The 111288-nt window shown below is 32.8% G+C and overlaps 2 protein-coding genes across 11 annotated transcripts; both read right to left on the bottom strand.

Annotated features, from left to right (window-relative positions):
- Window positions 1–9539: 9539 nt before the first annotated feature.
- On the bottom strand, window positions 9540–41373 carry LOC123529832 (hemoglobin-3-like). 4 transcript variants are annotated; one of them, XM_053521579.1, is made up of 4 exons: window positions 41150–41373; window positions 14513–14648; window positions 13119–13344; window positions 9540–10379 (listed from the first exon to the last, which is right to left on the bottom strand). In XM_053521579.1, the coding sequence occupies exons 2-4, from the start codon at window positions 14632–14634 to the stop codon at window positions 10230–10232; spliced, it is 498 nt and encodes a 165-aa protein (XP_053377554.1). In that variant the 5' UTR covers window positions 14635–14648; window positions 41150–41373; the 3' UTR covers window positions 9540–10229. The 4 variants fall into 4 exon arrangements, with proteins under 4 accessions (XP_053377554.1, XP_053377555.1, XP_053377552.1 ...); XM_053521580.1 differs by having other exon boundaries at window positions 14513–14641; window positions 41167–41373; XM_053521577.1 differs by having other exon boundaries at window positions 41167–41370.
- An 8113-nt stretch (window positions 41374–49486) lies between these two features.
- On the bottom strand, window positions 49487–77253 carry LOC123529038 (hemoglobin-3-like). Of its 7 annotated transcripts, none has more exons than XM_045309217.2 (4): window positions 77116–77253; window positions 51516–51658; window positions 50747–50972; window positions 49487–50122 (listed from the first exon to the last, which is right to left on the bottom strand). In XM_045309217.2, exons 2-4 carry the CDS (start codon window positions 51641–51643, stop codon window positions 49952–49954), a joined length of 525 nt encoding a protein of 174 aa, XP_045165152.1. In that variant the 5' UTR covers window positions 51644–51658; window positions 77116–77253; the 3' UTR covers window positions 49487–49951. The 7 variants fall into 7 exon arrangements, with proteins under 7 accessions (XP_045165152.1, XP_045165153.1, XP_045165155.1 ...); XM_045309218.2 differs by lacking the exon at window positions 77116–77253 and adding an exon at window positions 73661–73810; XM_045309220.2 differs by lacking the exon at window positions 77116–77253 and adding an exon at window positions 72176–72282.
- Between the last annotated feature and the right edge of the window lie 34035 nt (window positions 77254–111288).

The raw sequence follows: 111288 nt of genomic DNA, 5'->3' as shown, positions 1-111288 counted from the left end.
TCGATCTTACACTGGAACGAACAAATTTTCTATTTATTTTATGTACTTTTAATGGTTTTAACCAAATTATATCCAGTTTGTCAGTGCAACGTCACGTACATCGCATCATGACGCCATAATGTCGTGACGTCAGGATATCTTTGTAGAAAAACTGTAAATAGTTCTATAACGTTTCCTGATTTGTTTTACACTTTATTATGATAGAATGTATATGTTTATGATCCTGCTAATATTTCTATAGATCTATATCTTTACAGAGGTATATTTTACATGGAATTTTCTATTATTTATAATTCATTTTCTTTCGCGTTCAAGTGTAGTTCCGTACCAGTGAAAAATAAAAATGATGGTTTCACTCCCGCAACGTCAAACATGTGATTAAAGGTCGTTTATATACATCATTTTTCCTTCTTTTTGTGTACACTTCCTATGGTAGGATACTGTTACTCTCGCCAAATTAATACGTACTCCGATTTTCTTCCTTTTAAGTGAAGCTGTATGTCCATGTAATGCTGCTCTATCGGGTTAATTGATTCAACTAATTAAGAAGATACTTGTCTGGTCAAATACATGCATATCAAAAATGTTTTAAGCCTGATAAGAAAATACAGGTCAACTTTTAAGCAGTATGAAATATTATGTACAACATTATAAATGAACATAAAAATACTCTGAGAAAATTGTCTTTTCAATTAAATGCCGTGTGTCAACCAGTGTGTTGACTGTGAATGGTGTAATTTATATTACAACTGGTTAATTAGAATTGGTGTGGATTATGTGACTTTAATCCATTCGTGTTATTTCTACCTTCTTTCTTCCTAAAAACTTTTTCTAGGCCTGTTAAAAAAAATACACCCCTACAGGTTATAAAATGATTTTCTTATGAAATTGGTGGATTAGCATGCTCAAAATTAAATTTAATATGTAAGGTGACTTACTGGTCTTTTGTTTGTATACAACTTTATTCATAGTCGCCTTCGTTAACCCATATGGGCAACTTCTCCAGAAGACCGTTAGTAAAGTTAGTGGGAGGATAGTGCAAGATTCAGAAGACGTTCCAGTTCCAGACTTAAGTGTAAAGCACCCATAAACGGGACTCTTATCCCAATGATAGTAATTTCTAGTTGGAGAAGCGGAAGCTCGAACTCACGAAAGCTTGTTTCGTAGTAACAGGGTTACCCTTGACCACTGCGACCGCTCTGACTAACAGGTCAGTTGGGCCGGATGCTTTTTAATACATGTTTATTGCAATAAGTAATTATGAATACACATGACTCTTTAATATTCAATTTATTATATTACTATATTTTATTTTATCTTATCTTATCTTACGGTGCACAATGTTGAGGCCTTACATCATTATTTTAACAAAAAGGTTTCTTGACCGGATTTAGAGTTCTTCGCGAACTTTGGTTTTTGTTATGGAATGGGATTTATACGCGCCCCGGTAACGAGTAAATGTAATCAAAGGACATGGCTTTATGACTGTGATCTTCCCTTACCTTTTATCTTTTATGCCGAGGAATCATTGGAATAAACGAACGCAGTCAAGTCTATAGTCATAGTTACATGGTCAACCAGCTAAATAGACTCTTTTGTGTCGTGGATGGCAGAGTAAATTTATTCGGGGTGTGTGTAAAAACGGGGTATTTACCCATTAGACCTGGAATAACCTTAAAAAAGAAGAAAGTTGTTATAACTTGGAACAAATTTTTCACGTTCCGGGGTTTTTTCGCCGCGGTATTTAATAGGGATTATATACAAACTACATTACGGGTGTGTATAGTTCATAAATGTTTATTCTACAACACTATCAATTAAAGGAGACAGAAACGCGTGTGTTATTATGCAACAAGTCACTGTTTTTACGTCATAGAGTCAAACGTCATTTGGGCGCGCTGAAAAAGAAACCCATATCAAACAGGCAGAGATTTCGTGGGTGTCGTCAAGAATCTGCATTATCATCCTCGATTACGTCTTAGAATCGAAATGAATACATGAAAAATGTTATTTGCCTTTGAATGAAATCATTGTTTGTCGTTCTGATGCGTATTATTATATCACACGGGCATATAATTCCTTCGCATCAGAACTCCAAACAATGATTTTATTCAACGACAATTCCTGTTTAAAATATATTATTTCTTAAGTAAGTAACATTTAATGAGATCATGTACGGTTTTGGGAAGATCTTTTATGTTTGCCGTTAGCTAACAAAGTCAATTCACTAATAATCTGGTGTACTCCGAACATGTCATTGACATTTTGAAATGAAATTATATGTTATGGATATGTACAGTTAAAATGAACATCATGAAAAATAGATCTTGAACAATTATGGTAAACAGATTAAAAGTTTCACCGGTGATATTACTCACATTGAAAATGTAATGTCCGGTACTGGCTGTACGTAACAATACAATACACTGTCACAGTGACTGTGAATATAGATCTACGAATGTGAGTTATGCAATCATTTCTCACAACATGAAACATCAACGTCTCTGCTGTAGTCTGTATTAAAACTGTATTTAACCGTTACCCTGCTAAATTTCTATAATAAACTTGTCCATTTTTTCAATTAGGACTTTCAAGTAAATGCGGGTCAAATTTCTATTGGGTCAAACAACTGTATATCTCAAATGGTTCAAATCTTTTATTTACAAGGGAAATGGAAAAAGTCAAATAGAACAGGACAAAAAGGCAACTTCAGGCTTGCGCTTAATTATATACTTCATATAATTTTAAATCACTGTCAACTTATTTCAAATCTTTAATGATATGCAATATATTGTTTTATCACATGTTTGACGTCGCGGGAGTGTAATAAAGCCATTAAATAAAAATGATAATACACTAGTGTAATAAAGCTTTGACGTCGACGTCATTTATAGTGCAGGTGACGTCGGTCAAATTGACTTGTTTATATAGTAAAAAAAGTCGAATGTTTTATGCTTCGACAAGAAAGGCTAACATGCGATAAAAAGAATATTACATTTGTGACTTTCCACATTGAATTTATTAAACTCGTTGAATTTAATTGATAAAATGCTCGGCAGAGCCTCGCATTTTATTATTTTATTAAACTCGTTTAATAAATTCAATATGAAAAGACACTCATGTAATATCCTCTATATATTGGTGAGATATCACAAGGTTAAAACTTAGGTCAATTGAGGCTTGCTTTCTTAACCTAAACAAGTCATTGGAAACAGTAATGGACTAAGGACAAAATAAAAAGGAGCGTTTTTAATGATTAAGCGTGACTTACTTCAAGAATCGTGCTACCTAAACACTTGAATTGATGTTTCAATGATAACAGATTAAATATTGAAACAAACGTGGGATAAAATACATTAAGGGCAAAACAAATATTTAAGTCAATACGATAATGAGGCAGATAGAGATATGAGATGCTTGATCTTAAACGACAAGAATGTTTTGAGAATTTTGTCACAGTTTGTCTACTGTCGTGGGCTTTCAAATCAAATGAATTCCGTATCAGATCTACATAGTCAGCATGCCGAACCACAAGATAGATTTGGTTTTGTGTATAATACTCAGTACTATTGTATTAATTGGAACAGTCGGAAATGTTATTTCTATTTATACCTGGACGCGTGGAGAGAGGTGTAGGAAATCAACATTTGCTGCCTTTTTCGTGATTCTGTCAACGCTGGATACTTTTCTGCTAATTCTTCCAGGAATAGAGTTAGTTCTTGCTCTTTCTCCGGTGCCGTTTAACTTCCCTGTTGTTAGTGACTACACGTGCAAAGCGAGTTTCTATATTTTCCAATTGCTGGCTCAAGTTTCCATGTGGCTTATTGTCTGTTTAACTGTCAGTAGAACGATTTTCATCTACAAACCGTGGTTACAAATGAGCAGAAAAAAGATATACATAATGACGGGTGCATTAACATTGATCTTCGCTGGGTTGAATATCCCCTATTTGCTGTATGACGAGGTTGAACACAAACACGTGGCTGAACGCTTTAAAGGAGACTATATTCCCTTTAATGAGGATGTTAAATTTTACCAAAATGGAACTGTCAGAATGCATAGGAAATGTGTGCCATCATTTCCTGGACACTTCGATGCACTATCATATACAGTCATTCTTCAGGCAGGCATTTTCGTTGCAATTCCATTTATCATCAATTTTGTTTGCAACTGTCTTATGATTCTCCAGCTCTTCAGACGTATGTCCAATGCAAGAGACCTGGGCAATGCACAGCTTTCTCGCGCGCATAGGGATATATGCACATTCACGAAGCGCGTGATAATTATTAGTATTACTCACTGTGTCGCTACAATACCACAGGTTGCATTCGATATCTATATGAAGACACAAGATTTAAGGGACAAACCATTTTCTCATGGGGTTGATCATCTTTTCTTGGACAGACTTGTGTCATTTTTATTTTATTTAAATAGCTTTGTCAACCTCTTTCTGTATTACACAACTGGGTCAGATTTTAAGAAAGATTTGATGGCTTTGTTGAGATGCAAATAGAATTAAACAGAGTTTCAAAATGACAAATATAATGATTTCTTACTAATATTGAATCACTTGCAAAACCCTTAAATTGATTAGCAGTCAAAAGAGAATAACTATATATTATTGGTACGCGTTCGTAATAAAATTGGAAACAGATCAACAAGGGTTATAGTTGTATAACGTTTTAATTATGCAGTTGTGTGACAAAAAGTCGGTAGCACGTGTTAAAATCGTTTTGACAGATCAACAACAGTTCGTGTCTAAAATAAGACATTCCTTTTTGTTTTAAGATATATTGAAATAAAAGAACAGTTTTACAAAAAAAAATAGGTTTCAACATTTATTTCTGCTTTTATTTTTGTCCGTAAGTATTGATCTGACACTCGTGAATATTCCGTGTAATTCCGTAAATTAATTTCCGGTATCCGGACATAAATAGCGATATAACTATGACATATATAATTCTTTATTGTTATAATGTCACATGTGCAGGTAGCTGTGCGGACAGAGCGTTTAATTGCCAGTCTCATGGTTGTGGATTCGAGTCCTACGTCTGACCATATCTACTTTTTTTTCCAAATTTTATATGCAAACTTACCACTTACCTGATCAAATCGTGATTCTTATGGTTCATTTATTAAAAGTTATCTTATTTAACCGTGATCAATATAGTTAGTTTACGACAAAGTAAAGGTATATAAATCTATTTGTCATAGTGAGCATTATCCTTCTATCTGGATAGTGGAGTTATACATCTCAAATAGTCTTGCAAGAATGTTAATAGGGTGTAAGGGCATATTTATGCTGATATGCATGCTTAAATGAGTTCCATAAGGATACTTACAAAGATGAGAAAAACAAAGGCTCATATTGTCATACACACTAGGGATTTGTGTTTTGTATGCAATATGTGGAATTATAACGACAACTCTTTAGTCAAGATTTTCAGTTTCATATCACCATGTGCACATGACCTTTCTGTATTTATAAACGTCCTCCGCCAATGCATGAGATGATAAAACCTATCGAAGAGAGTTATTGTCCGTAAGTATTGACCTGGCAGTCTTTAATCTTCCCCAATATTTTCGGACGTTTTCGTTAATTTACGCAATATTTGTATCCTGAAAATATCTACATGTATATTACTTAAGTAACATATACCGATGTTAACCGATGATACTGTGGCGTAGTGGTATGGTGTCTGACTTCCATGCACGTTACCACGGGTTCGATTTTTTATTTGTATTATTATCGATACCTATTTCATTTTTACATTATTCTATGTATCATATTTCATGAATTTTAATTTCTTTCTCTTGTAGTATTTATTTTCTGGAAACACTGGTGACTAGTAATTTGTCTTTTTATCTAAGATAGTTTTAAAACAATTTTTATTCCACTTTTTCTTCAACGGTTAAATAAGATAACTTTCAATAAATGAACCATAAAAATCCCGATAAGTTTGATAAAATAAGTGGTAAGTTTGCATATAAAATTTGAAAAAAATAGTAGACACGGTCAGCCGTAGGACTCGAACCCACAACCCTGAGATTGGCAGCTAAACGCTTTGTCCGCACAGCTATCTGCAGATGTGACATTATATCAATAAAGAATTTTATATGTCATAGTTATATCGCTATTTATGTCCGGATACCGGGAATTAATTTACGGAAATATACGGAATATTCATGAGTGCCAAGTCAATTTATGTAAAACACAGAGGCATCAAATGGGGTATTGGGAAAACAGATAATAATCGAGAAAGACAAGATTTGCAGGATTCCTGATAAGGTACGTGGGTTGGTGAGGCATATTGGACGAGTTCAAGCAAGTAAGGTATAATATATTACACGAGGCTTATATTATTAAGAATATCGTGCTTCTTCGAAGGCAAGTCAGTGTAAATCAATTCCTAATAACTTCAGTGATGAATTTTTGTCCTTATTTTAAACGGCTATAATGAGGAACACATTTTTTCTGATATTTAATATACTGGCCATTTGTTCTTCGAGTTTGAAAGAATTTTTCAAACGATGCAATATTGTTCATGTATTTTTTTTCATCTCGGGGGAAATTGATTGTTTACACCAATGTTTTGATATGAAAATAATGTTTGTTTTTTCGATACAAAACATATTGTGAATGTATTCTTAAACTGTCAAATTATCTGATAAAGAAACTGATTAATTATTTAAAACTGAGTTAAAAAATTAAGCAATAAATTGACAATGGACAAGGTAACCTAACCACTGTAAATCTGAAAACGTTTGAACTGAATAAAGTAAGGAATAAAGCCCGAACATAAAGTAGTACTTCTGAAGCAGACGAAATTTCGACGGCAATCTAAGATTTTGCAGTTCTTGCACAGCTTAGTTAGTCATTTACCACTTGTTACGAATTAAATCACTTATTCCATTTTTAGCGATTTACCACTTGTTGCGAATTAAATCACTCATTCCATTTTTAGCCATTTACCTCTTGTTGCGAATTAAATCACTCATTCCATTTTTAGCCATTTACCACTTGTTGCGAATTAAATCTCTCATTTTTATCAAGTGTTTAGTAATGTAGTGCCAGGGAGCGAACTGAAGAGCTCCCGCACTCGAAGCGGACACTCTTACCATATGCATGTAACGTGACATCACTGTAAAATTTTCGTAATGTTTTTAGTTTTTTAATAGCTTGTTTATTCCAAATAGTTTCATCCGAAGTAATCTTTAAAGATCTTTTCTTTACTGGCTCATTAAATAAATGACGGAGCTACGGCTTAAATATTTTAATGTAGTTCTTCACTTTTTTCGTTTTACAATGGTCTTTTGACTTGCAGGTACAAAGTCTAAGCCTTAAGTTGAAGGACGGATATATATGTATAAAACGCGCCGTCATGAATTCAAACAGTTCAATATCAAGGTCGCAAACTCGTCTACGATTTTAAATCAGACCGGCAAAACATTATGTCCCTTGACCTGTTTTATATAAACACACTTCGATATACAATGACATACAATGATTTTTCTGTTAATTAATATGCTAGCTATGTAATGGGTCGAAGTCAATGACAAATTTATTAATAATCTGCCGGGTGAAATATTATATGCAGACCTTATCTGAGTCACTAAATCCCAGGCAAAAAATACATAAATGCATGATTTTGATGATCTGACCAAGTAACTTACACTAAACAAACCCATATTCTTTTTAAAAATTGATTATGTTTTACGCAAACTTTTACCTGTTGAATAGATTCAGTCAAATCGGGCCTGCATGTATTTGACTTGGTTACATTCTATGTTTACTTAGATATTGTTACATAACATATATTAATACCCAGATAATGGCAGGAGCCACATGAAAGACATCATATATACTAACTACATCCCCGCTAGGCAAAGACGGAACAATAACCTAGTGAGTGCATATTCAATGGACCATGCTCGTTGGCTGATTAGCATCTGCTCCCGTGCGCAACGCACGGACGAATTTCATGAAGCCACACATTTGAAACACATGCATGAAACTAAGTGGAGTAAAACTAAACTCAAAACTAGTCACCAAATACACAGAGATCAATGTGCCAAGGTAAGTTTCCAATACAGGTTCGAACTTCATATATTTGTATATATTTTTGAATATCTGCAGACACTTTTGAACGTGTAATATACATGAAAAATGTGCTATATCGCATGGTTTTATAATAATACTAGCACACATAAACGAACAACGTGATTGTCAAAATAAAAATATAAGTTAAAGAAATCCCTACCTACTCAAGTGACATGAACCACAATCTTTTCGGTGTATGTGTCAGATATGTCAACTTAAATATCAAGCAGTATTTACATAATACAATGCAAGTACAAGTGCAATGTAATTGTTCGTATTTTTTATTTAAACTTGAATGCGCACAATTTGATATTTTGTAACCATTTGCTTGCGTGTGCATGTAAAGGCAACAGTTAATTTATTCAATTAAGAAATTTCACCGTGTTTCATTACTTTATGTAATCCAGATATGTATCAGATAATTTTGATAAAAACCGAAAATGCGTTATGGGAACTTTTGTATACGCTTAATTTGCAGTTAAGTGTACTGATATTTCGTCCTTTTATCTAATTTTTTCTGTCAATTTCAATTTCCATTTAAGCGAAATGACACAACGAGATATTTTAATTACCCGTAAATAGAAATTTTGATCGATACTCTTGATAACAGTAAATTGACTACTTGGATAGCGTGCATACATTTCACCTATAACCAGTAGTGGACCACACATTGAGATACTTTGAAACAAGATTCCCGCTCTGGCCCAGACAGATTTCTTCATGTTGATTTCAATATGTCATAAAACGTATAGGGGCATGAAAACTTTCAGACTAAATCTTCGATTACAGAAGAAATGTAGTGTAATTCACTTAAAAATATGTCAGAGTTTTGAAACATGCACCGAGATATAATTAGAGGTTATTATAAGACTATGTTGTCTCATCTTGCCTTAATATCCCAGTTAGTACAGCTAAGCCCTCGGACAATTATGGCACTAGACAAAGAAGATACACAACCGTTTATAGACCTTTTTAATTATCATTCATCTTGTTATTTTCATTTTTCATATTTTCCAAAAACTTATACCTATCAGAACGTGCAGATGTTCCGGATTCTCGGGGCCATTATAATTATGGCGTGTAAGGCATTCTGTGCAATTATCGGTCCAACATGACCTTTTTGTTACTATTTATAGCAAATATATAATAATTAGTTTAAACAGATTGAAAATGACAGTTATAAAACCAACCATTAAAACAATTAAAGCGGATGTTTACCATAGACATGTATAACACCCAACCACCTAAACATTTCTATACATAAATATCACTCATTTCAAAATGAAGAAACACCATCACAGTATAGTTTACTGAATTATTTATTACTTCGAAGACTTTGAAAAATCGGTAAATATTCGAGAAGAAGTGTGTAAACAGCCTGCTTTGCATTTCTCATTCATCACATTTCATTATAACTCAAAATGACTTGAACCCAAAATCGCTTTTACAAAAAGTTTAATGTGGATGTCAGCTTTTTGTTACAACACATATATAAAGAAAGATTTCCCTAATAATATCGAGAATTGGTAAAGCATTGTACTTCTATGAATTAGATATATAATGTCTGGCTGTGTAAACCAGGTGATAAGAAACATGCTAAAGCTCGGCTTCTGATTCCTTGCTATCCCTTGGATTGAGAAAGCCCTGGCATGTAAAACCTTTAATTCAATCATCAGTCAAAGAATTGAATACATTATTTACCATGTAAAATGTATTGTATTTATTTCGTCGCAGGATCTAACTGTGTTAGAACAACGTCGGTCTAACTTACAACACATTTAGAACTTCCACCTGAAGATATCCAGAAATGGCACTCAAATATGTCACATTTCATGAGCAACATTTATATCATACATTTACTAATCTTTCATTCACCATAAGAAAAGGAAATATTTGATTTAACAGAAATTCCAAAAATACAGACCTGAGAATAGTATAATATACCCCATTAAGAAATTTTATACATACATATTTGAATATACACTTTATTTAACAACTAAATGATAATCATTTTATTGAAAAGATGGCAGTACATGTGTACTGAAAAAGTCATTTATTGTTTGGTGAATCTTAAGTCGTTAAGCATATTTGTCCAGACTTTGTTGTGATGTCCCTTTTCGAGCATTGTTCATTCGCCATCCATCTTCTGCTCTAGAGTGGTCATGTGTTCAGCTATAACTTTTGCAACAATATTCAGGGTCTTCTTCCAGGAATTTGCTGTAAATTCATTTATGTCGCTCACCTCTCGTGCGAGTTCAACAAACAGCGTAAATGCGTCCTGAAAAAAACAAACAGAAAAAGTCAAAACTGCAATTTCGACAGACACCATTTTGAGATCTACATTTATGCTATGGATAACATTTTACTTTAGAAATATCAAATCAGAAGTTTTCAATAAAGTTAAGTTATATGTTGTGAAAATATAGAATCTGACACACATGTGTAAAAACTATAATTCTAACACGATCCGCAGCAGTTGCTATATAAACATATAGCGAAATCGCCTATACATGAATCTACGATAAAATATAGCTCTTCCATTCCGCCCTACGATTGTAACACGACTGAGATTCTACTCTGCTTCCGTTATATACCGACTAAATACTCGACTTTTTCAGTGTTATGTAGTAGTAATAAAAAGTACATCAAATTTTCTGAAACAAACAATATCTAACTGATGAATTTATTTGTTTATATTTTACCGTAAGAATATGTTTCAGCCCGGTAAGTTTCAACTTCAACACAAGTGCATCTATGTCTGGTCGTGTGTGTAGTTTACAATTTCTGCGTTGTAGGCACCACAAGTGTCAACTAGATTCTACTTTGACAGTAAATAAATTATAATTAATTTTCCAATCTTCCAGACTCAAGTTTTTACGTGTTTATATGCCGCCGCAATGTTCTGGCGTGTATGTTTCAGTGCCATCATGTAGGTGACGTGTACTATTTTTAGAAACTGCATATATAAACCTTGAATTAAGTATTTACCTCTGATTTCTATATCCGACCTTTGATGTTATTGAAAATAACATTTTCACGGCAATAACTACTTAATACTTTAATTAAAATTTACTGAATATCGGAAAATTCCGTTTGATGCAACGCTTTCCATTCGTGGGGAGGTTTTTATAATAGCATATGGCCAGCCGAATGACAATCGCGCTAAAATGTAGTGCTGTAAAATGCGAAGAATTTACGTGGTTAGAATCGAAATAATAAATATGTTCCAATAATTTTATCAGTTAATAAAATATGGGCAGTCGTTCGGATGCGAATATTAAATCACTCGTGCTACGCACTCGTGATTTTATTATTAGGCATCCGAACTCCTGCCCATATTTTATTAACAGATAAAATATAGGCACATATTTATTATTTCTTAAATATATCACGTCTGACGGGGTAAATGCAACACAAAAGAGGCAAACTATAAATATATGCAACTTTTGACCAGATAAATACAACCTATACTATATGAACAGTTAAGGAGGTAGGTTACCTTTATATTTGTATGTGCGCATGTCCAACCGGAAGCTAACGTGACGATTTACGACGACGTTTACGACAAACTAAATGTGTTTATATATTCATTCTTCTGAAAACAAATCATAGACCTGTCTTCGATCTGACGCTTTATGGTTTAATAATGCAGAAATAATGAATAAATTGCCGCAGAAACGCTTCAAAACAATGTTGCCTTAAAATGACGTCACTGACGTCATGACGTTACGTGTCAGTTACCGCGCAAAATTAATAGCTTTTATCTTGAAAGTACGTAATTCTGTGCATTTTCTTTATTCAAACTATTTTAAAATAACCATTATTTGCTGAAATATTTTTATGAGTCTTTTGCTCTGAATAATAATCAATATTTTGCTTCTTTTATGTAGTTACATTGAAATGTTATGCGGAATGTACGAAAATGGATGATGGTAACCAATGTTATTTGGAATATAGTTAGATGAGAGGTTACTTGTTACGGCCATTTTCAAATAAAAAATCTAGCAGTTTGATTTGTAATACCTATTTTTCAGGTTCCGTTGATAATTTGTTACTTATATACTAAAACTAAGATCTAAAATTGTTCAAATTTCAGTAGAAAATTGTGGTTTCTTGAATTGAAATGATGTTACCATGGAAACGAAGCCCGTGACCTATGTATCTAAAGGTAAAATTCAAAAGCGTTGACACTAGTCTATTTAAGAAACACAGCTTCGGCTTTTTATTTTCATTTCATCAATATCCATGAGAATAACAGTAGCATGCTGAACGATTTTTCCATGAACAATGCCAGACGAGGGGTACTGCTGTAAGTATTCTAAGCTTAGAAATGTGTTTGAATAAATGCAGATAACACGAAAATATAACTTACGTTAGAAATAATATGTTTTAAAGCTACATCAGCTAGAAAGATAATCTTATTCAATATTATTTTATAAGAAATTACGACAAAAAGCAAGATATAAGCCATTTTAAACATCTCTGTTGTCATGGTTACTTTAAACTTTAAGAAAAATAGGGTACCATGAATAGTGCTTGGTATTTTGCTAATAATATTACCCAAATATTCCATGTTGTTCATTAACAGAATGGCATTGAAGCCGTCGAAAACCCCTATTTTTATACATAACTGTCTAAAAATGAGAGAAAATGCGTTACCATGGAAACACGAGCCCCGCGACATATACATTTTAAGCTTATATTAGAAAGCTAACGTGCATACTAGTAAAATTATAGATTATGCTGACTTCTACGGATATCAATGAAACTAAAATACACTGAAAAGTGTTAAATATCCGTATTTTCCTTCTTCTTTCCATATGAAATACCTTTGGAGGGTCATGTTCTTCAAACCTGGATAAAAACTGAACTTGAAGGAACAGAGACAAACGAAACTGAGAATTTAGCAATTAAAACTTCATATAACACGAACTACAAAAAGACGTTGCGGTTCAACTAATTTGAATTTACCCTTGTAACAAGGTAACCTACCTCCTTAAACATTCAAGGGTCATACCTGAAATTGTTCTGCCTTGATTTGTCGTCTAAAATGATTGGCAGTCAATTTCTGTAATAACACAATTAGGCAGTCCATATCGTCCAAATTGTCAACAAATGATGTCATGCCCAGTTTGAAATTGGCTGCATGTGCCCGCATCTTGGGTGCTGTTCGAATTTCTTCAATACTCATGCCATTGAATGTTTTGAAAAACGTCTTGGTTACTGGATACTTCTGGAATAATCTAAATTAATGGATACAATATCAGTAACTGAATATTTAAACTGGAGCACTAGAATGTACTCTCCGCTTTGGGTTCGAATCCTCGCTTGGGACATAGAATTACTCAGTTTTAGGAAGCCATCCAACTGGCTTACTGAAGGTCAGTGTTTTTCCCAGGTGCCAGCCCATTGGTGCTCATTCAATAAATAATATAACTGGTTAATTATCTTTTAAAGTGCATATCTAATATACTTAGTTGTATGATGTTTCTAAGAAACGCTTAGGAGCAAGTAAGAACTAATTCCATGCAAAAGTATTTGTTTTGCATACCTACAGTGTAGGTACGTGGTCGCATTATTCCCGCATCTAGAGCGAAATTAGAAATGGCCAAATTTTCATTAGTAAATTTTGATAAGACTTACTGCAAATGATATATTGGTTTCAATATATGTCTGACAGCACTGGTTTATCTTAAAATAAACCGGGCATTGTATAACCCAAACCTACCCGCATTTGCATTTTCTTAGCTTAGCAGCACAGTCATTGTTTCAAGTATAAAAAGTAAATTTCTTCAAACTTCTTCCATTGCTAGGTGACATTTATTTCATAGATGTTGCTATGCAAAAGCAAATATTCATGATAAACTTGTGTAACAGAAATGTATTACAAAAATATGTAAAATAGTTTAATTTATTTTACAGTTGAATAATAGGCAACTAAAAGCGTTATTTTGGTCATAAAAGATGACACATTTTCATAGATGACAGGACAAAAACATTTACAGCACTTATATAATTATCTTATCATTTTTGTCAGTGAACTTTATTTTTTCTGTCTCAATTTGAAAGAAAATTATTGATCAACCGTTGAAAAAACTTATTTTAGAAGTGCTCATAGAAATGAAACGACCGCAGGACAATAAATCGATATGCATTTTATCATAGACTTATCTAAAACTGTAAAGAAACTAGAGCAACGGTTGCATTATATATTAAGTAACCTTTGTACACAAATGATTTTACTATGTAGAATTAGTGACGCCATATTCACTAAGATTGATAAACCCCTATAAGCGTAACGAACAGAAAAATAATTACAATATTCTCAGGTAACCCTAGTCGGCATTCAAAGCCAGATACTACCATTAAAGGGTAATATTATTGAGAACAGAACAAAAATAAATCACGTACCTGATGAAGAACTCTACTCCTGTTTTCTTCCAGGAAGATGCCAGTTTCGTCCAGCTATCTTGTACAGCCTTCATTTCTTCCTCCGTCAGTCCCGTGAGCGTTACTGAATCCTGTGTGTCCATGTTACCTCTGTTATCTGAATACATAAAAATCGGAATTGTAGTGAAAACAATGAAATTCATTAAAAGTGTTTAACATCATAGAAGACAGTATGCATATATTATCATTTTAAATGCGCATGAACACACGTTGTTCGTCAAAATCTGAGTTACATATCAGATTATAATAGCACATTTTTCTGACTGGGGTGCAGAATAAATTTCTTTGAGACAGTAAAAGAAGTTGTGAAAACAGTAATAATTCCATTTTGCACAGGAAATCTTGAATCGCCGATCTTTATTTCGTAACGTTACCCTTGAAAATAATTCAACAATGTATTACCCGAAATACCAATTCATGACGTGCCTACAGCAAAACAGTAATTACTTTGAAATCGTACACTTTTTTAAGTTACTTAATCATAATTAATGTTTCTTTATTAAGAAAATAAAACAAATGTTTGACAATATGAGAATTTGCCGACCATTGACCTTCGTTAGAGCAGTGTCAGGGAGCGCTATTGTGGTATTTCAAGGGTCTGTGTGAAAAAAAATTACCCTGATGGAGCCTTTCGGCGAAACGTCGGTATATTAAATTTGTAATAGTTTTTCGTGTTTGGTGGTATTTTTCTACTATAAGGGTCTGTGTGACACAGTATCATTGAGCATTATCATAGTACGTCATGGGTTGGTGAACTATACTGTCACTTATAAGAGACCATTCCCTCTACGCGCTATACTTACTGTAATTTATATTGATAACTTCGAAATGAAATGCTGCTGTTTTTTTTTAAATAGAATTGTTTCTTAACAGTCAATAAAATATATATTTGTTGTTGTTGTTGTTGTTGTTGTTTTTTTTTTGAAACCTTTATTTCTGTTCAACAAATAACTAGACGTAAAAGTTTGTATATGACATCTTCTGAACTTGAAATACACTGTGAAAAAAAAACAAACATTGTTTTATACAGTTAACCACATATGAGAGGAAGATGTACAACTTTTATTGTTAGTTTCTTACTGTGCTATCTCCGTGTTTCAATCCACTACTTTGCTAATAACAGAGCTATTTATCTATGCCTAAAAGTGCTTTAACAGATATAGTACCCGTTTGTCTTAATTATTGAACTCAAAAACTTAAAAATAAATCAAATGATAAATTTTAAGACAATGGCATATGATTTATTTAGATCAAAGCATATTTCAGACATAAATTTACTTCATGTCTTCAAAACAAACCTTCAGATTTGTAAAGAACACCAGAGTAGAAACAGCAAGAGAACCGGACACTTGACGATATATACAAGGAATTAAGCTGTATTACATGTACTTTTAAGCGTACTCGCAGATTATCAACTGATAAAGTATTGCTTTGTGATTCACAATAACAAACTTCATTTTGTTTTTCACTGGTACGAAATTACAATACGTGTAAATTATGGTTAAAAGACATGCCATATTCAGAAAATTTATTTGTTTTACATATAAGATCAAACTATTTCTCAGTATTGAACACAATACCTTAATGACGAAAGATATTTCTATTTTACGCTAAAGAAAATAAAACAAATATCTATGTAGTGTTATTACTACACAGACTATTTTATTCATTTTTACTTTCTGATATTTTGGTATAATCTGGAAGCATGTCTTTTAATCGACGGTTTCAGCATTATAAATACGTATAGCTGCTTAACAGGTTGATAACTGTTTTCAACTACATCAGGCTACATTACTATATTAAATAAAGAGTAATCATATCGAGAAAAATCACTGTTATCCATTGGTATTAAAAAGCTTATGTTAAGTATTTGTCAAAGACTAACTTTGACGATATTGAATCACTTTGAGAAGTCTATTCAAGTGTTAAGTACGATGTAAGCACTTCAACAGGTGCCCAAATATCTTTGCCAGTTCATTGTCATATCTAACAAGTACCTTCTCAAGCTGTTTTAACGATAAAAATACCCGTAACATTATCAGAAATCCATCAGGTACTTCGAATTAGATGTAGCAATCTGGTGACAAAAGTTGACTTATTCTCCTCAGTAGTCTGTTCGTAAAACTTTGTCAAACCAGTAAACAGTCTGTCTGAACTGGGAACCTTTTTGTAACATCTGTTCATGGCTCCGATTGTATCTCTGACTCAACTGCATGGAAACGATTAAACAATGCCCAATACGCTGTTTCATGTCACAAAACCAACAAACAAACAAAGCTTCAATGAGCTTCCTTTCAGCGATGTATAACCTTTTTGTTTCGATTCGCCGTAATTTTCAGCGTTACTAAATATATATACAGTCATACATGTCTTAATGGCTGCCTGTATTAAGCCACTTGCCTTAAGTAGTCAGTAAGCAAACTTCCAAAATTATTTCTATAGCATCAGCGTGTCTTAACAACATATTTGCAGCAGCCAGATTGTGCTTCTCCCTTGGCTGGCTGTTTAATACAGTGTTGACTGTAATTGTATTACAATTTAAACGTTTTACCGTTAATATGGCACCTGCAGTATCTACTGAAATCAGTCTTAGTGTTATTAGACATACAATTTACAAAATTAACAAAACTGTTGATAACGACTAAATATTAACCAAAATATTAAAATATACTTGGCTTTAACAATACAGCAATTCATATGAATGGCTAGTTTAATCTACCCAATTTTAATTAAACTATCCTTATAAATAACGAATAGGAACTATGTACTGACTGAAAAATCTGTATTCATATTTTGATAACTTAATAGATACATTTCTGTACAAACTGTTTGTTTAAGTATAATTTAACAGATGGGTCACGTTTTTAGAATCAACTTAAAATATAAAATTGATACAGTTACTTTGTCTGCTTTAAGCGGTCACGTTTTGGCGTTCCTAATGCGTAAAAATGCTAGCAACAACACGTAGCAATGTATTATTAAGATAACCCAGTTACTGCAGCTGTATTTAATCTAAGCCATAGGACATAGTCACCCAAATACCTTATTTTAGCTTAAATATGTCACGACTGACAAACTTTATAAATAAAGACCTGCCTTGCATAAGAATATAAAATATTGCACTGTTATAATTATATCAAAATTTGAAATAAAATAATCATATAAGGACTATGATCCGGAAGGAATTTTCACTTTCCAAGAACGTGTCCTCGAAAAATTTGTAAATGGTTGACACAAAGATAAAGTAAATCAAAAAGACAACAAGTACGGGCATTGTCTCAAAACGACCAGCGGCAGAGCACCACTTGGGAATTTAAGTTATTATGCACAACCCCTCCTTGAATTCCTATTACAGAACAGTGTAAATACAATTAATCAGGCAACGTGAATTCCTTACAAACACAATATGTAAACACAAACACTCTTGCGTTAGTATGTATGAATAGAAAAACCTTATGAATCATACTCAGTGCCTTTACAGAAGGTAAAACAATGAGAAAACAATAAGAGATGGTGACAATAGTTGTAGGGCCTAATTTCGTTCATTAATATTGATAAAGAATACTTCATTGCGAAAACACTGATGAGTCTGAACAGTAGGCTTGTAGTCTCTTATCTAAGTACGAAAGTTGAATAAAAATATAAGCAATATTTCTAAACATTTCCGGTTCGTGAATCTGACACTAGATACAGAGGCAGCAAAGGTTAAGACATTCACCGTCATTTCGGTTATTCAAAAGTACTTTAGTATTGATATTATTTTGCTAAGAACTTTTGAAGAGGTAAATGTAGAAGATAGCTTCTGGGTATATGTAAAATACTAAATCTAGTCTCTTTTGTTGCTCATATGTGATAAAAATGTAGACAGGATATTTGCTTGTTTGAGTATAAAACTCAAAATATCATTCACAGTGAGAACATCAGAAGCAATATTTTCAAAAAAAACATTGTTTCAACATAAGAGAACTGAGTGAACGAGTATGATGTCATTCAGAACTAAATGAGATCATGTTCTGGCATACATTCAACAGTGGACACATGACAACGTACATTTAGTACTTAACAGTCATTACAGTAATCTATATAACTCCTGGCGGCATATCTGCTCCAGTTAATTGACACGTAACTTACACCATATCTTCGATTTTAAATTAAGAACACATCACATATTACTGAACAATGGTCAACAATTGAAGCAGAGATAATAAGGTATTTAAAGGTAATTGAAGTAAGTCATCACATATTTGTTTAAGACAGAGAAAGCAAACACACTCGAAATTTTATTAGGAAGATAATGATACCTGAAATCAAGTTTAGATATAGTAAACAAATAGACTTGAAATCTAGCCGACATACACACCAGCTAGAAGACCTAAAATTTTAACAATAATTACTCGTGAACGTCTATAAGAAACTATGTTTTATCATTTGGGAAACCTTTTTCGGCGTAGCTGTCTAAGCCAACTTTTGGCCTAGTTAAAGAGCCAGTAATAATTGTAAATTTATAATACTTCAACCAATAAAAACAGCGGAACTAGACAGAAATGAATACATGCATATTTTAAATTGGCCGAAATTAATATACCTTTTTCACAAAAGTTTCACTACATTTCAATAGAGTATAACATAGATACAGAAAAGATGATTGTAGACAGAAGGTATTTACACATGTAATGTTGGAGTTTTACCTGAATAGTGATTGCTTCTTGTGTATTTTGTGCAGCTGACGGCCGTGGTGACATTTTCGATACATTAAATCGCCACCAACGCCGAGTATCTTTAAAAAAGAAATTTCTTGATCTTTGTTTGTTAATGAGTTCACATTTATTCTTTTCACCAAGCAGGGAATAAAATACAGACAGGCTGTCGTAACAAAATGTATAAATATTTTATTTTAGTTCACTGTTGAAGAGTACATATCTACATAGCTATCGTAAAACATTGACATTCCATTCCAAGACTTTTTCACCGAATTTTACAGACAAATTTACATACATTTTGTACTGTAATAGCAGTTATTCCTATTTTTGTTACATTTAGGTTTTATCCTTAGATCTAATTACAGTTATTTATCTTTGTGAAGGCAATTACAAACAGCAATGTTCATCCTTCTCAGTTTTTGTAGTTCTATTGTACACGTGTCAAATAAACGTTTTCGGTTACATTATTAAATTACTGACATGTTTACTTTAATTCAAATATAAAACTGGCACGAAGTTTAATCTTAAATTTTAATTGCAAACGCCGCTATATCATTTTGTTCAATTTATGTTTACTATACATTGTAGTATTCTATATATATTTTATTGTTACATATTTAGAAACACTGATGAGCCATTCACGGCGAAACTAGTTTGTGACTTTTCTATTAGAATTTAAGAAAATCTAAGCGAGCGTGTGAAGTCATTTTATAATTTTACGATATATAGAATATTGCAATGTGTAGTATACATAAATTGAACAGTATGATATAGCGGCGTTTACAATTAAAATTAAAATCACCATAGGCTCTCCAATTAAAACTATTTGAAAGATACAGGCAATTATCAATATATTTCTTTGGCCGATAAAAAGGTATGTCTTTTACTAAATTGAATGACTTGACCTGAAACAGCTGTAAAATCGCGACTCCTGTGAGACTCCCGTCACTTTTTGATCCGACCAGTCAACTGTTTACTGAAAAACTAATTACAGTTTTAATCTAGTTGTTGTCAACAACTTAACAGATGGACATATTTACTTTGATAAGAAGTGGACTATATAAATAATCAAACTGATGGATAAGATACAAACTTGAATGAAATCGGCAGATATAAATCAGTTGTGATGTGTCTGATGTAGAACTGGCTGACACTATCTTTGAAAAGCACATGATTGAAACATTTAAGATAATGGAAACTTGACCTACTAAAGGTTGACTTGTTTATCAAGGGTCAATCTGATTCCTAAGTTCCTTTAAGAATGATTATAAATATTTACTTTTTTGTATCAGTACATTTGTCCTTCAACATAGAGTGTGGTTTAACAGAGGATACTGATAATGCAAAATCACACTATGACCTTACAATTTTAACAGAATTCAGCAATTTCAGCTGTTTAAGTTTCAGTGGAAGATACTACGAGTGGTGTTCAACTATTTGAATACTCTACAGGCATGCATAAATTTCAATGATATGCCTTTTGTTGCAACAAATATTGTATTTGTATCTATTACATCGTTATGTCAATGGTCTATTGGTCAGTTTATTCCGATGGCCCGCAAAAACCGTAGGTGTTGCAAAAGAAGGTCGATTTCTGTTCGCGAAAATGACACCAACATTGTGATGTTCCCATATATTCCTTTATAGCGGGCTCGAGAATCGAACTTTACGGTAACGCAAGTATACTTTCACACTTGGTGATGGATTTGAAAAGTTTCGTCGGAAGTTTTAAAAAAGCGCACCCTAGCGGACTGGTGCTCACAGGAAGTACTTCTTTCCGGAGTGAATACAGAACTTCATTCAACTGCTAAAAAATATTCATCACTTAACAATAATGAAAAAATGATTTCCAGTTGTTTGGAAAAAAATATTGTTTTCATTTAAAAGATCAAGCATCGGCCAGAAAATGGAAAAAATGTCATAATAAGCAAAAAGAAACGGGAACGCGGTAATGACGTCACCGTGACACCGGCTTCCCATAAATTTTGCAACGTATGGTATTCACTGTTATAGGTATGGTGACACTAAATGTAGACTTTTTCAGTGAATAGGTTCTCCTGAGTTCTTGTGACTAGTGAATAGTTTCTTTGTGACAAATAAATGATGCATAATATTTTTAGATAAATCCGATTTCTTTGAGGTTGCTTTGAGGCTTTGCCTTATTTCATATTAAAGACATGGGTGACTTCCAAATTTTTCAAATATGTCTAAAACAGCAAGCACATGACTCTATACTTTTTATTTGCCTATACATGTATGATGATGTTAATAAAACTCAGTGTTTAATATATTTCTACATTGTAGAGCAAATTTAGTTTCCAACATGTACAATTTCTGTATGATTTACAATTGAATGAATTACCGGTTAGATAACTTCAAATAGAGCTAACTATTTTCTGTGGCGAAATGAACAGCGAAACATACCGACTGATACAAAAACTATAAGCAGATCCTTTGGAAGCATAAAATGCTAGCAAGCAAAATAATGCCAGGCACGGTTTGACTGCATTTTTTTTCAGGAGAGGTAATGAAAAGTGCAGCGCCCCTCACAAACCTAAGCACCAGCATAAGCAGAATTCTGTTACACAGTTACTGATGTCCGCATCTAAACATCTGTAGTTCATTGTTCTGTTAAAGTGTACGTCTGTGTACGTTGCACTAGCAAACATACACACCTGAGCTTTTTTGTTGAGGTTATTGTATCAATATATATATTTTTTATCAAGCTAATGTACTAAAACTATATTCTTATCTTAATGTGTACATTCATGAAAAAAATAATATTACCATGCAGATACAAGATACATAAGACAATTTAATATTACACATATTTCTGTACATTTACAGTTTTTGGAGAAAAGAAGGTTTACGTGGTCTGAAAGCCGACAATAATATAAATGTATATATCTTTTCCATAAAAATAACACCCCGTTCGTTAGTATTAAATGATCGAGTTACTGATATTAAAGACGTGTTCTAAAAGTTAGATTAATCCTAAATTAATCTTTCATTTACATCATTTATACTGTTAAACTACAAATATTTGTTTATCAGTTACATTATCCCTATCAAATATGATTCAGCGACATTTAGATGTAGATAAGAGCATTTGAAAATTACCTCCTGCAATGAAATATACGATAACTACAACCAAATTAAGTATGTTAGAACTAGGCCCAGTGCAGATTTTGTCATTTATTGTTGTAAAATCAAACAGAAATATGTTTTCATCGGAATTACATTTTGAAAAAATTGTACAAGTTCCGTGATATAAGGATTTTCATATGGGTCTAAGAAAAAAATATTATGACATAAATACATATACACGTATACTCTAGGAATCTTAAACTACAAAGAGCAAACGTTCGAATGTCTTATAAAGTGCAAGTATCTGACGACACGTCATATGTAATACAACATATTTCTATACACGAAAACCAATATAAACTAACAGTCAAAATTATATATTTTAACATGGATTATGAAAAAAAATTGTTTCGATGTAAATGCTCGGTCACTATAATTTCTTGATATAATCTTGAAAAATCTATATAAAGGATCGATAACTGATAATGAATCATTCCCTAGTAAGACACGTAACAGGCACAACCAAATAATTTACGTTTTAAGAGGTATTTTGAAGTTAAAATCTACGAAGTCCTTTAGGGGACACGTGTAATTCAATTGGTGTGTAATACTTTTAATTTGCAATGAAGCTACATAACGATTAAGTTTATAATCTGCCTCTGAAATAGCGAAATCCTCGGAACCAAGACAAGGCTTAAACATTTTGAAATCTGTTCACTGTGAAGTACTGATAAGATGTGAAAGTCTAAACTGGCTGCAGTCAGATTTGATTACACTCGGTACAAGACAAACATACACACGGGCAAGGACAAAGCAAATAATTGAGGATAAAACGACCAAATAAAGTAACTATGACAATCAAGTTCTTTGAGTGCTCAGTCAACAGATCGTACGACCAAACACTACTTACAAATGAGTCAGAAGCTTAAATAATTGCCATCTACACATACATCATGTATGTACTGAATCAAAATGAAGTCTATCTAGCTATAGATCTATTATGAGTTTGTAACTGAAAGTCTGTTTATCATTATTTTTATCAGTCTATCATTATATGAGCCGTGCCATGGGAAAACCAACATAGTGGGTATGCGACCAGCATGGATCCAGACCAGCCTGCGCATCCGCGCAGTCTGGTCAGGATCCATGCTGTTCGCTAACAGTTTCTCCAATTCCAATAGGCTTTAAAAGCGAACAGCATGGAGCCTGACCAGACTGCGCGGATGCGCAGGCTGGTCTGGATCCATGCTGGTCGCAAAGCCACTAAGTTGGTTTTCTCATGGCACGGCTCATATTTAACGTTTATGATGCTGTTATCTTTCTGACCAGACATTATAATCTAACTGTTATCCATTTTACTGGAACCCAAGCCGGATCATTTCATTGAACAAATTGCTGATGGTGCCGTTAGAGTAGGCAAGATAACATATAAAAACTATCATATTAAAAGCAATTATGAAAAAGTTAAATGAGAAAGTAGGAAACTGATGGATAATTTGGCTCTGGTTTTGCAGCATTACTTCCGTTTATAAACGAATTTATTTTTATGTTCAGAAGATATTAGGAAGGACTTTATATTGTTAGCTGTATCCGAACAATTGCTTCTTGGGGCAAAACAGCAACCCGTCTATAATATCCTTCCTTTACAGATTCTTTTTGTTGTGGGCCTACTTTGCAAATGCGTGGCTCTGTGGCTGTGTTTTCGGTGCTCTGTGCTTTCGAGAAATCTACCCTTAAAATCGCACACAAGTTGTGTTGAATATATTGGCCTAATTCTGTCTCATTCTATTGTAGTATATGACGTATTTTTAACTAAAGTTCAACTATAGTGAGCGTTGTTCCTCTAAATTCAAACAGCGGAGAAAGGTAAGGAAAAGTTGACGGAGCTGTGGAATTACAGCGTTTGCAGTTTTTTTTATTTCAATTTACTTCTCCTGATTGCTATTGAATTAAAGCTGGAACAGACGGACCTTGGGAGAGGGAATGGTGTCTGGATGGTAACATTGTATGATTAATTGTCAAAAGTACGAAAACAGATGTGTTAGAGACGCCGTTTCTTGCTAGAGTAGAACCACCGACATACTGTAAACCAGTTGGCTGACGTCCTTCCATGAAAGAATTCTACACCCAAACAATGTTCCGAAGCCATTGCGGTTAGAGGCATCAGATTTGAGTATGAAGCCGCTTGACCTTATCTACTAAATGTTTAATCAACAGCAAATTATTATTATTATAACAGATTTGTTGAGCGCCTTTTTTATATGAAATACACGTTCAACGGCGTTCAAGGGCAGCTAAGTTACATGAGGATAGGACATAAGTGACAAAAACAAAGTGATAGAAAACAAAAAGATAAAAACGGTACTGGAAAACTGAAACAAAGAAACTTAGGACCAACTACATCAAAACGCGTTACTTCAACAGTGCTAAAGATCGTTTAACGATATGAAAAAATATTCAATTGATGCTGATATTATAATTAGCCATTCCGTTCACCAGTACATACATTCGTCAAAATAATGTGTGATTTACAACTCCAGATTTAATCCTTACCCGGCTAAATTTCTATAATGAACTTGTCCATCTCTTAATTTGGACAGTACCGTTGACTGTTTAAATGGGTGTTCACCCAAAAATTACTGACTGAATGGCTAACAGTGCAGATCTTGACCAGACTCCACGGATGTGCAGGCTGATCAAGATCTACACTGGTCGCAAAAGCAGAATTAATCGTGTCGTGAAATGATCAACGGGGATAATGCAAGTCATGGTGAAATAGAATGTACATGTATATAGAAACATAAAAATGCTATGGAACTTGATTTTTGTTTCAGTATGCAGAACCCCAAAATTTATGTGGAACCATAACACTTTGTTCAGTTTCTCCTAAAATGAATTCAGTAATTTATACAAAACGTAAATTAATTATTATTATATAAAAAACTTTTATCAACATGAATCTTTCCTTAAGTCTGTTAATACGGAATATATATATTAAATAACGAACCAACAGTCGGGTCCATGTTTGCAGTGTTGCCGCTTTTGTTTAAAAAAATGATACAGTCTTGCAGATCTCATTAATATTTCAGAAAATTCTGCAACTTCATTTCATTCACAGATTTAGGAGACTATATTAATACCAACAATGTTTTTCTTTGAGACGTAAAATTCAGTAATTTCAGTAATTTAGAGAATGTTCAAAATCACGTCAGTGAAACACATTGCCAAACGTTATGACGTATATTAACAAAAACAAATGTAGTCATATGCAATCTGGTTCAACACCCCGAAATACCTTTGCTTTACAATTGTTAATTGAAACGGCTTCTATGTAACAGATGTTTAAACCATATGCACGTAACATTGCAAAATTAATTATAATGTATTGACAGACAAGAACCAGACATTTTCTGTCTACGTCTATGGGTTTGTTATTTGTTCATTCAGAAAAGAGGTTAATTTGTTGAAAGTGCAAATCAGTCTTTGTTATTGAAGTTACGGAAAAGGAAATTGCATTTGTTTATTTGTTAGCAGGCCGTTTATTAATATGCGAGTTGATTAATATAAAACATAAACAACCATTAAATTCCTTTAACACGTGTTCTTGAAAATTAATGGCGTTCTATTTTCGTAAATTTTTAAAACACCCAAGATAGCACAGGTGTGAGGTTGATTTTGGGTAATGGCAAGATTCGAAAACGTTCTTAGAAACAGCATTTAAACGAGCTTTAAACAAAGATTAGTGATTAAGTTCCAATTATCGTGCTTGCTCTGTAAATATAAATTATCTTATTTCTTAATAGCTTTCTTTGTTAAATCACCATGTGTCTTCAGCATTGATATTACCATCAAACTTATCTAAATATTCCAAATATGGTTTTGAATGAGATGATACTTTACATTTTAAAAATAATTAATGAAATCTTAGCTCCAAGTCACAGGAATACCTGATCATCTATCAATAGTGTAATATTTCAGCAACCTTATTTATATACATTGTACCAAATACAAACTAGAGATTTTTTTTCTCGAAAAAGTGTATGTTTCCCACCACTTACTATATAGGCATTGTACAATATCGAAAACTAAGGGCCATAACTCCAGTGAAAGTAACTTAACGATAACATTCCAATGACATGCATAACTAGGCTTGGTACTGATCACTCCTGTAAACTTTTTGTGGACTCAAAAAAATAGTACAGGTGGAGCAGCACAGTCGACATAGAATTAAACAAATCAAAGGTCATAACTTCCCTCAAAGAAAATTAAACTGAAACGCACCGTTGATAGGCACAACTAAGCTTCACATTGATCACTCGTGACGATTTGTGAACTTGCCCAAAGTAAAGGTCAAATAGTGTAACTCTGCAACTTACAATAAATCAAGGTCATAACTCCACTGAAAACCACTGAACCGGAACATTCCAACAATATGCACAATACGCTTGGCATGAGTGAATAAGGGTTGATTTGAAGATTGAATACTGCTTAAGCCGGTGCTAGGGGACGTGGGCAGTGTTGCATTTTCCATTACTGCTCATGAACAGACTCAATCAAACCGAGTCAGCAATTTTCACTGTTTGCCTTGTTTTCGGTGCTTCCGAAGGATCTACTTTTCAGATTTTATTGATGTTACAATATTTAAAAATTGTTGTTGTCTATCTTGTTGCAAGTACATTGGTTACATATGACACTTCCATTTAACCCAAAATAATGCTGCAGTGTGTCCAGTTGGAGCACGTCAATTTCACAACTTGTATATACATTACAATCACTTTCATTTATACACAAGTGCACAAAAAATAGTCAAGTTTCTTTATACGTTAGAAGAAATTTTCCTCATAGATCAACAAAATTTAGAGTTGTAATTTTTAGTTTTGAATGGTATAATCTCAACGTCATTGTGACGTACATTTTTTGTCATGAACATTTAAGTAGATGACAATTATGTCCATTAATACAAATATAATTCAGTTTCTCTGTTCTCTTTTCTCTTCAGTCACGTATCAAAGAAGACTGAACTAGAGTAGGAATGATTAACAGTTTTGTTCGTTAAAACCTGAAATATCTGATATCGTTGTGCCATGCAACTTTCGATATATTTTATTTAACTTATCACGAGACAGACTGTCTTAAGAAACAGATTGCAGGTAAAACTGTAAAATAGCAACATTCACAACCTTAACTTTATAAATATATCACTTATGAATGGTGGTATTAATAATATAATTGTAATCTATTTGTAACTAGTCATAAGTTAAACTATTAATATATTGTCAAAGTGTAATTCTAATATACTTATGTACCTAATATTAAGGATGAACTCAATGAGACCTCACATCTTGAATGGAATGATGTAAACAAGGCCAGGCCTAACTTATCTTACATAATTAAATGGGCAGTTTGGCTACCTTAGCCCTACTTAATCATTGCTAAATCATCTGCAATATTCATAAAAGGTACTATTTTTGTGGCGTATGAAAATCTTTCTGGTGTAATTAGGAATACAATATGGATTCTATGATTTCGAGTACTAAAGTAGCAGGTAAACTCGCCTCTTAAAACGTTACTAGCAAAATTCTGATACTAGTTTCCTCAATAAATGAATTGCAATAAAAGGCTAACACTGCGTCGTTAAGGCTAAAAATCATTTGCCATCTTTAATGTTGATAAATGTATTAGCCATTCTGTCCGTCAAAATGATGTGTGCTTAACAAATTAACCAGTTATGTACTATTCTTATTTGCAAGTGTTATCATTGACTTCTGAGAGTTATCATACAAAATAAATAATTTTGAATCTTACCAACTTCTTTTATATAATGTACCAATAAACAAAACAAACCCGTATTACAATGCTTCTAATTATTTACACACTTTCTTTTAGAAGATCGCAATAACAGTTTAGAAAATTATGTAACTTAATTTCATTTACTTTTAATGGAGATTGAATTAATAAAGCAAATGGTTTTCTTTGAACCATAAAATTAAGAAATCTAAAGCATGTGTAAAAGTGAAACATATTGCCAAGAACTATAATGTATATTAACTATAAACAGAAAAGTAATTATTCCAGTTCCACATCCAAAAATATCTCCACTTAACAAAGGTTTATGGAAACAGTCTATGCAACAGATGCGTGAACTTTTGTATGTAACATTGCAAAGTCAGTTATTATGTATTGATGGAACAGAACCAGACAATTACTGTCAATGTTTATAATTTAACTTATTGTTCATTTAGCGGATATGTGTATTCAGTGTACGAAAGTGTCATACAGTCTTTATTATCAAAGTTACAGAAAAGCTGGCCTTATTTTTTTGTTTGTAAGTACGCCGTTTATTACGTTAGTTAATTATTAATAACAATAATTACTAGATGTGGTATACCGACATAGCACATCTGTAATCAGTCTTTGGATAATTTCAACCCTGATCGAATAGGACTAACCACGTTATCTTAAGCAAATATTTATCTTAACATCATAATCAAACCAGCTAAAAAAGAGAATATCTTTTTGAATATTCACGTGTAAAACCGTGCCTCACAAATGCGATTTTGTTTGAAATTTCCACATAAACGTTTTTATTAGGGTAACTATCCTGTTTCTCGAAACAGCACACTAAAATGTTTTAACACTCGATAAAAATCAGATAGAGCTAACTGTTTACAATGACAAACTACAAAGGGAAGCATTCTAACTAATGTCTGTATTTATGTAAATGTACTTGTTCGATGAAATTATATGTACACAAAGAACACGATCAAGTTTTGTTTTGTAGCAATAGGTCAAAGTGGTTATGTCAGTTCAATATTTATTAGACAACAGTTTCTACTCTGAAATTACATAGTTAGTCATTTGATATCAATATAATGAAACTGCCGACATAATCGAACGTTAGTTGGTACAATATTTGTCGCCAATTCGCCGCATTTAATTCTTTCTTTGCAGATAGTGCTCCTTTCTGATAAAATTAACTGTCATTCATGACTAGACAGGCAAATACTTCAGTGTACTTTGTTTAAAGATATTGTAAATAATCTAGCAAAAGTAGAAACTCCACAGCTCTCCCAACACGAAAATGTCGAGGAGCCTGTTCAAAATCGGTAGTGGAAACGCATGCTGCCGCCCACGACCTCATGCTACTCAACGTTTGCACATGTGACGAGTACTAACATACAATTAAAGACCCATAGCAACCATGTTACCTACCGTATCCAAACATTACCTTAATTAAAGTCGGTCTTATACAGGTCTAATACATCTATACCACAAGATGACAAATGAACAACTTAGTCCCTTCTTGATTTAATGTGTTTTCACAATTTCATCTGCTAACTTATTCAAGTTTCAAAAACACTGGTAAATAACTATCTTACTCTATAGAAACAAAGTCTGGCCTAAACTTAACTAAATGCATCAAATACTGTGCATCCTACTACATTGATTAAATAAAATGTTTAGACTTCAGACATTTAAAAACACATTGTCTTGGTTTAGTATATGTCACTGTCAGTAACTTGAAATTTTTTGTCAGTATCTGAAATGCAGATCATATATAATTATCATAATGAAAACTCAAAAGAGAAAAGAACAGTTATTTGTGGCGGGTCTTTAAGAGATATCCGCAGATATGTTTGTAAGTTCAGCTTCGTGTATTATTATTACAAGTTTGTAATTGTAATTGTTTATACAATAAGTACATTAACCTTAACCTGCATTAGTCCAATGTTCTTCAATAGTTACTCAATATATTACTATGTTGCATTTCCCTTTTCAATTCTCTCAAGAACTTGACAGAAGATAAACAAGTGGGCCCTGAAGGCCCTGCATCGCTCATCTGACCTAGTTCTTAAACCAAATAATCTAGCGTCTTATTTGGCCTAGATTTCAAAGATTTCAGGTAATTCATTAACCAAGATTTCAATGGTTGGTGACATAGTTTTTGACTCAAGTACCCCACTTTTAAGTTGGACTTAGATTTCATACAGACAAACATTCTCTCGCATGGACGTTTTATGGTAAAATTTGAAAATGGTGCCTCTGTTTTTCTATTGTTTGACCTAATGACGTAGAATATTCTTAGTAATAAATTATCCTAGATATTGGACAGACAAATATTCCGATCAAACATCATAAACATGAGTTCATAAATGAAAGCTTTTAAGTGTCAACAATGTCTTTCGTGACCAAGTTTTTGACCTAGATAAACCAGTTTCAATCTTGATCTTGATTTCACAGAGACAACGTTCTGACAAAAGTTGATTGAAAATAAAGTAGAAAATGTGACCTCTAGCGTCTCAGCAATGTGTTCTATGATCTGACCTTGTGACCTAGTTTAAGATCTAATGCAACCCAGTTTTGAACTGGCTTAGATTGTTTTCAATGAGACAACTATTCTTTACAGAAACTTATAAAAATTAATTCTAGACTTAGAAAATGTTTATTTATGACTTGACCTAGTGACATAGTTTTTGACCTCAGTTTACCATCTTTTAAACTTAATCTAGAGGAAAACATTCTTATAAAGACTTATGATGATCAAGTAAGAGTGTGCCATCAAGGCCTTTCCAACATTTGACTAAGTGACCTAATTTCGCACCCCCATGTAATTCAGTCATACTCCAAATGTAATGGCGACTAAAATGCTGATAAATTTTTAAGGAGATCAAACAGAAAATATGACCTTTACAGTGTTAATACATTTTTCCATATTGAACTTGAGACCTAATTTCTGACCGCAAGTATTCCAGTTGCAAATATGACCCAGATTTGATAGCGACAATCATTCTGACACAGTTTTAAAAGAAAATGATGGCTTGTAGAGAGTAAACAAGGTTGACCTATTGACCTAGGTTTTAATTCAAGTAATTTGTAATTTAGTTTTTAACATGATCTAGATTTAATAGCGAAAAGCATTCTGATAAAGTTTCTAGATCAAACACAATATATGGCCTCTAGTGTGTAAACAAAGTTTTCTATGATTTAAGCTAGTGCCCTGGTTTATTTACCTCTGATAACCCAATTTCAAAACAAACATTCTGTCAAAGTTTCAAAGAGGTGAGGTAGAAAATGTAGCTTCTAGAGGGTTGAAAAGCAAGGATAAATATCCAACAATTTGAAAGCCATGTTGAAAACACGCAGCTCCCTAAACCGAAACTAACAGCAGGCGGCCGTGCACACGACCAACAAACACATTCAAAGCAAACACACCAGGACAAAACGAACAAATACAGAAACATAGTGCGGCACTGCCTTGGAACGGTCAGTGGCAAAAACAGCATCTTTAAGAATTGAAGCTAATGTCCTAATTTTTGACCCTAAATACCAGTAACGAAATCGTCCGAGACTTTAAGTGGTTAGTGGTAAAGTTTCACTAAAATTGGGCTAAAATTGTGACCTCTAGATTGTTAACAAACTCTTGAAAACGAACAATGGATGACGCACGACAACGGACGACCGACAATGGTTGATCACAATAGCTCATCTTGAGCACTTTGTGCTCAGGTGAGATAATAAAAATTCCGGTTGGGGGGGGGGGGGGGGGTTGTTGAAATGACAGCATGCCATTCTTTCAGCAGCACCTTCCCTTCTACAGACATACATATTATTTTTTTACTTTTGCAACTCGATCATCATACATATAGCAGGCTACTGTGAGTCAAACGTGTCTACATTTTCAGGCTGGGCATTCATGTTTCCTTTCAAATACTTTTGATCAATGCCCTGACATCTGTGTCTGGAAAAGAAGAGGACACTTTCTATTCTCCATCCACGAGATCATCTCTTTAGATGTCATATCATTCATCACACAATCCAGTGTAGCTGCCAACACTATCAAAATCCATAGAATGTAATAGTGTGGTACAATTGTTGAATAAATGTAGATGCCCCTAATACAAAGGTGAGAACACTGAATGATACCACTTCGCTGAATGATACAACTGACATTATATGATACAAAACTGTCACTAAATGATAAATCAACATTAAATAAACAAAATACAAAATCAAGGCACACTGAAAGTTACAAAACTGACGTTAAATGATACAACATTTCTTTTGCTCGCTAAAAGCTACACACCGTTGACACTAAAAGATACAACTTTTCTACAGGGGGTATAGGGATATTTTCTACATTTGTTGACGATTTCACGAAATTATTATCTTATTTCATACATAACTTGTCACACGGAAATTTAAATATATAGTTTTGTATTTTTTCTTTATGACGTTCATTTCGTATGAACAGCAAAAAGAACGGCGCGAAAGTTACGTCATCGCTGCTTAGTGATAACCGGCCGCTGTTTTGACGACGTCCACGTACAGTAAGGGAGACGTCGCAATTATTACGTCTGGTGCACAGAAAGGCCGGGAAGCTGATTTTAATGTTAAATGCCACACAATATGTGCAATTTATAATATTATCTTGTTTACAAATGGAAAGGAAATATAATGTAAATATAAGAAATGAAACTATTTTTTTCGGTGTTCATGCAAAATGAACGACAGAATAGGATCGGCAAATTAAACATGAATCGCTAGCGAGATTCATGGATTTGCCGATCCTATTCTGTCGTTCATTACGCATGAACACCGAAAAAATCATTTCATTTCTTAAATAAACATGTACATGATCCCAATGAGTGCTCGCCAGCATATATAAATGAAAAACAAAGTGGCATTTATTCGGACTTTATACAAATTGTACATTTTAGTGGTATAAATTAGATGTATGTATATATGGATTGATGTACCTTTTAGTCGTACATCAAGATTATTATGATCTTTTTCTAAAATAACTTACGATTGCCTTGATATTGAAAACTTAATAAAGCCCGATCACCTTTTCAAATTGATGCTTAACATATTTTGACGTAAAAGAGTGTAAACATTTTATCCATTCAAATGCTTTAGAAAATATACATGTAAAGTTATTTTGCACGACAAGGATCAACACAACATATTTTTGTACGATCTTCTAATGATAATCTGAGCTACATTTGGAAAAGCCACATGTGATGTAAAGCGCACTCACTGATACTATTTCTATTTAAATCAAACAGGAATTAGCGACATTTAGATATAAGAGCATTACCTCCTGCAATGAAACAAATGATTACCAGTTAACATTCATATATTGCACTTGAATATGCATAATATGTTCTTAAAATGAAAGAATCTGTAACTTTCCTAAGACTCGGAAGAAGGGAAGAATGTAACATTATATCTTGTATCTGTATACTTCTCTCTCCTAAGCGACGATTTTTTTTCAGATGCAACATCATGTACTGTCTTTAAACTAAAGTAACTACGAAGTTGCAATACAAATGTGAAACTTCTTTAATTAACAAGAGAGAGGCAATATGAAATACTCACACTCAAGACTTTCTTTTCTAATTCCTAAATAAAAATCCTTGTAGATGCAAGAAACACGACTATTCAAAAGTTACATTTGTATTTGACGTTATGCTAAAACATTTCTAAATCCGAATATGCAAATGTAAATGAATGCATTTAGTTAGTAGATGTTCAAACGTATACCAATGTCATTGTTAAATCGCCTTTAAAAAAGCTACTTAAACCTTTTCGCTATGATCATTCATATATTAAAAGCATAATTTCTAACAGTTCTCTAAAAAATATCTCTGCGTAGTAAAAAATATGTGCAACTGTAGCGATATTTTAAAATATAACTAATCAACTTTTGTTTCAGTAAAACAAAAGTACACTTTTTTATCAAAATGCTATCAACAAGTACAAGGGCAGAGCCAAAAGGCGTCTTTTAAAACAACTCTTGTCTGGGAAGCTCAGGAAGTAAAAACTGGTACCAAATATTATTATATATACTGTGCAAATATTTACAGATTGTAAATAAAAAACGCAACGTTTTAGTTCGTGTTCGACAAATAGAATTAGAACTACATCAATCGTCAGTAAACTTTAATGAAGATGTATTTTAGTTTTAAACTCATATTAAAGATGTTTTTCTAAAGTAAAACCTGCCTTGTCCGACATCCTTCGGTGCTGATTGCTGTTTAAACCAGGTTTTTCTTTTATACATGATTTTTACACCATTAACACAATTACGGTTACTTAAAAGCTGGTAAGATACCTAAAATAAATGTATAAACTATATATTCAGACCTATTTTTATTACACTGCGGACAGTTATAAGATAAAGTAGTATTAAATTGGTGGACAACTTTGTTTTTTTTTCGTCAATTCTGCCATTCTCATATGAATTCAATTTAAATTTAGAAACAATCGACAAGTTCTTAATGCCGTCTTTTGCCTGAATATGATGGCTAGTGCTATCTATCTGCAACAAAAGACAATTCCTAGTCTTATACATTCTAAATGGTACACATATCATACGTTATATGCTAAATATTATCATTATGATCAGTGAAAGGCATCAGCATTTACCAAAACGTGTACTATTGAAATTTAACTTGAAATAATTTAAAAGAAAACCGTATTCGAGTTTTATGTGTTAACTGATTTTGCATAATAGTATCCATTTAAAAGCCAGACTTCAAAATGAAATATTTTGGCCCTAACTATCCAAAGTACATGAAAACTAGTGCTGATTTTATGAAGTCTGGCTATGGTCAAAAACCGTGTGGTTAAAATTGTTTACTTTGATATAAACTGGGCTATATACTTGATTAAGATGACGGCTATAATAAAGAACTAAACGGGATCAGTAAAGATAAATCAGTGCTGGTGTGTTTGATGTTGCCCTAGCTGACACGAATCTTTAAAATACAGATGAATGAAACAAGGACGGTACAAGATAACTGTGATACTGGGTATCCCAAGGCGGTCTTAATTTTACCTCCTAATGAGCATAACCGCTAGTAGCTGGCCTGTACACATATAGACAAAAAAATCCAAGAATCTGTCTCGTTCAACGAATGAAGCCTCCAATAAAAGGCTTAATAAACTCATGGATGGATGGATAGGTGTTTATGTGTGCATGTGTATATGTACCAAAATTACGCAAAGTAAAAACACAGCAGAGCAGTAGGACTCGCCGGAATGTTCATTTAAGAATATTCTATAACCATAAATGACGGCATGCAAGCATTCTGCAACATGACTGTAAAATGCTGTCATAATTTGAACATAGTAACCAGTTCTGAACGACATTAGAAACTTACAAAATACGAAATTAACCATACTGAATATTGCGCTAAACTTCTGAAACGCATTACGACAGACTTCACTGAAAGAAGAATAACATTTAACCCCCAGCACCCTCCACCCAACCCCAGAGATATATGTGGTATAAGGATGATAAGTCTTACACAAGTCAGAACTTAATTTCATTCTGTGAATATTATACATATGTTATGTAAAAGTAAGACGTAGAAGTAAGAAAAGTTAAAAAAATAAATGTTTAATGCGCACCAGTGAAAAACGTGGCCAACGGATATGACGTATAAAGATTTTTATGTATTTGTGAATTTAATTGTTGTCTCATTGGCTTAAACGATGATAATGTAGTTGCTTAATTTAACTTAGGGTTGTTCCCATTATATCATTCATTTGACTAAATGTATGAAAAACAATTTAGAAATTGCATAGAAATAATAGAGTCCTACAGAACAAAATTTTAGAACCTTATTACCTCAAAGAGAGTAGAATACATCAGCTGAATTTATCGATGTGTAGTGACTATTCTGGAAATGGAACTTTATCGTATATAAGGAAACGCTTTTCTGACCTGATTACTCTTTGTACAATTTAATGAATTGTCTTTAGTCACAGTTAAAGTTTCTCTCAACATATTATCACTTAAGATTTAACTTTGAAGACTATATTTCAACAAATTTTGGGATTATTTCGACAGTGAAGAATTTATTCAGTGCTTAGATAATTTATACCACCGTGAAGAATTTGTTTCAGGTATTCTGCTTATTGTCGCATTTTCTTACTTTCTTTTTAGAATGATTTTTATGGTTTAAAGTTTGCTTTTCTTTCTAGTTAGTCTGCCTCTGAGCAAGACTTAAACCCCAGTTCACCACACTTATTATATTCATCCGCACTATAGGAACAGATTTTATTATTCCTTCTCTTGAGAAGGAATATTACAGTTTAATAAGTCACACTTGACTGAGCTACTGATACAGAAAGCTGTTGTCATTACAAGCCGACCAATAAAACTCTGTGACCTTAGAAATAACCTCTGACGTTAAACTATTCTTTCTCAATTGGGGGGAATCCATGGGTTACATACTAAACCCGAGGATGATTAATTGATTTCCTCCTGAACATATGTACATTCACCAGATAGACATATATCAGCAAAATTTAAATGTAAACAACCAAATATTATCGTTACCTTCAAATGCATTGTTAATATATGAAAACAAACCCCATTGCGACCCTCTAATTATGTGTATTGTTCTATTTTATTGACCTGTCAAAACATGTTTCTGGCTTTCATGTTTATCTTATATAGGCCTGAATAAAATATAATGAAAGCCAGGAACAAAATTTGACAGGTCAAATAAATTGTGCAATAACAAATTCCAGGTCAATGTCTTACTGCCGTATTTACTATAATGAAAGAGGTAACAGATTTAATTTGTTGTTGGATTTATCAATTTATGTTAAATAACTAGCGCAAATACTTACCTGATATTTTTTGGCAGTATAAAACAGACATTGCAACCAAAATTTTACAAGATGGTCATTTTATATATTTATATAGATGTGCCCTAGAAGGAACTTTTGGTATGCTTTAACTTGTATAACATGTGTTTAAACATACCAAACCATTTGCTTACAATCCGGCAAAGACATTATGGTGTACTGACATGTCAGAACCAGATGGTTCTCTCTAAGTATATTGTTTCTGTTGTTTTATTTAGTAACTTGTTTGCACAGAAGCTAGGTTTACCATTAAACGAAAATTGAATTGAAAATAAAGTTATGTAAAGTAACAAAATAAAGATGTTTTTTAAGCAATCTTTCAATTCAGTTGAATTTGTTGACAAACAGGTTACTTAACTATATCAACAAATTGACAAGTGTATATATGTTTGGCGTAAAATCTATTTGTATACATTTTGGTATAACTTACATTTGGTACTTCTGATATAGCACAGCTGTCGCTGGCCTTTGGGTAATGACCGAATGGCCAACTGTTACAAAAATATTTATTTTAACAACGCCATCAGCGCATTTGCTTACATTATTTTGTAGTCTTATCTACAATTGTTTGCTTATAAATAACTCCTTATCACAAGTTTTCATTATTGTAGTCGGTTTATTAGATTTACGTGAACATTGAACTTTGCTTTTTCATTTTGGAAACATGTACATCACTTGTTTATTCTGTTTAAGAAGAATATGTATTAGATACAATAGCAAAGTGCAGTATTTTTGATTACCAAATTCATACATTTTATCAATATTTACAAAATAATTACACGATATTTATACAAACAAAATCGTAAAACGGCGTCTGTTACAGATAATCTTAAATAGAAAACTCTACGACGCAAAATGATGTTTCTTTACATTAGTTTGCTATTGTTGCAATCGGAATAATGGGGAGTAACATGATGTACATCTACGTGCTATTTATCAGTACTGAATAACAAGATGGAAGCGAAACTTGTTAATTGACATTATTTCTAATCGGTATGTGCTTTTTAGGTAACTTACAAATTTGATTAAATTTGGAAAATTACCTTCCTTGTTATTATAGTGAGTTTTTGAAACTTTTAAATATTCAATGAACAATACGTTATTGACATGCATATTTCTTGCTCTCCTTTCTCTTAATTTAAAATCATATAATATGTAGTTAAACACTGAGCTCTGCTTCATACTCAACCATGAAGAAGACTGTCATCCAAACACGAACATACTTTACGTTTTCGGAAAAAGACAGGAATTGCATTCCTCACTGGGATAATGTTTGAACATCTGAAAAGACAATGGTCAGTTTCACATTTTTGATAATAATCACGTGTTTGCCTACAAACAATATGTTCTTTAATTGCAATAAGTCTATGATTCCGTTTTTAAGCTTTAAACTGTTTAGCTCCGTTTTCTATGATAATATCGTTCAACATGGAATACATGGAATTCCAGTTTATATCATTTTTAATGCTACGCGCCTATAAGCTGAAGTTAAAGGGTTCCGTTTCGGCGTTTTGTTTAATATTGGTTTTATCTCTGACATAATTCAAAAAACTACTTTTGATGAATCGTGACTTTAAGTTTGTCAGATTGTTTTCGTAAATCGGTCTATTGAAGTATCGAGTTTCTTTATTATTCATCAAATTTTCATACGAAAAGTTCATTTATGTAGACATACAATTTGGGCTATATTTTTAGCGTACAAAACGTAATTTCTGGTCTAATGTAAAATACAAGCGAGAGAATTTTACATTCTCATTCACCAAAGGTTGGATATAGTCCCGAAATTAACCACGGTATGCAAGAAAGTTATTCTTTTAAGGGTGGTTTTTAGAACTGAGTAACTCGCGATTGCAGGGGAAGATGATTTCAATTCAGAACTAAAATGCGACAACTTCACTCAAATTATACTATTGATCATGACATTGTTATTTCGAAAATAAAATCTATAAGAAATTCCTTTCGAAGCATAGTAACCAAGTAAACCAAAAGCAGTGTCAGTTTGATTGCGTCTGTTCTCGAGAGATAATGAAATGTGCAACACAACTAACACCCACCTACCCATCCACACCCCGCCTACCCCAAGAGCTCCATCCATTGAAAATCGCTTTGAATATATTTTAAGCATTTGAATTTTTTTACCTCATTTTGATATTTCATTTTCATATACCAATATACAAAGTTTCTGTTGAAAGACACCGCCCAAAATAAAAAAAAACACATGCATACACAGTTAGGAGATTTCAAACCACGAACATAAAAAACAAGCAACATTTTTGTATAAAATCATATACCAATATTAAACAACATGTTCAAAAAGAAAATTGCAACTAGTTTATCTTAAATTTAATAATACATTAAATCATTATATATGACGGATTATCTTTTATTTTACATTGCGTAATTCAATATAGTTAATAACCCTCAATGAATCTGTCGTATGGCTTATTTTTATCGGGAGTGACTTAAAAGAATCAATATTTATTTAAAAAACATTCCTATCAAACTGGATGGGTTTCCAAATGACATCGTCTTCTGTGCGCAAAGATCTAACCCCTGAGACATGAAAGAAGTCAATACCAGGAGACTACACATCAGGTCTGGCGAAGATCCATGCAGAAATGTATTAGAAACAATTGTTATGTAGAAAAATCCTTTTCTTCTTTTAGCTCTGACGGCCCCTGTGAGGAGGTAAGCGAAAATATTTGAATGAACTTGATTCTGGTCCATAACAATGCTACTGACAAACTTTGGTGAAAATCCATTAAATGGTCGATGTGAAGAAGTTGTTTGAAGTTTTTATCTCTGGTTGACTTGCAAAGAGATCATGCGGAATCCTTCAACAAACTTGGGAGAGGTTCATACCAGAATTCTACAGAACGAGTTTGATGACCAAGGAGATGATGTTTAAGTAAAAATGATGATGCAGGACGACGTGCGATTGAAAATTTTAAAATGTGACCTTATATGATCACTTTCCCTTTTGTGCATTGCACTTACATACAGACAGCGTAAAACGGCTTCAAGGTGGCTATGTCAATAATGTTTTTCATTAAATATTTATTTGGACCGCAGTTTCTATTTAACTATCACTCGACTTGCATAATCAAGTCAGTTTTGAATCTGGATTAGCGTAGCATTAATGGCAGTTTAATCGAAACGCTCTCACAGCATTTAAGCAGATATCGTGCCTACAGTCTAGGAACGTGTAAGTGAATATGAATGTAAAAGCCTACATATGCAAATATGATCAAACTGTCATTGAACATACTTCCTACAGAGCATGTATAAGGTATCAGTTATAATTATAGGTATCAGGTTTATAGTGTGTATGTACGTGCGCTGTCGCATATAAGAACTTTTTTGTTAGGAATCCATAAATGTTTTATAGCGATATACATGTTTAAACATTATTATTCTGATCTCTTATTTGAGCTGAAGTTTAAGCTTTTTTCTTTGTTACAGTGTTTACATTGCATCACGATTTCTAATAGAGAGCTATGGTATATTATTTTGCAAATTATTGTTCTATTATGCTGTGCTAGGGGGCATGAATGGTTTTACACATTTCATTACCGCCCATGAACAGACTCAGTAAAAACGAGTCTCGTATTAATTTGCTTGGAATGCGTTCTATGACTCCAAAGGATCTTCTTACTGATTTTATAATCTTTTTTTACCAAGAAACTCTAGTTGGAACAAACAGGGACATGTCTGTGTCATGTTAATAAACTTTTAGTAGTATATTCATTACGATTAAAATCAAATCATTATTATGTCTATCTTGATAAAATCTAATATTCATCAAGTATTATTTCGACCATAATATCTGTGTGAAACATCTATCACTGACATTTATATGTAGATATTTACCCCCTGCTATGAAATATTTTAGTGCAGACAGTTTAATATCAGAAGACGCTAATAATAACGAACCTCATATTGAAATATGTTTTTGAAATTTGGTGAAAGACAATGTTTAAAACTGACCAGGATCACATTTGAAACAAGCAAGTTTTTAAAATATATTTTCCGATTTATGTTTCAAATAAAAAATAAAAACAAAAAGAAAAAATCTGATTTCTCCTATGATTTAAAAATGTCTATATTTATGTTTCTTTATGAAATCACAATTCAAATTTATAACTACCTTTTAAAGATACTCACAGTTAAAAGAGTCCTCTAGATAAGCAATTTCCCTAAAATTCCTGTAAATTGACGAAAAGGTCAGAGACGTTCTCAAGCTGACACACGTTTAACTCAGGATATAGTGAGCACATAATATGCAATGTTCATGCGTATTGCAATGACATTGTCAAATAAGTATTGTGCAATGCAATGACATTGCCACATTATTCTAGGACAAGTCTTTTTTACTTGATTTTTTGTACATATCGCGATAAAAAGTGCATATTTCAAACACTACGGTTTGAGTTAAGCTAAAATCTCTGCATCTTAACTACTTAGATATTTTATCAGTGCACGATATAATTTCAAAGTATATTACTTTTCTCGCAGTCTGCAATGTGTTTTACTGAATGAATTTTAAGGTATGATCACAATGTAAAATGTAACCAATAAACACACGGGTGGAGCCAAAACATCTATATATCAAGTTTTTGTTAGCACTCAACGGCAGAAAAGTTGTAGAAGTTTTATTTTTTCATAAATGAATTATCTTTTCGCGACTAAATTTAAACTTAATAACAGGGGAGGTGTATCGGTGCTTTTTAGAAATATATACAATTAAAGTTATTAAAGCTCATATTATAGTTTAAGCTGTAAAGAATAAAAAAAAAATCATATTGTCAAACACGGAGAAAATACTATTTATGTACACGTTATTGATTAATGTTTTGTCGCTCAAAGGTATTTCAGTCAGAACGCTTTTCTCTTCTGGTGGCTTCTGCTACTGCTGCTTGGAAGTGACAGAAGAGCTTCTTGCTTGAATACAGTAAAACGAAACAATTCGAAGAGATCTCACAGTTCTTCTAAGTAGCAAATAGCACTAGCCACACAACAATTAAGCCGCACCATGAGAAAACAAACATAGTGAGTTTGCGACCAGCATGGATCCAGACCAGCCTGCGCGGATTCATGCTGTTCGCTTTCAAAGCCTATTGCAATTCGAGAAACTGTTAGCGAACAGCATGGATCCTGACCAGTGTGCGGATGCGCAGGCTGGTCTGGATCCATGCTGTTCGCAAACGCACTATGTTGGTTTTCTCATGGTGCGGTTCAATTTTATTTAAAATCAAATACCTCTGGATTCAATGTAGAGGAGTGCTTTTAAACGAACAAAAGCATAGTAAACACAGACAATAGAGTTGTAATTGAAATATAAAGAATATAGAAAAAAGAATAAATTTGATTAGGAATAATGTACTGAATTTTAACATTTTAATTTTAATGGGAGTAGTCAGAAATGTTTGTTTTTGAATACTTTAAAAAACGAATATTTACATTTACGGCCTTGTGTGACGAAAGAAAATGTAAATATGGCAAAAGATGTCTATTTCATATGTTATTTAAGATAAAAGAAGCCAACAGATTTCGAAGTGATTGTCAATCATCACATGGGAACGATAGACCCGTTTACCACCAAATTTTAATGTAAGTTTCAGGTTTTCATTTGTACAAGCAATGTGCATTTAGATAAATTGATTTTGATGGTAAATTATGCTTTTCGGGGGCACGGTTTCTCATTAAAAGGTTAAATGACCGGAATTGGGAATGCATTTGCTAAATTTAAGAAGTACTTTTGTTAGTAAGTAAGAGAAATGCATTCTGTCTTGCTTATGCGTGGATTCATCTTGAAGTTTAAATAAATTATTAGGATGCCATATCATTTCAAAACGTTGACACGGTGTCTGTTGCGCCAACATTATGCCACCAGAATCCATTCTTTTTCAGTTGATCAATGCTGTACAAAATTTGTCAGGAACACAGGTTTGTTTTAAAATCAGTCATGATTTTATGTAAACATACAATAATATATCATAATCAAACAGCACTGACAATTCAAACTATGGGATATTGCAGAAAATTGACAGACATTTTCGTCGTGTACAGTTTCGCTCATCCCAACATGGTTGTGAATTTGAAGATTTAGCTGGGATTTTTTAAATTATTTAAAGAAGTGAAAGAATTTCCAAAATTGGAGTGAAAATGAGAAAGTTATGAGCATTTAAATATTTGGTCAAATCGGCAGCCATTTTGTTTCCATGGCAACAAAAAACAAAATGGCGGATTTATGAAATTTTTAGATACACATTTGAGCTGTATTTACTTATTTCTGTAAAATCTCTATTTTTTTCAGCTATAATGAAAGAATTATCATTTTTTACACCTTACACTCAAGAAACACGAAAATTAATCTATTTAAAAGGTTATCTGATAAATATAGAATTCAGTAGTGTGTAAATGACGTCATAAACACACTAAAATGGCTGCCTCCATGATCAGCCATTTTCTTAAATTTCAAACTGCCATATTTTTTTCAATAGAGGTGCGATTTTAAAAATTCCTTCAGCGTTATGAAAGACTTGAGGATGGCTTTCATATAAAATTAACTTATTGTCATGTTTTCCTTACCCTTTAACCAGCAATATTTTTTTATTTTTTTTAAAAAGTAAACGTTTGGTTTGAACATTACACACTCGGGATGTAAAAATTATAATAATTAGATATCTGACAAAATTCTGAATTAATTTTAATTGTTTCATGTTTTATTTCCTTTACAAAAGATACGATGAAGCGAAGAACACAACCAAGCAGAATAATAGCAGACTCGGTGCGCAGCTCTTCATGACAGGTAATGAAATGTGCAACTCCCTCGCGCCCCCTAGTAACATCTTATAGCAAACTTGAATAGACCCAATGATTTTAAAGAAACACTCCGAGATGTGTTTTCTTGCTGTAACGATATGATATCTTCACCACATTTCTGATTTTCTTTGTAATTGTACTGTTTTGTGAAAGTGCTTTTAAGGACCTTCAGCAAGCAAACATAAAGCTTTTCAACAGTTCACAAATTACCCGTATGATAATATATAACTGTTTCAAATTTCATGCCGATTTCAATAATGGGATGAGTGTTATAACAGTTACAGTATGTTTCCGACTCCACTCTAAATTATTAGACATCAATATAGACTTTCAGATTTGAAATTTATGGATCGCACAAAATAAAGACGAAGTAAATAGAAAATACCTGTCACGGATTTCGTATACTAATAGACTGAGTATTATTCAGTTAACCAAGTTTATTTCGACAAATTGCAGAACTTTCTTTATTACCATCATAAATCCATTTCTCATAATAAGAGCTAATTGGTCATTAGATTTATTATAAACTTGTAATTGGAAGTGTGTTTGCTATCTTCCTCCATCATCTTTTATTATACTAGGAATGTTGTTATTAACTGACATTTCCAGGTTCATCATTAAGACGGCAGACTCAATTCGACATTCCGCTTCGTATCAAGCAAGAATCAAGCTATCAAGGCTGTTATACTGAACAAAACAGCTATCTCGCTATTCGCTATTTTGCCAGTATCTTTAATCTTTACCCTGCTAAATTCTAAAATGGACTGGTCCATCATTCAATCTTGGCAGTACCACTTATTTATCAAAGGTGTGTTCACTGAAAATTTATTGACTGAATAGCGAACAGTGCAGAATGTGCAGGCTGATCATGGTCTGCACTGTTCGCAAAGGCAGAATCACTTGCCGCCAGCAGGTTAAAGGTTAAAGTTACTAAAGTAACATCTTCGAAATTTAGCATACCTTTAAGACAGAGTATTCATATGAAGCCATTTTAATTTCAAAAATATCAAATAAAACAAAGCTGTAATTTTATTCATTTTACTATCTCAACCCATTTTTAAGAACACCATAAACGCATTTAAGCTCCCCAGTGGTGGTATTGCCACTGACCGTTTCACGGCGGTGTCCCAAATTATTCCTTTATTTATTCGTTTTGTCCTCATGTGTTTGCTTTGACTTTGTCTTTGCGAGTGTCTGTCTCTTTGTATGCTAGCCTTATGCACGTCGGTGTCCTGTTGTTTGCGCTTTGGAGAGGCTGCGTTTTTGGAACATGGCTTTACCTCTTGGAGTTTATTCTTGTTCCCCCCCCCCCCCGCACCTTCCTCGCGCCCCCCCCCCCCCTCCCCTCCTCCACCCACATTGTTTAATGATCAAATCAATACCTCATGTTACATCAAACAAATAGTGTTGACTTTTAGATTTATATCATAAAGTAGTGACCGTTTGTTTTATTTATTTCAAGATATATAAATCCATACGATTGCATGAATACTTGAGCATTTTCTAAGTTTTCGTGTATACTCAATCTATTGCACTTTATTTTGTTCAAAACAAAAAAAATTGAAAATTTGCTAATTCTTCTAATTTTGAAATTTCTTTATTCAATTTCTCTTCACGATATTTTCATATTGTGTGAAACGACACATACAGTTAAAGGTAGAGTTGTCAGAAAATGAAAAGCTTATCACGTACAAAAACAAAACTTTCAATATGGGATGACTGTCTTATTTTCCTGATACTTGCTCCGGCAAGTTAAGGTTGTAAGGTTGAGTCATTAAAGCATTTACACGAAATTCTCATGATACAGTGTTCGAGATTACTCAAGTGAACGTGTATCAGCTATTAGCCTAAGAATGAATATGCGGGTTCCTTACATCGGAATTATTCTGTCGATTATTGCTTACTCTGTACTCGACGCTTCAGCAAACCACCTTTCTGTACCATGTCAGTATGATGTATTTAAAGTTCAAAACCAGACAATTTCTGTCTGAGTTTATTACCAGTTTAATTTGTTCCTACAGAGGCCAGGTTCATCCATTGTATGTAATTTAAAGTTAGTTTTCCGTACTTTGAAAAGAACAATAAAACATGTCTGTTGAGAAAAATGTTATATGCGTTTGCCTATTGATAAGGTGTTAATCAATGACAGGTAGCCGTTTAGTACGGTGTACCGTCGGGACCCATTCGTTCTATAGATTCGTAAGGGCAGCGGTGCAGTAACACGGTCAGATAAATCTAAAACAAGTAAAGTCACGATACAAAACCGCAGCCTCCTCCAATCGCATCCTATGCAAGCGGAAGTTTGTAATATATAGACCTACACACTCTGACAAACTGAATTAATTGAGAAATGTAATATATATTCCATAAGACGTTGCCTGGTGTACATACTAAAATCAAAATTATCCATATTGTAATAAGTTTTGGTATGTGTAATATTGTCATTTAGAGAGATTTAGACCCAAAAATGAAGCAGTAGTGTCGTAGAAGACGCAAAGATACGAGGTAATTTCTCAATAATACGATGCGAAAATGTGAAAACACAATGCGAAGAAAATATCGCATGTTCGCGGTAGGAGGAGAACTGCATGGCATCTAGCTCATGAATTACACCCCCACCCTCCCCACCCCTCCCCATTAGGACGGATTGGTTTAACTTTTGTCCACCATATCCTGCTTTGCAATGTTATGAATTACTCGTGCTCAGGCTTCTGCAAAGTTATCGAATACAGACGTATACGGGTCCATGGGTTTTGATTTATATAATTATCTTTACATACGCATACTTGTATTTGACAATGTTTACATGTGGTTGCTATTACGTGTGCAAGGAATTCACTTAGCAGGGAGTAATTATATTTACTCCGTCTTGTAATAAGAGGCCATAATAGGTGTTATAATGTTAGGTTTGGCGCCAGTAAACCAGTTAAAACTCCCCAGTGGTGTTGAGCGTTCCAAGACCAAATCTTGCTGCGTTTCATCTGCATGTATGTTTCTGCCTGTTTGTACTTCTATGTTATTATCATTGCATTCATTATTAATGTGAACCTGCGCTCAGTCGCTGTGTTGGTATTTACATATTACACTTACCAATAGTTCCATGTGAAAGTTGTGTGAGGTATGCATCCTTTGAATGTGGCTTCTGCTCTTGGGCTTTTGTCCATATTGCTTTCCCGCCGTATTATCGCAGTATACACCCCCACACCCCACCTCCCCTCGGCAAAGGGCTATCATTGAATGAAAATAAAATCCGTATTCGAAACTTGAATTGCCTCTGTCTATATCAAAGATGTCTCAAAATGAAATGACGATTACGGATTTGCAAATTTCCGTATTATTTGTCTAGTGGCTAATGTAGTGGCGTACTTAATTAGCGTGTCGGTGAAAGATGGAACTTCTCTTCATGTCCTGAGCTAAATTTTGTCATTATCAGAGCATATATATTTGAGCTTATACTTTTTGATAAAAAGCAAGGATGCACGTTTACCTATACAAACAATTTAAGATACGTTTTGCTACACTAAACAAAATGATAGAATATTGCTTAAGTATTTTTCATATCTTCTTATTCTACGTTTCTCATAACGAAATCAATCAATAGTAAATAACTGAATAATGTAGATATGGTTACTTCCAGAAAACTGAATAATGTCAATAAACTAGATAGTGATCTGATTTATGGAGAAGTTAACCACACATGTTTAACATTCTTATTTGTCTTTATCAGGAACCTTTTCCTCTTGTCAGATTTTCAAATATTTAGTTTTATATCTACTCATCAATTTATGTAATTCATTCCATTTACACGTGACTTATTTTAATATTTTCCGAACATATTTTTCTCAAAGACATAAACTGCAAAATATTGATACGAAATGCAAAATAGTACGGAAAAAATATAAATTATAATGCAGGTATCTAGAAGAAGCCAACAGGAACTTAGGGAGTACCTGTTTTATGCATGATGTGATAATTAAACCTAAGTGGACGAGAAACGAGAATCAACAAACATTATTATACTGCTTTAAGTAATATTGATCAATTTTGATGCATGTTGATGCATGTGCTGATTATATATTCATTTTTTCCATCAGACATGGATAAGAATGTATATGGGCATCGAACTTTCACAAACCAGTTGAAAGGCCTCTTCCATTTGACTTGGGTATTTAATTCAAAGCTTCAACAATGCTTTGATATGTATCGTTCCCAATAAGATTTTTATGTCTGAAATGTTGTTTCTATACGAAGAAGTTTGATTAAAGTTATATACACTTTGAGTCCATGTAGTTTACTTAAAATGCTCAAAAATTACACTTTTTAAGTATAATCTTGTCATATATAACTGATAAAGTTTTGGAAGTATTGATATTACATGATACAATTTTGTACATTTTGGGTATGTTCCATAAACCCCTTTCCTGCCTATAACAGTTGAAGGTTTCATCACACTCGTGTATATTTCGTTCTCTGCCTACAGAATTTTAAAATTGAGCCGTGCCATGAGAAAACCAACATAGTGGCTTTGCGACCAGCATGGATCCAGACCAGCCTGCGCATCCGCGCAGTCTGGTCAGGATCCATACTGTTCGCTAACAGTTTCTCTAATTCCAATGGGCTTTGAAAGCGAACAGCATGGATCCTGACCAGACTGCGCAGATGCGCAGGCTGGTCTGGATCCATGCTGGTCGCAAACCCACTATGTTGGTTTTCCCATGGCACGGCTCAAATGATATCCTTCAGTCCTAATGCTGAGAGTAATCAATGTCTATGTTTGATGTAAAGGTGTCTCTAAAATAATTAAAGGTAAGGGTAGAATTCCCGGAAGCAAAGAGAACCCCAAACACAACCACAGATCCATCTAAAATTTTGTTTTCCGAAAAGTTTAATGTTACTCCTTTAGCATTGGATGGAAATACATATATATTTTATAAACAAGTTATAGTCTTTTTATTTTACTGGTATGTTTACTATAATGATAAAAAACATTTCAATGCTTTAAATTTATTTGCATATCAACAATGTACATTTCTTTTTATCATCTACATTGACATAAAAATCGCACATAATATTATAACAGTCATAGATAAATACACTTTTAGACATATATATCATAAATATTGTATATGCATGTTCTTTGGAACAAATCAACATCAAGGATAACTTGGAAGACTGCAAGTCTTTTAACATATTTTAATGACCTACATATTTGCTATTTTGTCGACAAAGATGATTGAGATACATTTTGTATTTTACACAAATCCGCAATATGTTTGCTAAAATTTTTATATCTGCTTCTAATTAAATATAAATATTTTATGATGCATGTATATTTTCATTTATTGATTAATGCACATTTGTTTTAACATGGCCTTTGTTATAGCTTTATATAATAACAGTACTGCCCGGTTGTAAGTAAACTAAAAACAGTACAATTAATCAGTAAGTAGAAATGAAACAAAACGAAACACATATTGAATACTTTATCAACAAAGGGCAGTATACAGGCGGTTATTACATAAAAATCATTCCTACAAATACATGAGTGCTTACTATGTATATCATATAATATCAATAAACAGAAATGACGAAAAACATTTATCTAACAGTGAAAATCTGACCTGAGAACACAAAACATACCCCGTTCTTTTTGTTTACATATACAAACAAAATTATATGAACATAATGCATACATTAGCTGTTGCAGCTGGCTTTAATAATAAAAGCAAATACTAAACATGATATTTTATGGGATTTTAATTTATTGGTAAAACAAGTTGAATTTTTCGGTTTTCGCGTGCAAACAGCTTCGTGTTCCAACCATTGTTCGTCTTAATTGTTTTATTTTAATGATAAACATCTGCCTGTATTAATGCATCGCTAAACATATGTACGATATTGTACATAGCAAAAATCATTCACTTTATTTTTTCTACGCAGTGTTCCGTGCGTTCATAAATCGTATCTTTTCTATTACTTCAAGCATTAATGTCTCGGCATTTCAGGGTTTATAAAACGATAATCGTAATGTTGGCTTGGTGTTTCCGCAATGGCCTTTTGCTATACAAAAATATTTCCATGAGGACATTTTGTGTGATGTCCCCGTCTGCCATAAGCAATGTTTTCATTTGGTCACATGCTTTTGTTCATTTGTCATCTTCTGTTGTTCCAGCTCTGCCATGTGCTGAGATATCACCGACGCAACCACTTTCAAAGTTTTCTTCCAGGCATTTGCTGTCAATTCATCAACGTCACTTACATCTTGTGCAAAATTGACAAATAAAGTAAAAGCATCCTGAAATGTGGTAATGTAAGGGTTAATTGTTCTCACTATTTGACGAAATCAAATCTGGCTACAATTGAGTTTATCTATAATAAACCTAATACATTTTTATTACAATACTGACATTGTAGGTCTGGTATTTCTAGGGGGTAACAACTAACAACATTAGAAAGCACATGCACCCAGGTGACATAGAAAAGCCCCAGCCAGGGAAGTTCGCTGTTCATACAGCTACCATAAAGGGCAATGGTTCATATATATATCTATGACTGAAAACGTCAAAATGTAATGCTCTAAACATTGAATGAGCCGAAGTTATGTTTATTTTGACTCATTTCATATCGGTTTTAAAAGCTCTTAAGAGCTTTCGTTTACTTGATGTAGTCTTATCAAGTCAAAATAATTCTTATAGTATTTTATATTATCTTGTTACATTTTGTCTTATACAGTGTGGTTGAAAACTTTACTGTGGGGAAGACTTTGTTTTTTGTAGTTAAAGCAAACAGGTATATCTTGAAAAGCCATAACTTAACTTGAAAAGCTACAAGTGTTTATGCTTCATCAGACGTATGCATGTGCATGGTAATAAAAATGCGCGTTGCATTAGGATAATGATAATCAGTTCAAGGTACATACCTGAAATTGTTCGACCTTGATTTCTCTTCTAAAATGATTTGCTGTGAGTTTCTGTATTAACACAACTAAGCAATCCGTGTCATCCAAATTATCAAGAAAGGAGGTAATACCATGTTTGAAATTGATTGCATGTGCCCGTAGTTTAGGTGTCTTGCGGATTTCTTCAATATCCATGCCATCAAATGTTTTGAAAAACGATCGTATAACTGGATACGCCTTGAATAATCTATATAAATCACAAAGTATAATCAAGTCTGTTTCAACGATGTGTACTATACGTCTGTGTTAAAATTCTATTTTACTTCAATTCAATTCTAAATGAAGGTTCAAAGAAAAAAAGCATGATCAGATTTTCTCCCGCTTATTACTGATGTTATCAACTTTAATATATATTTCCTATATGTTTTGTATCATAAATGATAACATTCGTTTTTCCCGCCTGTTAACAAATAAGAAACTCAAGCGTTATAAATTCTTCTATGAGCAAATGTTGACACACATGCTGTTGAGAGAACATTATGACGTCAAACTGAAGCACAACGTCTCGTCCATTACTATTTGCACGAATAAAGCGGTTCATCGTTCAGATCCTTGGATATTTTACCACTCGGGCTAATGTCATTACAGTTCAATCCCTACGCATATGAACTCTAAACCACGGAAGGTAAATCATACAATAACTTGATAATTTTAAAACGTAAATATCCCCTACATATTTGACTAGCTGGTAATAATCGCATTAAATAAGCTATTATCAATAAAAATCTACCTGACAAAGAAGTCTACGCCATTTGTCTTCCAGGATGAAGCTATTTTATTCCAGTTTTCTCTTACAGCATCCTTTTCTCTTCCTGTCAGGCCCGTTACCGGATCTGGGGTGTCCATGTCCTTGTCCATTTTAACTTTTGTAATCTGAATAGATAAAGTTGGCAATAAAATAAACTACAACATGTCTCTAATCATATTCTGAAAAATTGTCTAAGTTTAGAATCAATTCAGTATAACTTTCCTTTCAATTTATTTGCAAACATTATATATATCCAGCGAAAATTATAACTGGTTTGAAATTGAAATAGTCATCAGAAGCATTTGCATTTTTCCCCTTTGTATGATTTCTATTTAAAGCCGATTTTACAGTCATGTAACAGTTGTCAGTTAAACTAACTAGTGTTCCTGTACCATGTGATAGTACTTACATTCTGAACTAACAAATTGCAAACTTGCACTTACTACTCACCAAAGAATGTAGGATGACATTGCAAGTAGTTCATTCAAGATTAAGAGGTTTATATACAGCGGTGACATCAAAGCCGGGCAGAGGACGATTATCAAAGAAGTATGTCCCTCAATGGGGAGGAGGTGGAGGATTTGTTAAGAATTAGTCACCGCCTATCAAATAGGGAAGCGTGGAGACTAACTGTAAAAACATGCAGTGTGTCTCAAAACAATATGGTCATAGCCTCTTGCAATGAAACGTTTCTTGATTTTAATAATTAACAGAACAGTTTCTGTTCTGTTTTGTTAGTTTAACGGCCGAAGGAGATAATGACTGTGGATCTCACGAAGCTTATAAATCTCTGGCTGGGATATACATTGGCGTAGAAGTGTTTTAGATTGCTTTTTAATCTCATAATTATTTCAGAAATACTGTGACAGAAATATTTTTCTACGCAGCATGACTACAGGTTCTAAAAGTTTGTTAAATATAAACCCCATTAAATGTTGCACTTGGTACCTCTCAATTGTTTTGTTTTAACATTTTTTATGAAATTAAAGACATCTGACAAACGTCTTCTAATTCAACTGATAACATATAATGCAGTTATATCTGTGATAGCGCAGCAAATAGCTTATTGCTTTGAGATGATACAGAGTTACAGATATACCAATAAATATTTAAACAAGAAATATCTTTAAAAATGATGGTCGGCGAATTGTAATAAGGAAAGAAGTTTATGAATTTTTCATCTAACATTCATCTTTCATCTAACATTTTGCAAAACTAAACACCGCACTTTAACAATTTAAATGGTTCTCTTTTAATTTTTCGCAAAGGTTTCGTAGGTTTGCAATTTTGTTTCGTTTATCCTTAGACGAATAATTACAGCAGTAGTTTGATGAAGATTCATGAAGCGGTTCATAAGAAGAGGTCATTAAACGTGTTTATATTTTTAGCTAAATTGGTCCCTATCCCCATTTGTAACAAAATAGCAGGAGACCTTACGATATTGTTACACATCGAATTTGATAAAAATCCATTACATTTTAGTGGTTAATGCGAAGAAAGACATATCTACTTTTAGCTATAGTGGTCCCTAATAGGGCCCGAGTTCCTATATAAATAAATTTGGAAGAGGACCTTATAATGATGCTCCCGACCAAGTATGACAAAGATCCACCAAGCTGTTCATGAGACGCTGTATAAAGGCATTTCTAGTTTTAGCTCTAGCAGCCCCTTAAAGGGGTTAAATGTCCCAGCTGAACAAAGTTGGCTGCGGGCCTAATAAAGATGCTACAAATCAAGATGGATTAGAATACATGAGAAAAAATCAATTAAAGGATTTTTTTATTTATTATTTTTATTCATTTCTAAATAGGCCAACTGATTCCGCTTTAACAAATGCATATCCGCTATTCATAAATCTTCGGACAATGACGTCACACCTATAAAAATGTGAAGGTCAAGCAAAACATACAAGTGTAATTATTTCAACATTTCTGTTTCATAAGCAAAGTTTGACCGAAATATCACATAGATAAACTGTATGCAGCGTACCTTCATTTCAGTGTAATGAGATTCAGTCATTATATAGCATATATATAATAAAACAGATTTCAACTGAGTTCAATATTTCCATACCATACTAAAGAAAAATATTCATATATAATAATAAAACAGTTAAATAATTTATAACAAATATATCAAAGCAAACAAGTACTCATTTTAATATGCAATCTGAATAAGTCACAAAAGCAAGAAACCTTTTCATATACAGACGACAATTGTAACAAGGAAAATCTTTGAAAAAACACTTCTCTACATAAAAGACTCTTATCACACTCTTATTCATGTGATACGCAGACCGTATTCAGCTCTTTCTTTAATTTGATATATGTTGGTATTTGAACAGGTTTTTATCATATTTATTAAACTTACTTATCATTTTGAGATATATCAATATTCCTGCTAAATATACTCAGCCAAAGTTAGCTTTAAAACTGTGAACAGCGTCGTTTAGGATAAACGCTTTGTCTACATTTCACTCAGCTTAGCACAAACAACAGAGTAAAAGAAATTGATACTCTCGTCCAATCAGGCAGAGCGTTGCATAAATCTTCCATTTTGATAAATTATCTATAGTGCGTTATCAAGTAGTTTGATTTGCAAATTGAAGTCACGTGGCATAGGTAAACGAAAACGAATTTAGACGGCGTCGCCGAAAAAGAATTTAGAATTCTTACTTCTTTCGATGAAACATGTATTAGAAATTCAGGGACATAGCCTCTTGCAATAAAACGTTTAAAATTTAGCGGGACTGACTATGTCTGCACAGTTACAAATCGTAGTCACCCAAGATTCGCTGAGGTTATTATCAACGTCTACAAGATGGACAATTTATCATTTGCTAAGTACACACTTGAAAGCTGTTGTAACACTTAAAAGACTACATTCATGACATGTGACCTTCTCCAATTGTGTTTCCCATGCCACATAAGTACTTCAACAGGTGTCCTCTTTGACGTTTTAGTGTACCTTTAACAATTGTTGTTAAGTAAATAAATCACCCATTAATAGTGAAAATACAGATGTGCAAAGACTGCTTTATACGTATATAATTACGAAAATACTTAATTACTATATTAACATATCAAAGAAATACTAGTAAATTGTTCGAATCTACAAAGAGTCACTTACCTGTAAGATGTCTCAAATAACAGTATACATTTTATACACATGTTGAGACTTTGAAACTGATACACAGTTTTTATCTTTCGTAATTAATGTATGTCACTGGGACACAAATGTATGAACACTGAATAATTTGCTTACATAGTTTCAGACGCATTAACATTTTATCTAAAAGGTAAAAGAGGCGACATGTGAGACAGTCAAATAATGCGATCAGTAAATGTATAAGAAAATCATGTATATCATCAACGACATATTGTGTACAAAAATAAAAGCATGTTATAAAATTTTGGAAAAACTGTTAGCTGAACTTGAAAATACCTTACTATCTGGTGTATCAAGGCTGTTTTAAAAACATGACGCTTCGGCAATTAAGGAATGGGGAGCAACTGAGAGACAGTAAGTCTGAAGTCTGAAGGTATGTGGCACATGAAATACGATAGTGGCTTGTTATATCAGTAAAATTGTTAAATGAAACTGAAACTGAACCAGATTGATGACAGGCAAAGAATAGTGAATACATTGTTTACTCTATGTGCATGCACATTATTTTTCAGCAATTGTAAAGTAGCCATGTGACCTGAATTGTTTTGGCTTGACCCTAAATCCAACAAAAAAAGAGAAATGCGCGATTGTTACACTGATTAAATTTATTTCACATAAATCTAAAGCACTAACCACTAATAAAATGTTATTGTATTATATATATACTATCTATCTCCAATAGCAAATAACTAAAACCTTTACATAGCAACCACTTTTTTCGTATATTACATGTATATAATTTATGGGTGTACAAAGAGAAATGATATGTCGCTTATAAATAAATTTTAGATAGCATTGTAAGTTACTCCTGAATGATACAATCTAATTTTTCATAACAATTTTGTTAATTACCTATTCCATTAACGTAACTGACCAGTACGGTCATTACCTGCAACACTAATGCAGCTTGTGTACCATTACATGTGAAATTAGTGATGTGCTGATGAATCAGTTTGACGACGAGTCAGTGACGAAAGCAGCCGGCGAGGACTTTCTTTTCGTTGACGGTTTAATATATAAATACGTAACATAAAAACAGAAGATTAATTGGGTATTGGTATTTAGTGCTTTAAATGAAATAGTATAAAGTCACAAGGATGAAGGATAGAACTTTAATCAAAACAATATGAGAGTACTATATCAATATAGGTATTCCGACATGCTCAGATTAAAAACAATTTACAGCTTTCGAGAAAGAACTGATTGTTTTTGTTAGGTCTACAGTCACATCGTCACATACAGTTTAGATTTTATGCGGCTTTTCTAGCTGTTTATGATGGAAGAAGACCCAATGTGTCACTTTGTACATTGTTTAGGCACGGGCGGGTACCTGCCTTCTGTAGCTTCCTCAAATAAAAAATTATACAGTCAAGAGAAAGCATCATTTTAACATTTACATAACACATTTACATTAAAAGATCAATGAAGCAAGAGGCTCTACATTGTTAATATACTCTAATTACTTGTGAATTAGTTACCTTATTACAAAACAAAACTATGTAAGAAGAATAATGTGAAAACTAAACAATGCTGGAAATAAAAAGAGCGAATTTAAAGAAATCGGAATGAATTACCAAATATTTACTTACGACAGAGAAGGTAAACATACTCGAAATGGTATTTAGAAAACAGTTTTGCCCTAAATCAATCAGTGGTATAGCCAACAAATAAGAGTTAAATCCAACTGGTTAAAATACTAAAGGAAACCAAAGATATTTGTAAAATGAGAACCTGTTTACGAAAAGCGACTGTGTAATTAAGCTGGGAACCTCGCCTTTGACCTACTGACCACAGGGATCATACAATGACCACGGACAATGACGTTAGTTTATTCTTTTTTCTTTTTTTTTGTGGGGAGGTGGGGGGGGGTGTTTTGGTTAAGATGCCTCAAGGATATGACACAGCTACTAACAGGGTTTCATCTCTTTTGTTGATGATGTACCTATGATTTTGCATTTCAACTAGAACTGCCAACAAGTGATTTAGACAGCATTTAAGTCCTTGTCTGAAAAGTTTATAATAGTAATAAATAATACTCATAGTATCCTTTAAGATTAACACGCACTACACATTTACATTGAGTAACATGGATTAAAAAGTCATCGTCTTGAATTTAAATGTATATTACACGGAATCGTGTGAAAACCGAACAATGATGCCTATATCATAGATATTACTGGGTCTTTAGAAGTAGTCTGAATATTTACTCAAGACAGAGAAGGCAAACACACTCGAACTTTATAAGGAAAACAATTATGCCCTAAATCAAATACTTGTATGGCAAACAAATAGTACTAAAGTTAACCAGCGTAAAGGCATGAATAAAAGAACGTATACTTTAAAATTCATAAGATCTTATCAATGTTCATTTTAAAATTGTGACGTTGCATATGCACTTTTCTTTTTGCGATTATGTCTTTTAGTGTCTCTTTAGAAACGTTTAAACGCTAAGAGATATCCTAGTTGTAGAGGCACAGATATGCTGTGTGATTCACCAATCTCAGTATTCGCAGGAACCCAGACACACAGACAGGAAAAATATGAACAGTCTTATTATAAAAGCTCTCTGTCAACAATGCTGAATATTAAATCTTCCGTCCTCTTTTTCCTTTCCAAGTTACATTCATAGTACGTGTTAGTAAGAAAACAAGAAGACTTATAAATTTAGTGATCTCTACCTTAGCCTTATGATCTTGACAGACTTGAATGTAAAACAGAATTAATAGAAAACATTTATGTGTTATATGAGTTTTTAATAGTCTCATTCACAGAACGTTTGATTAGTTCTCTTTAGCGTATTTTATTTCCTGTGCAATGTATATCCATTTCCTGGACATTCATTATGGCCGTGTAACCAGTACTAAAATGTATTAACATTTAAAATTTTAATGGGAGAATTCCACTTACTTTGGAATGTTATTTGTATTTCTATAATTCATTTTAGTTTGAACAGTTTTCTGTTTATTTTCTGGAATAATATATACGCTGTTTTCATTGACTTGACTGTTGTGGTGTGGACCAACGTAATTGAAATTCTTTTATTTTGTTTCACCGTTATCTTTAAACATGACGATAGCTTCAATAAAATCATTTACTCGATTAACATTCATTGGAAGCATGACACAAGAAAAAAAACGTGTTTCTAATATAATAAACATGAGAACATCATGCTTTTATGATATTGATTAGCCTGTAAAATCAGGAAAAGATCGTTTAACAGTTTCTTTTTGTTTTGTTTAAGGTAGTGGACACGTAATGACAATCGGCAATTTCCGTTCGTTTACGTATTCGTCGTATGCAATTTTGGCATTTTCCGGTTGCATTGAAAATTTAGTTTCTGTTATTGCCGAAGGATGCCGAAATCGCATACGGAGGATACGAAAATGAACGAAAATTACCGATTGTCAGTACGGGTCTAATACATAACCACTAAACACTGATAAACAACTGGATAAAAATAAGATATATATTCCTGCAACAAAATGCTATGGTATAACCCTTTGCAGTGGTTGTAACAGTGCTGTGTCCATGTGCCCTTTGTCCTACTTTTATCATGTTTCGATATATGATCTTTTATCATGTTTCGATATATAATAACACCGTGATGAAGTATGTTATAGTTCAATGAATGTTACATATTTCTTTGATGCCGATAGCTGTTATGTTCCTAATGGGAAATGAAGTTTTATAAACATTTTAGATCTATATCTTTTATATATATATATATATATGATAACTTCAGAATGAATATAAGTAATAACTTTTTTATCTACTTTTCACGATGATATACCCAGGTGTCTATGTATATGTCACATTTACTATTAGAACTACAGCCATGTATTTAGTAAACTTACATGTTAGAATATTTGTCTAAGGTTCCCATTGTTGTGAATATGACCATCAGGTTTTTATGACTGACTAATTTATGACTGTAAACTTTTAACTGTAAACAAATTCCAAATAAATAATTGTTAAACAGCTCTCACAATCAAATGAGCCGTTTAGCATTTGTTTTAAACTTTTTGCAAATATACACTGTGAAGTAGAGCACTCTAATGTGACTCTATAGTCGATACGAGTTCTGAACTACCCATGTCAACTTACAGTATGTTCATAATCTACGCGAGCTAACATAAATGGTATAACATTTTGACAGTTTTAGAAGTGTTGGTGGAAGTAACCTCATTAGTTGTATCAAAGGTGAAACCCCTTGATGCAAAATATTGTATTCTACTTTCTGAACTAATGTGGTATATATATATGTATCCGCTTTTCAAGTTAACTGCGTGGAAAGAAAGAATTTTTTATTATATGTGCATGTATTGTGTATACGTCGTTTGCATAAGACTTTTAGTCGGGTTAATTTGCTCGGGTGCGCAATATTTACGGAACAATGGGGTAAATTTTGGAATTTACAAAGTAACACTTATATTTGGCAAATATTTGAGAGTATTTGATTAAAGTAATCCCATCGTCTTATCATTGCATTCGTGCCAAATACCAGTTAGAAACATGCTGCATTAATTAAAGAAAAAAATAAGAAATTCAACCCAACACAAACAAGACATAATTTGTTGTAAGCATGACCTTATCATGTCATAAATATATTCCTTTATCTGCAATCTTTGAAGCATAAAAGTTATGAATTTGATAAACTAAAAAGGAAAGTATGCGACTGTGAATAAATTAAATATTTATATAGTAAAGAGGTGTTTTGTCATTGCACCCGTATCCCCATAAATTCTATGATCCGTATTTCTGTATAGTTTATTTTGTAGAACTCGACGTGTAACCTCTATGGAAAACAAGTCTCCTACGCACAAATGAGACCAATAATCACCTATAAATCTATAAAGCATAAACATAAATTTTACCATTATGCAATTATTAGACTCTAGACTGTTGCTATGCTTGGAATTAGGATGAAGTTTAGCATCTATTGCAATACTCTAATCAACTGTATGAGAGAATTATTAATCACTTATGGCATTCATATATGAATAGACATTTCATTTATTACCTATTTATGATAATTCGTAAACTACCCGTTCGGTGAAAAACATATAATTACACAGACAGACTAACGAAGACAACCGATAAGATATCATTTATTTATATGCTATAAAGTGCGCCTCATTATAAATTATTATTACGGCCGATGATTCTGTTTTATTGCTTTTTTACTAAACCTTGTTAATTTTTATTGTACGAAATTCAGGATAAAACCTGATTTAGCAATGAGCTCATTCAGCGTATTTTTATACAAGAGCTAAAGACACATACTGCTGCAATACTGTATATATCAACACCAGTCAATTTACAAAACAATTAATCAAACATATGCATATTAGACGGAATCATGTGAAAACTGAACAATGATGCCTACATCATAGATATAACTGGATCTTTAGAAGTAGTCTAAATATTTACTTAAGACAGAGAAGGCAAACACACTCGAAAACTTTATTAGGAAAACAATTATGCCCTAAATCAAATACTTGTTTGGCAAATAAATAGTATTAAAGCTAAGCAGCGCAAAAACATGAATAAAAGAAAGTATACTTTAAAGTTCATAAATTTTATCAATGTTCATTTTAAGATTGCTGACGCTGTATATGCACTTTTCTTTGTGCGTTTATGTTTTCAGACTTTCTTTAGAAATGTTTTAGCGCTTAACATGCTTACAGATATTTCAGTTGTAGAGACACAGACTTGTGTTATTCGATAATTTCAGTATTCACAGAAACCCAGACACACAGACAGGAAAAAACGAACAATCTTATTGTAAAAAATCTCCGTCAACATTAATGAACAGTAAATCTTTCTTTTTTCCTTTCCAAGTTACATTCAGAGAACAAGTTATTACTAGTACGAAAAGCAGAAACTGGGCGCTACCTGAGTGGACTTTATGTAAAATTAGAGCATGAAAAGTTTTATTGAATTGTTCTATTTTCTGCTCATTAAACTTATTGCCAATTAGAAACATAACAGCTATCGGCATCAAAGAAATATTTAACATTCATTGAACAATAGCATATTTCATCATGTGGTTATTATATATTGAAACATGATAAATATAGGGTCAAGGGCACGTGGAAACAGCACAGTTGCAACCACTGCAAAGGGTTTCTATTATAGCATTTTGTTGCGAAAATATATATCTTCGTCCAGTTGTTTATCAGTGTTAATTATTAAAGAGAACACTGTTATAAGATCTTTCGTGATTTTGTAGGTAATTCAATATTTTAAAACCGTGATAATCTCATATATTCATACTAAAATATGTTCTTTTTTTTCTTGTCATACTTATAGAAACTACAATGAGTGTTAATCAAATAAATGATTTTAGTGAAGCTATCTTTTGGGTTCAGGGTGAATAACTAAACAAACTAAAAAAAGAATTTCCAATACGTTGGCCCACACGAAGGTTATGTGCATGTAAATAGCGTATATCTTATTTATTCAAGAACATAAACAGAAAAATGATCAACCCAGAATGAATTGAGCCGTGCCATGGGAAAACCAACATAGTGGGTTTGCGACCAGCATGGATCCAGACCAGCCTGCGCATCCGCGCAGTCTGGTCAGGCTCCATGCTGTTCGCTTTTAAAGCCTATTGGAATTGGAGAAACTGTTAGCGAACAGCATGGATCCTGACCAGACTGCGCGGATGCGCAGGCTGGTCTGGATCCATGCTGGTCGCAAACCCACTATGTTGGTTTTCCCATGGCACGGCTCAATTATAAAAATAATAACATTCGAATGTAAGTGGAATCCTCCTATGAAAATATTGTTAATGTTAGTACTGGATATATGGCCATATTGAATGTCTAGGAGATGGAGTTACCTTGAAACATTTTATTTCTTTCTTTTACTTTTGATAATTTCATTCTAACTAAAAGATTTTTATCTCTTTTTCCACGATGATGTAGCTAGGTATCTATGTATATGTCACATTTACGTATAGAACTACAATGTATGTATTTATTAAACTTACATGTATCCTTCGTCAGTTTTAGAATATTTGTATAAGCTTCATAGATTGTTTTGTTGATATCACTGTTGGTCATAAGAATGTCATGTCTGCCCCCATGAAAATCTTAGCTTAATGGAATGATAAATATTAAACTCATAATGAGAACCATATGGTTTTTCACATTAAACTCACGATTTAAATCACCTATTTCGTACAGAAGTATTGAGATATTGCATTGATAATAGCACTGTGACCATTACACAGGTTGCAATAATTAATTATTTATCCACATAAGTACAGTGTATACTGTTGACATTGTTGTAAATATCAATGCTAACTATAATTTATGACTGTAAGTCTATCCTGGGCTCAATTAATAAACATCTCGTACGTCACGTCAGTCTCACCAACTGTACCAATTTATAATTAATCACTTATGACAAGCGGGTAGGTATAGCGATTACTTTGTATTAATAAATATTTTCATCATTATCTTACGGTATATGCATTATGCATGATAGGGTGGACGTTAAAACACAAATAAACAGTATGATTAATGCTTTTCGTTTCGTGGATGGCGTTCTTGTCCTAACTAATTACTTTAAGAAGTATTTACAAAAGATGCAGTTTTTTTAAAAAGTGTTTTAAATGACGGTTAGAACCTAAAACCGCGTAATTATACAAGAGACATGTTTGACATGGGAATTAAATAAGTTTTTTTTTTTCAATTACTCATAATGTACTAGATAAACACGGAAATTTGTGTAACAAAGAAACGAATAACTTTTATCTGTTTTAAACGAATTCCAAATAAATAATTGTTAAAAAGCTCCCTTAATAAAATCAGCCGTTCAGCGTTCTGACATATTGACAAAATAAATTCATGTTTTGTTTTCAATAACTCTTAATGTAGTACATATAACACTGAAATTTGTATATTTTGTAAAACATTGAATGATTCTACCTGCTTTAACTAATTCCAAATAAGTAATTGTTAAATAGCTCCCACAATTTTATAAAGTCCAATAAATAATTGTTAAACAGCTCTCACCAGTTAACAAATTCCAAATAAATAATTGCTAAATAGCTATTCCAAATAAATAATTGTTCAATAGCTCTCACAATAAAATCAGCGTTTGCCTTAAACCGTTAACAAATATATACTGTGAACTAGAGCACTCTGTTGTAGATATGAAGTCTGAACTACCCATGTCAACGTACATTATAATCTACACTATGTAACTTCACTCCTCAGCATAGATAGTAAACTTTTTATTACTGATAAATTTGAATATTTCCTGCATAATGAAATGTCTGATGTGACAATAAATAAATTTAATTATTATGTATTAATTAAACAAAAAGCACGTTCGAAGAATCAGTGTATAATACTTAACTAATACAATGACTCTGTCAGATTTAAGCGGCCATGATTTGGCATTTTAATGTTATAAAAGGTTAGCAACATCACGTTGGAATTCGTCCATAAATTAAGTTAAGGTGATAACTGCATTAAGTATGTCAACTACGTCATTAGCGACAGCGGGACACCCTATTTGTGTACCGTAAAGTATGGTATTTAAGCGTCTTATGGTGTCACAGTTTGATAGTTTTAGAAGTGTTGATGGTGATAACCTCAGTTGTTGTACCTTGATGCAAAATATTGCGCTCCACTTTCTGAACTTATGTGGCATACATTTGCAATTCTCAAGTTGACTGTTTGGAAACAATTTTTTATTAAATGTATATGTACTGCGTATACGTCGCTTGCGCAAAGCTTCTAGTCGGGTTAATACTTGGTTACCAATTTGCGACTGTGCGCTTTTAAGGTTGGTACACGCAATACTAACAGAGTCATGTGGTACATTTTTGAATGGAGCAAAAGTCTATTTACAAAGTAGCACTTGCATTCGGCAAATATTCGAGCGAGTATTTTGAAAAGTATTGGATTTAAGTACATTGTACTTGCATCGTGGTTACCCTTCATATTATTATATTCGTGTAAATAGAAGGGGCCTCCGTGGCCGAGTGGTTTAGGTCGCTGACTTCAAATCACTTGCCCCTCACCGATGTGGGTTCGAGCCTCACTCGGGGCGTTGGCTTACGGAAGGTCGGTGGTTTTACCCAGGTTCCCGCCCGTCATGAAATAATGCACAGAGGGGCACCTGGGGCCTTCCTCCACAATCAAAGCTGGAATGTCGCCAAGTAACCTGAGCTGTTTCTGTCTGACGTTAAACCCAGCATAACAAACTACCAAATAGCAGTTTAATATATGTTGCATTAGCTGAAGACAAGAAATATCTTTAAAAATGATGGTCGGCGAATTGAAATAAGGAAAGAAGTTTATGAATTTTTCATCTAACATTCATCTTTCATCTAACATTTTTCAAATTGCAAAACTAAAAAAACACCGCACTTTAACAATTTAAATGGTTCTCTTTTAATTTTTCGCAAAGGTTTCGTAGGGTTGCAATTTTGTTTCGTTTATCCTTAGACAAATAATTACAGCAGTAGTTTGATGAAGATTCATGAAGCGGTTCATGAGAAGAGGTCATTAAACGTGTTTATATTTTTAGCTAAATTGGTCCCTATCCCCATTTGTAACAAAATAGCAGGAGACCTTACGATATTGTTACACATCGAGTTTGATAAAAATCCATTACATTTTAGTGGTTAATGCGAAGAAAGGCATATCTACTTTTAGCTTTAGTGGTCCCTAATAGGGTCCAATTCCTATATAAATAAATTTGGAAGAGGACCTTATAATGATGCTCCAGACCAAGTATGACAAAGATTTACCAAGCTGTTCATGAGACGCTGTATAAAGGCATTTCTAGTTTTAGCTCTAGCAGCCCCTAAAAGGGGTCAAATGTCCCAGCTGAACAAAGTTGGCTGCGGGCCTAATAAAGATGCTACAAATCAAGTTTGATTAGAATACCTGAGAAAAAATAAATTAAAGGATTTTTTTTATTTATTATTTTTATTTATTTCTAAAATAGGCCAACTGATCCCGCTTTAACAAATACATATTCGCTATTCATGAATCTTTGAACAATGACGTCACACCTATAAAAAGGTGAAGGTCAAGCAAAACATACGTCATATCACATAGATAAACTGTATACAGCGTACCTTCATTTCAGTGTAATGAGATTCAGTCATTATATAGCATATACATAATAAAACAGATTTCAACTGAATTCAATATTTGCATACCATACTAAAGAAAAATATTCATATATAATAAATCAGTTAAATAATTTATAACAAATATATCAAAGCAAACAAGTACTCATTTTAATATGCAATCTGAATAAGTCACAAAAGCAAGAAACCTTTTTATACACAGACGACAATTGTAACAAGGAAAATCTTTTAAAAAGCACTTCTCTACATAAAAGACTCTTATCACACCCTTATTCATGTGATACGCAGACCGTATTCAGCTCTTTAATTTGATATATGTTGGTATTTGAACAGGTTTTTATCATATTTATTAAACTTATCATTTTGAGATATATCAATATTCTTGCTAAATATACTGAGCCAAAGTTAGCTTTAAAACTGTGAACAGCGTCGTTTAGGATAAACGCTTTGTCTACATTTCACTCAGCGTAGCACAATCAACAGAGTGAAAGAATTTGACACTCTCGTCCAATCAGGCAAAGTGTTGCATAAATCTTCCATTTTGATTAATTATCTATAACGCGTTATCAAGTAGTTTGATTTGCAAACTGAAGTCACGTGGCATAGGTAACGAATTCGTTCTTAGACGGCGTTCGCCGAAAAAAATACGCAATTCAACCTGACACGAACATGACATAGTTTGTTGTAAACATGGCCTTGTCATTTCATAAATATTATTAGTTACACTGCTTGTTGGTGACAGGATACGGGATATACGCTGTCGAGGAAATCCATATCAGGCGAGAGCGAAGCTCGAGCCTGATACGGATTTTCGAGACAGCGTATATCCCGTATCCTGTCACCAACAAGCTGTGTAACGATTTTAGCTTGCCGACTACCCTTTACTTACTTGCTATAATCTAATATTTTGTAAATTAACAAAGCGGCAGTCATTTGTTTTAATCAAAATTCATATCTGAAATGTACTAGCAGGATATGGAATATGTCCTGTCTCCACGTGACGTCTATTGACCAATAGAAATGCAAGAAACTTGTTGGAGTCAAGATAAATTCCTTTATCTGCAATCTTTGAAGCATAAAAGTGATAAATTTGATAAATTAAAAAGGGAAGTTATGCAATTGTGCATAGATTAAATAGTTATGTATTAAAGAGATGTTTCGTCATTGCACACGTATCCCCCGTAAATTCTGTATACATGTTTTCATTCCTGGTAATGTCTTATATTTCTCTTTAATGTTGTTTCTTCTTAATGTTGTAACATTTTGGAACTGGATAATTTAACTCTTTTATACAAAATGTCAAATATTTTTGTAGAACTCGATTCATTTCAATGCGTGTAAACTCTATGGAAAACAAGTGATCACAATGATACCAAAGTTGCAGTAATAACCCTTCACGGTATAAATCATAAATGTTACCATTATGCTATTTGTCTGACTCTATACTGTTGCTGTGATGGGAATTTGGATGAACTTGAGCACCCGTTGCAATAATTAACTGAATTATTAATCACCTAAGACAGGCGACTACAAATAGGACTTTCTTTGCATGAATAGCAACTTCCTTCGTTATCCGTTCGGTGATTAGATAGTATATAATTAAACAGAAAGATAAACGAAGACGACCGAAATTTTATCATTTACTTCTAAAGCTATAAAATGAGTCTCATTTTAAATTATTTCGCATTACGTCCGTTGATTTAGTCTTGTTGCTTTTTTCACTAAACTTGGTATTATTTTATTGTATAAGATGACTGTAGTTCCATACCGCATTGCTAAAACCTGATTAAACAATAACCTCAAAAAAGCTTTGTGTCAGCCCCTAAATACTGAGACTTTATACTTATGTTTCATGGTTTTCACTCCGCAAATAATCCAAACAAGCTTATGTATATGATAAATCTAATAGGTATAAAAAGTTACTTTAAACATAAAATCAGTCAAATGCTCCAGGTAATAATACATGTGCAATTAGTATGAACAAACTCGACACATTCAAGGGAACAAAATAGTCATATGTGCTCAAAACCCATTTTTTTACGATCAATATAGTCAATAGCTTACCATATCTCTTATTGAAACCTATACATCATGACATAATTCTGACAAACATAATTATTGCAAAAACACATTTGTAACAGTAACTGAAAATATTGCATTACAACCTCATCGTGTTATACAATGAAATATGAATAACTTGTTGCTTCGTATATAATTAAATAGTTTCAAGTTTCAAAGTTAATTGCGCAGTAATGCCTCTGGCCCATACACAAGTACATTGCAATACAAAGTCAGCATTATAATACAATAATTATGTAAAGTAAGGGTTACATATTAAATACAGTGACATGTATTTACACAGTTTATTTCAATGCATAATTATATATAATTCTCGTAACACATATTCTGGTTAGTGATATCCAAAGACCAATGAATAATATTAGATATAGATAATGCTATTTTAAAACACTGACATAAATTCGTCCCTTTTCTGCAGAGAGTAAGTCAAATACATAGCTAAACTGTAAAATATAAAATAAGTAATAAACAAAACTATTTAAACAAGTAAATGAAGTATTGCCATCCAATACAAAGTCCCCTACTGGAAGGCACCTAATTTTCTCTACTGCATTGTACCATACATACAATATGTTATAACAAAACACTTGGATTAAAATTTGCATAATGGATTTTTTTTGGCCGATTATAAAAAAGTTATCATATCAGTTATTTATAGTAACAACAAAGGGAAATTAATCCTAAAAAAAATAAAAAAAATTCTATATAATGTAAGTCCACAAGAAACTCTTTACCAGGTAGAGAAAGATCAAAATACACATAAAAATGGATGTAACATGCATGTTGTACCACAGAAAAGTGGTCTCGATTTTTCCCTACAGCAAGTAATAAAAATGTTACAATATAATCTATTTATAGTAACAACAAAGGGAGGTAATTCCAAACACAATGCTGCCTCACGGTGGTGAACATTTGTGCCAAGTTACATCAAAATGCCTCCATGCATGAAGATGAAATTTCCGGACAAAGTCATTCTTGAATTTTACCTTTGATCTCCAAGTGTGACCTTGACCTTTAAGCTAGGGTTCTGGATGTTGCCCATGACACGTCGTCTCATCACATTTATGCCAAGTAATATTGTAATATCTTGATGCATGACAGAGGCTTGAACCGGACAGGAAAAATAACCTATTGACCTTTGACCTCCAATTGTGAACTTGACCTTTGAGCTAGGTGTCCGGGTTTTGCGCATGTCGTCTTATCATGGGGAACATTTGTGCCAAGTAATATCAAAATCCCTTCACGAATGGCAGAGTTATGGATCGGACAGGAAAAAAGTCCTGTTGACCTTTGACCCCCAATTGTGACCTTGACCTTTGAGCAAGGGGTCCGAGATTTGTGCATGACACGTCGTCTCATCATGGGAAACATTTCTGCTAAGTAATATTAAAGTCCCTTGATGAATGACAGAGTTATGGACCGGACACGAAACAGACCCTGTTCATGCCATGTTAACATTTGACTGCAAAGTGTGACCTTGACCTTTGATGTAGGGGTCTGAAAGTTGTGCATGACACATCGTCTGATTATGAAGTATATTTGTGCCAAGTAATATTAAAATCCCTTCATGGATGGCAGAGTTATGGACCGGACAGGAAAAAAGCCCTGTTGACCTTTGGCCTCCAATTGTGACCTTGATCTTTGAGCTCGGGGTCCGGGTTTTGCGCATGACACGTCGTGTCATCATGGGGAACATTTGTGCCAAGTAATTTTAGTCCGAAACTGGATATAGTGCATCTGCCTCTCACAGACTGTAGATTCCCCATGCCGCTTAAATGATTGATTTTTGCACTACACAACAACGTCTCATGACGTTGTCATGACGTTGTTGTGTGCATCTATGAAGCCCGGTTGCAAAATCAATCCATATGATAAATATGTGGAAACTGGAGTGCAACACCGTTGATATTTCGATTGTTTTGGTATTAAAGAATATAAATATATTTGTATACATGTGCATGTATGGGATATAAGACGAAAAAGCTGGACTGACTAAAGCACGTTATTTTACGTTTCGAAACCATGTATTGTATGCATTGACCATTCATAAGCCAGATAAATATTTATATAAAATAACATTATGAGGATTACAATATCGTTACGGTAATTAGTTTATTATCTTATTAATCTATTGGAATCTGAAATATCTTATTATTACATGTCATAATTGATCTTTGTGATAACCTTTTTCTCGTTAAAGATTATTTTTAGAAAAGAAACATGTTTAAAGAGCCTACAGTGTTTTATAAAACTTCAAAGTTTTAGCGGCAGATTTTTTGTTTTAGTTTGGATTAACTCACACCAACACATATATGTAAAGGAAGGCCCCACGTGCCTTTCTGCACGGGTGGGCACCTTGGTAAAACAAACGGCTTTCCGTTAGCAAGGACATGAAATAATTCTACATCCTTAGCGATGTATTGAACCCAAACTGATAAGTTTCTAGTGATACGAAGTCAGCGCCGTTAACTTATTGGCCACGAAGGCCACTAGTGTTATAAAAGGTTAGCTGTATCAGGAAGGGGTGCATTCATAATTCAGGTTAGTGCAATACCTTAGCAATATATCTCAACTAAGTAATTATTCAAAATTTGTGAAGTGAAGTGTTGCTGGTGTTGGTCTTAAGATGGTCTGTATGCCTACTCGGCAGGTATATTTTTCACAAACGGGAAGAAGCAAATACTAGAAAATTCGATTAAATATTTCCTGTACAATCTTCAAAGAAAGCCTATGTGAAAATCAAAGCAATTTTCACTTTTGGTTGTTTTAAATATGTTTTTCGTCTGATTATTATTTTAAACTTTCTTCATCTTTATTATATCACCTCTGTAGTTCGTTGAATAATATCAATGCATTATGTCGACGTTGAATAATAATTGTGAAAGTATGTAAGATCTAAGGGAAACAAAGGTATTACTGATTTCATTTAACTGCAGCTTCTTGAAATTGTAAAGCATCTGTTGCAATAATTGGATCAACAAATCAAAAGAAATATTGATCACTTACGTCAAGCAGGTTAATTTGTATAAATCGACATTCTGTCATGTAATTTTCTATCTATTTATCAAAGTCTATGGCATATCTTTGGAATTAAGCATATGATAATATGACAGGTAAACCGGACAGTCAGATACACGATAAGCTAGTTTATCTCATATGAATTAAGTGTGAAATGATTTTGCATACTATACATAAATTGCTAGATGAGAATCAAAATACTTTGCAGAAATGATACAATTGTTGCAGTATCGCAAAACATTCTGAAAAATACGCATCATAGTGACTTACTTTTGACTGGCGTTCAATTTTCTTGTCCAACAAATCTAAAAATTTAAGATATACTCCTGATTTCACACAAAGACCTTTTCAAGACTCATGAGTAAGTTAAGTAAAACTGATTGAATTATAGCGCATATTATCAAATAGGGCGGAGAAATGATAGAGTTTTCTACCATGTTACAGCCCAAATTAGAATGTTTTTAATCAATAACTTATGATTTATTGTGTTTTGTCCTTTGTTATAGACTTTTTCAAAGACAATAGCGTATTCTTACCTTTCCTCAAGCAATCCAAAATAAAAGCGTTTGCCTTTAACCTTTAGTTAATATACACACTGAAGAAGAGCACTCTAATGTAGATATGTCAGTCTCAATCAGACCTAGTCAACTGTTATGTTGATATCAACGCTAATGCAATCCTCACCGTAGTTAGTTTACCTAGTGGCTGACTGGCCATTGCTGATATATTGTACATGTTACTCGTTTTGACATGTGTATAATGGCTAGGTAATAGCCAGAGAGCTCTAATTACGCAAACAAATAAGAGGCAGTGCTTTGACAAATTGAAACCCTTGAGGATATTTGTGTGTTGAGAAATGAAAACACTGGTATACAAAACTTTTAAATTTGAACTATGCATTTATTTATACCATTTACCGTTTGCTTATATATTACATGTATTTTATGTTTCTAAGAAAGTTTATATATCTTTCATTTGTTCGGTGTTAACGTAATTCTCATTTTTATTCTGTATTATAGAGGCAGCGAAATCCAGTGCAGACACGTATCTGTTTTAAACTCATTTTTTAGTTTCTAATAACTTGGTCATTAAACCTTCCATGGTATGTTTGTGATTATTTTCAACAATCTTTCGTTTGTATGTTATCATTTTGACATGATATTTAAATTCCTGTTGCTGCGCGGAAGGATGTTAAAAGTGAAGCGTATCTCTTACGCAGTTAAATAAACCACTGTATTAAAAGACAAATGTTTTCTTTTTTACTGGTTTTCAAACTGTAGTCAGAGGAAGGAAAGTGTACAGACTGTTACACAAAGTAAGGTTTTGAAATGTGAAACTTTAAGCAAATTTTCAGATCAATCTAATAGACAGCTATCATAATCTGTTCTTTCAGTTCTAATCATATGATTCTGATTACTTTTAATTGACCTGTTCCGATACTCTGTAACATGGCAGTGATATAGAGTGATGGGTATTGCACAGTCAACCGGTTGGAAAGGCATAGTGTTTTGTTAGTGACTGATGCTTCACTGTGTCTTTTCTTGAAAAAGAGCTTTTTGACCGACAAAACACCATACCCATTATTTTAAAGGGAAGAAGGAGACATCTCTGCTAAGCATAGTATAAGGGATATTAGGAGGTAAATTCAGTCCTTTGTAAATCAAGCAAAACATACCATTTAGCATGAACAAATTTCATATATAGTGAATATTCTAAAAATATTTGACAAAGAAATTAAAATGTTGTTGATGTACGATTGAATGATACAGTTACAGGCAACGCATATAAAGTTAAAAGCACCACATGAAAAGAAAGAAACAGTCCTACCTTTTCATCAAAATCTATGGAATATTCATTTGATAATTTAAATATGACTAATAGACATAAAAATAAAGTTGTACAAATTTGAGGATGAGAAACAATGTTCTTTGCTGGACATTTTGTAACGTTACGGGGCGTTTAACACTAAAACAATAGCAAGGATGTAGATCAAATGGAACAAATAAGAACGAATGCAACTACGGTGCTGTATGAATAATGAATAATTTTCTGATGGCAGATAGACATACTTCAGAGAAAACATTTTAAGAAAAGATATGGTCAAGACTTACAGAGTGGAATAACGCTGAACCGAAAGCTTAAAAAATGCAATGAGGCGTATCTTAACTTAATACTGCTTAAAAAAGACAGGTAATAACATCCTGTAAATATCTTTTGACTAAGTATTTTTAAAACTTTAGAATAATATTTATACCTTTCCTACTATATTCCAAATAGCACACACTATCAAATCTGCTTATAACCTTTGTAAATCTATACAGTGTGAAGTAGAGCACTCTATTGTATATATGTCAGTCTCAACTGATCTGTTCATATCTACGCAAATTTAACCATCAGTTTGTTAGTGTAACTGGGGGCTGACTGGCCATTGCTGATATAACGTACATAGTATGTGTAAAATGGTAAGACAGAAGCCGATGATCTCTTATTATAACAGATCATTGTTAATAGTCCTTGATAAATTGTAAAAGATAAATTTAATTATTTTATTCCTGTGTGAAAAAGGGAAAGTCATGTTTCCGCTGATTTTAATCTTACTTTTCCATTTTTTAGTTTTTATTTGATTGAACAAATTATGTAATTATAACATTAGAACATTCATTCTTTAAACTAGCAATATTTTTTTTCCTATTATTTGACAGCTCACTCTGTCACATCTCTGAATTTCCAAGTTTCGGCCTATTTATCTGTCGAAAAAACTACTAGTTTAACAAGACCGCCATTATGATCCTGTATCGCTCACCAGAGTTTCAAGTTACTTTGAAAACTGACCTACAGATTTAAAGTTATCTTCATAGTGTTCAATAAAGTTATAGACGGAAAACTAGACCCACTACTAGCAGTAATATTTTTGTAATCATTAATGGTGTATAAATAATTTTAATAATAAGTCACTCATGCAACATTTTTGTGAAATCATTTCAAAATCAGAAAGGTGGTTTAAAACAAAACGGTATTTGAAGATTTTTCTATTTTTGTGATTAGGTTTTTGACAAAACAAAATATCTTGAACACCACCCAATGAACGTTTCTGTGAGTCACTTTAAAATTGGAAAAACACGTACTGACAAGAAGATTTTTTTTAAATTTTCATTTATATGCATATGCGGTGTATTTTACGAGTCAGAATAATTTAAACAATCTTGATAGAGGGTCACCTGAATTTCATTCCTAACGAAAAGAAGACTTTGGTGCACTACTTGTGTAAGATATTAGTGCTCTGAAAAAAGGTGATTAAAGGATCATTTTCTGAAAAATAGTTATTTGAACAGTACAAAATTATCCTGGGTAAAATATTTGGGAAAAACTGAGACGAATCCGCTAAGATTTAGGGATTTAGGTGAATATGTATGCTTCTTCTGCAGCGAGCTTTGCAACTTTTACCTGAAGGCAGCCTAGAGGGTTTTGTTTTATTTTTGTTTTTGTTTTTTTTTGCAAATGAATATGAATTGAACAGTCCCGGGAGATATCATCCCAAAGAGAATCCCAAAAATTGAAGATATAGACAACAGAATGCTCCTTATAATGTAATGCAAATATGAAGTGTCTTTAAATCAATACTCGTATGGAGAGAAAGGTTGGGTTGTACAACAGTTTGATGTACTAAAATATATATATCTGCATTCAGCAATAAAGAACTTTTAATTTGTTGTACAAAAACGATATCATAAACAATTACCTTTCCTCCAAATTCCTAAAAATGTAATTGCACCATAAAATCACTTGTTAATACTGTAAGTATATACACTCTTTTTGGTAGAGAAGTCAATCCGAACTAGCCCACGTCAACTTATATTATGATTTAATTCGTATACCTAACCGTGGAGCGGCTACTGCTGTTATTGTTCGGTTTCACTATTGGATAGATGTCTGTTATTCCGTGTTTTATGGATGTATAACCCATGCAAAACTAGGTACAAATTAATAAAGCATTTTTATATAATTGGTTAACTGCAAATGTTATGACATGTACTCAGAAACTACAGATATTAATCTTAATAAGTTCAACTATAGGTCAAATAAAACCCCTTTCATATCCAATAAATTTTGATTAACACTTACATAGATAAATATCCAACACTTTTTTAAATTAACATTTACATAGATAAATATCAAACACAGTTTTAATTAACATTTACATAGATAAAATATACGATAGATGTTTCACATTTTCACAAAACTTGACGGTAATTTATGTTGTAAAAATATTCCGATACCAACTGTCCATTAACGAATATTTTCTTATTTTCATTAAATTTCTCTGACAGTTTAAAATGGAGAATCGGAAATGTAATCGATGAACAACGTACCGCATTGCTTTTTTATTGCCATTTCTGTAAAGAAAATCAAGAATCGTTTATCAGACATTAAAACTTATCTTGAGTATTACGAACGTGCATCTCGGCACACTACACAATCCATATCTTAGACCCGAGTACAAATACAAACGCCCACTTCGCACTATTTATTGATATTAGAAATTTTGACATATTAAAAAAACATCCAAAATAAGCCCTTAAATAAGCTTGAAATATGCGGCACTCTTTCATCATGTGCTAATACCTCGACATCAAGCACTTGGACCTGTAAATGTTATTTCACCATATTATAGACCATATATACAATTACGTACAATTGTAAGAATTTTCATTAAAATCCATATGTATAGAGGGATTCTATCTGCAAAAATTTCACCAATCAAAATTTTGATTTTTCGTAACCTCAAAATGTGCGCGAGGTTCAAATGTTTCAAATCAGTATAGAAAAACAAAACAAAAAAAAAAACACGATCCTATCATTTACATTTGCTTTATTTCCGGTGTATATGGTAAAATTTTGATTTTCCAAATGTGTGGAACTACCTTAAATTAAGCAACTGGTATTGCTTGTGAAGGACCTTTTCTGACCGAAGAAAACATGCTGCAAATCATTTCTTGACAAGAACGGAGTTAAAACTTTCGTGAGGACTTATTATTGCATTTGTAACAGGTAATCATAAAAGATCATGTACGATTACCGTGAAAGGATTTGAATAGAGCCTTTCTGTAATAGATGAAATCTCTGTAAGGATCTTCTTAAGAAAATGTTCTGGCGTAATAAATGTAAAATTCAGGTTTGGAAAGTATTCAACAAATAAATATTTTATTAAATTTCAAAATTAAAGGATTTTCTCAAGCTGGAACATATTCTCCATCTATCTTGTCTATGCCCCAAAGTATAGAAAAATTAAATTTACACCGAAACATTTGCGAACTGTTAGGGGCAGGACTGTGTTATTTTTCACTGGAAGTAAAACATATAGATGACTTTTCTGATGCTTTAAGATAACACAGATAGCAGTAAAATAACAAAGCGTGAAATAAACAATTTATATTCAAAGGCAGGTAACATCCCTTATCTTTACACATTATACTGAATGACATGGCCGCGCTATTATATAGCATTAAAACCTCTAAAAACACACAGCTAATAGTTACACTGAAGCATATGTTTCAATTACATTTTGTTTGAGGACCTCGCACTAAACTTAACAAATCACTAACATACTCATTTTTAAAGATTGTTTTACTGAATTTCAACCATGTACGGAATTCCTTACTTTACACGTGATTCTAGCAAAAAATTCAATTATAGGTCCGTGTACTGAGTGATTCTATACATATATGGAAAACGTGCATTGTTCACGTGCAAATTGTGCTTGTTGCAATTCTAAAAGTTTAGTCTGCTAAGTAAGAATTCACATAAGAAAAACACAAAAATAGTTGGACTTTCTATTAAAAAAGGCTCAATTTGCGAGTATTACCGAGGGCAACACGTCATTTTGGTAGGTACGTTCTAGCTCTCATTGGAATTGTGATAAATAATTGTTAAAATAGGGAAGGACATTTTTTTTTTAAAAAAAGTAAGCACCTAATAGTGAACAATTTGTGTAATGCAAGTAAAGCTTCTTCACTAAACTATTTCTCATCCTCGCCGACGACGGGCCTTTATATCAACTTTTAATAATACTCAGCTAAAGTAACAAATCATTATTTTTTTGTGTTATATCTGACAACAAAAGTTTGTACACAGGCAAATATTTGCCTGCAACCAATGTTTTGTGGTACACCAGCCCATAAAGCTAGACAAACGCGTAATTTACTTCCTGCCTATTTAGTGAATGTTTGAGACTGACCCTCCCGCTCGCAGGATGTTAATCCGATGACTATTGGGCCAAGAAACCGCACACAGCTTTCCTAAACGGTCCAACAAATCACAAAGTGTCATTTGAAACAGCAGTCTGTCTATGAGCATTCGTTCTTCCCACGGCTCGGAATTCGCTACAAAATTAATCTAAATAATATATTGTTAAATGTGATTGATTTTAGGCATTATTTTAGGAGGTATCCAGTTGCTTGAATGTCTTAAAAAGAAATTCAATAAACAATTACATCTAATTGTTTGCTACTTTGAGATAATTTCCTAAATAGAAATGTAAACTTGTTATAAACAACTACCTTAAATAGTAACAGATACATAATTGGAGAATACCTTAATGAATTAATATCCAAGGTATAACACTCGCTATACACAAGTATATTTAAATTTCCAGCATGCATTTATACTATTATTATATTGTAATAAAGACAAATCTAGCCCGCCCGTTTAGCTCAGTAAGTAACAGCTTTGGTCTACGGATCGCGGGGTCGCGAGTTCGATCCTCGGGCGGGGCTTCCGTGGTTCTCCGTGACTATTTGATAAACGACATTGTGTCTGAAATCATTAGTCCTCTACCTCTGATTCATGTTGGGAAGTTGGCAATTACTTGCAGAGAACAGGTTTGTACTAGTACAGAATCCAGGAACACTGGTTAGGTTAACTGCCCGCCGTTACATGACTGAAATACTGTTGAAAAACGGCGTTAAACCCAAAACAGACAAACAAATAAGCTATTCAAACAAACCTATCAAGTAAGTGTTTAACCTAAACAACAAGTATAATAGTGTTTGCAACCAAGTGATGAGCAGTAAATTAGATAATTTTTCATTTTTCAGCAGGTTATATTTTGTTAAAATGGTCTTATTTTATTTCTTTTTATCTTTTTATTTTATTATTATTATTATTATTATTATTTTAAATGAAACAGTGTTTTACCTTTCCTTATAAAATTTATAAAATCCAGAATAACACAAAATCTCCGTTTAGCGTTTGCCTTAATCCTTTTGTAAATGCACTGTATCCACTTTGAAGTAGAACACTCTTGTGGCAGATAATTTAGTTTGAACTTTTATTATGTTCATATCTATCCTGCTTAGTAGTGCAAAGGCTATTGCTGATACGTTGTACGTATTATTGTCAAGTTTTAAATGTATTTCACAGTGATTAAATACGTATGACACATAAATTTTGTAAAATGAAAGGTTGTGGTCTACTTAACTAGATTCTGTATTTTGATACACAAAGGCCTTTAATAGTGTCATTCATTTATAAAAAAACGTTATCTTCTAACATTTCCGTGTATTAGTGTTACAAACACTATACTTAACTTACTTTTCATAGGATATAAGTTGCATTATAGGTAGGTTTGTCCTACACCTTAAATACTTGATAAAAGTAGGTTCAAACTAACTGTACTACAGTGCATTTGAGGGAATCTCCAAACTGATCCCTATAGTTAGATATATTCTAAAACTAAAATATTAAATAGAATAAAAACATTCTATAACTGTGTTATATATGTGTTGTTCTTAAACCGGTGAGCTTGTAAAATGGATTGTGTCTAACCTATAGTGTCGATTATTACTAACAGTTTTATTTTCACGTCTTATTCATTTCATTTGGGATTGGATTATGGTACTGAACCGATTCAGATGGTCATAAAGATTCAATCTTCCGTGCATAAATAAATATACATGTGTATAAAAAGTAGAAACTTTGGGAAATTGTCTTTATTGCCATCAGAATATGTTGTACCTAGAATCTTAGTTATATTGCTATTTAAATCAATCATGAAAATGTAATTGGATGTCTGTTTACAATCATTCTCAACAACTGTTGATTCGTGTGTACGTTTACAACAGTATTATCATATAGGCTCAAACTGTTATGGCTGATAATAACTAATATACATACTAAAATGATAAACTGGTGAAAACTAAATTCTTAATAATGTTTTGTTGCAACATGTTCTGTTTATCAATAACATTCCGAATACATTCTTTCATACGAGATCTAAGCGATCATAGTCAATAAGACACAAACGTATAACTCAAATATCTGTAAATGTAATAAAGTTGACAATTATGGATGAAAGTAGTTTTATTCTGGAATTATAAGGGAACAAATTTGTGCGCTGTAAAGAAGGGTTGGTTTTCACATGAATGAACAAAAGAAAAAATCCTATAATGAACAGGGTTGCATTTCAAATATATGAACTTTGTGTATTAATAGTTTAATATCTTGAAAATTCTGGAAAAATATGAACGCAATTAAAAAAGGAGTTTTGTGCGACATACAATGTATGTTTGATTCTTCATTTGAAATGATGTTTAAACAATAGAATAGTGTTTTCACACGGTCGTTGATGATTAACGTATCGCCCATTATTTTATATATATTTCATGTAATAAATATATACAATACAATACAATACAAAAGTTTATTCAGCATAAAACATAACACATATGCTTATAGCCTATACAAAATTAATGTTCAATGATAAACATATTTAATAGAAATATAAGAAATATAATTGGGAGAGAATTGTAGCAGGTTACGCTAACGATTCTCGAAAATGCAAAAATCAAATAAGTGAGATAAGTTTTACAAAAGTAATATCGGAAGAGCGTTATAATTTTTATAACTAACAATTGTTGAATTGACGAATTAACAAAAGCGTATATTGTACATCATATTACATATATTCTTCAGACTGAATGTAGATAGGGGACTAAGAAATACGGTTCTTTGTTGCAAAATATATATACTTCGCTAAGTTTAAGATAACATTTTTTGATTTTGATGACATCAGTTTTTCAAATTTAATGATACTTGGCCAATGGCAATAATATTTCTTAAAATATTTGTTTCTTAAGTCACGATGCATCGGGCATACTAATAATAAGTGGTACTCGTTTTCTATAGTATTCATATTACACGATTTACAGAGTCTCTGTTCTCGCGGAGTATCATTGTATCTTCCAGTTTCTATCAAAAGATTATGTGATGAAGTTCTAAATCTTGATAAAGCAAATCTATATTTGTTATCAGTAAGCACTTTCAAATATTCTTCTAGCTCAAATTCAAATTTAAAGATACGGTATGACTGTAACCGATTAGAGTTGTTAATATCAGAATACCATTTTTGTAAAAAGTTGTCAATAATTCTTTTCTTAATTACCTCAAAAGGAATTTCAGATTCAGACTGTTGATTCCATACATATAATAAACCATGCTCTTGTAAAATATTTTTAATTTGGGAGGCCCAGTTCTGTCTATTATACGTATAATCAAGATCTGCATCATTTTTTAGCATCATATAAATTGTTTTTACAAGTGCTGAGTCATTTTGTTTTAAAATTCTTATCCAGTACTTTATCATGTTTATTTTTCGAAAGACTGATAAGGGGATTCTTCCAACTTCTCCATAAAGTGCTGCTAAATTGGTTGATTTTTTTACACCTAATATGCGTCGTAAAAATCTGGTGTGAATAGCCTCAACATCAGTGGCTTCATGTATACCCCATATTTCTGATCCAAAATTGAGAATTGAAGAAACGAGTATGTCAAATAATTTACATTTTTGATTTATTGGTAATTCTACATTATTGAAAATGCAGAATAGGTTATATAGCGCAAAAGATGCGTGTTGAGCGATACATTTCTGAGTGCGATACCAGTTACCATTTTTGAAGAATGTCATACCTAGATATTTAAAAGAGGTCACTGTTTCTATCACATTACCGTAGATCATGAAATTGTGAGAAGTGTGCCTTCCTTTTTCAAAAATCATTGCTTTTGTCTTTGATGTGTTAATTTTCAAACCCCACAAATTACAGTAATTTTCAACATCAGTTAGCATAGACTGTAATGTTTCTGGCGATTTGGCAAAAATTACCTGATCGTCGGCATACAAGAGAATGAACAGTTTTAACTCGTTTATGGAAAAAATGTTGTCTAAATCTGTGTTTATATTGTCTATAATATCATTAACGAAGAGCATGAAGAGTAAAGGGGAACTGGGGTCCCCCTGCTTCAAGCCGATATCTGACCTGAAGAATTCGGACGTATTTGATTTGTATCTTACGCAAGACTTCACTGTCGTGTACATAGACTTAATAGCTTTAACCATTTTACAGCTTACATTTTCTAAAAGAAGTTTTTGCCACAGAAATGTTCTATCAATTTTATCAAAGCATTTTTCATAATCTATGAACACGCAGTACAGTCTTGCTCCAGAATTTAAGACCTTAGCTATTACAGAGTGCAAAATAAATATACAGTCAATGATTGATTTTCCCTTTTGAAATCCGAATTGATTTTTCGTTATCTTTTCGTACTTTTCAGTCCATTTCGTTAATCGGTTCAGTAATAGTTGAGAATAAATTTTCGCTAGGACATTGATCAAAGTAATTCCTCGATAATTCTTTGCATCATTTACATCGCCTTTCTTAAAAATTGGAGTTATTATCCCTTCACCCCACGAACGCGGATATTCTCCTGAATTAAATATTCTATTATACAAAGTAAGTAAAAATGGCGAGATAATATCATACGTTGATTTGATGATTTCAGAGTTCAAGTTATCGATACCAGGCGTTTTATTATTCTTTTGAGAGAAGACTGCTCCGCGGAGTTCTGTGTCGGTAAAGTTTAAGTCTAACTCTTCATCAGTTCTATGTTGTTCTATAATAAATATATACGTGTGGGTATCTTTCAACTACAGTATGTTTAAATCAAAACGCGTTCAATAAAAATGGAACAAATAAATAATAAGAAAATATAACACAGATCAGTAGGTATATACATGTACTATACATGGTCGTGTACATATCTGTTGGTTTTTTTTTAAACCAACAGATATGTATACGACAATGTATAGTACATGTATATACGAGTGTTTTCTCGAATGAAGTAAGACAAAATTTGTCGGTAAGTCATCAGCATTCGGTAAATATTTATTGTGTCTGTTTGATTGTCTCTGTTCTTGTTTTCTTTGTTTTATTTTGCTTAATATGTTTATGTGTATATGTCTATACTATTACTTTTAGATTTGTATCTTTGTTATAATACATTGAAAAACAATTTGAAAACAGCAGTTTCTTCAGTGTTTAAACGTGATTCTTAACTATGCTGCATTAATAACTTATGGCGAATGAAAGTTTGTAAACTAGTGCTCGTGAAACAAATTGAGAGTATTTGTGTTTCTGACTATGACTTCATTTTTAGTATTTCCAAAACCGATAGAAAAGAACATTACATTTCTAAAACACCAATACTGTATAAGTAATTACGAAATAGCAAACACCAGAAATCCATCTTCAAACCTTTGTAAATATATACACTGTAAAACAGAAAATATGAATGTCTAATGAATTTTTCAAAGGCAATTTTACACTTCAGAATAATATGCTGTGGCTTTTGCTGCTATATCGTGCATTATTCAGTTCAGTTGTATATATCCTTACTTTATATAATTATATAAAAGAGAAAATTGCAAAACGGATATCACTGAATTGAAAATTTTTCCTATTACTGCTGTTGGTTCTACTGAGAAACAGTGATTTTTCGAAGCATTTTGTTCATATTGTGTTGATACTCAACGGCGTAAGATAGTCTCGAATTAATAGGGCATATATAAAATTAGCAAACACTTTCTGTAATCTAGCAATATGTTTTTTTTTTTACATTTAATAGCCATTAGAATTCACTCAATATCCCGGTCAAAATATACAGATGTCTTTTTGCAGTTATAATACTGCATTACGTCATTGAAACGTTATTGCCAACGGATATGACGTACGTAAGTCTATAAATAGGAAAATGATTATTCTGGTTACGACATGCCGACATATCTCTTACTTGTTTAATACTTTCAAAATCTTAAATGAAACAGCTTGTATGTAACATATGTATCAGAAAACCACCTGTATCTAATCTTGTAAAAAGACGCAGACCGTAACTATAAAAAGCCTCTGCTTGTATCTAGTTTTATCGTAACTTGTTCTCACAGAAGCCGTTTTCATTTATTGTGCAAAATGAGAAGAATGAGATTAGTTTATAATATGTAAGCAATATTTGAAAGCGTAGAGGGAAAAACTGAATATATGTATTTGGACATTAATTTACACATAGTTTTGTTACTGTTGATGCTGCCGTTTGTACGTTTGATGATTTACTAAGAATGTATTTGAGGTTACACATCAGTAATATTGATTTTACTCATCATTTACACTGAATTTCATTTTAGACTTTTCACACACAAAAACTAAAGAAATGTAAATCAGTTTTGAACAAAAAAAAATTCATTACAATTTATACCATTCAAAAGTCACAAGTGCTATTTGTTGCAAATAATAAATTAATAAATTGCTTTAGAAGAAAGCTTTTGACAGTTGTTTAGTTCTTTTTGCAAGACAGATCAAAAGAACTGTTGGCTTGGTATTTTGCAAGGACTGTTTAGAATACTGGAAAACTACAAGATTGTAAAAAATCGGAGAAAAGCAAGTTAAGTTAGACCTATACTCCAGGCGGCTCGTTTCACGAAGCCTACTTAGGACAAAGTAAGAACCTAGAAGTAAGATGGTTTTACGAACATCATTTTAAGCAGATTCATTTTAGTATTCGTCTTTTCTAAGACGATGCGACGAACAAAAATAAGATAGATTTGTTCTGAAATTGAACTTTTGACACCTTTTCAAGTCAATACAAGTAATATCATATGAAAAAAAGTGTTTTCATAGTCAATATTTGGTAGAGAACTTAAACTTTTGTGAAATGTGCCCCTGATAAAAAGCTTATTACGAATGTCATTATTGTAATTTCCAGACAGTAGGCGCCGATGTCTGATTAAAACCTTTGTATGTTTATCATTGCATAATGCATAGGGCATATCTAAAGTTGAAGGTTACTCTATCCTCAGATCTTCTTGAGAGAAGCGATATGCTGCAATTTATACAAATCTGAGATGAATATTACATATAACTGCATCCTCTGATCACTTTATTTAGTTCGTCTTGTAGCTTTTCATAACCTGTACCAGTATTCAACTTTATGTATTGAATTGAGATCTAAAACATTCGTCTTTTAAGCCTACAATAACTATATCTTGCTCGTTCATGCATGTTCGAACTGAATTAAAGCGGATTTCAAGTCGATATGTTTTTTATTTTTTATTTTTTATAACTGAGTCTAACTAAAACGATATGATTACTTTTCATCAGGATCTGGATATTCTGAAAGATATATTTTGTGGTAATTTACGACGAGTATGCTGCAAATGACTAAGGTAACAATTTTGGCTGACTGTGAAATGAAAATAAATATTATTATCAGAGGTCCTATGGAATATTTTGTCATAACGTTTTGATTTCATTAAAAAAATGAGCGTTCATATCCGAATCACACAATTTACATCCGCATAGTAAGAATGCATGCTTATACCACATTCAACCAGGAACTGGATATTTATAATAATAATACCACAATAAATGGACGAATTCAATGCTTAATTTGATGAATTGAAAAGTCTGTCTTTTCAAGACTTAGTGTTATTAATTTCAAAACACCAATTTGCAGGAAACTATAAAGATCTTTCAAGTTTATATCAACCATAGTAATTGCAAATGAACTTTATCACAATCGGTGTTTGTACAAAGTCGAAATTCATTATAAAGAATGTCGCTGCACACATGTTTCCTTCTGTATAATTAACAAACACTTTTGTGCATTGCGCGTATACAGTCAGACAATCAAGTTTTATCGTATTGAGACTTCAAGGTGGCTGTGTCAATAATGTACTTGATTGAATATTTATTGAGATTAAGGTTTCAATTGACGTTTATCAACAAAGTTCTGTCCAGATATCATGATTACAGCCAACGAAAAAAGTAAAAGCAATAAACCCTGTAATCAAAAATGGCAATAGTATTACTTGATCGCAATGCAACACTGTACTTATCAAAATGTATTCCTGATTAAAATTAAACAACATAGAAACATAGAATACAGCCAAAAAACATAAGAACAGAATCTGTTTAATTGAGTCTGTTCCAATGGAATGTGCAACACCCATCACGTCCCTTGACACTGTTGTAAGGTTAGTCCTATTTACATTGAATTATTAAATATAGCAACTTAGTGTCCAAGTACGGGGTGACTCTATAAGAAGATTTTTAGGAAGAATAGAAAGTAAGATATGCTCTCCAAAATATAATTTGTAAATGGGGTAAAGTTCATATTCTCGCGTCCCAAACAAAACAGAAACGGTTCAATTAGTAGAAATTTACTATATATCGATTACTTATCTATAGTAATGTATATTTGTTTTTGTTTTACCTCTGATAAGATTTTCATGGTGATCAGGTGATGAGACCTTTGCTTCTATGGAGGGTTTTACGTTTTCATGTCGATCTAGGCTATAAATAAGTGGTCGATAAAACAAATCAATTACAGGATTTGTTAGCGACCCTCAACGGCCCAATATTACACACTGTATCAGATCATTTGCAAACATCATATGAAACAGGTAGAGCTAAGACAAAGCATAACTGAGTCAATATGAGAAAATCAGGACCAATGCCAGAAAACAGGGCCAATACGGAATTCAAGCATTCTGATTTATTCGAAAGAGTCAATACGGAGAAGTCACTTTCGTTAGTTTTTTAAATGACGCCATTTTGTTTTACATCAAAGCTATACATTACAATATTTTTCACATTTTTGACAAAAACATCATCTAACATTTTCATGTAATAACAAGGTATGACTGAGCGGACGAATGCTGCCGATGAACGTCTTTGTAGATTATAACGATACTTTCGGCTAATTCGTTATTGTGTACAAACAAATGTTCCTGTCAGAAGTTCTGACATTTTCCAAAAACATATTGAGAAAATATGCGAAAGTTAGATTAATTAAGTGGATGAGACTTATTTTAAACAGATATTTTGATAATGCTGGATTCTTTTTGTAATAATATTAGCGTCACATGCTGGGGAGTGGATAAATAACTGGCTGCGAACACGATGTCACGTGTAAACCGCAATTTCGGATAAGAATAAAACGAGGCATGGGTGTGTAAAATATGTGCTTGGTTGGTTGTATTATCTTTATCAGCACATATTTGTACAATTTCATGCCTCGTTGCCTGCAGCCTGTTTCTGTCACAGCTGAAATGAGAAGACTCTCACTGGAGAATATAAATAAGGTAAGTTCCAGTTACTGCTGATTATGTCGAGGCATCACAATATCAAAATTATTCACACGTACCAGCATACAACCCCGTTTTATTGGCTTATGATGCTTTCGAAAGTAAGTCTAAACAAAACTTTTGATCTGAACGTGCATACTTGCCATAAGATAACTCGAAGAATTCTTATATTGTTGTCGCAAATATTTGAAAGTTGAATAATAAATTATTATTAAAGTATGACCCAATATAATAGTGTACCTCCTTTTGAAGAGTATTCAATTCTTACAATAAACCTACTTTGAATTAAATGTTTCAGGGGGCATAGTTTCAAGCCCATCTGGGACTAATTTTTCCCCTTATATTCCTTTCTTATTATTGATTTATCGTACAAAGTGAAACATTTTCATTTGATAAGTGATTTCTTGCTGTTCAAAGTGAAATTAATATTACCTCTGGAACAGAATGGGATAGAGTTAGACTGAGTTACAGGTTGGCTTTACTTCTGTCCTAAGGTTATTTTTGAATGAAGTGAACAGTCCCACAGGACTCGACCTTAATTTTTCAATTTTAGAATTAGTATCAATGTAAAACATATAGATATAACAAAACAAGACAAATATAAACATGTAGTTTCAAAGCTTTCGAGCAGTGACTCAAACACCATAAATCAAGGTTTTAGTCTTTGGCACAACCAGTGACAGCGTGTCTTGTGATCTTACACTTTACACTTCTATCATGTTAACAATTTGGTATATAAAAAAGCTTAGCATACTGTTAAAAATATAAATTACACCAAAGTCACTTTACATTTCGCAGTCAAGTATAAAAAAAATGCGGACCCGCAGTGAAATAATGTACACTTGGTATCATAAGTACTGCTGATCATTAAACGAGTTGAAAAGTTTAGATATCAGTAAACATATATCTGATTTTACCTGAGTTACTGCCATGGAATACAGAAACAATGAAACGGGCATTCTCTAAACCCGGACAATACAATATTTAAACAGTCAAAGGATGTTTATTTAGTAATATAGTATAATAAAACACTCACAAAAATGAAAATCAAACATGTATATAGGATTGATTTTCTCTTGACGTACCCTCTTATTGTAATTCTAATTCTAAATCAGTAAATTGTTCTTCAGTTCTTATATGTTCACAAGTGTTTTCCTCCCGATAATGCATAGCGTAAGTATCATACTGATGCCATTTGTTATTGCAGTATTATTGTCACATTACTTAAAATATAGTCCAACATTTTCAGTTAGATATTTATTTGTCACATACACAGTTGATCAGTATAATCCAAAGATATTTTTGAAAGAGGCTTTCAAACTGCAAGTTAACAATGAATTTGCTGCTCTATCGATTTTATACATCTCAATCCAATATCAGAGTGATATCTTCGTCGTTGTGAAATAAAGTGAACTATTTAATTAAATGAAATAAAAATAAAATCACAAATTAAATGCCATCGATCAGCACAAGGGCGGAGTCAGTAAGCGAAAGGAACAAGTATCTATGGATGCTTTGACAAATTTGAAAGTGGCCGAGATCCAAACTTCTAATTTTAGATATATAACAAGTAAACCTCGATTAGTTTAGAATTTAAGGTAAATAACTTAGTGTACCAAGCACAGTCTGTTTCAGTATTAGTGTGTGCAGTCTAAAATTTGTTGCACAAATGATACATTACTAACACGTTGCTATGACTATGGCTCTCGTCACACAACAAGGCATGTACAACTGTTTAACTGTTGTAATTTGAGCCTGAAATGGACGAGGTTTCTGACGAGTTTGACAAAGCATATTAGATAGTGAGTGGAAGTTGGTATCACTAGAAGGGAATTATTACCGTTTTGGAGACTGTATAAAATATCTATATCATCCACTTTTGGGTCCCAATAAGTGATAACAAAATTTGTAAAAAAAAATAGATACGACACCTTTTAAGATTTAGATGAATAAATGAATTTTAAGGAGCCTTACACAATCCTGTAACGTTTGTATAGTTTTATCTACCTCACCTTAAAATAAATAGACATTGTACAAACACACTTCAAGATCAAGGTAAATGTTCTTTACATTTTTCAGAGAAATTGATATGTCTAACAATCTAATCTCGTGAATAGTGAAGTTTTGATTAAATGATACACATCTCATGCATTTTACCGCCCTAAAAAGTTGAGTTATGCGGTCATCATTTTCATTCATCGATCAACTTATTGTATTGTGCATATGTTTGATTAAAACCAGATTGTATTGCTTTATTTATTATATATATTTAATTATCAAATAAATGTACAACTTCTTATTCTTTGTAAATAACTCAAAATTAGGAATTCTTTATACTGTTAATAAAATATGATTTTTTGATATCTCTCATCTTTCATTCAAAATACGGATATAATGAGAGAAATGTATTTCAGAAGTTGCTAACAGTAAAATACAGAAATAAATGTCTCTTCAGAATAGTTCATACATACAAAGAACACTTAGAATCTGAATGATTTAATTGTAATACATAGCTTTATTTTGTGACACTTAAAACAGACAAGAGATAAGAACATTTATTGCATAGCCATAATCGTCATGACGATATACTTTTGATTTCCAAATACTTAAGCATGTCCGTGTCCTTAATTGTTTCTCCATGATGTTTCTACCAACCTAGACTTGGTCAAAAATGAACTTCGTTGAACCAAACAACATTTATGATTATTCAATATACTGTTAAACCATTGAATCAGGATTTGCAGGAAAAGGTAGAGAAGAGAAAATTGCATTTAAGAGAACTTGTCTATAATGTTACTTTACAATAATTTCTATTGATAGAAACTATTTCCTTTTTTGCATTGCAGACATTGAAAGCTTAAATTAATCACCTAGAGCTATCTGCAAGCTATATATCTCATCAATACTTGAATTACTGACAACACGCAAAACTGACAACATTTGCCGTCAGAAACAGTCTGAAACCTGAAACCTTGCACATTTGAAATGTAGTAATGAAACGCATTTTGCCTTTTCTCTGCATTCCGCCAAATAAAGTGTGTGTGTTTACGTATTTTTTTCTTAAAGAACACTACAAAAACGACTGCATCGCAGTTTGTGACTTAAGTGCTTTCTGGGTAAACGTACGCGTTTTATTTATTGTTTGGCAGAAACTTTATAAAAAATAATTCGTTGTAAAATAATATTTCTCTAAATTCAAACAAGACAATAGTTAGGCCTATTTGAATACTATTCTTGCACACCGGACTGGCTTTTTCGGTAATTTTACCCATGACGGCAAAACCCATCTGGCACCTCCTATGCAGGATATCTCACGTGCTGTGAATGAAAACCAACGGTTCATGCATTGATTAATATTGTTAATCTAAAACTGGATAAAAATCAAGTAGCTTAATAGATCTAGTTGATCTTTAAATAAACGCTACTACACGGCTACTAAACGCTAGCGCCACCACCAAATTGTGGTGATAAGGAAAAGAGCTATCGACATTTCCGTGGTGCAGCTATCGCCCGTTTCTACTTGTAAACACGTGAGTAAAATTTATATTTTATCTTATATTTTCATTGATAGAACTTGTTTCGAAAATCGGAGAATGTAGTTCCGTGTAACAACACTTTTACTACAGGTTGGCTGTAATTTCATTAAAATATTAAGCAAATTGTGGTGCCAGGAGCTTTTCTCCCGAATTTGACAGTGGCATATTTTCATATCGGCCAGTATTCGAGCACTATGCCGATGATAAGACACACTGTAAGAACATACCTGCGCATGCAAATGGTGTAGAAATGAATTACACGTATTCCCATACATCAAAGAATTATGAAAAACACAGTAAAAAGTCAAAACACAACTATTTTTGAAAGTGGTGGCGCTATACAGTAGTGGTGGCCCTGTTGTATATGATTAGTGGCTGATATATTCAATTTTAATACATGAAAATATCTGTCTGCAAGCCACGGAAATTTCTACAATAATCGATGTTATCAACCTATCCCACACTACACCCAAATTACGTTACTCAACAAAATACATGTAGTAACATCTACATGATCGCAAAATAATCTACATGTATATGGATTCAGATTGTACATCTAAGCTCTATTGATTAATCATATTTAATCGATTGGAACTGAAAATGGACTGTACTCACTTTTCAGAAAGAATTGTGAAAGTACGGTCTTTTGTTTACAATGACATGCAAACGACGTATAAAAACAAAGGGAAGTAACTTTCAGAATCTTAATAGAACAAATAAATTCTACACTATCTCCAAATTATTTCATGGACACAAATCTTTGTTTGAAATAAAAGTATTGCTACTATTTTTCTTGACCTGAATTTAAAGTAAACTTTAACGTTTGTATTTAAGTAGAATATTTAATGGTTAGAAATAATTCTACATTAACACTTTAAACAAAGGAAAATATTTACTTTGACTACAAGAGTCCCAAGGGTCTGTGAGTATTTTGTTCTTTTTTTTCTTGGATAGAGAATGTTTCATAAAGGTACATAAACTATGATCGTGTTTTTCTTTCCTTAATAATAAAATTCCTTGCAGGAAAATTATCATTTAGAGAATGTTGGTGTTTGTTTTGTTCCCGATGCGTCAGCAGTTCGTATTACTGAATGCCGTAACAGCGTCACCACTACTGTATAGCGCCATCACTAGAGTTATAGCGCCACCACTTTTAAAAATCTTGGTATATTTCTTTTTAACCCGAGATTCTATTATTCATTGTGTGTGCGTATATAATTATTTATCATTTCTACACCATTTACATGCAAGGTATGTTCTTACAGTGTGTCTATTCATCGGAATGGTGTTCGAATACTGGCCGATATGAAAATGTGCCACTGTCAGATCCAGGAGAAAAGCTCCTGACACCACAATTTGCATATTATTTTAACGAAATCACAGCCAGCCTGTAGTAAAAGTGTTGTTACACGGAACTACATTCTCCGATTTTCGAAAAATGTTCTATCAATAAAGATGATAGATAAAATATAAATTTTACTTACGTGTTTACATGTAGAAACGGGCGATAGCTGCACCACGGAAATGTCGATAGCTCTTTTTCTTAGCACCACAATTTGGTGGTGGCGCTAGCGTTTAGTAGCCGTGTACTATAAGACAGAGTGCTACAAAGTATTTCGTTTCGATTCAGGTAACTGCTGATTAAAAAGCAAGTTATCATCTATATTTCAGCAGGAATAATGATCCAAAGCGAAAAATCCATTAAATATCTATTTGCCTCTTCTAGATCGTTTTTATTTTTATATTCCACTTATAGATCTACTTTTTTATGACGCAACAAAATTATTTGCTAATTCTTTAAATTAGAAGAGTCTGAAAATGGCATTTTCCCCAGATATTTAAACTATCGGCGTGTTAATGCAAACAAATGATGAACAAAATATTTGATAATCTAACAAGAGGAAAAGGTTCCTGATAATGACAAATAAGAATGTTAAACACGCGAGTTACGTTGTAAATGGTTAACTTCTCCATAAATCAGATCGCTATCTTATGGAAGCGTATATCGTACATACTGATGACGATATCATGTCGTCTATTTTGAGATGCAGTAAGACGACATGTGCACATATAATGTGTCATGTTGTCAAAACAGAACTAAACTTGCCGCACTAGTTACACGACTTTATTACTTAAATTAAACGACAAAATCACATATTGTAGATGCCGACTTATACTTATAAAACAAGGCAACATAAATTTTTGTCGACAAAGACTGTTTATCTATGTTTTTTCACAAAAAGTTTCAACATAAAACTTTCCGACATGACCAGAAATTCTAGTCGTTTAAACATAAAGCTTTGTCACACCCTATATGGCTCTCTTCGATAAGGAGCACGTATTCGCAAAAATTGGAGCTATAAACGGAACTTATGTAGCCCCGTTCCACATTTAGCTCCCCGGTCTTGTAATGAAACATTGACCACGTAGTTGTTAATTCATTTAAGTAATTTAAGATATTGAGCTTAATTTCTAAAGGGCGACTTAAAATATAGAATATACCGTTTCCGCATTCTACGTTCAGTAATGTGTGTGATTTGGCTCTAGGATTTGCTATCAGCATTCAAGTTTATATAGTTAAAAACGAATACCGAGCTGCAATGCCAAGCTCGCCCATCGGCATCCATTTTTATATGGATGCCAGGCTTACTCTTTCATAGTAATAAATGAATGTCGAGCTTTAATGCGAAATTAAGCTACCGGCACCTGAGGGTCATGCTCAATGTGTCACGACATTGTCTCTAAGACATATTTTTTTCGCATTTACAGACAATGACAGACCGGTCAGAAAATTTAAGTTACCCATCGTAGATGCATCATCGCGTGTTTTTTTAAAGAAGGTTACTGCGTTATTTCTGGGAAAAGACACATTCGGGATGTTTCTGTTTGGGCTTCTACACATACAAAACTAGAACTATGTCGATAGCATACGGATGTCCCTACTTTGTCACTTTTTTTCACAGAACAAAGGCAATGATATTCTCCTTTGAGATTTCATGAATTCTGTGTTAAATCTGGCTTACTGTTTACAATATTTCACATATGATGTCTAAAATCTTTTGGAAGGATCGTTACTTAACCCCTCTTTGCCAGTCAATACTTCTGTACAGTTTTGCGACTTTGGGGGCAATTACTTTATTTCGTCAAGGACTCTAATTCTGTAGTTACTGGTCCGATACACAAATAAAGACATCACTTACACCTAATTAATACAAAAATAAAGTCATCACTTATACCTAATTAACATTTGTGTCGAATTTGGTTCACAATGTTCAGAAGATGGATGCTTTTCATAGTATGATCAAATATGTATTTGGACTAGATCAAGGGCCACAACTGCCAGTCCAGATACAAAGTTTAAACTCATGTGCCTAACTTCATTTATCATTTTTATAAAGTTTGGTGATTGTCAATCAAACGGTACCCATTTTCAGGAGATACGTATCGAAGTACGCTCACTCTCTAACTTATTCGTATGCACGGACAGAGAGGAGAGAATCTTTATGTCTCCCTCTTCCCAAAGGGGTTGAAATCATATGTCCAAATAACACTCTGACACATACTATTTTACATTACTGTTGTAGCATAGTGAGTCATACTCGGATTTGCACCTGCTTGCGTTCTTATACATCTCCTCTATAGCAAGGAGCTATATACAAAATCGTGCTCCGAATAGAGCTCCCCATGGAGCTATATCCGCAGGGAGCCATGTGACATAGCCTCACCTCATTTGATTGTTGGAGTATCTGAATAAAACTTAGTAGAACTATATATCACTATACTGGGAATGTGTCTGTGCAAGTTTCAGACATATTGCCTATTGATAAACACAAGTGTTTCTGCCCTTTATACTTATACATATGTATAGACTTTGCTTTGCAAACCATAAATATCCATTTCTGCTGAAACTGCGATATTGTGTTCAAACTTGTGTATACATAGCTTTCTTGGAGGCATGCGTTCTGGTTGCTGGGGTCATGGTCAATGTCACTATTATAAACAAGAACTGCGTTTGAGAAACACGCATGCCCCAAAAATGGCACACATGACAAAAAAATATAAATGACACTTTTTTATTTTTAATTATTGTAAAAATGACCCAGAGGACTCCAGAGCATCTAAATAGTACTTTCTAATTGTAAAGAAGAACATTTAGTTTTAAAAGAAATTCGTTCCGACTGGTACTTGAACCTCCACTCTTCAAAATTTGTTCATTGTTCTTTAGCCCAACACCACAGACCACAGTACCATAGCAGATTTCGTTGTAAAATTGATATGTTATAGAAGCGGAAAAGTAAAGTTCATGACATTTTGTACTGAACATAGTTCAAAATGAATGTACTTATGCTAGAGAAATGTTTCTTGTGCACTGCACTTCCTCTATTAAAATTATTCTCTGATCTTAATCCAAATATTGTAAGATGACCTTCTATAATAATCGAGACAATAGATGGACAAAGAAAAAGGGAAAAGAAATAACTCAACAATAACTAGGGCTAGAGTTATGGTTCTGGGTACTTCACTCTTTCTTGTCGCCATCTACCTATATTCCAAGTTTAAAGTTAATCCCTTGCGTAGTTTTCAAGTTAAGCTCCGGACAAGCAAAGTGACAGGAAAAATGAGAAAGGGGAATAACTAAAAAATTACTTAAGTTGGAGTAATGGTTTCTAGGTACTGCACTCCCCCTTGTTGCCATCTATGTATATTCCAAGTTTGAAGGCAATCTCTTGCACAGTTTATGAGTTATGCTACGGACAAGCAAAGCGTAAGTAAAAATAAGAAAGGGGAATAACTCAAAAATATTAAGCTTGAGTTATGGTTACTGGACATTGTACTCTTTTTTTGTCGACATCTACCTATATTCAAAGTTTGAAGTCAATCTCATGAATAGGTATTTTAAGTTATGCTCTGGACAAGCAAAGTGGTGAAGGACGGACAGATAGACGGACTGAAAAACGGACGGACGGTTCAGTTACTGTATACCAAAGCAATGATGGATACTTCACCCTTTCTTGTCGCCATCTACCTATATTCCAAGGTTGAAGTTAATCCCTTGCATAGTTTTTAAGTTAAGCTCCGGACAAGCAAAGTGAAAGAAAAAATGAGAAAGGGGAATAACTAAAAATTTACTAAAGCTGGAGTAATGGTTTCTAGGTATTGCACTCCTCCTTGTTGCCATCTATTTATATTCCAAGTTTGAAGCCAATCTCTTGCATAGTTTATGAGTTATGCTACGGACAAGCAAAGCGTAAGTAAAAATAAGAAAGGGGAATAACTCAAAAATACTAAGCTGAAGTTACGGTTACTGGACATTGTACTCCTTTTTTGTCGACATCTACCTATATTCAAAGTTTGAAGTCAATCCCTTGAATAGTTTCTTAAGTTATGCTCTGGACAAGCAAAGTGGTGACGGACGGACAGATAGACGGATTGAAAAGTGGACGGACGGTTCAATTACTGTATACCAAAACAATGATTCTGACATTTTTCCGCAATGGTTTAAGTTGTAAGTTATCAAAATGTATGTCGGAATACTAGGATAATATATATAATTAGGGAAAATATAAACCGCGAAGACGTGTTAATGTATGTCGACATATCCTTATTATGAAAATGTCGGAATAATATATGTAGCGAAGGTAAGAACATATAAGCATGCCGCAAAACTTTAAGTCGCGATACTGAAATATTATGTAGACAAGAGATGTTAATTATGTCGACATGATGTGTTGTATTGAAGCATGTCGACATACCATAACATGTTTTCCCTACATGAACACGCCAGCAGGATGTACGATATACGCTTCCATACTATCTTGTTAATTTACATGAGTTAGTTATCTTGATGAATTCTACATTATTTATTGTGGGAAAAATTTGGTTTTCACCTGAGAGATGACATGATAAGATACGTTCATAAGTTACATCTCGTTAAGCGAAATGTTACAAGAGCCAATTCAGTCTATTCTTTTCATCAATCTTGCATACTTTAGACGTGTTTATAGATACAAATTCACCTTAGTTAGTTTATGTTACCTATTTATAAAAAATTCAACAAGTTTTAACAATAACAATCATAACTAAACGTTGTGCAAATTGAGCAGAAATATATTTTCCCGATACTTGAAGATAACGCGACATTAGACGCTGAAGCCCTTTCAACGGAAATAGTTCTTGAAATTATTTTCGCGAAAAAAAAGTGAATATTTATTTTCACATTGACATAACGCACAATGTGTATTACTGTAGTGACTTTAACATTACGAAAACTGGAGTAGTGACGTCATGCTCTTAATCTAGACGTGACCTTGGTATATTTGCATAAACCTAGCTGGTAATGTACTTTTAACTCCAAAGCCACCTACGGTACAAAACTTGATTACCTGATTGTTAAGTGCAAAATAAAACTGCATTTGTCAATTGTACAAACAAACACATCTGTGCGGACGCAAACATACAAGAAATTCATTTATTTATTTCTGAGCTCATGCGAAATTAACGACAGAAAATGATCGGCAAATCCATAAATTGCACTAGCATTTCGCGGTTAAGGAGGTAGGAGACCTTGTTACAAGGGTAAATTCAAATTAGTTGAACCGCAGCATCTTTTTGTATTTCGTGTAATATGAAGTTTTAACTGCTAAAATCTCAGTTTCGTTTGTCTCTGTCTCTTCAAGTTCATTTTTTATCCAGGTTTGAAGAACATGACCCTCCAGAGGTATTTCATATTGAAAGAAGAAGGAAAATACGGATATTTAACACTTTTCAGTGTATTTTAGTTTCATTGATATCCGTAGAAGTCAGCATAATCTATAATTTTACTAGTATGCACTTTAGCTTTCTAATATAAGCTTAAAATGTATATGTCGCGGGGCTCGTGTTTCCATGGTAACGCATTTTCTCTCATTTTTAAACAACTATGTATAAAAATAGGGGTTTTCGACGGCTTCAGTGCCATTCTGTTAATGACCAACATGGAATATTTGGGTAATATTATTAGCAAAATACCAAGCACTATACATGGTACCCTATCTTTCTTAAAGTTTAAAGTAACCATGGCAACAGAGATGTTTAAAATGGCTTATATCTTGCTTTTTTTCGTAATTTCTTATAAAATAATATTGAATAAGATTATCTTTCTACTTGATGTAGCTTTAAAACATATTATTTCTAACGTAAGTTATATTTTCGTGTTATCTGCATTTATTCAAACAAATTTCTAAGCTTAGAATACTTACAGCAGTACCCCTCGTCTGGCATTTTTCATGGAAAAATCGTTCAGCATGCTACTATTATTCTCATGGATATTGTTGAAATGAAAATAAAAAGCCGAAGCTGTGTTTCTTAAATAGACTAGTGTCAACGCTTTGAATTTTACATTTAGATACATAGGTCACGGGCTTCGTTTCCATGGTAACATCAATTCAATTCAAGATACCACAATTTTCTACTGAAATTTGAACAATTTTAGATCTTAGTTTTAGTATATAAGTAACAAATTATCAACGGAACCTGAAAAATAGGTATTACAAATCAAACAGCTAGATTTTTTATTTGAAAATGGCCGTAACAAGTAACTTCTCACCCAACTATATTCCAAATAACATTGGTTACCATCATCTATTTTCTTACATTCCGCATAACATTTCAATATAACTACATAAAAGAAGCAAAATATTGATTATTATTCAGAGCAAAAGACTCATAAAAAATATTTCAGCAAATAATGGTTATTTGAAAATAGTTTGAATAAAGAAAATGCACAGAATTACGTACTTTCAAGATAAAAGCTATTTATTTTGCGCGGTATCGACACGTAACGTCATGACGTCAATGACGTCATTTTAAGGCAACATTGTTTTGAAGCGTTTCTGCGGCAATTTATTCATTATTTCTGCATTATTAAACCATAAAGCGTCAGATCGAAGACAGGTCTATGATTTGTTTTCAGAAGAATGAATATACAAACGCATTTAGTTTGTCGTAAACGGCGTCGTAAATCGTCACGTTAGCTTCCGGTTGGACATGCGCACATACAAATATAAAGGTAACCTACCTCCTTAATTTGCCGATCATATTGTGTCATCGATTCACATGAACTTTGTTCCTGTTGAACTATTATGTTTCTTTCATTGTTTGTCAAAGCTAAAAAATAGAACACCCTTTTACCGACTTCTTCTCATCAACCGCTTGTCGGGTCTTCACTAACATTTGGCATGGATCTGTCTCGCATATTTTCAAATGGTTTCACTTGACCTCTTTTATGGGATGCCAGAGCTAAAAATAGAAAAAAAAACATTAAAACGACTTTCTCTCACGAACCACTTCAAGGATCAATGCCAAAGATGTTCTGTAGCATTCTAGTGAAGTCCAAAATGTGTTAATACTTATAGCAATTTACGGGCCACCAGGGCTGAAAATAGTCAAACCTACGAACAACCATCTCTTATGAACTACTAGAACCGAACTTGGTCTGTAGTATATTTTTAAACTCCTCTCTCAAGTTACCTTATTCCCGTTTAGGGGCAGGTAGATCTGAAAATAGAATAACCTTTAAACACTTGAAATGCTTGGTGTTATCTACCATGGTACAATGATTGATAACATATTATATTCACGATCTAATGGTAATGGTCAGACAGGAATTTTATAAAATATGTAGGCGAATAAACTCTTTCAGTAATTTTGTCGTTCATATACTAGTAATCATAATTTTATTTTGGCTGGATAATTCCTCATTTAAAGAGAATATGTATTTTAGACATTAGCAAACATTAGTGTTTTATAAGCATGAATACGGCTCTTCATGTATTTTACATTTTAAACACCCAAGAGTGTTTTAGATTTTAAGGGAGAAATGTGTCAATACGTTGAATAGTTTTATGTTTTTTTTTTCAGAATAAAATATGTAATACTTAAGTTACATTAATCACAGACATTAGTCAAATCAACTAATATATTCTTTCTTAATTTTACTGTTTTTGGCATTATTTTACAAATTTTATAAGCAAAAATATATTTTGATGGTCATGAGGAATTGTGTTTATGCAAGAATGTTCCCTTTTAAATCATATGAAAGAAAATCCCATAACTTTTAAAGCTTCAACTACAGAATATTTATCATAATATTATGATATGGTATAAAACAAAAATTGAATTATTTTCTTTGCAAGTTCCAAATTGTCAGATATTAAAACTTACAAGGTCAATAGAAAAATGCCATTTTCTGGTGAGCGATTTAGGGCCTTTTGTTTTGTCTATAATTTGAATATATTTTATTATATCTTTTTTTTTTTATTTTAAAGTGTCCTTTTTCATTTAAGAAATGTTTTCATTCTACATGTGGAGGAAATTTAAAAAAAGTCAATGACCAATAACCTTAATGTCTAGTACTACCTGTTTTAATTGCAATAGCATAGTCTAGGTATAGCTGGAATATTGCTAGAGGTGTGTATTATAAAAATTGAATCTCAGAAGAACATCAAAAAGCGTGATCTGTGTATTAAAGACCATGTTAATTTACTCTCAAAAACAAGTTAATCGAAACATTTTAGCAGACCTCATATTATCGCAATAAATTTCCTTATAAAAGTCAACAAAACGTATAATTTATGCATTTCAAAGCATAATTATGCGTTCCAACATGCTGATAAAGGAATCTTGCACAATATCAAAACCAGTAGGTAATAAAAGTTTGTGTCGTAACAAGTTGAAAAATGCAAATCTATCCACTGCAATAAATATATGAGCCACGCCATGAGAAAACCAACATAGTGGTTTTGTGACCAGCATGGATCCAGACCAGCCTGCGCATCCGCGCAGTCTGGTCAGGATCCATGCTGTTCACTAACCATTTCTCTAATTGTAATAGGCTTTGAAAGCGAACAGCATGGATCCTGACCAGACTGCGCGGATGCGCAGGCTGGTCTGGATCCATGCTGGTCGCAAAGCCATTATGTTGGTTTTCCCATGGCTCGGCTCATATACCAATGTACATCGAGTAATCACTACCTCAAAACATCTCGTCGGCATTCATGAGCAAGCTTTGTATGTATATGTTTTTGTCACTACCAGCCGTAAAATATTGCAATGTATTAATTATTTCGATAATTATTTGAAAAAACCATAACCTCAGCCTAAGACATATTGTATGCCCATATATATTATGCAATAACTTGTATAACTGGCGCAGTCAGAGATCAGTTCCCACAGTCTGCTGATTAAAATAAACACATTCGCAGACAAAGCTATTGTAGGTTTTACCTAACTTACTTTTTTACTATTTTCTTTGGTCATCATTTAGTTTCTTTGTACTTTATAAAATGTTAATCGTTCTTGAAAAAGATCATTTATACACTAAATGTAAAGTTGTTAAATAAATTGACTTACAGACAACTTGGCTATTGACAGAAATAGAGCAGCCGTTTAGATGATTCTGAAATGATAACGAGATGGTCTAATTAACGAGGGAGACAGAAAATATGTACAAATTACATTGGTATTGTCTTATTTCAATGCAAAATTGCTTTTGTTATTGAGTAAATCCAACCAAATTAACAAGTAAATTTCCCATGCATTTGTATCTGAGAATTCGTATGCCCACGAAATAGATATGCAGGCTGATATTGGACTGCACTTGTTGCAAAGGCAGAGTCACTTGCCGCCAGCAGGCTAAAGGTTAATTTGCAAGATAACTGGATAGCGCAGTAGGTAAAGCAGTGAGGTTTTGGATCTAAACAAAATATTTTCATATTCGTCATTTATCATTTTCTTTACATATATAAATAATTTCAATTTACCAAACATTCGTTATTGTTTTCAAATTCAAAAGTTCTGGAGTGGTCGTTTGTTCATTTAAGCGAAATATCTTCTAGGTCGCCATATAGAGCTGACAACTAGCACTCTTTTTGCTTCAACGAAAATGTATTATATATAATATTGATACTGTTTTACATGCTCATTAGCATTTTGCAAGCATTTGTATCCATACACAGTTACCTCTAACCTTTAAAGCTGAATTTCAATGGCAAATAATTACATTTGGTCTCGTTTTATATCCTATTGCTTGAACTGAATTTGCCCATTAACATTTACTGTGGACGGATGTACACAAAATGACCCACAACCTTTTAATCATGTTATTAAATGCTGTGAAAATTAGATGAATTTAAATAACTGAAGCTCTTTCATTTTAATTAATCATAAAGTCGTAGAAAATGTGAAAGTTCAATGCTTACTGCTGACATTTGACTGCATATTTAACGAGAAACCTTTAGCGCTGTCCGATTTATAGAAAATAACGAAAACTAATACCATAATATTGTCAATGGCGTTAAATGGCGCTGTACAAACATTCTGATAGCATTGTGCAAAGCTATCTTGCCATTGTAGCATTTACCACATTACGCATTAAACTTAACCTGTCCACAGAAACAGGATCAACGATACATTCTGTAATAGCAAACTGAAGTCTGTTTAAACATTTATAAGGACTTGTACATAATTAATGTCTAAATTTGAATTTCGTGAAAAAGGGGTCAAATTTGATGATGAAATTGGAACCTCTTTCTATCAGTATTTATATTACAAAGGTATCAATACAATCGCTTTTAGCTCTGTAAGACTCCTTTGATTCTATTTCCTTTTCAAATTATCTGCCTAAAAAGTAAGATCAGTATCATAACAGAGCTCTATTTCCGAGGAACTCTTTCTGAATATAAATTGTTCAAATGTTTGTAATATGTCTTAGTAAATGTTGACAGCAGCCATTTGTAAGTACATGTAATCATTCACATTAACGAAAGTATACTTAAAAGAATCCGTTATGATAATCAGTCGCAATATAAATACAACTTCAGTAGGTAAAATGACTCTGCTATAATGATTTCTATAGAAATCGGGAAAACACTATTTTTTATATTACATTTAAAAATACGATCGCACAAATCTGACAAAGTCACAGTATCAGTTTAACCTTTCAAGTTCTTATTTCAAACGTGTTTCTTTCATAAAATATGATATTGAAAACAGGTACTTTGTTATCAAAGAGTACATAACGAATATACCTGTCGTTAGATGGATTATAATGAAGAACATTTTGATTCGACAAAATGAAAGTTAAATTTATTTCGAAGCATCTTAAACAAAGACAATTATATGAATTTTTGAGAAAAAAAATTGTTGGTCGAACATTTCTGTTTTACAAAGCTCTGACATTGTTACGATGTGCAATTATGGAATATTAGGATGTTGGAATATAGCAGGGTCCACAAAAAATCCCATGTTACACACTATTATTCTTGATTAAGGGAATTTAGTCATTCTTAACAGCGACATTTCGCAATTTTTGAAATACTGTCTGGTGCTCATAGATTCTTGTGTATTAAACCCCGCATTCACTGTAAATTTGTATGAGTTGTTGTTAGAAGCTAAAATGAACCCAACATTTGCTGGAAAAGAAAGTGACTGCTGGGTTATACGGGACGTTTTACGTCAGCCTATTTAAAATTTACTTCTGTCTTTATCGTTTACTAAAGGTGTAAAAGGTGTTTACTTGAAATTAAAATTGAAAAAGAATTTGTTCTTAAAAACGAACAACATATTGCTCGAGGAAAGCAAGTGAAAGGTATCCTTGGCCGCTTGTATAATGCATATGTGAATTAAATTATTGTACCTATGGAATCATAGGCTTTATTGAAAATCTTTTCCATTCAACAGCGATTTTGTATTTTTCTTGTGTTAAAAGCACTTTTTTACCGTTGTTTTTGATCATATTGAATAGGTAAAGTATATGCGCGCTGGGGAAAATATTTCATGATGGACCTGTGAATTCTTTACTTATGGGCGAAACAGGTCTCATAAGCGTAAATACGACTAGCTTCTACTGATTATAAAACATACCGTACGATTTAATTTGTTGTGAATTAACTGTTTTTGTACTTTTAGTAGTTCAACCGCCACCCTTGTTTAAGAGCAACATTTAAAAAACACGTTTTTTTCATCCTCAAGTAATAAGTAAGTAGACTCGCCCAGTTTAATCAATCTAGACGCATAATCTAACTCTATACATAGAGCGCCTACTTCACCCGATTTACATTCGGAACATTTTCACGCGTTTCGGGCTGTATCGTATAGTACTTTTTATCGCGCTTGTAACAATGCAAATGAACATTAATAATAAAAGAAGTTTTTTTTAATATGTTTGCTTGGAAACGAACAGCACATGTACAATGTCTTGCTGTGTTCTAGAAAACATGTAATATAATGTATTAGCATATGAATAAGCTAAAAAAAACATTTAAAATACAGCTCAAAATTGTTACACAAGCAAACCTTTTGAGCTAAATATCAAAATATATTCATGCTGACATCAGCACAATACAGCAACAAAACAATGGAATAAAGTTAGTTAGAATTACATGTGGAAGTCGCAAAGGAAATTAAGTATCAATGAATTTGAGAGATCCAAACAATGAGAATATAAGGAAAATGTGGTTTAACTGACATACCTAACTGTGTAATCGCATTATCTTAAATTTGATACACGTGATAGGGTTAATTTTTCATTTAAATGCGAAAAATGACCGCTTAAAGCTGACAATGTCATAGCATCAGTTTTATGTACAAGCTCAACCTTAAGACGTATTTCTTTTGTACATGTGTTTATTATCAATGAGAACAAAAATAAATTAAACCTTTTTTCCGGCAGATAATTCATATGCTTTTATCTAGCGATGATTAATATTAACATAATTAATAATGTGATGAAAGATAGGCCGGTGGTCTAGTGGTAACACGCTTGACTGTTAATCCAGAGGTCCGGGGTTCGAATCCCGGTCCAGGCACTGGAAATTTCTGAGTTGCTCTTGAGTGTCTCCAACCTAACTAAGAGGCCTGTACTGGTTCTTCCCAGGAAAGACGGCTTCACGTGTATCGGTGCTACACACCGGCCACGTTAAAGTCTGTATCTAAAAAGAATTTCTCTCTATCTGTTCTGGGGGCTTTATCTCACTCTGTCCCTCTGGTCCGATCGCTCTGTGTCTGTACTAGTAGAGGATGAATTTCGCGCCCTCTGTGGCTGCGTTTGTTTTATGTAAAGCGCCTTTGAACGTGTTTATCATGAAAAGGGCGCTATATAAATCTGGTATAATAAATAATAATAATAATAATAATGAAATATGCATAATGGGAATTTCTTCATCCATTTGTTGTTTCACTAGACTGAATTAGAATTATATTAATTACTAATTCTTGAGATGAACAAGATCACAGTATTTCAGACTTTTAGTTGCCAGTGGGTGGTGCGGCTAGTGGCATTAGTCGCTTGTGTGAGTGGGTCTTTGGATTTGCGGATAGGAGAGTTGCAGCTAGTTGGTTTGGGTTCCGGGGTTTTGTGCTGTGCTTGATGATCACTGACAAGAAATATAGTTAATTCTTTTTTTCTGTGTTTATACGAGTGTCTCTTTACTGAATATTACTAGCTTGCAAACTACTAGTATACCTACCACCTCGCCACGCTATGAAATTAATTTTTGCCTCATTTACGTTTCTTTTTTATCTCATAAAATTCACAGTTGAAAAGATCTTGTTTCACAAGTCATATAAATTACAAAAAAGTAGATTATTACGCATCCGTCCGCTTTATTTATCTGTCCTTTAACCATATTTTAAATATCTTAGAGTTTGATGAAGAAGTAGGAAAGTAAATGTAAGAATGTCTACTTATACAACATAATCATTATATCAATGAAAAATATTTCTTTAGTTTCGTCGTTCCCATTTTTCTAACATCTTTATAACTTTATACGAAAAAACAACATAGCAACCGTTAACTGATACAAATCAGCAACAGTTAACTGTTAGAAATCGTAGCAACAATTAGCTGTAAGAAATAACATGGTCTCATTTGTTAATATCTTGGCAACATAAATAAATGTCGTCATGATTCTTTTAATCAAACAGCAAAAGTGTCGATTTAAAAAGTTGATACAATCTAGATGAGAAGAGTTAAAGGAAATAGCATTCCTGAAAACATTAAAATACCAAATGGCTTCGCACTTCGTCGTGTTTAAATGCGTCCTGAATCTAATTTGACACTTGTACAAGGGATATTCAATTGCATGTGGTAGAGTTTGATTTGTTTTAACAACAAAATACATAAAGACCTGCAAATAGGCCTGCAACAGTCCACCGTTAATTCACCACTATGAAGACAGTTAAGTTTGGAACCTCTCTCATACACGTCAGTCCATTGTGTTAACATTTACATTCTAGGGTAAACAATAGGGTGGCAGTCTGTAACTTACTACTATGTATATATAGGTTATCTCATTAACTTAAATTGCGAGTACATTCCTACCTGGCGATGTTTACCTTTTTATTAAATTAAGACGTCGAAACGTGACGTAAAAACTATGTAAAGCCGCTGTATCAGTTTTATATAAACGGTTTAATCCTAAAACGTGTTTCTTTGGTAAAATTATCTTTAACAAATTAATAAAGCAGATTGTTATCAAAGAGTATTATATTTACCAAATTATTGCTTTCGAAGTTGGATACTTCAGATGTTGTGTAATATATTGATAGATTCTTCAAAAATCTTTAACCACACTTTCCACTTGCTATTGTTATCTGTTCCCGGGATCATAGTTATCGTCCCAATGGCCAATACTTTAAAATGACTGAATTGTTAGCTGAAACAAATTTTCAATTTTGAAATCTCTTGAACAAATACAATTAAAAGAATATTCGCGTGTCCAAGAAAATAGTTCTGTCCATGTTATAGCTAAATTATTTTAAAGGGCAGTCAGAGTCAAAGTGAATTGCTTTGTAAGCTAACAGGTTCATTTGAATTTATCTGTCTTTCTCATGTATTGCTATGAAGTCTATTTTCGAGGTATAAGATTACAATAATGTTACACAGTATATTATTTTCACATGCTGAGTACTCTGATTGCGTTTCCATGCAATATATTAGGATTGAAACCTTTTGTTCAGATGCGAAAGTCTCTTTTTGAAGTTTCTACCTAATTCCATTGTGTGAAGAATTTTCGGGTAAAGTGATATTTTGTTTAATGTTAATAAAATTTAAAACCATATCTTCAAAGCTGACAAGGTAGCCCTGTAGCTCAAAACAATTCAAAGACATATTTTATGTATGTATTTTATAACACTATCTACTAAAACTATTCTTACACTACAGTTATCATGTATCAAGTTTTCATAGGACTTTCATTTGAAATATGTGAATGTACAAACGAATAAAAGATTGTGCAGTTGATCGCAAACAGACATCCCGTAGCATGAGTGCAATTCACTTAGGTACCAATTAAACTACGATTTAAGAAACTAATGTACTGTGTTCCAGTAATAAACGATTAATTAATGATTTGAACTAGAAAGTAAAGTTGATTTCACAGAATAAGATGCACACATTTCGGTATATGAAAATAAGTCATTGCAGAGACGTACTTCGTGGGCAGTTTTATGCGTGGAAATGAGAACAACGAACAACACACGATTAAACATGCCATATTAAGTAAAAAAGCAGGGAGTGGGGGAGGTGTTAATGTCAAATGTTCGCGAAAAGGGTACAGCGAGTCTTGTTTATGGATGATTCTCTGGGACTTTTGCACAGGAAAATGGTTACCTAGAACCAAGACAAAAATGCAGTACAAATGTACATTCCATTTAACTCAGTATTCTGCTTGTACTATACGAATTTTCTAGGTACTGTTTACCTTAACAAATATATCATAAAATCTCTTTATTCCTTACACATCCCCAACTTTGAGCGTGAAATATACGAGAACCACAACTCTCGTCGGTATTGATTTTTTGCCTTGTGCGCAGTTGTAGTTGTTTCCCTTTACACTAAAATATCGATAAACCTGCTGTTTGGCATTTATAGGTAAACTCGGCTCTACATTTTCGAGCAACGCATCTTGGTTAGACAGAATTATTGAAGTATGCTAATTAAAGCAGAATATAACACATCTTTAAGCTACTGTAATAAATTGTATTTTATGGACTTTGCTAGGTACCGACATTGTTTCACGAGTTATCAATGATTCTATTATATTAAACAATAAGTAAAATGTACGATTTTACAGTAAAAATACTTGTTTATCATGCGTATGTAATGTTGATTTTCTGTCCTGTATATGCTGAGTGGAGTTATAAGTTTCGTTGAATGCATGGACCAAATATTTAAAAATAAAAAATGCCACTTTTCAGTGGTAAAGGATATACATAAAACATCACACTAAACGATTTCTTTTCTTTCAAATCCCTTTTGAAAGCATTTCCCTTTTTGCTGTGAAACGTAATGTTGTAAAATTATGTTCTCGGGTTATTTTTTTTTAATTTATCGCCCAGAAAATTTCGATTTTGACAATTACTGCATTTGCAAGAGTTTTACGCGTTTTATGGACCTTTGCGACTACACCGGATGGAGATAAGTTAAACATCCCAGGCTATGCTAATTACCCCCAAAATACGTCTGTAATAAAAATAATCAACTGAGACATAAAGTAGAGATGTTCTGCCATATATATCTTCTCATAACAGATATTTATTTATTAAATTATTTATCGGCAAATTGATCATAGATGTACTTTTTTTTACTTATTACCCATTTTTGCATAAAATTTTAGATGGGTGTAGAAAATTATAACAGAAATTTAGGTGACGGTTAAGCAGTTTGTTTCAAAATAGTTTCGAACAGCTGGACAATACAACCTAAACTGAATTAAACACATATATAAATTTTGGCAATTTCTAGTGTCATGTGTGTTTTTAAATGCCTAGATCCACTACTATATAAGTTCAACATTTCATTTGAGTCATGTTTGTGCACATTTATATTATACATACATTTGTTAAAAAAAAAACACATTTTATAATTGTCTAAAACACATACTATCTTACCTTTTACAAATAACCTAAAGTATCTATTTGCTGTTAAAAATTATTGTATTACAATAAAACTTCATTGTTTCACAATATTTCGCAAAAAGACCATAAAACATTTGTGAAGAGGTGTCCACCACGATAATCCAATCTAAAACCCCCGTCTTATCTGCTGCTTATCAGCGATTATGTAATAGTCGCTAATTGATGGGCAATTTTGCACAACAGGGGTCCCCGTGGACCATGAAGATTTGTGGAGTATAGGAATTAATTTTTCTTTATGGAATGTAGAATAATGATATAGTTATAAAAATGTCTTTGTTTTCATAAAATATTTCTGCTAATATCATGATAATGAAAAAGGTCATATACAGGTGAAAGTGATTATTGTATTTGATAAATATACATCTGTTTGTTTTTTTTTTTTGTTTTTTTTTTTTTTTTTTCAATTTGAATAGTAAGTTTCGTAAAGTGTACCTTTTTCATCTTCTACTGAAATGTTCGCACGGGTAAATAAATCAAATAATCACCACAGTTAATATGACCATCATTCATTAATTTGTAATTTGTAATTTATACTTTTTCATTCACGCAGTGATCAGTGAACGTAAAGAAGTCATGGTTGTATGTAACATTTTAGGCCCATACATAACAAAATTTTCGCGAAATGTTTCAATTATTGAACAGTTTATTGAAATATCGTCAAAAATTATACCGGCACACAGTTTGTAAAGCAATTACATGAATTAATTCTAATTGCCTTTTTAATTTAAGGCGTACTTTTTAAGACCAATTTATTTCCAATTAAAGATGTGGCTTAAAGTTTGCCAATTCAAAAAAGTTTTACTTTTAATCATAATAAATAAATAAATAAATAAATGCAATTACATGGAATTAATTCTAATTGCCTTTTTAATTTAAGGCGGACTTTTTAAGACCAATTTATTTCCAATTAAAGATGTGACTTAAAGTTTGCCAATCCAAAAAAGTTTTACTTTTAATCATAAATAAATAAAATAAAATAAAATAAAATAAAATAAATTAATAAAATGCTCAAATAGATATGCAACACATTGATAAGCATTGCCTTGTGCCGTCGTACCGTTAAGTAAATATTTGTGAAAAGCGTGCTCAAGATTGCGATTACTACATTTTCAAATTAAAATGGAAGCAATTTGTCATAATTCAATTTTAAAATAAAAAATACCCAGACAATGTTCAGACAATGGAGAATACTTCACGAGGTTATAAAATAATGTCATTTTGATAGAAAATGTTTTTATAGCCTTTTAAAACCTGACATAACCGATCTTTACAAAATTTCTATATAGAAATACATAGAAACCATAGTCATCAACTTCAAACAAAAATGGAAGCAATAAGTTTTTGTATCATATCGATAAAAAATATATTGAAATAAAGGGCAAAAAATGAAGATTACCTCACGAGGTTATAAAATTTTGTTTAATAACGATAAAAATACGTTTTTAATGTTTGAAATATATTTTCCTATACAAATCTATATTAAAATTGCTTATCGATAAACGTTATCGGGTCCGCGATCCGTGTATATTCAAGGGAGACTACTTTTGCCAAACTACTGGTCAGTGTATTGGAATGTTGGCCATGAGACATTTGATTGGTCGAAAGAGATCTTGTGTTCCACAAAACTCCATTGCTAATGCTATTGACAATAGATAAAACTAATATTTCATAGTGAATTTCTCTTTGAGCTGTTTCCTTGGGAACTGAATGAGAATAAAGGTAAATCATGCCTTTTATGAAACAAATGTACATAAATTTATTTACAATACCTACGATTAGGTGCGTATTTAAATATATTGAAATATATGTTTCATTCTATCTTTTTTATTACAACAACCTATTACTAGTACCAAATAATTCTTTTAGCAAATTAAAAGTTATTATACCACAAAAAGGAAGTTTAGGATGGCAGAGGTGGGGACTCTCTAAATTAGTTTAACTTGATGCAAAAGAACATTATTTAGTGTTGATGTGAGAAACATACATTTTTTTCTGGGTCGGGCAAAGGTTGATGACACCGTTTTAAGCTTGAGGCGCTCACAACTTCACAAGTTATTAACAGATTCCAATTAAACTTCATTTACATGATCTTCGTGGACGTGTGAATAACACTTTTTTCTGGGATGGATCAAGGAAGATGTACCCATATCCGATTCCCCTTACCTCATGTTAGTGGCAGAATATCCTTCCACAGTTCCACAGTTTTATAGAGATTCCAACGAAACTCCAAATTTTTATAGAGATCTACTGAAACTTAACAGTAATGATCACTATGAAGTGTTGTTGAGCACGAAATACATTTTTTCAGGGGTGGACAGGGATGAGTCTATCCATACTCCATACTCGTCCCCGCAAAAAGTAGTTCTATCTTGCTTTGAAACTTCGTACACATAATATTCGTGTTAACAAATTTTTCTTACTCTTAGTTGAACAACCTTATCCAAGTAATATCGTATTTACTCTGACAAAGTGGTGTTCGGGGTATTAATCACTTTTAGTGATAGTACTACTTTATTACTTAAAACATAACATATATTTTGTTGCACATCACATGATTCTAAATTCTGACAATTGTGACAATTTGTACCCTTTTTATCAATAGTATCTTCACATTTCCATTACATTAATTAGGAGAATTCTGTTTCCTGTATCCTCAAATGGCAAATGTTTTATCAACAATACTTTGCCTTTTTCCCATTCTAGTTCGCTTCTCCATGAAGCGAAGTGATTCAGCAATTTGGATATGATATATGGTGACATGATGTTTCACAATTAATGAGAAATATACACATTGATTAAGAAATCACAGTTTTCTTCATACATTTGTCGGTTTCAGTTTTTATTGTGTAAACGAACGTATATTCCCATAGATTATCATTAATAAGTGTAAAAGGTAATAAGAATATTTATATTCGTTCAAGTTAATCCCAACATCTACCTGCTTGTCATAAGTTATTAAATGCCTCTTTGGCCTAGTTTGTCAGAAAATTGTAACCTAACCGACAAAAAGTCAGACATAATAACTTGATGGTTCGAAATACATTAGGACCAACAATATTCGCTGTACAAATTACGTTTATAAATTTTTAAGTACGCGCACATCCTTAATGTGAAATGGACTAATGGCTGGAAAAGCACTGTATTATGGGGTATACAAATATTATCAAAAGAAAAGAAATTAAAAAAAATGTTGATACGAACCATAGAATTAACAGGGCTTTCAGTGACTTAATATATATTTCAATTTGATTTGAAATTAATATATTCAAAATTGATTACCATCTTTATTACTTTTATACTACAAAACAGATTACAGATAAAAGAATATATTAAGGGTAAATGCCACAGTTGCTTATATGTATATACGGCAAAAAAAATCCTATTTTTTTAAGAAGATAAAAGAAATTATCAATGGCTACAGAGTACTGAGTAAAACTAAGAAGTTTAAAATACCTATCGATACAAAATGTTTAACCCTAATTGTAGCATACAAGAACAGGTTTTTGCAATGACCTTTCCAAATTCATCTATGGAGAAAATAAAACAAGTTTTTCATTATATGTGAATGCACTAAAAGTGGGGTTAATCTCAGAAGCTTTAGCCATCAATTGCTGTCTTAATTTTTCATCAGCGGTACAAAGAAGTATTACATGTACCTTATTTTCAACTTATTCCCTACAAACTGAGCAAGTCCCAATGGGGAGGTTCTCATTCCGGCCAGTTTCATGTCTGACAGAAGCAAGCCCACATCTAAATTTAGCAAAAGCCGCCCTCTGTTTTCCAGGCATGAACATTTTCAAGTAATTTTCATTTAAAAACTCCTGCTTCAACAATTTGTAAGTCCTTAATATGTTCCTTGCTCTCCCATTCAAACTTGTACTCCTATTCAACAGGTTTTTGCCATCCTACTCTATACTTCCAGTAATTTTATAACAAAAACAATTTAGATGACTGCCTCTCACACTGATTGTAATTTTCAGTTAATCCTAATTTGTTCAAACATTTGGTAAACTCAAATTGCGAATTTTTAGACCTATTTTTCACTTTTATCATGACATGCTGTGAAAACTTTACAGTAAAATCTTGTCACATCCATTTTCATAAACCTGTGCCACTGCTCCACTGTTTAACAGGAGGTGGCTGTCATGCCAGCTCTCCATAAAGAGCTGTAATAGGCGAGTATTTACCGACATTGTACAGAATTGAGGCACGACTTATCGCAAATGGCACTTCCATGGGAAATAATCGGCCATACCATCGAGTCGTACAATTTAAAAAAAACAACGTCATACGGCATAGACCCCATAGCTTTAGATTTGGCAATCAATAACCCCAAAGCCCTGCTTGCGCTCTGAGCTACACACTTACCAGTTCTGTTAAAATCCAATGCTTATCAAGAAGAAAATC

Source organism: Mercenaria mercenaria, chromosome 13 (genome assembly GCF_021730395.1).
Source record: "Mercenaria mercenaria strain notata chromosome 13, MADL_Memer_1, whole genome shotgun sequence".
In the NCBI taxonomy this organism is placed as follows: Eukaryota; Metazoa; Mollusca; class Bivalvia; order Venerida; family Veneridae; genus Mercenaria; species Mercenaria mercenaria.
The sequence above is the reverse complement of the archived record's forward strand: the minus strand, read 5'-3'. Positions and strand labels throughout refer to the sequence as shown.

Coding starts and splice junctions, on each gene's coding strand:
- LOC123529832 (XM_053521579.1), bottom strand. CDS start 14,634: ATGGACACACAGGATTCAGTAACGCTCACGGGACTGACGGAGGAAGAA. Junction 13,345..14,512: donor GGAGTAGAGTTCTTCATCAG/GTACGTGATTTA, acceptor CCATTAATTTAG/ATTATTCCAGAAGTATCCAG. Junction 10,380..13,118: donor TCAAGGCAGAACAATTTCAG/GTATGACCCTTG, acceptor TGTTTTTTTCAG/GACGCATTTACGCTGTTTGT.
- LOC123529038 (XM_045309217.2), bottom strand. CDS start 51,643: ATGGACAAGGACATGGACACCCCAGATCCGGTAACGGGCCTGACAGGA. Junction 50,973..51,515: donor GGCGTAGACTTCTTTGTCAG/GTAGATTTTTAT, acceptor TGATTTATATAG/ATTATTCAAGGCGTATCCAG. Junction 50,123..50,746: donor TCAAGGTCGAACAATTTCAG/GTATGTACCTTG, acceptor ACCACATTTCAG/GATGCTTTTACTTTATTTGT.